Below are 110742 nucleotides of genomic sequence, written 5' to 3'. Positions count from 1 at the left end.
GATTGAGAGCCACATGTGAGGATATTCGTTTAAAATTTCGATAGAACAGTAGCAGTATAACATCCTCGTGAGTGGATATCACTTGGTCTAAATAACCCAAAATGTGATGTCCACATATGTGGACGCCAGGTCCTAGGAAGTTAATTATAACTGCATATTTCATTAAAGCTTACATTTTCAATTCTAAATTAATTTGCTCCCTAGATGAAGGTTGTATCCTTTCAGATGCTACCATTATCACCCCCCCCCCCTCCAATCTGTTGTAGCAGATGCCTGCCCCTCCCTGAGCCTGGATCTGACGGAGGTTTCTTCCTTTTAAAAGGGAGTTTTTCCTCCCCACTGTCACCAAGTGTTTGCTCATAGGGGGTGGTCTGATTTGGGGTTTCTCTGTATTATTGTAGGGTCTTTACCTTACAACATAAAGCGCCTCACAACTGTTGGTGTGATTTCGTGCTATAGAAATATAGTTGAATTCAAATGAATTAATATTGCTATTTTGAGCCTAACTCAATTCAATTCAATTCAATTCAATTTTATTTATATAGCGCCAAATCACAACGAAAGTCGCCTCAAGGCGCTTCATAGATACAGAGAAAAACCCAACAATCATATGACCCCTATGAGCAAGCACTTTGGCAACAATGGGAAGGAAAAACTCCCTTTTAACAGGAAGAAACCTCCGGCAGAACCAGGCTCAGGGAGGGGCGGGGCCATCTGCTGCGACCGGTTGGGGTGAGAGAAGGAAGACAGGATAAAGAAATGCTGTGGAAGAGAGACAGAGGTTAATAGCAGATATGATTCAATGCAGAGAGGTCTATTAATACATAGTGAGTAAGAAAGGTGACTGGAAAGGAAAAACTCAATGCATCATGGGAATCCCCCAGCAGCCTACGTCTATTGCAGCATAACTAAGGGAGGATTCAGGGTCACCTGGTCCAGCCCTAACTATATGCTTTAGCAAAAAGGAAAGTTTTAAGCCTAATCTTAAAAGTAGAGATAGTGTCTGTCTCCCGAATCCAAACTGGAAGCTGGTTCCACAGAAGAGGGGCCTGAAAACTGAAGGCTCTCCCTCCCATTCTACTTTTAAATACTCTAGGAACAACAAGTAGGCCTGCAGAGCGAGAGCGGAGCGCTCTAATAGGGTGATATGGTACTACAAGGTCATTAAGATAAGATGGGGCCTGATTATTTAAGACCTTGTATGTGAGGAGCAGGATTTTGAATTCAATTCTGGATTTAACAGGAAGCCAATGAAGGGAAGCCAAAACAGGAGAAATATGCTCTCTCTTTCTAGTCCCTGTCAGGACTCTTGCTGCAGCATTTTGGATTAGCTGAAGGCTTTTCAGTGAGTTTTTTGGACATCCTGATAATAATGAATTACAGTAGTCCAGCCTGGAAGTAATAAATGCATGAACTAGTTTTTCAGCGTCACTCTGAGACAGGATATTTCTAATTTTAGAGATGTTGCGCAAATGGAAGAAAGCAGTCTTACATATTTGTTTAATATGTGCGTTGAAGGACATGTCCTGGTCAAAAATGACTCCAAGGTTCCTCACAGCGTTACTGGAGCCCAAGGTAATGCCATCCAGGGTAAGAATCTGGTGAGATACCATATTTCTAAGATTTTCAGGGCCGAGTACAATAACCTCAGTTTTATCTGAATTAAGAAGCAGAAAGTTAGTGGCCATCCAGGTCTTTATGTCTTTAAGACATTCCTGCAGTTTAACTAATTGGTGTGTGTTATCTGGCTTCATGGACAGATAGAGCTGGGTGTCATCAGCATAGCAGTGAAAATGTATGCTATGTCTTCTAATGATACTGCCTAAGGGAAGCATGTATAATGTAAACAGAATTGGTCCTAGCACTGAACCCTGTGGAACTCCATAATTAACCTCAGTGTGTGAAGAGGACTCTCCATTTACATGCACAAACTGGAGTCTATTAGATAGATATGATACAAACCACTGCAGTGCAGTACCTGTAATACCTACAGCATGTTCTAATCGCTCTAATAGGATATTATGGTCGACAGTATCGAATGCTGCACTAAGGTCTAGCAGGACAAGCACAGAGATGAGTCCACTGTCAGAGGCCATAAGAAGATCATTTGTAACCTTCACTAAAGCTGTTTCTGTGCTGTGATGAGCTCTGAAACCTGACTGAAACTCTTCAAATAAACCATTCCTCTGCAGATGATCTGTTAGCTGTTTGACAACAACTCAATTTAATTTCTTTAAATGTATTAAATATTATAAATTAATCCACCAATGAACATCACACAAACATAATAAAGTAAAAATATTTTTATTTGTGCAACTGTACTATGTGCCGATCTGTGCTTTTCTATGTGAGACTTGAAGACGACGTCTTTTACAAATGGCGATGCTTCTTTCCCACAAAAATGATTGGTTAGTAGGCGACATTAATCTGTTAACCGATGCATGCAAGGTGTGAAGCAGAAGTTGCCATGGCAGTGGATCCCAGTAAGAGGTTATAGCTATTAAGTTTTTAGCCACCTTTCTCACAACTGACCACCCAGAGTTGAACCTGAAATTATGTGAGGCTGATAATACAGGCCTCTGATTATGAACCAAAGATTGGTGTTTTTTCAAGAGAAGAAGTGACAAAATGTATCACCAGTGATACCTGTATTTATAAGTACATGAAGTTTGTTAGAGAGCAAGCACTCCCCAAAAGAAATTCTAGTTTTCTTCTCTTCAAAGAGGCTGACTAACTCTGACAAGTATTAAACATCCACCTTCAGGCAGTTAAACAACAGATCCCGGGAAAGCTTCATTCAAAAAGCAGTAACAGCTATTGTAAATAATTTCTACACCCTCACATGATTTCATGTAATTCCACAAACAATGCTTCATTTTCTTCATTTTCTCCCACTCGAGTGCCTGGTACTTTGGAGCGATACAACAGCAAACCATTTTCCCAAACTGTTGTCAAGCCGGAGGCGTCCAAGCGTGCTTGAAAGTGCAAATTAGGTTCAGGTATTTGCAAAAGGCTGTACAGGTTGCAAGGACGTGCTTGCCCTGGATTGCAGTCACTGGATTAAAAAATGTCATTAAAAAGTGTGAAAATACTACAGAGGGAACACTCTTAAAACTACTACATAATATTTCAATGGAAATAGAGTTTTGATGAGGAGCAGATGGTGTGTTTGAGTTTAAAAGGGTTTGTGCTTTGAGTCATAAATCCATAGCCTGAGGAAGTCTCTGACAAAAATGTGATAAAAATGATAATGAACACAGTCCCGTGTGAAAGGCTTAAACAATTTATTACACAAGTGCTTCCTCAAACTTGCAGAGCTGTATGTGATATACTCACGAGGTACGTGAATCAGGACTGGTTTGATTGTGGTTTGACTTCTTGTTTTCATTTCAGGTCTGTCACTGATAATAAATTCATTCAGTTTTCATCTATTGTTGATTTAGGCACTCTGTTTGGAATTTTAGCTCCAGTCCAGCTGGATTTCATCTCTCAAACCAGGTATGAGGATAAGTCTTGTGGCAAAAAAGAGGGTTAGATGTCTTTGGGAAAACCAACGTGGTGCTCTGTGACAGGGGTGTCAAATGTAAGGCCCGTGGGCCAGATTCAGTCTGAGAAAGACTCCAATCTGGCCCACCTGAATGCTTTGAAAAATGTGAAGGAAGATATAAAGTTTTGACTTTTAACTAGATTTTCTATAGTGTAATTAGAAACTTTCAGTTTTATGATCACGGGTGTGGACAACGAGCTACCAGGACTTTTTCTGTACACGTTTATTCCTTGCAAATTGAACCCAGAGTCCAGATTTATTTCATGTACTACAGCAGCATTTCTATATCGTGTAGAAAAATTACATACTGTTATAATTGTTTTCCTTTTATTAAGATTTTGGCAGGATTAAATGTGCAGATAAACTTCTGTTCTGCTCTGTTTACCGTGTGATTTACAAGTCATTAGCCTGTGAATGTGCAGTCTCCCTTGGTTTCTCACTCAGATCCACCCCTCGCATGTCATCTCTGCTTTGAAAACACCACGAAAGCAACAGAAAACACTCAGCTTGACGCTTCACAATGGGACCTCGCTGACCACTGTGTGAGGCCATAGTGCAGTAACAAGCAGCTCCTGTCTGTCTTCCTTCTGATTGGCTGCCACTCACCTGGCTGGTGGGCACCGCTGCTTCTAAACACGGTTGATATTGTATATATTGCAATTAGCCCAGAATTTTTTCATAACTCATTGACCTGGATACTGGAGGTAGGGACGTGATCAAATCAATTCAATTCAATTCAATTCAATTTTATTTATATAGCGCCAAATCACAACAAAAGTCGCCTCAAGGCGCTTCATAGATACAGAGAAAAACCCAACAATCATATGACCCCTATGAGCAAGCACTTTGGCAACAGTGGGAAGGAAAAACTCCCTTTTAACAGGAAGAAACCTCCAGTAGAACCAGGCTCAGGGAGGGGCGGGGCCATCTGCTGCGACCGGTTGGAGTGAGAGAAGGAAGACAGGATAAAGACATGCTGTGGAAGAGAGACAGAGGTTAATAACAGATATGATTCAGTGCAGAGAGGTCTGTTAATACATAGTGAGTGAGAAAGGTGACTGGAAAGGAAAAACTCAATGCATCATGGGAATCCCCCGGCAGCCTACGTCTATTGCAGCATAACTAAGGGAGGATTCAGGGTCACCTGGTCCAGCCCTAACTATATGCTTTAGCAAAAAGGAAAGTTTTAAGCCTAATCTTAAAAGTAGAGATAGTGTCTGTCTCCCGAATCCAAACTGGAAGCTGGTTCCACAGAAGAGGGGCCTGAAAACTGAAGGCTCTCCCTCCCATTCTACTTTTAAATACTCTAGGAACAACAAGTAGGCCTGCAGAGCGAGAACGAAGTGCTCTAATAGGGTGATATGGTACTACAAGGTCATTAAGATAAGATGGGGCCTGATTATTTAAGACCTTGTATGTGAGGAGCAGGATTTTGAATTCATTTTAACAGGAAGCCAATGAAGGGAAGCCAAAACAGGAGAAATATGCTCTCTCTTTCTAGTCCCTGTCAGGACTCTTGCTGCAGCATTTTGGATTAGCTGAAGGCTTTTCAGTGAGTTTTTTGGACATCCTGATAATAATGAATTACAGTAGTCCAGCCTGTAAGAAATAAATGCATGAACTAGTTTTTCAGCGTCACTCTGAGACAGGATATTTCTAACTTTAGAGATGTTGCGCAAATGGAAGAAAGCAGTCTTACATATTTGTTTAATATGTGCGTTGAAGGACATATCCTGGTCAAAAGTCAACACGTCTCAAGGCTCGCTCTAATCAAAGTTGCACACAATAATCACCCAATGGGTCGTCACTCATAGTGTGCTCACGGTCAATGGCGAGGTCATGTTCATCATTTTCAATGGATTTATTCGTCTTACAGTGCAGCCAGTTGGTGATTCTAGAATCTGTTGGGGCAGGGGCAAAAATTTACAAAAGGCCCCCCCACCCAGCGCTGGAGGGGCCTCTTGTGAGGGCTGAAGGCTCTGCCTCCCATTTTACTTTTAAATACTCTAGGAACCACAAGTAAGCCTGTGGTGTGAGGTGCAAAGTCCTCTATTGGGGTGATACAGTACTATGAGCTCTTTAAGATTTTTTAATTTAGGACAATGATTTTAAAGTTGTTTCTGGATTTAACAGGTGGCCAGCAAAGAGGAGCCAATATGTGCAAAATATACTCTTTCTTGTCCCTGTCTGTACTCACTGTAAGATTCTGGATCAGCTGAAGGCTTTTTAGGGAATTTTGGGACAGCCTGATAATAATAAATTACAGTAGTCCAGCAAGACGTTATAAATGCACTAGTTTTATGGGATCATTCTGAAACAGGATGTGTCTACTTTTAGAGATATTGTGTAAATTGAAGAAAGCAGTCCTACATAGTTTGATATGCACATTAAAAATGGTTCCAATATTTCTCACAGTGTTACTGGAGGCCAAGGTAATAAGATAAGATAAGATGAGACTTTATTGATCCCACGACAGGGAAATTTTTGCGTTACCTCAGCTCAGGTACAGATATCAGAAGGAAAATACAAAAAAATAAAAATAAAATACATACATATATAATATAAGTAAGATAATACACTATATACAATGGTAGCATACACAGTATGTGATTATGGATATGGTTGTGTTTATATGCAAGACAAACTATAAAGCTTAACATAATATCCTCAGGTTTGTCTGAAATTAGAAGTAGGAAATTAGAGGTCAATCAGGGGTTTATGTCTCATAAACATTCCTGTAGTTTAACCAGTTGGTTGTAATAACCTGTGAATTGAGAGCGATTGCGGACGAGCTACTACATGACCGATTGTCTTGTTAACTGACCATCCCAGAAATTTGGGCTTCAGTTTTGGTGAGTAAAATTCTCATGTTTTATTAGCCTGGTGCTTTCTGTGTGCTGCACTGATACCGTTCAAGAATACAGCTTGCTAACAAGCTAGCTAACATTAACTGATAAATTAGCATTCCACCTTTCATCAGTCCAAAAAAATTTGACATGACTGTGGTCAAAACACTAAAGTAGAAGCTTCAAAACTAATGGGTGATGTCACAGTGATGTCCAATCCATATTTTAGATCTATAAAAACTATAATCTATAGCTAATAGTCTAATAGAACAGAAAAGGTTGGAAACAGTGCCTTTAAAGCAGTCTGACAGTTGAGATTGCAGCTAATATGGACAACTTGTCAGTAGGCAAACCTCATTATTTGTCATTTTGTTTGAAATGAGTATCTACCACTGTAACAGTATAGGAAACCATAATTGGCCCACTTTATATCCTATTACTGCTCTATAGGCATTCTAATACCTGGGCCAATTGTTATCTCCAGCACTGAACAATAGCCATGCTGCTTGTGAACACCACCACTCACATTCAAAAAGCTCTTGAGTGGCTCTCTGTGAAGCAGCGCAGTCACTTTATTTAAAATATATTCATTCCATGCAGATAAACTGAATCTTAGAGGAGTACCCTGGTAAGAAGCCACCTGTCTGTGGCGGTTTGACGCAGCGGTGTACTTGTGAAGAGGTTTGATGCGACAACGTTCACAACACAAGGCCCTAGAGGAGTTTCAAAAGTGAGTGCCTCGTATGTTTTCAGTATTTATCACAAAGGGAAGCCTCTTCACTCAAATTCCAGAGGCACTGAAAACAAAGAATTTTATTTCCAGGCCTGTGTGTATGAGGTCCTGACCTTTGAGTTTAAATTAGATAAGTTTCAAACACATTTCTGTCAGTTATGGTCCATGTGTCATTTCAGTTTATATATACAATACATATGTGTGTGTGCATGAATCAGGCCTAATCTATGAGAGACATATGTGGTGCAGTGAAAGGCATAAATAGGAACACATTTTGAATGTGAATCTGGATTAGAAAACATTTTTTCAAATCCATCTTTTTGATCCTTTTTTGTTTGGTGACTCTTATCTTTGTTGTGCCTCCTCTCTGTGCCTGCAGAGAGCTCCGTGTGGAAAGCCAAGCACATTACGATTTATGTTTTTATTATTGCTTCAGATGGCATGTGCCCAAAGCCCAAAGAAGGACCACGGCTGGTGGGCTTACACCTCCTTTGACAACTGATGCCTGCCAGAGCGACACTGTTGATCAGAGCAACGACGGATGTTGTCACAAGTCCCAAAAACATCTCCATCAAAAGGAAAAAAAAACAATAAGTAAAGACATGGCGCAAGAGTTTGTCTGAGTCCTTTTTATTGGGGGACAATGCCACATTAAATGCTTGACAATACTGGGTGGGTTTAAACAGCCTCAGGAACTACAGGTGTGTGGCCAGTTTAAAAGGAAAATGGATAAAAAAAATAGAGACATAAATCGCTGTACTAGGGTAAAAAAAACAAAAACACATAATAAACATACTTACAGAATGATATTTTTGGTATAGTAACAAACAAAAACATGAAAACACGTTCACATGACAAATGAGCAAAAAGATACAAAACACGGAGCAAACAAAGATAAATCATCACGTGCAGTGAAACAGTCACAGAAGTGGAACTCCGAGGTCAGTTTAATCTTGTTTCGCACAACAGGACCCTGTCAGGTATCTCACATTAACTCACACAACACACTCGGGCTCAGCACTGTCGGGACAGAGAACAGGCAATCTTACACTGGCACCTGAAGAGTTAATATAAAAAAGGACAAAATAAATACGTAAGCTAAAAAGATGTAAACATAAAAAAATACCCCCACCGATCCCTCAGTACCCGATTCTCACCCAACGTGTTTATAAAAAGAAGAAGCAGAGAATAGTCGTTTCTCGGCAGAACACAAAGATTTATTTTTGTTGCAGTTTTGTTCTTTTTGAAGACGAGGACAGGTCTGCTGTGGTACACAGGTCACTGAAGGGCTGACAGTCGTGCACCTTATGGTCTGGCATTCCTCCTCAGAGAGAAATGACAAAACAACAACAGTAACACAAAGAAAAAAAATCATATGGCTGCCTCTGCGTTTAACAGGAAATGAATTTCATATGACAAAACGATGAGTAGAACCTGCCCTCACAGAGGACCTCACAATGATGTGGGGTCATGAGCAGGGGGGATATTAAAGGATGTTATTGGATTTGTCATAAATGATAAACTGGCCAGTCAGTGCTTTCTGCAGCCAATATGAGGAAGAGGTACGATCTTAGCTGAGCAAATTCTGAACTGTGAGTCTGTGAAGTTCATCTCTTTAAGGCATAATTCCAGTTTATTACAGCTTGGGCTTTGTGAACAACACCGCTCACAGAACATATCGACTTGGTCCTGCATAAAAACCTTTTCATAAAATGTATTTAACGTTATTATTGCTGTAAGGAGCGAAATGATGTTTGTGCACTTACACTTACTGGTCAATCCCGAACATTTAAAAAAGAAAAAATTCTAATAACACTGAGAACTCCCATTCATGGGAGCTCTGGTTTCATAGGGACTACTTGTGAAATAATTTAGAATGAATGGGGCTCTATGAAGCTCTATGTCATTGTTGGTTTATTTCAGAATGGCTTAAAATCATCCCACATAGCAGACAGGTCTGGGCCAGATCTGGTGTCAAGCCGGCACTGCTGGCTGACTTCTGGCATAGTAAGTGGTATGGGCCAGGCCTGGTGTAGATGGCACTATTTATGTGATGGCATGCCACATCTGGCCCGATTGTGGTTTGGTGTATGTGGCCCAGGCTCATAGAAAACAGGTCTTCCCTGGATCCGGCATCAAGCTGGCACTTCTGACTAACTGGTGTCATGGCAGAGTGAATGCGTCATGTTGTATAGAGCACTATGAGTAATCCGGGAAAGTAGAAAAGCTCTATATCAGAATTAGTCCATTCACTGTATGAACAGAGTTTTGTCATATTTCTTTTCATGCTACCATGTTCCAGCACATGTTGTTATTACATGGCTTGACAGTGTGTCTGCAACTGGCCTGTGGCTGCACACAACTTACACATGGCCAACATAGCGCAAAGAATGACGGCCCTTTGGCACAGGACCACCAGTGTGTCTGCAACTGGCCTTGTGCTGGCCCATGTGTGCCACCTCTGGCAAACCAAAGGGCCGTCATTCTCTGCGGTATGTGGGCCATGTGTAAGCCCATTGTGTGGGCCAGATCTGGGCCATACCAATTTTGCTATGTGGGATTGATGTAGCTCAGTTTTTAGATATGTTATGGATTATGATTGTACAATTAGGAGTGGCACAGCATCACGAGCCACTTTAGGGCATCCATGATTCTGATTTCAGGAAGGAACCAAGCAGCAGCAGAGCATTTCTAGCAGCAGCCTCCTGATAGTGGTCATCATCAAACTCAACAAAGTTTGTCTTTTTTATACAATCACAGTCTAGCGCAGATCGATGGATCTCAATGCCACAGCAAGATAGACGATATGGACAAAAGTAACGTTTGAATTCGAGTGTGTTCAGTGCCATTACCACAGGTGTATAAAATCAAACACCTATCCACGCCGTGTGCTTTTACACATGTTTGTAAAAGAATGGATCGGTCTAAAGAGCTTGATGAATTTGAACGTGGTGCTGTAAGAGGATGTGCCCGCTCCAGATTCCAGTTTCTTGAAACCATATCATACTTTATCACATAAAAAGACATGGAGAAAGCTGTATAACGCACATATTTCTTTCACTATAACACCTCACAACAATGCCGTAACAGGCTGACGTCAGCATATTGTAATAAAAACATTTTAGCCCTTGCTCTTCAGAGGGAGCTGCGCTTTCTGAGTGCTCTTGTTTGTTTTTTGTCACACAAGTCTCAGTGAAATATTGGCATCAAGCTGCAAGCAAATGTAAAAATAATATAATTTGAAAAAGCTTTAGAGCGCTCAGCTTCTGGCCGTCAGTTGGCGAGACTTGCTTGCAACACAACAGAAACAGAAAATCTAGTCTATTGTGGTGAATGCAAAGCTGTCACGAGGCCTTAGAATAAAACATGATCCAATTCAGGACAGAAAAACAGCTTCTTGTTATCCTGCAGTTATAGCATGAATGTAGGATGATGTTCAAAATGAAACAGAAGCCGCAAACATCACTAAATTAAGCCCATGATGCGACTTTAAATGCGGTCGTCATCATAAAGATGAGTTCAGACTGAACGCGAAGCTAAACTAGCGCCTCGAGCTATGATTCAGCTGCTAGTCCCACACATAGAAAATTGGCTGCATCATGCTGGCAGCTTAAATTATTCCTTTACCTTTATGAAGCGCAGTTGTAGGCTCGCAGGATAAGTTTAATGATGTTAACACATCTTTGAGCATTTATTTAGGACGTTTTGGAAATGATGGAAATATATATAAAATGTCGTCAAGGGCTTTAGTATAAAAGTCTTGGCATTTGCTTACAAAGGCTAAGTCGCTCAACTTTTTGCTAGTCTCAAGGCCACTCACATTCATGACCAAACGTGAGGAGTTTTCTTCATTTGGTGACTTTGCTTTTCTGTATTTTTGTCGTGCAAGATTGAGTATGACAGCATATGTCGCCCAACAAGCAGGAGACTGACTGGCATTCCTCCACTGTGTTGGGAAAAAACAACAACAAATGTACATTCAGCAATGCTGTATATTAACATTTCTTTTTTTTTGTTTTGATTGATTTGTAACACATTACTGGCAATGCAGCAATCCATGTTGAAAATGTGGGTGCTTTAAGGCAGAAGTTCCAAGCAACATTCATCTTGAGGACGACACAAGCTGGTCCACTTTTCCTTGAGCACTGATTTCAGTGCGTGCATCTGCAGTTTGCATACGCTGGATGTTCATGTGCTGTGTGTGCATAATATTCTCCACATGCACAGGATGACTCAAGGTGTATTCTCAGAGACGTTTGCATTCCTATTAGCATGCATTGGGCCGCTTTGATAAGTCAAGAGGACAATAAATAAAACAGGCTGACGTTGTGTGTAACAAGTGTCCTTCGGGTATCACTGGAGACATTGCCACCACCTGGTGTCTGTGTATCTTTGCCTTATTTATGAGTGCGTTGGAGTCTTCATTTATACTAGGAGGTGAGGGGGAGCAGCAGCCTACATCATCTCAAGATGCTTTGGTGCGTGTGTGTTTATACATTTCCACAGTGCCTCGATAAGGCCTTCCTCGCTGCTGCTTTGTAGTGTCCTCAGAGATTATGCCGATGTTCTCAGAGGGCTTTGGCACTGGTGGTGTGAGAAACTGTGTGTGACACTGGTTTCTGCGGGTAGCGGCTGTAGTAGTAAACCTGGAAGAGGATGGTGATGTCCACGAAGACCTGCAGCAGGCCGCAAATCCAGAACTGCACCGGAGCCTGGGTGAGGAGGAAGTACCCCGTTTTAAAGGTGTCACCACTGGTCCACATCAGAACCATCTTGATGCTTGATGGAAACAAGAAGAGAAGAAGAGAAAACAATGTTAATATTGTAGCCCATTACTGTAGCTCTACCATTCTGTATCATTCTTTTGTTACCAGATTTACTGGAGTTAATTTTCTTTAAATTATTTTCAATGTTATTTTTCTAACAAGCACTTCTGACAACATGACAACAGTGTTGTAGAGCTTTGTCGTGCCTTCACCAGCCTTTGTCCAGTTTTTCTTTTTAGTATACGTTGGTTAATACATTACTTCCTATTTAAAACATGATTAATAGACTTTAAAAGTCGTGTTGCGGTAATTCTCAATAAAAGCAAAGCGATTAGTAACAGGCTAGGTGTCTAGGGGTGCTGCATCAGAAATGCTGTTAGTGACTATTCTCTTAAGAAAGGGAAACAGAAAATGCTGAGGTATGCCAAACTACACAAGAACTGCACTGAAAATCGGTGGGAGCAGGTATGTACAGAGGATATCAGGAGGGAGGTATAACAGTGCCTAAAGACATCTGTAGAGCACGGTAGAGGCTCTGTCATGGTTTGGGCTGTTTTTCTGCCAATAGTGTTGACAATCTTATCAGAATTGATGGAATTGAAATGCATAAAAGTACTACCAGAGTTTGATCCACCAATTAATATCATCTGGAAAGTATCTGATTAGCAAAGGCTTTGGTTTTTAAGCATGACAATGATCCCAAACATACTGCCAGTGCAGTAAAAACATACCCGGATATAATAACTCAAAATTAAACACTATCGGTCATGGACTCTCATCCCCCAGAGCCTGGACCCCAATAGCAGTGTGGGATCATCTTGACAGAGATTGGAATAATCTACATCCGAAGGAAAACTTTCAATGTATTTCAAAAAGCCTGGAGAACTATTCCAGAAGACTACGTAAATTAATAAAACAGTTCAGTCTGTGTTGAGGAATGAAGAAGGTCATACCAAATATTGACGTTTAGGCTCATTAGAATTGTATAAACTCTTTTTGCCTTCTATGCGGTATTTCCATATATCGTTGCACATATTTCAGTAAATAGCTGCACCCATTTCCCATCATCCAAAGAAAGAATAAAGAAATGAGAGACTTTTTTTCCATAATACTGTTATTGCATCAACATGGTTGTTGCAAAAACAACAATGGCAAAAAATGTCATTAGGAAATAAAAATAGAATCCTGAAGAATATGTGCAAAATGAAACTGTTTAGTATTAATGAGTTGTAGACTGCTGTTACAGAGGAAACCAAATTACTGATGGAATAATTTGTTCTCATATTGAACACTTAGGGCCTGTCCGCACATCAACTTCCACATTAGCATTTTGACCAGACCTTTAATGCATCCTGGCTTCATTTCTATTTGGACTGATTTTTTTTTTACTCCATTTGGTCACCAAAACCACATGTTAATGACAGCAGGACACGAGGTCTGAGAGATGCAGGCAGCAAAGAAATAGGAAATATGACACAATAAGTACCAGGGTAAATTGAAGTAATGAATCTCTTCAGGTTGCATGCTTCTTATTAACTTTGCATCCTGTGGCACATTTCTAACTATAAAATTCTGCTTCCGGTTCATACCGAGCTGTTCACAGAGTGCACGTGAGACAATCCAGACATGAATTATGCAGTTATCGCTCTACAAGTGACTGGAGATGAGCGCCCACATGACTTGGAAGAGCCAAAGTTCCTCTAAGCATAATCATCATCCTCTCACTGGCACTGGAAAGCACTGTGAACTCAACTAATGAGATGGAAAGGGAAGCCAAACAAGAGTCAGCGAAAAAAGAACAAAGGCCTGGGGTCTGAAAACACACTTTCTCATACATGTTATCCTCTCCCAAGATAGAAAAACACAATGTACAGCTGCGTATCAAGTAATGCGAGGACATCAGTTCAAAATTGCTTGTAAAGCTCTCTGAAAAGTTTGGCTTGGTGGTTATGGGTGTTTCCCGCTCTCTTTTATGACAGCATCAACAAATCCATCGCCTTCTGCAGAGCTCAGGTACACTCGAATCTGTTTTTAGTTTGCTTGTTGCATTTTTTTTTATTATTTGTTTGAGGCAGAAATACACACAGGCAATGCAGACAAAGAAAGGACTGAACCAGCAGTGTGCCCACAATCCACTCATAGACGTACAGAAGGAGGTCTTGTCAGATGAGCCTCCTAAAGCTACCAGCCTACAACAATGTGAACACATGCTGCGATATCTGAAATCCTTTCACTCAAGCGTGTTAGCTTGGTTGGTCAGCACTATTTGAATGAGCTTTGCAGATATCTTTTTTTCTGCCACTGAGGCAACTGCTACCCTGAATTTGAAGGGCTGGTATATATCCAGTGGTATCTGACTCTGTGAGATACTGCTGGATATGAGTTTTATTGCCCGGGTCTGGAGATATGTTTATCTGAGATTTAAAAACTGTGAAAAAGTAGAAGAAAGCATTTCCTTTTGTGGTATTTTGTGGTATTAGCCTTGTATTTGATATGTAGTGCACTACCTTTTTGCTTTTCACATTTCTGCCCTCATCTGGGTAGTGACCAAAATAATGTTTGGACATCAGACTAGAAAGCCTCTAGGTGACTGTCCTGGATCGCTCTCTACCAGAAGTGGCTCCGGGACACACAGAGCACATGCTGGACAGATAACGCTCTTTTTCCTTCTTTCTTGGGCAGCTTGTGTCCCTCTTGGAGGACCGGTTAGGCAGAGGGACTAAGGATGCTCCCGCTTAGACTGCTTCCCTGCGATCCAGACCCAGTTAAGCATCAGGATGGATTGATGGCTGGAACTCAGTTCCTGACTGTGACTCATTAGGCTGCTTGCCTTTACTTTTATCAACTTGTAAAAGCTAATCAGGTTTTCTTCTTCCCTGACACTGCTAGGCAATGAATGTGATTACCAATGAGCATTCAATCAATGTCACCTACTGAGCTGAATCAGACAGAGCCAAACTGGCCTTCAGTGTGTAATGCCAGGACACAGCGTGTTTCCATCAATGTTAAAAAAATTCTGTGACATCGTTCCCCTAGAATCAGCATTAAACTTAAGTGTTGACCAGCTTTTATTTTTGTTAATCAAATAATAGCTATAATTCTGAAAAACTTCTTATTGATATTCTGGAAAGCAGACACTAAATCTATGTCTTTGTTGTCCTGTATGGGATTCATATATTTAACCATTTCAAAGGTTTACAGAGAGTGGTCTGAAAAAGACAAAATATCCAGTGAGGGCATTTCTCTGGGTGAAAATGGGCAGAATAGATAACTCATTACAAAAAAGGTATGTACAAGATGTCAAACCTTGAAGTAGCTTTGATGTGTTGTACACTAAACTGGTTACACCTTTCCACAGTCCAGGGAAAACAACTCTGTCTTAGTCGTCTGTGATCTCAACAAAACACTTTCACCGCATTAGTCTTACTGAATTCAACACGATGCTGATTTTATAAAATACGGTCTCCATTAGGTTACACAACAGCAATAAAGTGCAGTGTGCTTACTGTGAACGTTATGAAAAAACCCAGAAACATTTGACCTGTGGCTGATGTTCAGGGCATATTTCACCGTCTGATATGAATGTTCCACTAAGAAAGTAAAGTACATTTAGTTGCAGTTCCCAGTGCCCCGCGGATCCTCTGATAGAGCATCCTGATTAAACATGTCGCAGTGTGATGCTTTGATTACTGCAGCAGGTGAATCATGGTGATATGAAGATAAAGAAGAAACAATGAATCGTTGTGTTAGCAGATTTCCTGCCTTTCTATAAGCCGCTTAACAAATGTAAAAGGGAATGGGGTGGAGGAGTGGCTTGTCACCCCAACTGTGTGCACTTTAGCCACACTGCCCAAAAAGCTTTGGAGCCAAATCCCTTCTTGCATTATTTATATCGCCAACCTCACCTTAGACTTATGTATTTTTAAGACGATTTTTTTTGTTGGGTTTTTTTGTTGCAGATTTTGTCATTTTTCTTACACTCCTTTCTAACATTTCTCCAGCTCCTTCCCTGAATCTTTTCAAAATGTTTGCACTGGCATCGTTTTCTCCATTTTTTTAAGCATGTCTCTCTCCTCATCCATTCAGCCTCCCATCAACTCTCTATACCCGTTTGTATTTGCATTCCCTATACCTGCTGTCCTCACACCGCTCTTTCTCCACGAGGAGCTTGTTAGCACTGTGAAAACAACCCCCTCCAAACATCCCCCAAAAAACCCCACCACCCACACCTCCCTCAGTGGCTGCTGTCTTAGTTATGGTGCTGAATCTGGATGTAAAGATAAGAGAGGGAGGATTCTTGTTTGACCAGTTCCTTTGGTGGTTCTCTAATAAGATGTGGCAAAGGCAGGGCTGTGGGGAGAGGGTGTCTGGCTACTTATCTGTCACCTTCTCTGAGACAAATGAGGGGCGGAGAGTGCCAACTGAGCTCTGGGCTCAAATGGCAGCAGTGGAGAAGTATAAGCTGCACTGACCACACAGTTTCTACACTGGGTTGCAGATGCATGGTATGGTAACACTGGCTAAGTACAAACTGTCTGTTTATTTGTATCCATTTTCAACATGGTGCACCAATAAAACCAGCAAAGACTGTAAACAGAGTAGTTATAAGCTGTAGAAAAGCATCAAGTTTTTCTATAGCTTATTTTTTCTCAGAATTCTGAGAAAAAATAATTCTGAGGAAAAAGTCATTATTCTGAGATTAAAGTCATAATTCTGACTTTTCTCAGAATTTTTTTTACTGTTTTATTTGTTTATACTGAGAGTCACATTTAAGACAAACTTCCACTGCCTTCCAATGGACAAAACTTGATTTATCTTTCCTTGTCAATGAAAGTGTGTTTTTCTAAAACGCAGTTTTACAATGCTAGCAGTTCTGTGCCAATTCATTCATCTTTGTTTAAAAAGCCTATAAATAAATCAGGCACACGCTTCAACCTCAGCTGAGCTATTTGCCATTTCTTGGGACAAAGCACAAACCCAGCACATGCAGAGGCCAGGGTAGAAACTGTCTGGTTCAGCGCCACAGTAGTTCTCCACTTCTGCCATTTCAGCCCAGAGCACAGCGTGCTGACATCAACAGCTAATCAGAAAAGCATATTTCAGTTCCACAATATGACGTATACAGTAAACTAGAAAGTTATAAGGTTTATGTTAAAACAGAGGATCTGTTGTCCATCTATTTTTAGTTGGTTTTTTAGCACATTTCTTTTTTGTGCTTCACTCACACAATGTAATTTCAATTCACTGTCTGGCACAAATTTGTAAAAAGCATAAGGCAAGGATATGAAACTGTGGAAACCTGGAGGCAAAAAACCATTAACAAATTGACTATGATGAACAGAGTAGCAGTGACAACAGAGCTGTAGCATTACAGGAGGAGCTTTTCCGATGGCGGGTTGCCAAGTGGCTTACAGATGTACAGCTAGGCCTATGAGATTTTTCATTTGGATTCTATATTGACTCACTCTTACAAAGTTATACTGTCAAAGCCCAGTACTTCTCTCAGCTGAACTTAGAACTTTTGCATTTTTACAAGACAAAACAAAAACAGTGGGGTCATTCCATCAAGTTTTAATCCAAACATTAAGAAAATACTATTTCTATTCAACTTAAATGCTGAGTCGAGCAAATATGCCAAGTTCTATCACAGGGCAGCTGTGGCTACAACTGTAGCTGCCTCCACCAGTGTGTGAATGTGAGAGTGAATGAATAGCAGAATTGTAAAGTGCTTTGAGGGTCTTGAAAAGCGCTATATAAATGCAATCCATTATTATTATTAAAAGCAAAGATTAGACTATCTGCTGATATTTAAGTGCCATTAAAGACAAAATTCAATCAGAAGATGGTTTATGAAGGCCCGCATACCATTTTACACAACTAACTACTAATTTACTAATTTTCTTTAAATAACGATGCTCAAGATTGTATCATTTTGCTGTTCTTTGTGGTCTTCGCTGTCTGGTTGTTCATTCATACATTTATTTACAAAAATATGACTTTAGATCAACAGTTCATTCTCAAAAGAGCTGTAACCCTGAAGGATTGAAAAGAAACAATCCCATTATCATTTAATCATCCAAGAAAGAGAAAGCAGGACCCCGAGTGATGGATCAGATGGAGAGATTTCGTGTTGGACGAATGATCTGAGGATCCTGCAGCTGCGGTGATCCGAAGCTCTGCCTGACAGCCCTGCTACACACAAGTGGTGCCATGCACCAGACCACAGGTGATGGCCTGGCTGCATCAGCAGTCAGTTCAGATCTACCCAAGGCACGTGGCAGTGTGTGCAGACAGCAGCCTGCAGGCTAAATATGGCTCTGGCACCGTTATCTAGCATACTGGGATGCAGCTCAAAATCACAAACCTTATAAGGCTGCAGTTGGCTGTCTGGATGTCCCATTTCTGTGTTTTGTGTTTGTGTGAGCCTGTATGTGTTGTTGTGTTTTATTTGTTTAATGGTGGGCTGGTCAGCATCAGTATGTACCATCTAATAATAGCAGCAGCTTGAAAACTGTTACCACAGCCCCCCTCAAAACACAGGATACACATGCCACAAACACCCCTTTAATCCGGCCTAATGTCCTCCTTAAAGTATCTGCCTTCACAAATATTTATTGTAGACTGGCTGAGATAGTTTCACTTGGTTCCAAGACCAGTGGCACCCACATGATTCAAGAAAACATCTAAATGATCTATTAAGCAGCACTTAAACTCGTATTAACATATCTTCTGTCACTTTCTAGAATTAAATGTCAGAAAATGGATTAAAAAGCCAATTATGTATATTATGTAAGCAAATACTCCACTTTCCGAGAACACTAATAAGAACTGAACACTGTGTTTTATATTATAAATAAAAAAAATAAATGGTTATAAATTCTAGAGTACAATGAATAAAAGAATAACCATCCAGCCATTCTCTTCCGCTTATCCTTTTCAGGGTCCTGGACCCTGGAGAGGTCGCCAGTCTGCTGCAGGGCTAACACATACAGACAGACAACCATTTGCACTCACACCTACGGGAAATTTAGAGTTTCCAATTAACCTATCCCCACTAACTGGATGTCTTTGGACTGTGGCAGGAAGCCGGAGTACCCGGAGAAAACCAACGCAAACACGGGGAGAACATGCAAACTCCACACAGAAAGACTTCTTGCTGTGCAGCAGCAGTGCTAACCACCGTGCTGCCTAAAAGAATAACATAGGAGAAAATTAGCTCCAGATTCAGACTGTTTTAAATTTATGCATGTCTTAATTCATGATTTTATTAATTTTTGATTAATTAGGATTTCATAATTAACAATAAAAAACTGAATTAAAATTAAATATTAATCATAATGTCATTTATTAAAATGAGGTTTTGTTTAGAATAAATTTATGCAACCCCACCCCCCAAAAAACACTTATATCTCAAAAATTAAAACTTGCTTTCTTTTACGCAGACCTGTTGTGATTAATGTTGTGTTAGCCCCTAAAAAGCCCCCCCCCCCCCCCCCCCAAAACAAACAAACAAAACAAACAAACAAAAAAACCCAGTCAGAGTGAAATTTTCAGTTTTAGCAAATAGCAGCTGGCTGCAGGAGGGAATAAGAAGTATAAACATTCGCTGATAAAAGACGAGGCTGACAAAGATGATGGGGAGCATTCACTTTATCCTTATGATAAAAAAAAAAAATCATAACTACTGGAGGCTGCCAATGACAAATTTGGTTTAGCATTCGAATTAAAAGAATGACATTTAACTTAAAGTTATGTATACTGGGAAACATACGATTATGATTGATGAGGTTAATATAACACCTGAGGGTAAATAAACAGATAACTAACATGGTTTCAGATCTGTCTTCATGGACATGAGCCATGTCTTCCCGAGTTCCCTTCATGATTAAAAACAACAACAACAACAACAACAACAACAACGATAACAAAACAGCTTTGCTACCTCCTGTCTGGTGCAGCGATGGTGTATGTCTACACGCTGAGTACATCTGAAATGATTCATAGCAATATCTACCCCGCTTCAACTCCACCCACTGCCTACTGGGGAGTGTGGAGACGTGCACTACTGTGAGTCTGAATATATAAATACTAGAAAGTGGTGTAACTTAAAATATACCTACAGTCAGAGTGGGAGCTTGCTGCCTGGGCCATTAATTGAGAGGAAGTCAGCATTATCCTTTACCATGTGGACATGTTTTTTTTTCCTTTTTAGTTCCAGGCACTTACAGAAAGTAGCTCTCTTGTTTACATGTGTGCATTTTAGGGCTGCCACAAACGATTATTTTGATAGTCGACTAGTCACCGATTATTTTTGCGATTAGTCGACTAATCAGATCATCATCCATTGGACGTAAAACTACAGCTTATTGCACCAGCAGCATCTGCTCTTATATAACTATCATTAGCTTACAGCTTTAAGTGTTTAAGGTCTGTGCTAACTAAAAATAAAGACAAGATGATAGTTTATTCAATTTTAATGAAATTTGCAGATTGTTTCGGTGAAGTTTAATAAACTCCTTGCTATCTAAAATATAACAGGACACTGGAGTATATTCTGGAGCATCTCACACTTCTGATAATCAGCTGTCTGCTTGACGTTTATTCAGCTGTGTAAAAACTATAACTTTAATCTCAGACAAACTGATTTACTCAGGAACAAATAAAATACAAAAAAAAAAGCCAAACAATAACATTTTAAGTTATCTAAGTGACTCATATATATTTAACCTGAGTAGCGAAAGACGGCGGTGGGTTTGAAAACGATTTGCGGGGAGTCCGGTGTTCTCACGGCGCTAGTGAGCCTAGCCCCCGGCTCGCTAACGAGCTAGTGGGTAACAGATGTCTCCGAAAACGTAGGAGCGCTTTTGAAAATATGTGGTGTCCTGATAAACTGAGCAGATATTTGAGGTTTACACAGCTACATTCTCGCCTGAAAATATGTTAAACGTTTATTTTGTGACCCAGAAAGAATAATAAGAGTAACATTAAAACTAACTAACTGCCGCCATTGTTGGAAACTGCGCTGGGCCGCGCTATGAATTCTGGGACACAGCTTCTTCTTCTTCAGGGTTTAACGGTAGCTGACATCCTTGTACATGCAGTGCTGCCATCTTCTGTTTCAGTCCGTTATTACACTCTTAAATCCTGCCACTTATTCCTGCGTCTTTTGGGATCTTACAAAGCTTCAAACGACGCGTCGACTATTAAATCAGTCGTCGACGATTTTGATAGTCGACGTAATCGTGACTAGTCGACAAATCGTGGCAGCCCTAGTGCATTTCTTACTTCCTCTTAACTACACATACCCCGAACACAAGAACAAACCTGATAGTAACACTGCAGCCGAGTTCTAACCTTGAAAATTGTAAATTGAAACACAACATCCTTCCCTTTATAGATTTTTGCTTCATATCTCACACACACACACACACACACACACACACACACACACACACACACACACACACACACACACACACACACACACACACACACACACACACACACACACACACACCTTGATTGTTGGCTGAGGTAAGTAACCTAGCAACAGCCTGCCAGACTCAACAGGTTGTGCTCACGGGAAGGAGAGGACAAACAATAAACAGGACTGGAAATGACAATGTCCTCCTTTTGAGGAAGATTTAGCTTCAGACTGTGCAGTAGGGTAACAAAAGAAAAAGCAGAACTAACAGGAAGCTTCATGTTCTCACAGACTGGGGGCTGGAGTTCTTTTGGCTATATTTGAACTAACTCTATGGATAACAGAGATACAGGGACTACACTGTGTTTATCATTTGAGAACTAATGAGACTGTATCACTGACAATTTCCCCCTGCTTCATATAGCTTAATCTATATGATCTCAATTTATTAGCAGGTTTATATTTTATACTAATAATTGAATTCTGCTAAATAGTGGAAAAAGCTTTAATATAACCATTGGTCCCACACAAACAAGCAATTAGTTATACTGATTTCTGGTGTTAGTAAAACTTTCAAATAAATAGATTCTTTTAACAGAGTAAGAATCATATATGGCCATATGGCCTGGTCTAAAAGCAGAGACCTTTCATATCCTATAATCTGGTTTCCCACATAGTTATATAACCTTGAAAGTTTACCAAAATGCACTTTTTGAAGTTTTCTCTAGTGAGAACAACATCCTGGGCACCAGTGCTTTTTGTTTACTCTACATCACTGATGTTAAATACTGCCAGCGTTGTTACTGAAACTATGATACACTCCATGATCTCGATGGTCAAAATGAGATTTAGTTTCTTATGATGCTTGGAATTGTACTGTTGTAGCATCTATACCAGTATAAAGTGCCTGCAGGAGATCATTGTTGTGATTTTGTGCTATATAAATATAATGTAATTGAATGGGTTAACAGATATGGTTGGAGTTTGAGCTTCATGGAGAAAAAAATATTTGTCTGCATATATCTTTAATAGATTTCTTTAAATTTAAACACATAAACTGACATTATTATTAGAAGTTGGCACCGTCTTCCATGTAAACTTGGTTCTTGAAGGATTGCTCCAACTATTATAGAGCAATCCTTCCAACTATTATAAATAGCAGACCACACGTGGTCTGCTATTTACTAGGGGTGCAACGATACTCGTATCAATATTGAACCGTTCGATACAGTGCTTTTGGTTCGGTACGCATATGTATCGAACAATACAACATTTTTAATTTATTTTATCAACTTTTCTTCTGACGATGCTGTCTGTGTTGAGAGCTCAGTGGATCTGCGCTCGACTACTCCGCCTAGGCAGCACTGTCGAGCGCAGATCCACTGAGCGCAGCGCAAGCTAGCAAGACAGAAGCTAAGCTCCTTGCAACATAGCACATTGAATCCTTAGCAATAATGTTCGTAGAAATTCAGACAAAGACCTGAGAAACATGACAAAATACAACAATGCAACCCATTCAATATTATTGTACTGTGAGATATGATATCAGATATGATAGTTATCTATTTAAGAAAGAGGGGGGGGGGGGCAGGAGGGGGAAGAGAATAAAGATATGATGCACCAATGCAGACCAGTTCATTGCTATTAAGAAGTTGGATATGGTTATTGTCCGTGAGAGGGGGGCAGAGAGTTCAGGAGCCTCACAGCCTGTGGATACAGGCTGTTGGCCAGTCTGGATGTTCTGGCCTGTATAGACCTGTACCTTCTCCCTGAGGGCAGCAGATGGAAAAGGTGGCGCGCAGGGTGATGTTGGTCCCGCAGGATACTGTGCACCCTCCTCAGACAGCGAGTGGGGAAGATATTACTGATCTCTGGCAGACTTGTTCCAATAATTCTGCCAGCTTCTTTCACCACCCGCTGGAGTGCTTGCTGATCGGCCTTGGTGCAGCTGGGGAACCACACTAGAAATCCATACGTCAGAACGCTGCTGATGGCACAGTTGTAGAAGTTCAACATCAGAGATCTGGGAATGTGTGCGCTCCGCAGTCTCCTCAGGTAGTAGAGGCGCTGTTGGGCCTCTACTATCTTGGTTTTCACGTGACGTATGACCCTGAAGGTAAGTGTGTCATGGACAAAAGTAAAACAGTATGTCGGATGTGCCACGCAATGCTCAATTACATGGGTGGGAACTACTGCGTTAGCGCAGTTTGCTCGTTAACGTGTTGACCCATCCAGCCCCACGCACGGGGTGATCCGCGGTAGCTCGTTAACGGAGATTTGCCGTGTTGTGGCGTTAACGTCATTTCAGATTAACGCTGACAGCACTAGTGGGAACACAACGAATATGACTGCACATTTACTCCGACATCATCCTAGTGCAAAGACAAGTGGAAGGAGACAAAAACAACAAGCACGCATGCTACAAACTTTACCCGAGTCATTTAGACAGCCGTTAGCACATGATTCTCCTTATGGGGACCTGATATGTTTAATATGCTGCTGAGAATATAGCCCAGAAGAAGCGTATACTGTAGTATAGCTTTTATTTTGGAAAGAGCCATTTCTCTGTAATAAACTCTCTTTTCCAAAGATGAGTGATTTCTCGATCAGATAGAATTATTTTTTTTATTACTACTTGTTTCAGCAACATTAAATTTAAAAACTGTACGTTTGAGTTAAAATATATAGTTATAATTTTAATAAATGACAAATTAAAAAAGCATGAACATTTTTTTGTATCGAAAAAATATCGAACCATGACACCAAAGTATCGAACCGAACTGTGAATTTTATGTATCGTTGCACCCCTACTATTTACCTTAATCGGTTAATTATTCAATAACTTGTGATCCCATGAAAACATAGTGGTGGTTAGTTAGATGTAGATGCAGCGACAAAGATCCTATACGATTACTCACTGAACTGACTGTACACAGCAGAAAATAAAAAGGAATCTGTTGTCATGGCAAGGTAATATGGTTAAAGTGAAAAACTTTAAACTAATGAAACTGATGTTTAATTCAGTTCCATTTTATTAATCTCAAAGTAAGAGTCGTCATTCCCTATGTACAGGCACTTTATAGGGAATCGTGACAGTGGGAAAGAATAACTCCCTTTTAACAGGAAGAAACCTGGAGCAAAACTAGGGCAAAGGGAAAGGCAGCCATCTGCTGCAATGAGGGGGGGGGGGGGGGAGACTTTGGTTAGTTTTACTGGAAAGCATTAATCTACAATATAAGACAACAAAATTTACTTTATCTCAGAAGTCTAGCTAGCTACACTATTCCGGCTTACAGTAGTGTTTACAGTACCTCTGTAGTTAGGCTTTCTTTCTACCGACAACATCTGAACTGGTCACTTGTTTGACAGCTCATACCTGATATCTAACAAGGTATAAACCTAAAATTTAACATGCTAAGATATAGCACTTGTTTTTTTGGGGTTTTTTTTTCCTCTGATGTGATCTTGAAGTCATTTTGCTTGGATAACCACTCCTGGTGAGATTGTAGCATTGTGTTAACATGCATCTGCCCTCTTAATTCCTAAGGAAGTAGTAAGAGTGTACTTACTTCTTTGCTGGGCTGTACAGAGCTCAGAATAAATGTTCTTTGTCATGTGACTATGTGTGTTACGACTCCTGATGTAATGCTGTTTAATATGCAAATCTCAGTGTACAGGTACCTCTCCGTGATTGGTGGAACCAGAAGAAGGATCATACGGATTGGCTAACCAGCTGGAGATGGCTCATATGATGACACCGCCATGGACGGCCAGTCATTCATCCTCACCTCATTCCAACCAGCAGACCAGGAGTACAGGAGCATGTAGGGGTGGACTGCCTTTTTGTTTGATTATAGTTTTCTCCTGTTTTTCGTCGTTAGGGAGGCAAGTTGCTTTCATTTAGTTTGATTCTTTTGGTCAGTTAAGTTTGGTAAATCCTCGAGATAGGCTCCTTTTGTTTGTTGTTTTGGCGTTAGGTCCACCCCGAAGCTATAGCCAGCTAGTTCTTTTGTGTCAAGTGACCTAATGAATCAACATATTGTAAATAAATCATTATTAAACTACTATTAATGCCACCAATTGTGTGATGTGGCTGCTCGGGGTCTGACGAGGATGGATCACCCTTATGTTGTGGTCTGGCCACCCCTAGACGGGCCATAACAGTGTGTAACATATAGGGCCGAGTTTAATTAAATGAATCAAGATGAGAAAGAAACTCCTAGAAATTCATAAGCAACACGGTGAGTCACAAAAATCAGCAACTGCAATGACAAGACTGCGTAAAAGAGAGTTCCCACTTCTTGCCATTGCAATCTTTTTGTAAATACAGATAGTGGAACACGTCGTAGAGCCCGATTAAATCTATGATTAAAACGGCTGTTGGCTATTTGCCTGTAATTCCATCATGATGTATTTTCCCACAAAATTTTTTTCCTCCTGTTTTGACAGCAGCATATATGGTTCTTCCTATCAACATCAATGACAAACATTTCTGTGTGCTGTCAGTACTTCAGAAGAATAAAATTCTTTTCTACAGGCCAGAACAAGAAACTCAGTCATAAAAGCAGCACAAAAACCAACATATTCCTTTAGAGCATCTAAAATATATTTTACAGAGTACAACTGAGAGCACAGACAGTCTCCAATGCACCATAGAGATACCATTATGCCTGCCCTGACCCAAAATAATGTTTACAACCTTTGCCTACAGGTTTGTCGAAATGCAGTGTAGAAAACAGCTAACTTTGTCAGGGGAAGAGGAACCTAGCAAACAAGTAAGAAACACTTTCTAATCACACAAAAATCACAAAATGCACCAGATTTAGCAATATAAGAACAACTGAGTGTGGGGTCCTTCAGCAATCACACAGTGTAGAGAGCTTAAAGGACAATGTTGGTAGTGGAGAGAGTGTCGGGTGGGCAGAAAATATAAGGAAATCAAAAATAAATAAGGCATTGGACAGAGAGGGTATGGAAAGGCCCAGCGTGGGAGCTGTCATGGCCGGTTAAGTGGACAGGCAGCCCTGCTGGAGCTCTGTTATCTGTCTGCCGCAGAAAGTCAACCAGCAGAGAGGAGGGTATATGAGTGTGCGTGTGTGGGGTTCTGCTCTAAGGCAGGACACACACTGTGAGAAAGCTTTTTATTGCATGTTCTGTGAACAATCTCAGATGAACAGGTCTTTTCATATGGACATCATCAGTTTAATCTTTCCAAGTACTTTTAGCAACTTAAACATCTCTATCTAAATCTAGTTTAATCATATGGATTCTCTGTGGGTTCTTTTTAAATCCATGCCTGCAATTACTGTAACAAAGTATACAATTCCAAAAAGCAGTTACCAGGGCTTGGCCACAGCTCAGAGAGCTGCTAGGGCCAATTCTGAAACTGTATATGCTTTCAAAAAATCAATATTATATCACAGTCTCTAATTACAGCCTGAGGCTTGATGCAGATCTTCATTAATGAGCCTAAATGACACATTAGCAACTGACGTGGGGAAACAGAATACTTCATTACCATACTGATTCTCAGGCAAAACTTCAGATAGCCAATTGTCAGGCTGAATTAACACATGGTTGCTGTGAGCCGTGCTCTTACTTCAGGTGCCAGAGATACTTAATAAGCATGTGTCAGTGTTAATGATCACATGTGCGACAATATCATCTGGAATCATTACGGTGTGCTGCTGTACAGCCACAGAGCTGTCTGTGATGGAAGCGGCACTCACAAAAGAAACATTATTTAACAGGGCAAAGACAGTATCATTAATCGAGGACAGGACTAAATCTGTTTTAATTTTCATTGGGCTGACTCTCGATAAATTACACTGAAGACCTAAGTAGTTGATGAAAATAAGAGCGTGTTGGCCAATAACCATTCTGCATTTAAAGTTGATTATAGTGGCAAACTTCTCTAAGAAGCCTGAAGACTGAGTCTATCCTTTTCTAAGTTTGGGTCTTATTATCTCCCATCTTCTGATTTTGGGGGGGGGGGGGGGGGTTGTAGTCTAACATTAATACAGTCTGATAAACAACTAAAATGAATAGGAATACAGTGTGTAAGGTTCCTTGTTTCCATTCTAAGATGAGAGATTTGAACCTTTACGTCATGTCAGAACTTTTGAAATTTTAGTGGTGAGAACATTTGGGTCAAATGTTTGTTATCCAGTTAAAATCCCAGGTCCCTGCAGGACACATCTGTCAACTGAATTTGGGGGCGTGGCTTAACTTTCACAGTGTCATACTGCATTTTTGGACAAAAGATTTCTTGGGACCCTCTAGCGGGAACTGCCAATTAGGGTGCTTTCCTGAGAACTGCATACCTTCTGGGATGTTTTTTCCATTTAGATTTGCACCACCAATAACAAGCTTAAAAAGCCGCCCGGATCAATGTGTCTTTCATGATGACAGTGTTGTTGAAAATTGCAGGCTTGCATACATAAATAGACCAGTGTCAGCTGAGCAACTGATGGGTTCAGTAGTTTTTAAGATTGATTCCTTTTTTCTATTTTTGAAGTACATTTGTTTTACAAACTCTTGCTGGCTGTTTTATATGTCTAAGCAACAAGTAATTAAACAACTGGCTAATTATATCATGAACAAGCTTAATGGTTGCAGCTTATTTGTAACAAAGATCTTTAAAAAACATAAATCGTCCCAAATTTGCACTGAACAAACTACAAGACATCTGGAAAAATGTTCCTTTTATAGACGAGATCAAAGTGGAGATGTCTGACCATAATGCACTGTAGCACGTTTGTCGAAAACCAAACACAGCACATCAGCGCAAACCCTAACCCTAACCCACTGTCAAGCACGGCGGTGGAAGTGTGATGATTTGGGCTATTTTGCAGCTCCTGAGTTACTCCTCTGTCTACCAAAGTATTCTAGAGTCAAATGTGGGGTCATCTCATGCAACAGGATAATCATCTCACACACAGCAGCAGATTTACAACAGAACGTCAGAAGAAGAAAAGAATAAGGGTGTTACAGTGGCTCAAAGTCACTGCCTGGTGTAATAATTTTTTGTTACAGTATTTCGAATGGTGAGCATTCATAAAACGAGCTGCAAGTATTGTAGCGGCTAAGGGTAAGGGTAAAAATGACTTCCAAGCCCTCCAAATGCTGTTAGCTACTCTTTGGTTTCTCCACAAACAAAGCTTTTTGCTCAGGAATTTGACCAAAAAACACATGGAGATACCTCAACTTGTCATCTGAGCTCAACGCCAAAACAGCAGAGCACATATGTATTGTCTAATAACTGTCTGCTTTGTGTTTTGGTAGGGCTCAGTCACTGGGATGTATATATGAGAATACCAATCTTAATAAAATCTTCACAAGCACTTTGACTGAGCTCTAGAAGGTCATTGCTGATACAATTGGGAAAAAGATCTAAGAGTTCAGTACTGCTTTCATCTGCCTTTCTTCTAATCCAAATATTCCCACAATGCTTGCTTTGAGTCTGCTTTCAAGATCCAAGTTTTTAATCCATTGCATCCCCTCATGACTGAATACATAAAGTGGATTCTTTATGAAAATGGCAGATGTACCTCATGCCTTCTGTGGATTTGTTCTGATAGTTGCAGTAGAGCTGCGGTGTACCCAGCATTGCTTCGGTGAAGACTGCCAGGAATCCCAAAGTCTCCACGAACAAAACCGAGTCCAGGAGGAGGTAGGTGATGTACGCTGCCACCAGAGTGAAGGCCAGCACGCACTGCACATAGTCCACAAAACGACTCCATGACCAGAAGTAGTTCCAGTCAAAATCTAAAGGTGCATAACATGAGAGACACAGAAATGAGTTTAAAAATCATTCTTCTAAAAAGATTCATTTAAAAAAATGGTTCCTAATGGTCTAATCCCAACTATGGAAGGCACTTTTATTTATATACTGCTTTTCCAATCTTAAGATGCATCCGTTAAAACCAGAGACTATAAAAAGTCAGTAAATTCATGTGATTACGATTTTAAAAAATTATGCTGGCAACCAATGAGCACACACGATACCAGTGACTGATATTTGACAGGCCAATAAAAACATTCGATGGTTTCCCAGATAACTGGCTCCTGGAATGTTCACTACTGACCAACCGTCAGGCTTCACAGTGATCTGTGATAAGCAATCCTCCATGTTTTGATGCAGCTTTACTGAATACTCAAAGTCCTTCAGACTATTGGCCACATTTAACTATGCATTGATGCAGTGCTTTATTCTGTACACTTCAAGCTCATTATTTATCTCACATCAACATATAGATTAATGCAAACTCCATGCAAAAGGCCCGAGTCGGTGATTTAACCAGGAAATGCTGTTCACCGCACCACCATGCCACCAATGGTCACCACTGGAACCACTGGGTTGATCCTAATTGCTAAGTGCCTAAGCCTAACCAGGTGAGTTAAAATACCTACACCTAATCAGATGGAGTTAAATTAGCCCCTGACCAGGAAGACATGGCCTTCTTTTACTGTGGAGACACTTTCATCTGATGTAATTAAATGAAATTTAAATACATGACCCTAATCAGGTGAATTCAGTTGGATTTACTCTGTTAGGATATTTTTATTGCCAAAATTCTGAAAACAGTACCCCAGAATACGTCATTAAATCGTTGCATTCGGGGTAAATGTTCTTGTAACTTGTAATTTAATTAAAAAAAAGCTTCATCCTCAGTGGATGAGCTCTGCAAACCTTTTAGTAATCTGCACATTAAGTTGTAATATTTCTTGTGTAGAAGGTGTATTTTTCTTATAGGTAGGGCAGAATTTTAACATTCATAATTAAAATCCCAAATGCTTATTACCATTTGGAAATGATGTTCGATTCATCGTTTAATAGTCAAAGGCAATTTTGTGGTGCCAATTTCTTGTTTTCCAGCACTGGAGACAAGGGATCATCTACTAATCCTCTCTGTTTTTATTTATTTATTTATTGAAGCCTCAAGTTGATAAAATCAAACAAACTACTGCTGTTATTTTTTATTTAATTAAATAACTACAAAAATTAATATGTCACAATTCCCTTCTCATAATCAGAACACACACCATGTTACCATGCAACAAATATCTGAGCCGGTCCCCACTGGAATCAGTTCTCATTAAGATTCTTGTAAAACAGAAACATTTTACTTGTGGTCTTGATGAGTGGATGAGGGGGAGGAAGAGAGAATGTGGTGAAAAACTGTGAAAGGAGTGTGTGACGGTCAGCCGAGGTTGTGTTTCTTTTCCGTTGTAGTAATGGGATGAATGGGAATAGAGACACTGATGAATGATTTAAACCCTGTTATCAGTCCCAGTGCCTCTCATGTGCATTCTTGTGTATGTAATTATTAGGTAAAGAATCTGATCACAGCAGCACTGTCTTCCTGTAATAAGCAAACAAGCCAATACTAATCACACTGTTATGTCTCCCGGCTTCATCGCCCAAGACTCAACTTTAACTGAAGGAAACGGTGACATTAATTCAACTTTGCCTATAAAGTCTTTGATGACTAAACACATGCGATATATCGTTATTGTATTAAGGCAGTGAAACCACAACACAAGTAAAAAATTAGGAGAGTGAAAGCTTTAACCATGAAAGTCCAATCATGGCTGAACTCCCACTGCTGCATCGCAAATGCAATTTCTACAAGCAACAAATGTAATCGAGCTGATTTACTTAATCATGTCTAAATGAGGCTTTGCTTATCTAAATGGCACATCTAAGTGCTCCACGAAGGCCAACTGCATAGGCCTGTATAGGCCTCCTGAGAAAAGCCTATGAACTGCAGAAGAAAAACAGAAAACAATACCAAATGCCAACCATTGCTTAGCCAAATGCCTGAATTGGACAATCCCTTTCTTTTTTTTTTTTAAATTTCACACAGACTTGATAAAATCTGAAGTAAAAGAGTGGGAATGTTTATGACATTTGAGTTTAAGAGTGAATGGATGGTTGTTTCATTACAGAATTAATGGCAACCGATTCTGACATTTCGATGGCATTTCCACATATATTTACGAAACTGTGCCAGAAACCCAGCTCTTTAAAACTGAGCCAATTCAATTGTATCTCTTTGAAAGCAAAGCTAAACAAATACAACAAATGTAATTGAATTCTCAAAGAGCCATTTAAAGCAGGTCATAGCCTGCCAATCCAGCACACACTAAGATTTTACCATGGAAAAAAAAAATCAGTATCCAAGATGGTAACACAATATAGTATTGAACAAAAGGAAAGTGGAGCTTTCAGTGGTACGCTGGAGCATGTACTTACTCCTGTTCTGAGTTTAATTAAGAATACCCACAGACAGCTGTTATGTGTGCTCTAAAGCAGTGTTTATACTGCAGGCGTAGATATCTGGTGTGGTTGTGAAGCCCTGCTTGCAGCTGAGCCAAAGGACTATGAATCTGGGCCAGCCAGCACCAGGCTGGCACTCTGTGATAACAGCCAAATATAGTCAGAAGTGATGAAGGGCAATCAAACATCGTTCAACACCAACCTAGAGCTAAAGCCATCACACCACAAGTACAAAACTGAATATATGGTAGGAACCACATGTGACTGCCGGTAATGAAAACAATGGGTGCCAGTATGGGCTCAAATTGTGGTCATAAATATTTTGTACTTGTAAATCAGGATTTGTATGTGTAAAAAGAATTTGTGTGTGTGTGTAAAAAAGATGTGTATGCGTAAAAAAGATTTGTGTGTGGACTTTGCCAAAAAATAAGTGTCAAACTCTGCACTCAAGTTTCAAGTTACAAGTACGAATTTTGACCCTATTTTTCTTCCTTTCATCTGATTGGATAGTTAAATTTGTGATTGACATGACATTGACCAATCAGGGAACAGATGGGTTTGGCTGTCGGAGGGGTGCTTTATGGAGCTTCAGGTCCTTGAAGGGTAATACAGTTTGAAGCTGGAGGAGGATCTCTATATAAATATCCGATAGAAGCTAGGTCACCTAACTTTCAGCAGCTGTTGAAAGGATAAAGTTGTGGTATGTCAGTGGTTAGAAAAACCATTATTACTTTAGGATTAGCTTAACACAAAGTCAGGGCTGACCCGGGACCATTGCTGTGAGTCACAGTGCGCAGCATATAGGTCCTTTCACATCAGACGCAGCATGTGCTGCTAATGCTAACTGCTAACGAAAAGCCAAAGATCCAGAATTTGTTGCACTGGCTGCTGGGCTCTGTGGGTTTTTGCAGCAGTTTAACCTGTACTAGATGCACCTGCTCCTTGTCGTAAAATTCTTCATTTAGGCAATTTCCATCATGCTTTTAACTGAATGAGTTATATATATATATATATATATATATATATATATATATATTAGGGGTGCAACGATACACAAAATTCACGGTTCGGTACTTTGGTGTCACGGTTCAATATTTTTTCGATACAAAAAAATGTTCATGCCTTTTTAATTTGTCATTTATTAAAATTATAAATATATATTTTAACTCAAAAGTACAGTTTTTAAATTTAACCCTAACCCTTGTGCGTGTTTTTTATTTTGACAGCGAATGCGCACCTGCGGACCACTTATGTGCAGCCCTGGTTATTTAGCTCGTCATATTGCAGCCACAGAAATTCTTTTGTCCATGAAACCATAAAGCTGCACTTTCTTTTTGCCTTATAGTCTGATTTGTCATAACTTTTCCGTTTTGTGGTAAGCTTTTCTTTGGCTGTCTACCAAAATGCACCAGCTCTGCATATGCACTTCAAACAGACTTTAAGCAGACCTCAAAGAATTATGACAGGAATATTTACTTTTCAATGTTGTCTGTAACCAAGTATAATGTCCATGTTCAACTCAGATACATTCCTGTTGTGATAAGTTGCATTTATGGTTTGGAAATGGAACCATCAAGAGTATATGTCCCGATATACATCCTTTACCAGCAGGATGTATATCGGCATGTATTTGGAGAATCCTGACCTTTTATGAGGAAAACTGGCTTCCCTGCAAGATAATCTAAAGAACAAGGGTGGGGTTTTGTTTGATTCCAGATATATCAGGATATATCTTATTCAGGAAATTGAAAAATAAAAAGTGCTTAGTTTGCATGCTCTTCCTGTGTCAGAGTGGATTCTCTCCAGGTACTCTCGCCTCCCACAGTCCAAAGTCATACATGGGGTTAGACATATTGGTGATTCTAAATTGACCGTAGGTGCAAATGAGAAAATAATAATAATAATAAAAATAAAAACGTCAATAAATTCAGCTGCTGTAAGAAACAATTTTCCAAATACAGTATAAATAAAGTATTTTGCATTGCATCACATAACCATTAGTAATTCAAAATTAGCCACAGATGTGAACATGAGTGTGGATGCTCTCTGTTAGTCCTGTGAAAGACTGCATGATACACCAAGTTAAGAAAATGGATGTATAGATGTAATTAATAGGCAGTGGAATGCCTCTCCTATATCAGCTCTTCTGCTACTTAGTAGTAGTGCAGTGTGTAGCCTCACTGTTACCTATACAATCGAGTTAAAACCCCCCAAAAAGAAACCTGAAAGCTGCACTGTGTAAGGCTAATTAATAAAGGTAATTTCATACTGCACCCTAACCTTTTTGAGCCATAACATCATTTGTTCTCTTTCTCGATGTAAATGTGTGAGCACTAATGTATCGACAGGATTTCTTTTTCTTGACTTCTCTCCCAGTTTTCACTGATGTAATGAACCGGGGGCTGGAGAGGCTTTCATTTCATGCCTTAGCATGAAATGAAAGCTTCATTTTTTTCCATCTTGCAACCTGACTGCATGATCACCGATTCTGCAACACCTTTCAAATGAAGACTGTTAACCTTCGCAAATAAAAGGCAAACACTGTGACCGGGACATGCATCTTAACTGTTGTGCAATTTCAGCTTCCTATTTCAGTAAATGCGCTCCTTCACGTCGGTGCTGCCTCGTAATCAGCTTTCAATCATGCATGTGCAATTTCTGGAGACTTATTTGCCTTCAGCACTGAAAAGTAGCAAACATTTTTTAAAAGTAGTCTGTCGGCCCACTTCACAGCGACCACAAATGGATGTTTATTACTGTAGTGTACCTTGGCCATTCCCTACCATACACCCTCTCTTGCTGTGCCACTTGCGTGCCCGGGGGAATTCTTGCCTTCCCCTTTAATCCCCATGCTGTGTGGCAGCCGTTGTGGCATTGTGTGGGAACAGACTGAAGCTGCACACAATAGACTCCCTGCGGTGGCCGAATGTCTCAGTTTGTAGTCCCGCAGGGTTGCGGTACATGTGTAGGAAGGCACGGGTCAGAGCTGGCGATTCCAATCGCTTGTTTACCGGCTGTTTCCTGCCAGCTTCAGTTAGGCCCCAGAAAAGTCTAAGGGGGTAGTTGAAATAATGGCTGTCACTCAAAAGCACCCGTGGGACAAGCGAGAACATTATTATAAAAGACGGTTATAACAACCTGGGAAATTGAACCTGGTTCGCAGCGGGCTTCATTTTCTGAAATTTGGACAGGTAGCTTTTTCACGGTGACTAATAGGCTTTCACTGCCAAGTCACAGCAACTTCCTCCACATTCAGTCTAAAAGTTCAGCTCCTTCCTGCCTGTAGGGAATGGATAACTTCACCTACAGGATAAGGTGATATATTCTAAGCTGCCAAACCCAATGAAGCTATACAGGTGCAGACCCCCATGGGACCAAAATGAGCAATGAGCCATTCCCAGACAATAGAAAGAAATGGAAATCTTTTGTATTGCCATGTACCTCCATAACATCATTAGGCCAACATCTCTGTGATATGGGACCACTGAATCCTTGTGACATAATCACATAACATAACTGTAGTTATTAAATTCTTCACCACATCAGCACAGGGACGCTTTTCTTTTTGTGGGAAAAATGCTACAAAAAGAGACTCCTTTTTACATTTGGACTTTTACTAATTTTTTTTTTTTTTTTTACATCAAAGAAAATCTTAAATTAAAAAAAAGAATTTGGGATTGTATACCATCTGGGTGTAGCCACATGACTGAGAAGGAACATAAAGAACCCAGAACGGCTTGTGTTTCGCCGACTTCATAGAAATACTAAGATATATATTGTGTTTTGCCATGGAGTCTAAAATTGCCTAGTTAATATTACCAGTCCATTTTCTCCAACTCTATTCAGTCTGCAGCACTGTACAGGTGACAGTCATTTTGCAGCAACCCTGTCACTATTTGTGTAGGAATGTGTGGTTGTGACTGGACTCTGAATGAATTTGTGTTTATGTAGACCAGGGGTGTCCAACTCCAGGCCTCGAGGGCCGGTGTCCTGCAGGTTTTAGATGTGTCCTTGATCCAACACAGCTGATTTAAATGGCTAAATGACCTCCTCATGTCTTGTAGTTCTCCAGAGGCCTGATAATGAACTAATCACTTGAGGCCTGGAGTTGGACACCCCTGATGTAGACGTTCTAAAAGTCACCAACACTGATACCCAGCATTCCCTTTACACTGCCAGGTTTCCATTTTCCAGTGTAGTTCACAGTAGGATGTCAGGGAAGTGATCTGCTCATCGCTTTGTCATTAATGGCCAGTCGCTAGTGGACATTGTAGGCTTCTGTTGCCTTGGTACTCTTCTAATGTGTTTAGCATTCACTGATATGTCATATATCTTCTTAGCTCTCACTGGTTGGTGCTTCAGTGGCTTGTCTCAAAGCTCGACCCAGTTCATGTCATCAATGGTTATTCTGTTAGCAGTCATTTGAAGTCTCTTGGTGTTACTGACTTTCAGTGGTCTCTGGTTGCCATGTGACTGCTAGTTGCTTCATGTGTGGATGCGCCTTAAGAAGATGTGTCAGGAAGCAGAATGTTCTTCATCATCAAGTTAATCATGATGATGAGATTCCAAAAGAAAGGACAACACCATCAAAGTAAAGATGGGTTGAAGATAGATACTCAGCTTCTTCATAATAACACCCTGCATATGTAACTTTGTAGCTGATAGCCGAGTAAAAATCAGGAGTTAAAGTAAGTACAAGTACACTGACCCATCTGTTAAAACTGTTGCTAAAGCTTTCGGGTTTCCATACTAAACTAATTTCCCCTGCTCCAACCCTGGAGCTCTGTGTAGATGTGCTGACTGGAACAAATGCAAAAATGTCAGATATTTGCATTCACAGAAGTAATAAAAGGCCTAATATAAAAATCAAATGACTTAGATGACTGAATGGAGCTCAAAACAAATGAAAGTGTGGATGTGACGGAGAGAGCTGCACCCTTTAGGGAACCAACACAGTTCCTGTCATGGTGGAGTAGAGTTTCACATTTTGGTTTCCTTGTTGCCTCCTCTTATAGATCCTCTAAAAAGTTTGACTCAAAAACAAACTTTTGCACTGTCTTCCTGCTTTTTCCCCCCAAATCCTTTTACCTCCACCTGAGTGATTGCCAGCATTTCTGCTTCAGACACAGCCAAATGATCTGATCTTTTAATCTTCTTAAAGGATTGCAGCAGGCAGTCTTGCACATAAATCACACTGAGCTGCTATTACACCAGGACTTAACTTCTCTCTCAAAACTACACATGCCACAACAAAAGACTTACAGTCCAGCACTGACGCACACATATGTGAGTGAGTCTGAGGCACCTGTATATAGAAAGGTTGCAGCTTATCACATTTATTGCAGCTTCCTTTGGGCAGTCCTGGGAAGTTCTATTAAAAGTCACCTACATTTTGTCTGTCTAGGTGCAAATGTCCTGCTGTTTCATGAAGGTGCCTGGTGTGATAATGCTGCTGTGCTCTTATGAGAACAAATGAGGTATTATTGAGGCTCCGAGAACGCAAAGGGAACAAACTGGACAGTCAGACAAATGCACAGGTTGAGAAACTGTCCTGAGGACTAAACAGCACCACAGTGAGTCACTACAGAGCGACATGGTGTGAACCGAATATCTGCTCTCTCTAATGTGTTTGTTCTGTGCCGCAGTTTTGATCTAACAGTCTTTTCTCCCTGTGTATTTTCTCACTTTTTATCGACGGTGGACTACAGCATGCTTGCTCTTGATATTTTCAATAGTGAATCAATGAACAGCAGCAAGGCAGCAAAGCTGCGATCAAAGAACATGGCTTTCTGTCAGCAAGGGTCTAATGACACTTGGCAGAGCTCACTGATCGATGACCATTCAGAGCCCAGCGATGGCAGCTTCCACATGTGGTCAAAGTCACGCAGCAGCAACACACACAGGTCAGAACACACTGAATCAAAGAAGCAATGACGCTAATGAAAAACGATTCTGCGCTCTGACTTTTTCATGACAGGAAAACAGCAATTCTGTCCATGTTGTCTACTGTGCACTACAAACTAAACAGGGAAGTTTGTTCTGTATTCGGACACGCTGAACTAAAAGTGCATGCTGCCTTTTCAATTCGCACATCTATGGTTTCCTTCTGCCATCTAGTGTCCATCGCAAAAACAACAGCCCTCTCTTCATGCTGTGTCCCAATTGAACTGTGTATACCAATTGCAAGTATATACACATTTAAACATATGTATATGACTGTGTACAAATCTTGATTACTTCTCATTTATTAGTATTTTAATTAGAAGGAGCCAGAATTTCTTGTCTTTATAGAAAAGCGGACTTGAGCAATAGTTCTCCAGGCTTTCTGAAGTTTTTCTTTGAACATTGGCTGCTTATTCCACTCACTTTCTGATCATTTTCAGAGGACTGCTTTTGTTTGCTAGGCCACTTAACATTGACCTATCAATCATTCAAACACAGAAAAGGCACCTAACTAAAATGTGAACTGGTGTTGTGTCTACAGATACCCTAAAGAGAACAAATTGTATCTTTAGGCACTTTGATACCAACATGCTGTTTCCAGAGAAAATAATTTGTTCCCATTTCTTTTATTGAATCTATGAAAAATAAATTTCCATATGTGTTTGCACATTTTGATATATCATAATTTCCATTTTCCTATCGAAATATAAAGAAATGAAGGGTGGCTAAAGTTTTTTAGGCAGGACTCTATATGCCACAGTCGTTTAGACTATTACAAAAGAAGGGCAATTTCTCTCATTAAATGAAAATATCTGGTGATCTTGAAACAAATAGCAATAAGCAGAGCAAATACTGTGGATTAGCTGGAATCCTAAATTACACAGGAATGTAACAAAATTAATCTTCCTGAAGTCCAACTGGTCTCATCAGTTCCCATGCTTTTTTGGACTGTTGTTAAAAGGAGATGCTACACAGTGGTAAACTGGTAAATGGGGGTTTGTATCTCCTCCTTGGATTCAACCAGACATTTTTCACTTGTTAGACAAATATGTAAATAACCTAAACTATGAAAGCATATATTTTACTTTTTTTTTCTTAAACATTTCACATGCTTCCTATGGTTTATTTTTTAAATAAAATATATGGGTTCAGTTCGGACTGCGTGTCATTTACCTTTATATTAGATTAGCAAAACTGTGACACAAAGAGTGCAGTGGGTCGCCGAGTTGACGATCCACACCATGTCAGAAAAACAAGTATGGAGTAATTCTTTGGTCAACAGAAAAATAAAGAAGTACAAAATATACTTTAAATGTATTAGATAGCGGATACGAGTCTCACCATTTTAATTTAATCCCAAGTAATACGCTGGGATTCGTCAATTCAAATGAGAATATTTGAGTTTACTTTAAATGCAGCTTGACTTGTAAGTTCAGCAACATAAGTCCTGAGTCCTCTTTAAATGTGTCGAGTTCTGTTTGGGTTTACACTGTACTGAAAGTATTGAAGTCAGCCAGTAGGAAGACAGCATTAATTCAAAATCATTAATTAAGCATTAATTAAAAGTCATTAGTGTTTGATTTTGCAGCCTTTCAACAATGTGCTTTACATTACTGTATTAGTCCAGAATAAAAATCAACATGCCGCAGCTGAAAGGTTATTATTCATACACAAAAGTTAATTTTGCTTGTATGCTGGCCCTGAAGTGCGAAACACAAAGACAAATCAGAAAACACGACATTTCAGAAAAAGAAAACAAAATCACAACAACAAAACAAACACAACAACATTTTGTGACTGTGTTTCATGATGCAGTGATTTTCCTTTTTGTCTTTTGCACTTCGTCAAGATCAATTATTGCTTTTCAAAATACATAAACATCACAGTAACATGAGTATATTTCATTGAGTTACTTCATACTGTAACTCAATGACATGAGTACAGTAACTACTGTAAACTAGTGGCAGTATGCAGGTCTAACAGGATTAGCTTCTTTTTCTTCCTACGTTGTTGTGCACTAAGGGCGTGCAGTGAAACATGCTGTAGAGCATCACAACAGTTTCTATAATCGACAAACAGTTAATGTGCTCGATCATTCAAAAACATGCGAGAGAAAGGGGCTCATGCTTCACGTCAACTCATTGGAAACTGTTAGTCGGTGTCAGTTAGTGAGACGGGTGGGCTGTGAATGAGAGCCAGGCAGGGTTATCACCATGCACAAGACACACGGGAGTGGAGATGGGAGAGGCAGATGAACTACGACTGATGTTTCATGACAGACACAGTAAGTACATACCCAGAAAGAGCCTCTTAGGGATTCTGACCTCCTCGTCCTTAATGTCTGTGGCTACAGACAAAAAAAACAAAAAATATATAGACAAAAAAGAAAAAAATAGAGCTTGGTTTTCTTCAGCAAAGCTGGAGTTGATCTTTGTCAAATTACAGAACTCACTGATTCTGTGATTTGTTACACCAGTGATCTGTGAGGTTAGGAGTGTTCCCACCTGCTTAGCTTCCTCAGATGCATAACCTTTATAGCTAATAAACAATCAATAAAATTTTGAGTTCAGTAATGTAACTTAATTCAAGGTGTTTTAATCCACAAATCTGGTGACATCTGCAAAGTCCAAAGTTCTATTTTTCCAATCGTCTTACATTCCTTTTACTTTATTTGTTTTAGCATTTATTGCACTAAGCTTGCTCATCTTCACAGCTTCTGCTGCACAGTTTTTGTTCCATAGGAAGACATAAAATAGCCTTCGTCATGTTATTCTTTAAACGTAGCCGTTACTACCAAAGGATACATAAAAGCTCCATAAAAGCATATTTCACACACAAACCTATTAGCCAGACCTTGGAATGAGCCGACATCTGGCTTAGTGAGGACGATGTTTATCTGTAGTGTCACATGTACCTGACACGGGCTTAATATTTCAAGATGGTGTGATGCAGAGCTGTGACGCTTTCAAACTTTTCAGTTATATTTTCAATAACAAATATTTCTTTAGCTTCCCCACACAAAACAAAACACAAACAAACGCACACATACACACACATTTATAGGAACATGTGATGTTGGGAAAATTATTTTAAACATTGCTTTCACCTCTGAACCAGTTTGGATTCAGGAGACAGACACGCTCTTTGCTTTTAAGATTAAGCTAAAAATTAAAACTTTCCTTTTTTCAATATATAGTTGAGGCTGGATCAGGTGACCCTGAACCATCACTTAGTTGTGATGCAGTTGGCCTAGGCTGCTGGGAGCTTCCTGGTGTTTCTTCTTCACTCCCTTTCACTCTCTGTGTTTATACACCACTCTGCATTTAATCATTCGCATTAATCACTTCCACAATGGAAAACAGCCGCCCCCTCACCCCCCAACTGGTCGCAGCAAATGGCCGCCCCGCACTGACCCTGATTCTGCCAGAGGGTTCATCCTGTCAAAAGGAAGTTTTTCCATCCCACTGTCACCTAATGCTTGCTCCTAGGGTGTCGTCTGACCGTACTGTGTCTCAAAACTTCTAAAAAAAACCCAAAAAAGAGTTTACAGTACAGTCGATGGCCACGACCCAAGCATTGCAGACCAAAGATGAAAGAGAGCAGCGCGATATAATCTACCAGAGTATTTGTGTCTTTTCATTTAAATGAATATGCTTGGCATGATGTGTATTTATTGATCAAGTTAACGTTGACTGGTAACATTTTAATTGCGTGACTACAATTATAAAGTTCACAATGCTGAGAAAATGAACCCTGTAGTCTCCAATGTATTTGTTCCTTCAATTTTGCAGATAAACTCACTATACAGTCCTCCGGGTTACAGGAAGCAGTGAATGATTGTGGATTAAATACACACATTTGTACAAAAACTGAAAAATAAAGCCTTTAGCCCTGACTTCAGTATTTAAGCTAAGCCTAACAATCTAATCTAACTCAGCAGTTAAATTTTTTTTTTTTTTTACTTTGTTTTTCACATCTTAGGTTTACTTCACTGGAAGTTTGGAATTTCTATGACAGTTGCTGCTTGGTGTAGACACTTAAACATGAAGCTACACTGTCCTACTGAGGCAAAATGCACTAACTACACATTTGGCCAAAATACAAAAAAAACCTGGCACTAAACGGTCCCTCTGTCTCTCTCTGTGTGCTGTTCACTGAGTGAATGATCAGTGACTGACGGAGACCAGCTGTGGAAGAGAAGAGACAGACAAGAGACTTCCTGTTGTTTCAAACTTCCTCTGTGTGATCATTTTAGATGTCAGATAGCAGAATCACAGGACAGCTATTGTTTTTCTCGTGTTTTGCAATCAGACATGAGTCTGAAGCTTCAGTTAAAGTAACAAAGCTCAAAAATGTCATTACATTTAGTAAAATTAACAATCTATCCTAAAGGCTGATGGATAAAACTTGTTTTATTGCACTGCACTTCCTGACATATGCTCCAGTTATATTGACAGGCTGATGGTATTGGCCGGTATTAGCTTTTGCTAATTATCAGCATTTATAACAACTGAGAAATGAACCAAAAAAAAGTTGACAGGAGAAACATTGTGTTGATGTTGCACAGTTTGTCCACCAGAGGGCAACTGTCCTGTTAGCAACAGCATTTCAAATGCCACAACCAGCTGATCCTGTGCATTTAAACTGTACTGTTGTGCTGTTTTAGCACTGACTCATAAAGATAGAAGTACACAATACGAATTTTAAGCAAACCTGTCTATGTATATTCGCTGAAGTATCAGATTTTAGAGTCGCCAACTATTGTTATCGACTTAAAAAGAAATGTGTGAGGCTCTGATTATAAAACAGTGTCTCCATGTTTTCCTTTTACACTGGATTATATTTAATCCTGCCCACGCTAGTTTAACTGATACTCTCCCATTATCTGACATTGAGCCTCTTCATATTAGCAGCCAGGTTTAGTCAAATTTCCTCAAAGTAAGCAGGAACTTGTAGCATGCCCAGCACGGCGTATCAGACAACAAAGGGCAGCTGTTTGTGTTTGTTTACAAAGGGATAAATGTCACAAAACAGAATCAAGCGTTTCCCTGTGTGGGTTATGAATAACTTTATGACAAACATTACAAAATGTAATCACCTTAATGTCAGTAATCAGCCTGGAAAGTTTCATGGTTAGTAATATATTTTACCCCATCATCCTATATCACTTATTTGAACTAAGCGCAATATAAAACCAGCTTCAGAAAGCTTATTTTATATAGTTTTAGAAAGAAAAACCTGCACAGGAGATCACAGGCAACAATCACCAGCCTCTCACACACTCACACACACTAATCTGAGCCTTATCTGCACGGTAAAGTGGCACCGCCTGGGTGTTCTGACCTAAGAAGGAGCGCCTCTTCGTGCTGAGTTCAGTGGCCATGCGGACGTTGGTGCACAGGTTCAGCATGATGAGCATTGTGCAGATCATGATGATGCTCTGCCACAGCAGCAGCGTCTCAAAGTAGCGTCCAAATCTAAAGAAGAAGAAAACAATATGTGGATTTTAAGATTTCATATTTACCCTATGGTTCTCTCACCCATTTGCTGGTCACCAGACCTTCAAGGGGACCTATTACACTCATTCCTAAGTGCATATTACACCATATTCATTCAAATCATTGAATTCTAATCACATCTAAGGCCACAGGTGTATAAAATCAAGAGGCTAGATATGCCGAAGGAACGGGTCGTTCTTAGGAGCTCAGTGAACTCCAGTGTAGTACACTGATAGGATACCGCCTGTGTAACATGTCCAGCTGTAAAATTTTCCTGAGCTTTTAGTGGTTTTATAACAAAAAGGAAGCGAATGACAGCAACTCAGCCATGAAGTGGCAGGCAATGTAAAATCACAGAGCGGGGTCAGCAGATGCTGAGGGGCATAGTGTGTAGAGTCGTTACAGACCTCCAAAACTCATGTGGTCTTTGGATCAGCTCAAGAACATTTCATGGAGAGCTCCACAGAATGGGTTTCCATGGCCCAGCAGCTGCATCCAAGCCTTACATCAACAAGCACAATGCAAAGCCTTGGATGCAGTGGTGTAAAGGACACCACTGGATCCTAGAGCAGTAAGGTCTCTGGAGTGACAAATCACATTTGTCTTTCTGACAACCTGGTGGACGAGTCTGGGTTTGGCGGTTGCCAGCAGACCGATACTTGTCTGACTCCAGTGTACCAAATGTAAAGTTCAGTGGAGGAGGGATTATAGTGTGGGGTTGTTTTCCAGGAGTTGGGCTTGGGCCCTTAGCTCCAGCAAAAGGAACTCTTACTGCTTCAGCATACCAAGGATAAGCGGTGTGGAAAAGGTGTGGAAGAACTTGGCTGACCTCAACCTGACAGAATACCTCTGGGATGACTTAGGGCCAGGTTTTATTGTCCAACATCAGCATCTGCACTCAAAAATGTGGTTCTGGAAGGATGATCATAAACTTCTATAGACACACTCCTAAACCATGTGGAAAGCCTTCCTAGAAGAGTTGCTATTGGTGCAAAGAGTGGGCAAAATCATATTAAACTCTATGGATTAAGAATGGGGCGTCACTTACGTTTATATGCGTGTGAAGGCAGACGAGCAAATACTTTTGGCAATACAGTGTATTAATGCTTGGACTCTAATAGAGTAGCTTTGCATGATTAAAGCTACTTTTAGCTGCTCACTTATTCACACAGGGTTGCCACAGCGCTGCATACTTAACCTGTTGGATTTTTAAACCAGGTGCTCTTCCTGACACAACCGCCAAGGGATCTGTATCTCATCCTGGGACTGAACCAGGAAACTTTTGCTTGTTAGGCAAACATGCAAACTACTGCACTACAGAGCCACAATGCACGGCTCTTATCGTAAACTGTGTATTTTTGTGCCTCGGGTTATCCACATTATATGTACAAGTCTCTACATCATTATTTCTGTGGCCTCATTTAATATCCACCATTATAACCACTGTATAAAAAAATAAAAGGAAAAGCGAGTCTTGTCTGCTATAAGTTGAATACTGTTCAGAGGTAAACTACAGTTTGGTGTTTAACAGTAACCAGCAGACTGTTTGCAGTGCATTCAACCCAGCAGGCCGCTTTTCCTCTATGAGTCGGTTAACATGCAGTGTAAGAGGATCTCTTTTTTTTAAAAGCTGAATATAAGAGAATATCCGAAGCCCCCCATAACAACCTCACAAGCTCTCAAAGGATGTGAGAGTTTGTTACCTGAAGAGTATCCTCAGGATGTTTGCCACCAGCAGCACCAGGCATACGTAGGTGGAGAAGCCCTCTGCATTCTGGGTCAGGCGGATGTCTCTGTACTGGGGGATGTAGGGCACCACCCCACCGAACACCATGGCACCGGCAGCGACCCACGCCACCAGGTTGTTAAACACGGTGAGGATCTGGTCAAACAACTCATCTTCCATGCTGTTCGTCGGCGGAATAAGCGAAGAGACGTCAGCTGGCTGTCAGTGGCTCTAGAGACTATTTTTGGCTGTTGATCCTCCTCCGGTTCCTCGATGTGGCTTTGAGATCGGGAGAGAAGCATCCGTGTTTTCCACGCATGACTGAGAAACAGCAGCTAATGCCACGCCATCATAAACAGAGCAATGAAGCACAAACGACGTATCCGGGGCTGACGTTACAATAGCGGAAACAATGAGCAGTAAACAATGAGCTTCCGTACAAAAGCAGCGGTTGTGCAGTCACTGCAGTACGGTCATTTACTCTGCGTTTCCCATTTCCTTGACTCAACACTGCTGATGCTTGTGAGCGTTTTAGCACGGGCTGAACTTAAGTCGTTATAGGAAACACACGACTCTCCTGAAAATGTATAAAAAGCCCCTGAAATGAAACAGCATTTTTTGTTTGCGGTGTCCCTACATCACCATTGTTTCTTCTTCGCTGTCCTGCCCGTCTGTAATGTTTCCCAACACTTCCTGGAACGTCTCACGTCACGCGCTCAATCAAAGATTATCCAACTTGATCAAGAGAGTTCACACACAGGCAAACTGTATGTGGCTAGCTATCTAGCAGGTTAGCTAAAAAAATAATAGAAAGAATAAAAAAAAGAAAATAAATAAATAAATAAAAGAAAGAATTTTAACATATAGTTTGTGTCAGCTGTTTGGCAGAACGTGAATGTTATGGTAATTTTGGGCTCTGACTCTGTAGCTACGTAGAAATAAGCTTCAAAAGTAAGTAAGTAAGTAAAGTTTATTTATATAGCACCTTTCACAGACATATGTCACAAAGTGCTTTACAAGGTAAAAACATAATACAGTTATAAAATACATCATAAATACCCTGGTCTAATTAAAAGCTTTTTGAAATAAAAATGTCTTTAGCTGCTTTTTGAAGGTCTCCACTGAGTCCAAACCCTGTAGAAATAGGGGAAGTGCATTCCAGAGTCTGGGTGCAACAGCTTGCAAAGATCGGTCCCCTCGGGTTTTAAAACGAGTGTGGGGGACCACTAAAAGGTTTTGGTTTGATGACCTCAGGTTACATAAGCCTCTGAAATTGAGGATTAAAAAAATTAGGCCCTCACTTCAACCTGGACTGCTCATAAAAAAACAGGTTAGCACCAGGAAAACCAACCAGTTTCAGTCTATTCTGCCACGAACACGACAGAATTATGCCAGAAACTTTTTGATGGCTACCAAAAACATCTGATTGAGGTGCAACATGAGGAACATGAGGTCAGGAGGAGACTGAGAGCCAGTGGTCAAACTCTGTGCAGACCAACTGCCAGGCATCCTCACCAGCCTGCTCAGCCTCTCCCTGACTCATGCCACTGTCCCCACTTGTCTGAAGGCCTCCACCATCATTCCCATCCCCAAAAAGACTGGAATAGAAAGCCTCAATGACCACAGACCTATACCTCTCACGTCTGTAGTCATGAAGTGTCTCAGCACATCAGAGACTACCTACTTCCCTCTCTTGACCCCCACAAGTTTGCTTACAGAGCAAATCGGTCCATGGAGGATGCCATCACCATCACCCTTCACAGAGCAGCGGGAAATCTGGAGAATGGGTAGAGCTACGTGAGGATGCTTTACGTGGATTACAGCTCAGCGTTCAACACCATAATACCAGACATCCTTACTACCAAACTAGACCACCTTCAGAACCCCCTGCTACTTGCTCCTGGATCAAAGACCTCCTCAAAAACCAGCCTCGGTCAGTCAGACGGATCTCTGATCAATCTCTGATGGAGATGAGACAGTGTAGAGGTAGAGATATTTCTCACTGGTGCTCAGAAAACAACCTGAAACTAAGCATCTTTAAAGCAACAGAACTTATTGTGAACTTCAGGAGGCACAGACAGGTTCTCTCCACTCTCATTATAAATGGTGAGTGTGTTTATTCTGTCTCTATCTTCAGGTTTCTGGGCACCTACATCTCTGGCGATCTCACCTGGGCAAAGGAAGAATAACCTGTACCAGAAGCTGCTGTTGGCCTTCTATCGCTCCTCGGTGCACTGCGTGCTCTCCTACTGCCTGGGTGTTTGGTACGCAGGGGGCACAAATGATAACATTACGTTATCATTAACGTTACAAAGCACTAACACATTCACATTCAGAAGAGATCCAGGGTCAGCGCTGGGCAGTCTGCCTCAGCTTTTTAGGGGGTGAACTAGGGGAAAGAGATGAAAGAAAAGGGGAGCAGAACAAAGAACAAAGATGCTCAATGAGCTTCACAGACACAAGCTGCAGTGGACAGTTTTAATTATTTCTATCACTTGCTAACAGCAGTAAGAAACATTTTCGCTTTCACAAATCTCTAACACAGTTCTCAGTGTGCATCATACAGCTACAACTACAGCCCCCCACCCACAGTCTTTGCCCCGAGAACACTAAGCAGGTTAATCCGGCCCTGCTGCAGACAATGAATATTTTAGTCAATTGCAACTGAAGAGGCCTAAAACAAAGTGACACATCTGGTTCTGCCTGTTTTCTGCACTGACTGTAGAGCAACATCTTCTTCAATATTTCATGTAACCTGGTTTATGTTAGCTGACTTCTTCCTTTGTACAGTCCATCCCTTAATCACTGCAGTCCATTTTAACAAGCCTTTGTAATGATGTTATACAGTATAAATGTATTATATTCAGCAGGAGTGAAAGAGACACTGCCCGAAATAAAGAAAGATTTATAAAGGCTTAATGAAAGTTATGTAACCCTCATGGCAGACAGCTGTTTTCTCTCATCTCTCACAGTGAGCAGGATAATGTATTACATAAAAACCAAAGCCTCGTTCTGGGGGCGCAGCAACAAAACCCACAGCGACCTGACTGCCAGGATAAACCAGTTTACAAAGAGTTAAAAAAATGTTTGTCCCATGTGCTGCGCGCATACAAATCTCCGCCACTGTCACAGTTAAGGATGAGAAAGGCAGCTGTTACAACAACGGAAATGTAACAATATTCGCCTTCAAAATAAAAGGCGGAAATTGGGGAAAAAAAGTGGGTTTTCGTTTTTTGTTTTTTTGCTTTGCGCCTTTACCTGGATGAAATGCCTTGTGGACATTTATACTGTAGACATCCTGCCACAGCACAAGACTGAATTCAACAGAGTTTCTAGCTCACACGTGTGGCGTGGTGTGTTTTCTAATCTGTTTACTTGTGTGAAGAGTTTTACTTTTACAGATTTGCTGCTTAAATTCAAACTCACAGTTTGTCTTCATGGTCATTGTATCAATATTACCCCCCTGAATGCGATCTGCCTCATTATTAACAATTAAATTAAGTGGACTTTATTAGCATAAATTCCAATCTATCCATTTTTCCCACTTATTAAATTCAGGGTTGGGTTGGGTATATCCCAGCTGGCTTAGGGTGAGATAGGGTGTGAGAGGTAGGGTACACCGTGGGCAGATCACCAGCCTGTCTCAGGGCTAACAGAGAGAAACAACCTCAACCTCTCGCCCCTCTTAATCTTTCAGTCGTCTTAAACCCACGCTGGCTCTTCTGGACAACTTTAAGGATGAATCCACCCATTCTTAGAAATCTCTGGTGTTAGACGTGTTCCTATTCTATGTCTATTTTATCCAGAATGGTCACCAGTTAACACTGATGAGTGAATTATATCCAAATCAAAAAGACTAAATGATCCTACCCTCATGTCAAAGCTGTTGGCATTTACACCTTGGTAATATCACAGATTGGCACAAAGATTTAAGAGTCAAACCTTGCAATTATGAGCCAATTATGCAACTTACATATACCGTGTACATTTAGGCCATAGCTATTCACCCTTGTGCCAAATTTAAAAAATAAAAAATCTTCTAGAAAAAAAAAATCATATTGAAATAAAATTGTCTGTAGCTGAAAAAAAATGTGGTGACTTGAAGGTTGATCCCCTGCGACGCTTTTATTTTGAAGGGACGAGCGCCACAAGCGGAAGTTTGTGTCAACTCGGCATACCGCAAAGTTAAGGGAGTCACCGCCAGCGTCACAGAAAGGAAACTCATTTGGGATTTTTTAACCTGGGTGTCACAGGCCGGTGCGGCAAAACAGTCCCAGGCAGGCGTGTGTGTGTTGTTTGAGTGCAGCTGAGCGGGTTGTGTGTGTGTGTCTGGAGACACCATGTCTAAAACAGAGTGCAAAGCAGCTGAAGACATGACCGAGGCGGTGAGTTTGTTTCATGTGACCTACGTGTCCTGTAAAAAGCACAACCCGGGCAGGCAAACATCTGTGTAAGAACGAGTTTCCTTCTCTCGTCCGTTTAGATGGAGGCAACCATGCAGCGACTTGAGCAAAGATTCCAGAGCATCTCTGAACAGCTGGAGTCCAAACATATCCTTTTTTCCAGCCGTGTTTTCTTCCATTTCAGGCGCGTTTTATCCACGCAGTCAGTCAGCTCAAAGTTCTGCTTGCTAAGACACACCTGAGAGCAATGAGCTCACTAATGAGACTTTCACTTTGACTCCTGTCAATGAACACGTGGCCACTAGAGGGCGACCGACCGCTACCGAGACTCTTGAACTGTTCAACTGTTGTACAAGTTTAGCGCCACTGCTACTGAAGGTAAAATAAGTCTTCTTTAAAAATCACGTCGTTTTTGGTTTTCATACAACAATCACTTAAAAGTGCAGTATGAAGAAAATCAAATGAGACAAACCTCTGTCAAATGTGACATTCTGCCTGTGACTTCTGCTACTGTATATGTTTAAATAATAATTATCTATTTAAGGCACATTGGCACCCAGTAATGAGATTTCTTCCTGTAAAAGAGTCAACAGTGAAATGTGTGTTAAAAGATGGGAATATACTCAGAAATTAAGCTTTGTCTACTAGAAAATGTGTCAGTGACGAGGGGTGATTTTGATATGTGGTTGGAGAAATCATTATTTGATCCTTTGTAAGTTTGCTCACTCACGAAGAAATGAGTGGTTATAAATGTGGTGCACACCTCAGTCAGTCAGTTACAGATACTCCTGGTCTCAGCTATTTCAGTGTATAACGCACACAAAATCAGTGTCCTCCATTCTAACCTCTCCGCCACCATTGGCAAGACCAGAGCTGTCCTGTCAAAGGACATCGATGACAAGTTTGTAGACCTGCCCAAGACCAACAGCAAGAAGTTTGGTGAGGAGGTGACAGCTGTTCACCCTGGGTCTGGAGCTGCATGTAAGATCTTGCATCATTGGATGAGGATTATCCTGAGGAGGGTATGGACCAGCATGTACACATGTACAGGCCTGTCTTAAGTTTACCACTGAACATCTAACCTGTGGTCAGATTAAACCAAAGTCGAGCTCTTTGTGTTTGGAGGAACAGAAATGCTGCATATGACCTGAAGAACACCATCCCCACAGTCAAGCACAGAGGTGGAGACATTATGCTTTGGGGGTGTTTTTCTGTTGAGGGCACAGGACGACTTTGAGATAGAGGGGCCAAAGGACAGAGCCATGTTCCACATATAAACCCCTTCTCTCAGCAAAAACACCGAAGAAGGGTCTTACAGCATGGCAGTGACCCAAAACTAAACACTCAAGCTGTTGCTGATGTAGTCAGAAAATACACACAGAAATAAAGATGCAGCTTCAAATTGCAGTAAATCATTTATTGAAAAGCAATTTCAATAAAATCGAAGCTCAGACAAAAATAAACAAAAGCGCCCTGAGAAGTTTGGATGTAAGTGCCCTGCTGCAATATGCGGGTCACTTGTGCTCTGAACACTCTGTATGCTGTGAGATGCATTAATTCTAAATGGGTAAAATCGCCAACAAGGGCTTCTCCACCGAGCACTGAGTCATATTATGTTTGAATTCAGTGACATGCAAATCATTTCTAACGTTTATTTAATGTGTTTTCCTGGATTTTTGATTGATATTATTTCATAAAAATAAAAGATTGTTCACTTACAACTAAATGAACAAACTTACAAATTTACAGCAGGGGATCAAATAGTTATTAAAAGCTAACAGAGCTGCAGCTATTGATTATTTTAGTAACGGAGTAATCTGTCAATTGTTCCATCGATTAATTGACTAATTGGATAGGATGATCTGATATCCTCGTGTTGGTGTTGTTCCCACATCATCAAAATAAATGTTGTTCCAGGTTCAACATTGCAAGTGAGCAATCACATTGTTGTGACGTCATACTTTTGCAAACCAAGCGATTCATTCATTTATGAAATTCCAATGTTGCAAGAACGATATGTATAATGCTTACCGTTTATTAAAGAACAGTATCCTGAAATGCAACGAATTCAAATTGCTGGATTGGCGGACAGCGGTGGTTTCTCGCACGTTAAGAAGACGTTTTTTTCCAAAGTCACAAAAGTATGACGTCACAACAATGTGATTGCTCACTTGCAATGTTGAACCTGGAACAACATTTATTATTCTGATGATGTGGGAACAACACAGACACAAGGATATCAGATCGTGCAATTGGATAAGAAATACTGTTGAATATTTATAATCGCTAATTAATAAGACAAAAGAGAAAACATGGGTCTGTCACAATAAAATGCTCAGTGGTTTCTATTTTAGAAATTGCAGTGTTTTAAAGTTTAACTGCATACAACATCTGTCAAAAACCCCAAACAAGCCCTTTAATTGTATTTATGTGCCATGTTGAAATGTAATTTTAAAAGAAAATATTTTCTTAAATCCTATAAATATATATTAATCTCAAGTATTTAAACAACAGCATAAAAATGTACCTTTACTTCTTGGAAGACTTTCTGATGTTAACAGGAGCCAATGATGGTGTAGACATTATGTAATATTATTTATAATTCAGTGTCCAACCGAACAACCCTCAGGTCAGTGGCTCTCAGTTTAATGGCTCTTGTATGTTTTATTAGCTATGAAAAAAGCTTTTATTTTTATATTTTTAAATATTAACATGGTTTTAATTAACACAATATTTTATATTATTTCATTTTCAATCAGAAAAATGTTACAAAAGCCTTGAAATAAATATGGTCTAGTACACCCCATGCCCCCCTTTAGACTCACCCCTGTTTGCTTCAGCGAGCTGTATAATGAATGAATAAAGTGAAGAGTCCATTTGCAGGTTTTAACACAACTTCTGGAGCCTTACTGCAGATTTTTCTGAGTGTCAAACAATCAGCGAGGATGGGGCAGCTACAAAGTTTGCTCTTATTCATGTTGGAGTTTGCTGGTCAGGTGCTTTGATGACTGACGCTTGCTTTTTCCCTGTAAAGGTTTTAATGGCGATCACAGGAACAGCGCTGCTGTTTTAGGCACTAGAAGCAAGTTTTCTTTCACTCTACCTGAGCTCACAGTGTCAGTAACAGCGCTGCCTCTTTGCAGTGTGTAAACAGACTCTGTGCCAGCGTCATCATCACTGCTGCTGTTGCGTTATCAGTGTTTTTGTTCATAACTGGCAGTTTTGACAAATGTGTCCTCTGACCTCCGCTCCTGGTCTCAGAGGTGGTGTTATTCAAACGTCTGGGAAAAAATGAACATATTGTAGATGTAGTTAGCTTCATGAATGCAGACTTGTTTGTTTCTTAATGCTCACACTTGATCAGATGGGAACCCGCATCAACGACCTTGAGAGAAACGTCACTGAGCTCATGACGCAGGCTGGTATGGAGGCGCAGGCATCTTCAAAGTGACGCCAGGCTGACACCTCATCTGTCCAATGAGCTGTTTCCTGTTGTGACCTCACACTTCATCGGTCTTGAAGCGGGACTTCAGATGGTGAAGTCCCACCTGAAGTAGTGAATCTCATGTTAACATATCCTTATTTTTCCAGCTGCTATGATGTGCTGTTCAGATCATATCCAATCAGGGTTACCTCGGAGATTTATTGGAAGCAATGTCCTCCAATCAGACGGTTTTATTTTCCACTTTTCCAACTCATAAAATACAGCCTCTTACCACTTCATTAGGTACACCTGTACAATCTGGGCAATCAGTTCCAACAGTTCTGCCTCGTACTCCAGCATGACAAAGCTGACCTCTCTCATTGTGACTGGAAGCGTTCACAGAAGTCTTACTTCAGCTGTGTGCTTCTCCTCAGGACCGTCTGTGTTGGCTTTAAACATGTAATTAATGAAATACCTCTCTGAACCTCAGCCAGTTACAAGCAAGCCTGTCTTATTCAAGGCTGGGTTGATGGCTAAGCTGTTATGCAGAAATGCATCTACAGTGAAGTCTAATAAAGCAACAGCATGGTGCATTTATAAAGGCTTTATTAACGTCTTAAAACACCATTGTTTGCTTGTTTCGGTGGTTGTCTTTACTTTAACTGGCACATCACTACCCTTAATCTCTAACAACCTTCACCTCAGTAACGTCTGTGGATGTGAATTCTGGATCCTTGAGTTGTACTGATGTGGAGACCAGGAGTTCTCAAAGTTTTGATGTCTTAATGCTAATTGCAGGTTCTCCATATGACAAATGCACAAATTACACAGTTGTAGTGTTTGTAATGTGTAGGTGCACAATGTTTATGTTGGAATTTTTAATTTTTGTGCTGGTTCACTGGTTTCTAGAGATTTTGATTCTATTTGTAGCATCAGTTTGGGGTTACATGCACTCACACATGTGGCTGAACACCCAAATAGGAAAAAAAACCCCAAATCAGTTAATAGTGAGATTTCTAAGTTTCTCGTCTGTAAATGTTTTACTTTGGTACTGAGTACTTTATGAGAAAGTACTCAGTGAGCAATAAACCAGCTGCTCTTCAACAAGTGTCTCATCGTGTGGATGAAGAGGGCCACCTTCATGGACAGCACTGCTGACAGCAGTCTGCGTTCTGCTCTACAGTCTCTGACACTTAGCGGCACATGAACCAGCTGTTTACCTGCTGCGGTTCTGGTAGCTCTGAATGTTGCAGCAGATCTGCAGTCCAGCATGGTTGCAGTATGTCCACCTGACTGAAAAGATCCTCTCTCACAAAGCAGCTGAACATCGAGGCAGAGGAACATGGTGCTCGGCACTGAACTGCAACAGTGATGCACCTGGGCAGGTTCCCACCTATTAGTACGATGGCTGTTATATATCTGTGGCACTTATCAGAATTGGGCAGGTTTGGTCTGCTCTGATGGCTGTGTGTTGAACATTCTGACTGCTTTATCACAGTGTGACACAAATATCAGTGAATAGTCAGCAGTGCATTCAGTTCTGCTTGTCCACAACACACGTGCTCTTGCACAACAAGTGGTTGAGCTGGTTAAAAAGCTCAACCTGAGATAAAAACATCACAGCTAGAAAATATTTTTGTTTTATTGGTGGACTATAGTCCAGCTCCTGGCGAGTTACAAGGTGAAGATACTTTAGTTATTGTTAAACTAACAATATTTACTCTATGCTTAAAATGACCAGGGAAACATTACTGCAGTGCTTACAGGCTGTTCAGTACATTCACACGTCAAATCAAGACGCGTGTCATCAGTGACAGTAGCTCATTGGGGAAAATAAGGAAAATGTTTTTCATTTATTTACTGCAAGTATTTATTTCCATTTTTTGTTGAAATATTGTGATTATAACATTGAGTCTAAATCCTGAAAGGCACTTGTTAACTTTGTATCTATGCATAAAATAAAAATGTAATTATCAGTTTAAATGTAACATTTCTGGGAGATGATGCTGTTTAATATCTATGCAGTTTTTTGTGACCTTTAATATCATTTAATGTGCAACATCAGCGTGTCCACCCTCATTAAATTTTTCTACATGTTCTCTTTGTCAGTGTAACTTTGTTTCACGTACAGCATCCAGTGTATTGAGGAAATTAGGAAAATAAAATGAATTAAACCTGTAGTAGTGAACAAGGGCCGGACTGCTCTGTGAGGAGGAGGGGCTTTAACTGAATGTGTAGCGCTAACACTTTCTACATTGCTTTGCAATATGTGGACTATAAAGGCAACAAGTTAGCAAGAAATGCAGGTAAAAATGTGAACTGTGGTGTGTTGTATTTGGAGAGTAGCTGTTTCTAAATATTAGCAAAGAAGACTCCAGATATTGGGTCTTTAAGAACTTTGACTGGTCCCTGGCTCCCACCAGGGACGGACCAGTGGATTTAAGGTCAAAACTGCCACAGAAACATGTCGACTGCTACCAATCCAAATTCCATAAACCTGTGTGGAGAGGTGGAACATGGGAAAAGAGAAAACCCCTTTAAATCTGCTCCGGATCTGACTCATATTCTTAAAAAAGTGCCCTCTAATTACTGAATGTGGTTTTCAGTTATGTTGTATGCTGTGAACAACAAGTTGATAGAAATCTTACCAGCATCCTGATCCTGCGAAGGAAGAAAAGGAAAAGCTTTTGTGATTATTTTAATCACATTATTGAATCCACTGACTGTGAGTATTAAAATTAGCTTGAGCTTAGAGGGTAAGGATGTGGAGACCACACACATTTAGGAGGTACTGTGCATTTCTTTGTTTATACCTAAATAGATGAATCACTTTTCTGGTAAAACACTGCCCCCTTGTGGAGATTAAACTTTTATTTTTAAGAGGATTAGAAATGACCAGGAAACTGGATGGGTTCAGATGGAACAAAGCACAGCTAAGAACGTATCCTTATTAACATTGCCCTTTATTAATTCAAAATTGATTAAAACCCTAAAAATAGAGAATGACTGGAGAAAACATACTCTGAAGATGTGGACAACAATAACGAAAAAAAAATGGGGGGCCCTTTGTCCATCTCGAGAGCCATGCTAGTGAGAGACAATATACAGGGTGGGCCATTTATATGGATACACCGTAATAAAATGGGAATGGTTGGTGATATTAAAGTCCTGTTTGTGGCACATTAGTATATGTGAGGGGGCAAACTCCTCAAGATGGGTGGTGACCATGGTGGCCATTTAGAAGTCGGCCATCTTGGATACAACTTTTGTTTTTTCAATAGGAAGAGGGCCATGTGACACATCAAACTTATTGGTAATGTCACAAGAAAAACAATGGTGTGCTTGGTTTCAACCTAACTTTATTCTTTCATAAGTTATTTACAAGTTTCTGACCACTTATAAAATGTGTTCAATGTGCTGCCCATTGTGTTGGATTGTCAATGCAACCCTACTTCTCCCACTCTTCACACACTGATAGCAACACCGCAGGAGAAATGCCAGCACATGCATTTTATTGTTTTGTTTTTCTTTTTTGTTTTTCTCTTAAATGGTCTTATGTCAGAGAATGTTGATATGTTGCTTGTTTGGTTGTTTATTACCAAAAAAAGTACTAAATAAAAAGTCCCCCCTCCCCCAAAAAGAGGAAGTTTCCATATTGGATGTTTAAAATTTAAACTAGGATAAAAAATGGACAGACTAAGACTTTTTCGTGCAGCTTTCACTTGCACATTGCTACACACGTTTTGTTTTTGGTTTTTTGGTAAGGTGTCTACTGCCACTCCATGCTTAATCGCAGTCACAGTGCTCTCATGCACTTGATGGTTTGACATTGGGAAAGCCTCAGAGGGGGTCAGTTTGTGAATGGGACTGGGCCCAGTTTCTTGTGTCCCTTGTGTTGCTGTATCCCAAGTGTGGGATTAAAAAGTCTAAATGCTCCTAAAATGAACTCACACTCCCCTCTAGTGGTCACATGTGCTCATTGCAGTGCATTTTCTTGTTGCTGACTGTGGTGCTGAAAGTGTCCAGCAGCATGTGCCTGCCCTGCATAGTAATGAAATTTGAAAAACATCAATTGTTAGATCAGACTCAGAAATCTTCTGGCAGCATCATGTGATGATGTTATTGGAATTTGCTGTTTTGTTCCTTTTGCTGTTTCACCACAATCCTGCACACAGAGCAAAAACAAACAGTTTTTATGATTTGTTTTGGAAGCTTTTTTAGCAAGAACTGGAACACAGACAGCGTGCCAGGTGTTACTCTGACCATCAGTGCAGTGCATTATTTTTTTAATGCATTAGTTTTCCTGCTGATATTTGAGATAATTCATAGAAACAGACTAAAACTCTGATCAGATGTGCTTTCTTAAACAGTATTGTGGTGTTTGTGCTTTTGTAGTTTTCCATGATAGTTGTCAGCTGTTCAACCCAATGGCACAACAGTACATTTGGACATTTTAATCATGCATGATCAAAAAGTAAGCATAACAGACACAGAGTAAGCTTTGCCTTTCTATTTTTCCATGCGAATCCAAAAAACAGCAAACCACAAAGCTGCATTTGCAGTGTTTCACCTGTAGATGGCAGTGGTATAAATCCCTTTTATTTTGCATGACTTTTCTCTCCTCCTCTTGAGACAGACACCAAATCCCCTTTGAGACCAGCAGAAATATTACACAGAAATCAAACAACACTGGCTGCATGTGTGTGTGTGTGTGTGTGTGTGTGTGTGTAGAGGTGGGTACATGTGTGCCTGTGCGTGAGTGCGCCTCGAATGCCGCCAGGCCTCGTTGTGATGCTCACCGAAGCCAAAGAGCAAGAACGCTGCTGACCGTGTTGCTATGGCTGCCTGTGCTAAAGCAGACATTTGCCAGCCTATGTAAGTGTATTTGTGTGCGTGTGTGTTTACCCATGCCCATGGCTATGTGTACTTGGGAAACAGCCAAAGGCAGGGGAGAGGGTGTCACGCTGATGGATTCTGCTCCCGGCACATTGTGAGCATGAGACACTTTGAGCATTGCATGATACTACTTTAGCAGTTGGGGCAGTAAATGGAGTTCACACACTTTTCTCCTCAGCGGTGGAGTGGTGAGTGGGTGTGTGGAGAGCGGTGACCGGCAGCGATTGGAGGCTGAGAGGTTCAGCCCTGTGGCCCACGCTGGGCGGGTGGGCGGTAGGGGAGGGGGGCTTTAATGGCTGTACATGGTTAGCACTCAGGTTAGGGTAAGGCACTTCAGAGAGTGTGTGTACAATTGCTCGCCCTATTTCTCCCTCTCCGTAATGCCACTTTTGCACACTTCACTTAATATGTGAGAAACAAGGTAAATGTCAATAATCCAAAGTGGTTTCCTCTCTTTTCTCTTAACGTCTTTCCATCCAGGACAAATGCCCACGTGTGCCTGAGGTTTTCCTCCCTCTGATTTCCTCATGCAGTGGAGCAGAAGCTACGATCCAGCTGTTTATCTCTCCATCACTACGAACCCAGTCACCTTTTTCAGCCCCGTCTTCCTGATGTTGCCCTTAACCCCTTCATGCATGAATTATGACAACCTCAATCAGGATTCTTTCTTAAGTATTTTTATTCATCTTTAGGCATGAAAAAAGATTTTTGAACTTCATTTTTTTAAACATGTACTTTTAAAAGAGTTTTTTTACGTGTCCACTTAGGTGGACAGCATACTTTTTAACTTATGAATTTGACAAATGAATAAATAATTTACACTGTGTTGTGTTTATGTGCAAGTATACATCAACGCTGACACAAATACAAGAAAACAGCCTTTGAATAGCTGTCCACTGTAGTGACCACTATGCATGAAAGGGTTAAGTAGCAGTAGTGCTCACTCTGACCTGATGGGAGTAGCAGCCCTTTAGAGCAGGGGTGTCAAACATAAGGCTCGGGGGCTAGAATTGGCCCGGCAAGGAGTCCAATCCGGCAAACTGGATTTTAAAATGTGGAGGGCTTAAATTGTGGAGTTTGTATTTTCATGGATTTTACAGTTGATTAAGATCTCCCCCATGGCCTCTCATACTACACCAAAGTCATTATAAGAGAGAAACAGTTAAAAGGGAGAAAAGTTCCTGTTTTTTCACCATTTACTATAGAAATTGCATGTTTTTGTTTTTTACAGTATCTCCACAGTAAGCCAGCACACAATAAATAGTAAGTGTGTTTATATTCATCTGGTCTTCTTGCACTTTTATCTAACATACAGACAGTTCGTGTTTTAGCATTAGGTACTTGATAACTTGCACTGAGCTGTTTGTTGAGTTGAAATTAGATACAGAAGTGTTGTAATTTCCACTCTGACCTCATCACAGCAGTGCTGCAGACACAATGATAGAGAAATGCGCCTGTTTGGGTTATTGTAACAGTAACTTGGCAGGTTTAGTTTATTGTGCAGTGACCATGCAGCATGAATCTAAATGTAATAAATCATTTCCCTCTGTAAGAAGTATACAGCTGTGTGTCTGTAAGCTAACAGTATAAACGTGACATATCAATATTAACATCCCTTTGTGTTTTGTTTGTTTCTGATTGTTTTGTCACTTTATACAATCAAGTGGAAATGTCTCCTTTGACAGTTTTTGTGCTATTAATTTGTCCCCTTAGTTAAAAGATATCGATAAATTAATTACCACAATGGTTATATTATAATTGGTCATATTAAGAAAGCCCCAAAATATTATGGTCAGCCCTGATTTTGGGAAGTTTAAGCTTGTTAAACTTCCCAAAATCCAACAAGTTGGCAGAACCAGAACAAATTTCTAATGAGTTTTTACCGTGCCATCTGCTCTGTGTAAATGCATTAGTATAATGTTAAAAAACGTTGAGCAGCAGGATATTCTTTTTACTTTTTGTGCAAAAAGCACTAGTTCACATGTCAGTGCCAGGATTGCACGTGGGCAGCTTCAGTTCCGACACCTTGTTCTTCGTGTTATACTGTTTTAGTCTGTACTGATACCACTTGGATAACACGAGAGCACTGAGCGCCCCTGTGGCGTTGTGGCACTGCTGTCTGTCAGATCACCACAAAATGGAAGGTACTCAACCAACAGCCGTAATCCCTCGGATGACCAAAATCTCCCTTGCAGTTGTGGAAAATGGAACAGTTTCATAAAGGATGCTTGAATGTTGCTTCACCTGTGAACATCCACAGAGGATCACCTCTGCTCTCCTCTCCTGAAAGTCTTAAATTTCACAGGAAAACAAAGAGTGCATGAACCAAGAGAGGTTGTTCTAAGATCGGAGGTAAATAATAGGACGGGTCCCTCTTCTACGACACGACAAACAAGCTTACACACATGCATACGGAAGACACCTGTGTGTTGCCGGTCGCCTGAGGCTCTTTGATTCCTGCCGTGCTTTAATCTGTGCTGTGCTCTTGCCTGCCTTTGAAGTGAAAATCCCTGTCACCTTCGCCTCTGGCTCGGCCACATTCGCCCTCATTCTCTGCACACACACATGCAAACAAACCACAAATGACCACCTGTTATCTTTGTCATTGTAATTTCAGAGTCGCAGCTCATTTAGGAGCCTAACTCACAGTCACATATGTTGGCCCATGTATGTTCTGTTCTACTGTGCCAACAGTGAGCTAAATTTACCCCGGCAGTTATTTTAGGGTCTTTATAACATACATCACTCCCTGTCTGCTGTAATACATTTCTATCCACAGGAATAGAAACAGACTTCCAACTTTGTTCTGGGACAAAAGTCAATTCATGGCTGGAACAAAGAAGGGGCAGTGGATGGCGTAAAGAGCACCAGAAAGCGGAAAGGGCTTCAGTACAGAAGGGGAGAAAACTTCTATATGCTGGATAGGAAATTAAAATGATCTTCTTGCACGTTTCCACATTTTTTTTTCCATAGAAGTGTTTGAAATAATAGATACAGTTTAATTTAGGATTTTTAAATCACATGATTCTATTGTAATAAAATACCTTCCTGCATCGTGATCCCCTTTAAGGCATCCAACATTTTGATTCCAGCCGTAGCCCGGTAGCCTCCTGATAGCAGTCACCTTTAGCCACCACAACTTGCTGCTTCTTACACACACAGTGGAGTTTCTGCCATGGTTTAATTACACTGCTAATGCTCAGTTATTTGTATTGTCAATGATGCTGTTAAAGGAATGTAAAACATAGAGCACTAAAGCTCTTTAAAGTAATAATGTGTGCTAGAGATTTAAGTTTGTCAGCAGAGAACTGTGGGGGGTTTTCTTCTGCAAGGTTAGCTAAAAAGCTAGCTAGTTGAGCTAATGGTGCTGTAACATTAGTTCAGGAACTGAAAAAAAAAGCATTTTTTAATATTTCTAGCTTTTGTTACAAGAAAGGCCATTAATGGTTCTAAAGAAGCAGTCTAACATACAAATACAATCATTGTAGGTGTTAATAGTCTATTTCTATCAAAAAGTACATCTCTCTGTTTGGATGTTAAAGTTTACCTTATCAAAAGGTAAGAGTCAGAGGTTTATTTTGTACATTTACCACTCTGAGGCAAGTGTGAAAAGCAGAGAACTGGTGACAGTGAGTTACCATTGTTGGACTGCAACATTAGCGGTAGCAGTGGTGTTTCCCTATCACCTGCTGCTCTTTCAGTCCAACAGTGCAGCTCATTTCAATAGTAATTTACAAATAGCCAGCTTGTGAGGCATCCAGGGAACATCAGTAAATTGTAGCGTGCCCCAGTAGTCTGCATGTTTGACATTTAGCCACGTGATTGACCTCAACATTACAACCAGCTTGCTAATACTGCGTAGGTCGCCCCTGTGCTCTTACCTGTTGCGACACAGATGTGGGTCCTGTTGTGTCTGGCACTAGGATGTTGTAGGTTTTGGGATGGGGCCTCAGTGGAGCGAGCTAATCTCAGCGCATCTTGCGAAAGCTTGATTGGATTGGGATTTGGGGAGTTTGGAGGTTGGGTCAGTGCCTTTGGCTCCCTGTTGTGTTCTTCAAGTCTTTTCTAAGCTGTTTGGATGTGTGGAGGTGTACTCTGTCTTTTCGGAAGATGCTGCCGTCACCGGGGATTACTCCTGCAATGGAGGTGTGCTCGGCCTGCTGCAGTGTTTCGGTGGGTGGTACTCATCACACTAATGAAATTTGGGCACAGAGATACAAAGAATGCTTCTCAAGTATGACTCTGTTCTCTTCATTTGCATCAAAGAAGCATTAAAAAGACTTGGATTGCTGGGGAATTATCATCATCAGCACTAATCAGAAATCAGAAATCAGAAAGGGTTTTATTGCCAAATGTTGAGCAGGTTAACAACATTAGGAAATTGCTGCGGTGCTTCAGTGCAAACATACTGTCATAAATTGCGCTTAAATAGGCATGAAAAAAATAGAAGCAAGAATAAGAATTAAAAGTGCTACGTAGAAAGATATATGCATGAGATATACATGAGATATATACATGAGAATAAGAATTAAAGTGCTACGTAGAAAGATATACATGAGTGCAGGTGGTGATCAGTGCCAAACATGGAATGATGCAGTGAACACAGCATAGGGTCATGTGTTAGTGGTGGGAACAGTCGTACGTTTATTGTTCATGTGTCCAACAGCAGAGGGGAAGAAACTGTTCTTATGACGAGAGGTTCTGGTGCGAATGGACCGGAGCCTCCTGCCTCCTGCCTCCTGCCTAATGGATAAAACAGTGTTGTAGATGAACAAGATTTGGTTGATGAACCAGATTGTTCTCTGGACTCTGGAGAAGCGCTTATGAAAGAGCTGTTACAATGTACTTGTGCTTTTTGATTGTTATTGCAATAACAGAATCAATGCTTAAAAGACAGCAAGTTCAGGGTGCGATCAAGTTTTTTCTTTTTTATTGGTGCACACCCTCACCGTTTGATCCCACAAATTTATCTATTTTACTCTAAGTAATATTTAAGATATAATTTAAAATAGAAACATCAAAATGTATCAAATGAGTTTGGAACTAGCATTTAAGATCATTAACCATTGGGAAAGTATTTAATGAGGTCCTAAAGCCATTAAGTAAATTGGGTAATTATCGTGTATACACTCACTGGACACTTTGTTAGGTACAACAACACAACTGCCTTCATTCTTCATGGCCCAGTTTTCACAGTGTGCTTGAAAAATTCATCAGATATTTTGGTCACGAACTGAGATCTGGTGCCTGTGGAGAACGTTTGACTGGAGTGACCTCACAGGAAACCAGTTTAAGGTGGTTTGAGCTTTGTGAAGTGACCATTATCATCAGAAGATGGTACACCATAGCTATTAAAGGATGGTCATGGTCAACAATAATACTCAAAGTCAACTGGTACTAAGAGGTCCAAAGTGTGCCAAGAAAATATCCCCCACTCTATTACACCACCACCAGCAGACTGAACTGTTGACACGATACTGAGTTAAAAGTCAGGCTGAATTTTAGTGTTCAAAGAAAAAGCTGATGATCATTAATAAAGATGTGCTACTATTACTAATAAAATTAATAACTGTTAATAATAATAACTAGTATGTTTTAACACATTTAACAACTTCAAGCAAAAAACGTGCATGTGTACACACACCTGTTCACATGTGTGCTTTTCATCTCCTGGGCCTGTCTATTCCCAGAATCCCCCCAACTTGCACAGTCATGTCACTGAATCGGAGACACACACACACACACACACACACGCACACACACACACACACACACACACACACACACGCACACACACACACACACACACGCACGCACGCACACACACACACACACACGCACACACACACACACGCACGCACGCACACACACACACACACACACACACCTGTTGCAGGGAAACACACTGCTGCTTCAATGCCATGGCTACCGAGAAATTGACCCAGTTTCCATGGTGACAGAGATGGGGTCGGTTGCCAGCTGCCAATCCCTGGACACGCCCATGTCTCACTGACACAAAGAGATAGAGAGGGATGAAGCGATTGGAAATAAGATGGGAACATGTGGAGAGAAGATGGAAAAACGAAACGACAAAAGAATCAGAGAAAGGTGTGGCGATCAAAGCTGACTAGATGGAGAATTGAGGGAAATTGAGAGTGGAGACACTTGAAAAGCAATTTGAAAAACAGGCTGAGTGTGTTCTAAGTTGAACATATGGGAAAAAATCAATCAATCAATCAAAATTTATTTATATAGCACATTTTTAAGACCGAAGTACACCAAAGTGCTTTCCAGTAAAATCGCAGTACAAATAAAATCACACTAAAATATAAATTACAAATATATAAAATATAAGATAATTACATAATCTAAATACAGAGCCAGATGTAAATTTCCCTAATTCGCCTTAAATGCCAGATCAAACAAATATGTTTTTAAACGTGATTTAAAAGACTGAATGGAATCTGACGCGCGAATATGAAGAGGGAGAGTATTCCATAGCCTGGGTGCAGCAACGGCAAAGGCACGGTCTCCTCTGCATTCAGGAGATTTGAAATTGAGGTATAAAAACAGGTAAGAACACAGGTTATGACAGAAAAAAAGAATATACATTTGATATACAGTGGGGCAAAAAGTATTTAGTCAGCCACCGATTGTGCAAGTTCCCCCACTTAAAATGATGACAGAGGTCAGTAATTTGCACCAGAGGTACACTTCAACTGTGAGAGACAGAATCTGAAAAAAAAATCCATGAATCCACATGGTAGGATTTGTAAAGAATTTATTCTTAAATCAGGGTGGAAAATAAGTATTTGGTCAATAACAAAAATACAACTCAATACTTTGTAACATAACCTTTGTTGGCAATAACAGAGGTCAAACAGAGGTTTGCACACACAGTAGCTGGTATTTTGGCCCATTCCTCCATGCAGATCTTCTCGAGAGCAGTGATGTTTTGGGGCTGTCGCCGAGCAACACGGACTTTCAACTCCCGCCACAGATTTTCTATGGGGTTGAGGTCAGTTATCATTGTTTGAAGAAACACATGACTGATAACTGTTCTGTTTTAAGTTTATTTTTATGACATAGATTGGATCATGAGTGGGGAAAACTGAGCATTTTTAGGTTTGGTATAGTATCTTGACACATGAAATGTATCAAGATAAAGGGGGGTTTAGGGTTTAATAATTTAATTGTTTAATAATTTAGGATCATTTTAGGACCTTTTGGGTTTTTGATCATTTGGATATGGTAAAACTGAAACTGTTATTTTTAAGTTAAGGTTAAAAGATTAAAAGTGAACTTGTCACGGTTTGCGAGGCAAGCCGTGTGGAGTTGTAGAAAAGGACCCAAAAGGCGGCAGCTCTGGCGCAGGTGAATATTTATTTACAACGGTGGGCACAAAACAGCACTGGTGGAAAAAACAACCTAAACTGGGTAAGCTAATAACACAAACCAGAAACGAGACGCAGGGAGACCGAGGGGAAACATGGAATAAACACAAAGAGAGACGAGAGCTCATAAATACACAGAGGGGCACAAGGGGGTAAGAGTCACAAAGGGAAAAAACACTTAGGGAACACCACAACAGGACACCTCAGAAAACCTGGCCTAAATAAGGAGCGAAAATACAAGGAACCAAGAATGCTGGGCCAACATGGCCCAGGACCATGAATCCTGTTTAGAAGATACAATGCCGGTTTTTCAAAGCTGTGAATAAATTTTAGAGGGAAAACTAGTGAGGGTTGAAGGAGTAGAACAGGTTTGATTTCTTTTTTGATTTTTAGAAGAAGTGGTTATAATGTAGGCTTACACATACAGATATTACATAGGAGGTATTTTTAGGATAAAGGGGGAGCTTATAAATAGAAATGATTTTTATACATATTGCATTTTGTGCTTTTAAAGGAGTTGTGGCTCAAATTTGTCTCTGGAGGGTCACGAGCCTTTGGCTAGCGCTATGATTAGCCAATCTACTGTGAGGATAATATGAGTTCATGAAGGATTGCACACGCTTACAGACACAGAGTTAAGAAACACACATGACAGTATTGATTCCAGGCAAAAGGCCTTAAATTCATTTAGCTTTTAACTGAACTTAAAGAAGGACCAAAGAGGAAGGAAAGCATATATTTTGGTTAGGTCTGATAAACTAGAATTAGGAGGTATGGTTACATTAAAAGGAGCAAAATGAAATAAAAAGGCTATACCAAAACAGGTGATAACATAGGAAATGTGAGGTTTTAAAATGAAGTTAGTGTTAACACATAGGAGTTGTTTCAAGGCAGCATTTAGCTATGATGAAATGTATACAGGAGTAATTGCTTATATGCTTAAACTTAATTGATTAAAGTGGTTGTTTTCTTTTGGAGTAGATTAACTTGCAGCAGCGACAACTTGTGCACAGGATGTTGATGATCAGATAAGGGAAAATAGAGCGAGCAACTGGACGTGAAAGCAGGGCTTAAAGAGTTTAAAGTGATGAGGAACGTTGAAGAATATACATAAATACAAGTCAATAAGTTAAGAGCATAATTAGGATCAGGCTTTTGATTAAAGAGTTCCAGATAGGATAAGTTAGGGAGATGCAAGAAAAGGTGTTTTGTTTCCTTTGCAGAAGATCTCGGCGACCACAGGAGGGGCGAGGATCCTGGAGATCTCGAGGTTCGAGACCACCAGAGAAGGGTCTGCGTGAGGACACAATGTATTGTGACCTCTGGTGTTCCAGAGGTCAAAAGGGGGAGTGTCGAGGAGGGAAATTATTTTACTGCTATTGTTAAATAATTGTCATTGCATTAATAATATAATCTGCAGCATGGATATTGCATTCCAAGGTTTAAACAGTGTCTCTTTCAGAAAGACTGAGTTGCAGGCTGACAGGAAGTTGTATGCAGAAGTGAAAGCAGGAAGTTATTTTGAGCCGCAGGCTAAGACGAGGCTTTAACAATGTAACAGATAGCTTTAAGAAGGCCTTAAGCAGCTATGACTATTTTATACACAATGCATATCTGTGCTTATTAAAGAGTTGGAGTTCGGTCAATTAATTGGGGGTCGGAAGCTTTGTTCGGCGCGATGTTCGGACAATCTATTGTGCAAGTGACTTGGAGCCATAGAAGGAATCGCAATACATGCTTACAAAACACTTATATCAGGTCATTTTATATTAAGGTTTTAGTAGAGGTTCTTGGTTAAAACATTTATTTAGTAGAAGACATACACATAGTCTCAGTGAGCTTCTGGTCTGGTAAAAGGTCAGAAGTGCAACAGGTGAATTGAGAAAGAGCATTTGAGGACGAGACACAGATAGTAGGTGAAGAGGTGACACAAAGAGCATGTGAGGTCAACACACACACACACACACACTTTAAATTAGATTTATTTAGAGGAAGAGGTTAGTTATGTTTGGCTGTAACTGCAAAATTGTCTTGGTAAAAGAGGAACCGTTTCTTGGTGTCTCGGCAAGAAAGAGGAACAAGATAAGAACGGAAAGTACCACGCCATGAAAATAGAAGATGATTTTCTAGGTGAAAAGTCATGATGATGTTGATCTGATCTATGTATAAAATGTACTGGTGACGCATGAAGGGGCGTCAGTAAACAAACCCTGATGCTATAAAATATCTGTTCATGCTTTGATTAAGTCGAAGACTACTTCCTGTCTGCGTACAGAGTTGTCTTCCCACACGTGTGTTCATTAAAATCATCGTTTGACTTCACCCGGCCGGATCGGTGTGGTTATTCTTCGATCACCTCTTGTACCCTTCCTCAATACTGAATCTTAACACTGGCTAGGCCACTCCAGTACTTTCAAATGCTTCTTACGGAGCCACTCCTTTGTTGCCCGGGCGGTGTGTTTTGGATCATTGTCATGTTGGAAGACCCAGCCTCGTTTCATCTTCAAAGTTCTCACTGATGGAAGGAGGTTTTGGCTCAAAATCTCACGATACATGGCCCCATTCATTCTGTCCTTAACACGGATCAGTCGTCCTGTCCCCTTGGCAGAAAAACAGCCCCATAGCATGATGTTTCCACCCCCATGCTTCACAGTAGGTATGGTGTTCTTGGGATGCAACTCAGTATTCGTCTTCCTCCAAACATGACGAGTTGAGTTTATACCAAAAAGTTCTACTTTGGTTTCATCTGACCACATGACATTCTCCCAATCCTCTGCTGTATCATCCATGTGCTCTCTGGCAAACTTCAGACGGGCCTGGACATGCACTGGCTTCAGCAGCAGAACACGTCTGGCACTGCGGGATTTGATTCCCTGCCGTTGTAGTGTGTTACTGATGGTGACCTTTGTTACTTTGGTCCCAGCTCTCTGCAGGTCATTCACCAGGTCCCCCCGTGTGGTTCTGGGATCTTTGCTCACCGTTCTCATGATCATTTTGATCATGATTGGACAAAAGGCACCATTATCAAACTTCCAAAAAAAGGTGATTTGGGTGACTGTAACAACTGGCGGGGCATCACGTTGCTGTCGGTACCCGGGAAAGTGTTTTGCCTCGCTCTTTTGAATCGGCTACGATACGCTGTGAACGAACGATTGCGAGAAGAGCAGGCTGGGTTTCGGAGTGGCCGGTCATGCGTCGAGCAAATCTTCACCCTCCGCATGATCATTGAACAAACATTGGAATACCAAAAGAAGATTTCTATTAATTTCATTGACTTCGAGAAGGCTTTTGACAGCGTCCACCGGCCGACTCTATGGGCTATCCTACGCCACTATGGAGTCCCTCAGCAGTTTGTAGATGCCTTTCGTTGTCTCTACTCCAACTCCCGTTGCTGCGTCCGGACGGATGACGGCTGCACAGCCTTCTTCAAGATCAATACTGGCGTCCGACAAGGATGCGTGCTATCCCCTTTCCTCTTCCTGTTGGTAATTGACTTCATCATGCGACGATCAGTTGACCAAGCTGGCATCGGTGTGCCCTGGCACGAAGCGCGTAATCTCACTGACTTGGACTTCGCAGATGACATCGCCCTGCTGGGCTCGACTCAGGAAGACCTCCAAAAGTTGACCGTGGCCCTGCAGAGGGAGGCAACGAAAGTTGGATTAAGAATCAGCGCCAAAAAAACCAAGGTACTCCGAGTTGGCTATGCACGTGCCCGCATTCCTGTCATGATCAACCAACAACGTGCTGAAGAGGTGGAGAATTTTACATATCTTGGCAGCATCATCTCGAATGACGGGGTCTCTGATCGGGATGTCGACGCCAGAGTAGGGAAGGCAGTTGGTGTCCTGCGACGTCTCCAACCTATTTGGAACTCGACTTCCCTGAATGTGAGGGTCAAGATCAGACTACTGAACTCTATCGTCTTCCCTACTGCACTTTACGCTAGTGAAACCTGGCGCTCAACAAGTGCAACTATTCAACACCTGAACGTGCTTCAACAACGTGGCTTGCGGCGAATCCTGAGAATTTCCTACCGGGACCGAATAACAAATGAGGAGGTCCTACGAAGAGCAGGCACCCGCCCATTAGCCGATGTTGTTGCAGAAAGACGCTTTCGCTTTGCGGGACATATTTTACGCCTACCCCCTCATCGCCCAGCTAAGATTGCCATGACATGGCGTCCACGAACTGGCAAGCGAAAGCAAGGCCGACCAAAGACCACATGGCGTCGAACATTTATGGACGACCTGAGAACTGTCGACATTGCCTGGGACGAAGCTGAAGCAGTCGCTGCTGACCGACATCGATGGAGATCACTAGCTGCCCGATGCGCCGCTCGGCGTAGGAGGAACTAATACCTAATACCTAATAATGTGTGAGGAACACTGCGTGCTCATTAGTGAATGAGTTATTAGCCAATGAACACAGCCTGGTTAATCCTCATTTATGACTCTATGACTATTATATTATATTATATTATATATATATATATATTATATTATATTATATTATATTATTATTATTATTATTATTATTATTATTATTATATTATCATCTATGACTCTAAAAATTTATCTTCACGTGGTGTTCAAACAGACTTGAAACTAATGACTTGAGCCCATAAACTTACCAGAGAAGTGTCAGCCATGTTAATGTCAGCTGTAAAAATATGCAGGTTTAAGGGCGCCTGCATTGGGTTTAATTCTTGGGCCGGGAAGCTACGCCCGTCTTTTACTTATAGTTCATGAGTGTAATTGTAAATAATAATAATAATAATAATGGATACTTTATTGATCCCCATGGGGAAATTACTTGTTTTTCTCTGCATTTGACCCATTCACTCAGTGAAGCAGTGGGCAGCCCACTAAGCAGGCGCCCGGGGAGCAGTGTGTAGGGACGGTACCTTGCTCAGGGGTACCTCAGGGTAGCCGTTAAGTGGATTCGAACCGCCGACCTTCCGATCATGGGGCGACCACTTTACCTACTGAGCTATCCCTGCCCCCAAATAACGTTAACAAGCACTAGAAACAGATAATTGACAACAGTGTGATTGCCAGTGAAGATGGCCCCAATCCCAGCCTTGTCCCCAGTGGACTAACTGATGGGAAACCTGGACCCTGGCATTCATGTGAACGTTACTTTGGCTGTGTTCAAACAGTCAACTTAGAAAATTTGTAATGCCCTATAGTGTGTCAGTCACTGTGAAGTGCTGTTTGAAATCTGTACTGTAAATCTGAACCAGTCCATAGTGCATGTCAAAGTCACCATAGCGTATATTATTCATTACACAAATCTGTTATCAGAAGAAAAAAAAGAGTCAGGAGTTAAGGATGGCCTGGTTAGTGTTTCTCCTCAGACCTCTCAGTGGCTCATCTCCTTCTCTGTTCAAGCAGTTCAATTATGTTTTATTTATATAGTGCAAAATCACAACAGTAGTCACAACAAGGTGCTTTATGTTGTAAGGTAGAGACCCTACAATACTACAGAGAAAATCCCAATAATGGCAATTTAAGAAAGCACTTGGCGACAGTGGGAAGGAAAAACTCAATTTTAATAGGAAGAAGCTTCTGGGAGAACCAGGCTCAGGGAGGGACAGCCATCTGCTACAAGTGGTTGAAGCAACAGGATAAAAGTTTACCTGCTAAGTCTAAACTGTAACTACGTTACGTAGGAGTTGCGTCAGTGCCTGACGTTTGGGACGGTGACATTAGCTAGTTTTATCGTCATAATGACAAACAATTACCAGAGCCAGTCTGGGAAAATCTCTATGCTGAAGAATCCTTGGGCAAACTACCGAAACCTATCCAGTCTTTAAGTGATGACGTGATGAATCCTGCTTCCGGGCCCAAACTACTTTGCGTTTAATAAGGCTGTTGTGTTTTTATAATAATAATGGATTGGATTTATATAGCGCTTTTCAAGGCACCCAAAGCGCTTTACAATGCCACTATTCATTCACTTCCCTTCGGGAACCCTCACGTTAACTTTTATTGACTGGAAAAAGGTTAGCGCTCATTCTCCAGATTCACTGTTTTAATTATGCTAATATAGCTGTGTCGCTAGCGATCACGTAGCACATCATTATATACCAGCTAGCCAAACTTCAGTAACCCTACAAACGTCACTGCTGTTTAGTTTCCTGTCTACATTTATGTCGGAAGTGATAGCAGAGCTGTACGTTTTAATTTGTTTCGGAAATCCCTCAGTCAGAACACGGTATATTATATTTAGATGGAAACTAGTGACCTAACTCCCTGCTAACTTCTGACTCCGTTAAATTACATAAATTCTGTTTTCATGGATGCCTGGATGTTAAACTTAATTGTTACACCTGGTAGAGCAGAACGCTGATCATTTTATTACAGATGAAAGAATTTAGACAGTTTTTAACTCTCAGTGATGCCGTGCGGCATCATTTGATTTAGGGACCTGCAGCGGAGTTTGGGCCCAGAATTGGCTAATGACATCAGACTTAAAGACCAGATAAAGTCCCCAGTGCATCGGCTTGAAGTAGTACTAAAAGGCATAGAATAAAGTGCTGTAATACTGTCTAGGAGTGCATGAATGCTCCTTTTAAGTACCACTCTATTTACCATTTTCATGCTAGCTGCCTGTTAGTAACTTTTTCCACATACAACCGTGGACAGTGTATAGGATGTGGTGAAGCCAATGCAGTAGTGCCTTAAACCTGCATTCTTTGTAAAGTGAGCTCACTAAACACTTTTCTGAAGAGGTTATGGGGACAGTGATCACCTTCAGGTCATTTTGTACTTTATTATTTATCATTTTGAGATTCAGAAAGCATGTGCTCACGGCTTGTGACTCACTTGACCTCCAGATTCCCCCGAGTTTCACATTACGAAGCTTCTGTAAGCAAACAACACAGTCAGAGGTCTTGTAGAGTCCATGCCCCTACAAGTCAGAGCTTTTCAGGTGGCATAATGCAAACCTGCACCTTACCTAGCTACGCAATATTAAGCATGTAGTTTTAATGTCATGTCTGATCAGTGATAACGCTACTTCCTCCCTCCTTCCCTCTTCTTTTTTCCTCCCCTGCTCCATCCCACAGCTAATTAAGGATCTGTCAGACTACCTTCTGCTCTCTTCCTTCTTTTTTTTTCTCTGATCATGCCTTTTTCCTCTTTCCATGTTAAGTCACTGGAGTGAAGTCATTGTCCAATCATCACCCACCCACCCCCATGGCCACGCGTTCTCCCCTCATTCATCTCTCTCTGTCTGCTCCCTTTTTGTCCCCTCATGATTAACGATTGAGTGCCCAAGGTGGTACATCCATTGGTCGGCTTAAAGACAGAGTCATTAACAACAGAGAGAGGTCTTGAGAGGTGAGAGTCGTTAGCTTTCTGTTAAAAAAGAGAGCCAAGATGAAAGTTTCAGTGAAAGAACTGAATATGGACTTTAAGACCAGTGCTAGTACATATTTTTAAGGAATCTTACTATAATACACTCATGGATACATTTAATTTTCATGCAGGCAATAACTTTGCCAACAGGGGACACAAAAGATGTCCTTGGTAGCCTTTTTTCCTACTTCAGGGAAAACAGTGGTTGCAAACTGTTGCAGTGAATTTGCAATCTTGTTGCCTCTGAAACGGTTATTTCGAGGGTTGGGACCCAGTCTGCAACCACTCACAGCCAGCTGCCATCTTCACAGCAACTTTGATGCATCAAGATGGCAATAAAATGGCAAAAACAGCAACAAGATGGAGTCAGTCTGTGATTGAATGAGGCCAAGTTGACAATTGAATGCAATCTGTTTGAGATAATATGTCAGTTTACTATGATAACATCACAAATCTGTTGCTGTCTATTTACGCAGAAATTACTTTAACTTCTTGTATTCAGATTTGAAACAAAAATTCAGAATTTCCTCCACAAACAGCGATGTCATTGCTGCAGGACTGCAGTATATGTAACATAGTTACCTGGCAACCTTGCTTCATATAGGAATATAACCTGAATGCAAGCAGCTGGCAGCCGGTTCAGTCAAGCCCCTGTTGTAAAGAGACACATCACAGATGAGTTGTGCTCTTCGGCACAGACTGATTGCAGCATGTTCTTAACCTGTCTGCATAAATTTGGATGGCAATTAATTGCTCAACCTCTGGGTCACCAACTGGCTGCTGCAACTACTTGAAATCAGTCTCCAACAGCAAAAAAGGTAATGCAATCACTGATTTTTCCTCGTCAGAAGGAGGTTGGCATCCGGTCTTTACAGTATGATGATTTTTAACCTTGGTGCCAAAATTTCAAGTCTTGTTGAATATACATGATTGTTTTTTGACACTATGGCCCCCATTAGAGTTTAAACACAACTAAATCAGGGTATGCCTTATTAGGTGATTGAGCCACTAGCCTATGACCGTGCAGCGTTCCTCTCTGTGACATTAACCCACCGCTTGTCTCATCTGGTTTCAAAACAAAAACACGGTGATGCCAGAAACACTTTGCTTGATGCTTTAGGTCCTTTGCATACCAGTTGGTGCCATCATGGTGGCTTTGTCCGTGTTTTATATACACTCTGTGATTGTAACCTGCAAAAGAGGCAGTAGCAATTCCAGCTTTATACAATCTTAGTCAAGCTTGCTAGTGTTAGCTTAAAACTTAGCACCACCCCGTAAAAATGCAAACATGGTGATGGCCAAAACCCTAAAATTGAGACTTGGTAATGTGGTGCGCCAAATCAGTGGGTGATGTCATGGTGGCTATGTCCACCATTTATACAGTCTTTGTGAGATTTTATTGAGACCATAAACTGATCAGGACAGTCACAGATTACAGAAGCACATAGACGTTAGCTTTGCTTATTATACCTGGAAACTATGGCGATCTTTTATATGCAGCCAGTGGTTTTAGCATATCAGAGGAATATGCTGGATTAGCAGATCAGACGTTCAGGTTTTACTGTGGGCTGAATGAATATACTTCCACGATGAGACGATTTGTCTCATTATCTATCTCTAGCTTTCCTCTCAGTCAGCTCATTTTAAAAAAACTCCGACACACTTCATGACTATCTGGAATGTTAAGGCTGAACTAAGATAAATAAATAAAAATAAGTAGTAATAATAATAATGTTTTATTTACATACCCCCTTTTCTGTAGATGTTGTGCATTTCTGCACACAGAGTGCATTTTTATTGGTCTGAAGTCATTTTGCCTGCGGCAGACAGTTTCTGTCTAAAGAGCTAAATGAAATGGCAGAAGTTGACCTGCGATGGAGAGGCCATCTCAAGACATTTTCCGTAATCTCTTTACATCGCCACAGGCGGGAGAGGAGAAGCAAAAACAAAAAAGGAAGGAGGAGAACAAGGAGCAAAAAACCGAGGGTCGTCTAAAGAGGAGACGAGAGAAATCTGATTTCTCTCGTCTCAGTGGAGCCTGTTGCAGACACAGCGGTAGGTTTGAATCATGAAAAAGTGACAGTAAAAGTTGTCGAGCGCTGTGTGAAGTACAATGACTTTGCCCCGTCAGTCCATAAAAAACTGAAACACACATACACACGCTCGCACACACCAAGTGTTCAAGGCTGTGTTTAATCATCAGTGCTGGTAATTAGCTGCTATGTCTCCTAGACACTCATCATCTCCCTCTCGCACACCCTCATTGTCACCCTTGAGAGTTTGTAAGAAGGGGATTAAAAAGAAGAAGGAGGAAAGAAGGAAAGGCAATGAGAGAGGATGAATAAGAAATATGGATCTTATGCAGAAAAACCAAAGTTATAATGTCATCTACAATTACTATTTTGTCATATGTTACTCAGTGGTTAAGTGTAGACTTGAATAGATCAGTGACGCGACATCTCTTACAAGTATTTGAGACTGAAATGTGACTGAGCCAACTGACATGGATTCTCTCCATATGGTAAAAAGCTGCGACGCATCATTCAAGTGAAAGTGTGCAGAAATAGCCTCAACAGGGCCTGTCCCCAGTGACGACGCAAGTTGACATTGAAATTAGTCGTTATTCTCTCTGGACTGAGACCCAGGGAGGAAAAGCTCCAGTGAATTTATTATGTAACAACAGACAGACAGCAACAAGCTATTAGCATGATGTGATTTCTGAGTCAGTTTGATCACACAGATCAGCCTGAGCACTGATCTCTGTCATGGAAGCAGCCATCGTGACAGTTTCTTTTTGAGCCCCCATGGATGAGAGGCTGGGGTGCTAAATTATTAGCTAATGCTCACAAACTTAGTAAGCAAGTTGCATTCATCAACTCTATAGGAGCATCTCACAGACACAGGCACTAATTTAGCAATAAAGGACTTTCAACGAAAATGATCGAATTTTATTTAACAAAACTGGAGCTCGGACTTCTTAGATAGCCTGCCAGGACAAACGCTGCACGGCATTTGGAAGTGGCAGACACCAGCCAGCTATTGACACGTCTGTTGGTATCAGTTTGTCCATCGAAGCTGTCACACTGTGAATTTTAAGCTTTAATAAGTTAAAAGTTTCAGTCTGTGTGCTTTAAAGAATCTGGTCCATTAACTTAAATTAGCTATTAAACTAAAAACGTTGCTTTTGGAGCTAACCTCATGTCTGTATTTGGAAGAGTGTAATTTTTGGTACTTGGGACGAATCTGTGTGTTTGGGTTAGTTTCAAGAAATTTAAAAAGTTCTTACTGCTTGATCAAATCACTCCATGTGTTTACCAAACCTCTCTGAATAAAAGTATTAATAAAAGAAAAATGAAAGTATATCAGTGAGCCACACTTTATTACAAAGACATGCTTTCTATAGCTTTTTTACATTTTTGAATAGAAAAGAAAGACTGCTGTCTTTATTCGTCACATACACAATCATACAGAGAACAACATGCAGTGAAATGCTTGTGTCCGAGGCTGCAGACGTGACCATCTCAGGGCTTGGTTTTAGCATGGGGGTCTATCCAGGATCCTTACTGGATACTGCTGCCGGGCATGTATTGAACTTGCGTCTCCTGCTCCAAAGGTGTGCAGTCTTACAACTACCCACCATGTGTAGGGGATAGATAGTAACCAAAATATTAGTTTTTATCTTTGTGAGGACACAGATTGACATGAATTCCCCAAGTTTAACCACCACAAACTCATATTCTAAACCCTGACTTAATACTTAACCCTAAAAAAAATCAAAGCTGGTGGAAAATTTTATCCCTCTGATCGACTAAAACTCGAATGTTTTCTTTGCAAAGATGGCTGGATGTACTTTTGTTTTTCAGCGACAAACATCTTTAGTAGTCACTCATCATTTGATGAGCGCTTCAGAAGCTTTAATAAACTATAAAGACTTCAAACATAATTTAGTGTAGGGCAGCACAGTGTTGTGGTGGTTAGTCGTGTCACCTCACAGCAGGTAGGTTCTGGGTTTGAATCCAGACTGGCCCCTTTCTGTGAGGAGCTTGCATGTTCTTCAGCTACTCTGACTTCTTCCCACAGTCTAAAGACATGCATAGGGTTAGCTTAATTTGTGATTCTAAATTGGCCCTAATTGTGAATGGTTATCTGTTTCTATGTGTTATCCCTGCAACACATTGGTGACCTGCTGTACCCTCCATCTTGCTCTATGACAGCTGGGATAGGGATAATGCCTAAGCTGAAAAAGACGGATGGAAAATTATTTCTAAAGTACAAGACCTCCAGTTGTGATTCTCCTCACAAAACAATGAGTGATTGAATGACAGAAGACAACAGCAGGGAAAAGGAGAAGGGAGGGAATGGCAGGCAGGAGGTGCATGGGGTGGGGGGCGTCCTTTGTGGAGTGTGGAAAGGTCAATTAGACAGTTTACAGGACATTTCTTCACCTCACACACAGACAACCTCAAACTTGCCCATCAGTTAGCATGATTTTGAATCCATCAGTTCTTGCTGAATTAGGGAGGGGCCTGTATCACAGCTACCTGCGGTTATTTACATGTAATATATCTTTCAGGTCTTTGATTATTATTATAATAGCACACTGCTCTCTCTCTCTCTCTCTCTCTCTCTCTCTCTCTCTCTCTATATATATATATATATATATATATATATATATATATATATATATATATATATATCAAATTTTGTCATAGTTAAAATGACTTTATTTCTGAAGTGTCAACAGAATAAACGGGGAAAGAAGGAATTGAGCAAACACTGAACGGTGCCAAAGTGAGGAGATCAGTGGTGACAGAGGACAGGAGAGATGAAAGGGAGCAGAGAGGGATGAGAGGCTGAGGACAGGCTGGATGGGTTGTCTCCCATGGCAACTCTCTGTTGCTGATGGATGTGTTCACTCATGAATATTCATAGAGGTAAGAGGGGAGGGAGGGAGGTTCATACTAAATTCATGCCATTTTCAATTAAGCATATTTCAATTAGAGGGCAAGAGATTCATTTCATATCAATTAATGTGGTTTCAATAATACATACTTGAATTACAGGGAGGAGAAGAAAGAGGAAGACAGAAAGACGAATTGGAAAAATAAGGATGGGATTTTGTTAAAATACTTAGTGAAAAATGATTGAAGGACCTGAGACTTAGCGTTGAGGTCAGTGCTGGGGGACATTTTGGGGAATGTGTGCCTTCTTGCTGAGAGCTGAAAAAAGGAATATCACTCTCCTGCTGGTACATTAACAATAAAGCTACAGCCAAGTGCCAACAAGTTAAGTTTAATGGTACTTGATTATGAAGCCTGGTCTCTGAACACAATGAAGCTGATTGGTTGGTGTTTCAGGCAAGCCAATGTGGACTTTCGTACTTACACTTCCTATCTTTGAGGTTAGTCTTAGTGCTGTTGTGAATGCAGGAGTGTAAAAACTGCAGATCCTGGATCAGGTTCCTAAAAATGACCAAGGGCAAAAGTCTTTTTGTAACATCTCGTTTTCAAGCCTTGGGATGAACGTTTCCGCTGTAGGCTTTTAAACTGCACACTAAATGGTTAAAGACGGGTGACTGACGAGTTCACAGCCAATTAGCATGAAATAATCCTCCACTTTGAAATGTGGTATGAAGGAGGTTTACAAACCAAACTTACAGTTTAATTCAAAAGCCTTCAGTTAATCCAAAATGCTGCAGCAAGAGTCCTGACAGGGACTAGAAAGAGAGAGCAGATTTCTCCTGTTTTGGCTTCCCTTCATTGGCTTCCTGTTAAATCCAGAATTGAATTCAAAATCCTGCTCCTCACATACAAGGTCTTAAATAATCAGGCCCCATCTTATCTTAATGACCTTGTAGTACCATATCACCCTATTAGAGCACTTCGCTCTCGCTCTGCAGGCCTACTTGTTGTTCCTAGAGTATTTAAAAGTAGAATGGGAGGCAGAGCCTTCAGTTTTCAGGCCCCTCTTCTGTGGAACCAGCTTCCAGTTTGGATTCGGGAGACAGACACTATCTCTACTTTTAAGATTAGGCTTAAAACTTTCCTTTTTGCTAAAGCATATAGTTAGGGCTGGACCAGGTGACCCTGAATCCTCCCTTAGTTATGCTGCAATAGACATAGGCTGCCGGGGGATTCCCATGATGCATTGAGTTTTTCCTTTCTTGTCACCTTTCTCACTCACTGTGTTTATAGACCTCTCTGCATTGAATCCTATCTGTTATTAACCTCTGTCTCTCTTCCACAGCATGCCTTTTATCCTGTCTTCCTTCTCTCACCCCAACCGGTCGCAGCAGATGGCCCCGCCCCTCCCTGAGCCTGGTTCTGCCGGAGGTTTCTTCCTGTTAAAAGGGAGTTTTTCCTTCCCACTGTCACCAAAGTGCTTGCTCATAGGGGTCATATGATTGTTGGGTTTTTCTCTGTATCTATGAAGCGCCTTGAGGCAACTTTTGTTGTGATTTGGCGCTATATAAATAAAATTGAATTGAATTGAATTGAATTGAATATGATTCAAAATTGGTGACTGAGCCCATAAACTCAACAAGTTCTGACAAGTCAAGTCAGAAAGCTGTTTTCCACCAGAACTCTTTTTGTAGCTGTTACCTTTGGTTGGCCTTCAGACAGAATGCAGGTTTAAGGCACTCATGCATTTGGCTTTATTTTATAATCTGGAAGCTCTAAAGCTCTAAATGTTTTATAAGACAACTTTGTATAAATCATGGCCTTGTACTGTACCATCAAAACTGTATGGTTGGTGATTTAAAAAAAATTGATGTGCTTGGGTAATGGTAATAAGGGGGTAAAGTTAAGGACTTGGCGGTAGTGACTAATTTGGACTCCTCGACTGTGTGGTGCTAGTGCCTTCTGAAACATTTTTCATGGGATTATATACTTTACTTGTAAAAGCTAATCAAGGATTATGTCTACCTAAAATATAGTCACTTTTGGCAACAAAAAACAAAACAATGACACCCCTCAAAATACCATACAGTCCAAAAAACCCAAAAGGGCTGTTGTTGTTGTTTTTTATTTTTTTTAATGCAGTGTATGACTATTCAGGTTTTGCAGTCATGTGACCGTTAACCATGTGACTACTAACCACCATTAACTTGACAGGAATTTTGGACATGTGATGCTGTAGGTCAAGTTAATAAGGTCGCAGCCACACAGACCTAGAGAACACTCAGTGACTGTCTGGTAACCACTATTTGCAAGGAAATGAAATGTATATTGTGTTGGGGAGGAGTGGTTGCAGGAGGTTAATGACTGTGAAATCAACTGCAAAATCTCCAGTCACATAGGCCTGAAGACTGGTCTGAAGGTGAAACGTTCTCTATTTCCTGTTTGCGCCACACTTTTTGAAGTTTTACTACCGCTCAGCTCACAGTTAGCAAAGTGTTTGCAATTTTCTGATTCTGCCCTCTTGGAACCACTTGGCAGCTGGTTGGGTGCTACATGTTTTTTTCTGGTTGTCAGATGACTGTCAATTATTAATTAAGTATAATAATTAATCATGAACAAATGCTTACCAACATCACCTCGAACATTCAGAGCATAATCTACTGTAAGCTTTAGGCTCCTATTTTTATATATTATGGTATTATAATTTAACACTGAAATCCAGCATCATCCTCTATTTAAATCTGCAAGAAAGAGATAAAAAGATCTTTCTTTCTGCTCAATCTCACATGAGAAACCTGAACAGCCATGGATGAGCACAGTTTAGCATAACACTTATACAATTATATGATTGCATTAATACGATTAATGCAGCGGTATCAATGCAATGCAATTAGATTTTCCAGGAGTTCAACATTTCACAATTAAGTCTAAACACGTTGTTTTGTCCTGTTCTTTTTCACAGTTTTTCAGAACTTACCTTGTAGTGAAGGACACACAACACTCACGCCACAGAAAAGAAGAAGTGTGTGTTGCAGTGCTCCTGCAGAGATATGGAGGTTAACCTTGTGCTGAAGGTTATGTTATTCTCAAATGAGAGGCTGTGGCTCACCTTGGCTAATCACGCTGTGACATTTTATTTGTTAGAATTTGTTTTTTCACCTACAATATTAAATGTATTTTCATGTATTAGGAAAATAATAAAAAGGTTACCTGTTAATACAAGTTCTGTTTTGCTCACTGACATTGATTTCTAATCAAACACTCGGTCTGGATTCTCTTTGTAACAACAACACTGCATTAGAGTATTGGCATGATAGAAATCAATACATGTGTTAACTATTATGTAACTATCTGGGACAAGATTTGAGGCATTAGTGTACAGTGACAGGGTTGCAATAACAATAAGAAGCTTAAAGACTCTCACCCATGACCCATGACTGTCTTGTATATAGATTGAATAAAAATTATGAAGAGGTGCCGTCACCAACTGGTTTCCACAGGAGCTGCTTATAGATGAGCTAATTTTCCATTTGGAGGTGTTCTAACTGGACAGTGCAGTGTGTTGCCATTTATGCTTTGCGGGAATTTAGCCAAGAATAATTGTTAGTATAGTTCCATATATTACAATATATAAACTAAAAATGTATTAATAAAATGTAAAATGAATATACTAGTGCTGTCAGCGTTAATCTCGTTAAAATGGCTTTAATACCAATAACCGTGCGTGGGCCTGCATCAATACGTTAGCGTGGTTAGCGGGCACGGGGCAATCCATGCTAACCTGCTAACGGATTTGCCGCGTTAATGCAGTTATGACGTTAACGTCATTTTAATGAGATTAATGCTGACAGCACTAGTATATACACTGTGTAATACTGCAACACATTTTAAACTCAATTAAAGAGATAAAATCTGACACTGTTTGCTTGCTAGTTAGCGCTAGCATTTCCATCATAGCTGACAACCGTAAACTACGTATGTAATAGGCCTAGCCACTGTGACCTTAATTATTGGATACTGAACCTCTGGTAGGAAACTTTGAGCTGATTGTTTTTACAGTCACCATCTTGGTGTTTTGAAACTGGGTGTGATGAGCCTGAATTTAAAGACGTGACATACTCAACGGGACTGTAACTATAGCTGTAAATCAATGAGCCCACCCTTCATAATATTCTGTATTAATGATCACAATTTACAAAATAAACTTTTATGTTCATTATGGCTTTACAATAATGATTGGGTCTATAAATCATGTTTACTAGGATCACAGAGCAAGTGAGCCAAAAGCTATTTTCTTATCGATTTCTATTCATATCTTTCTGCAAACAAAAGTGTTTGCTGGTCATTAAAAAGAAAGCAGGTTAAGACAATTCCATGTTATCTTCACTTCACAGTCAACCCCGTTCTCACTCCCAAAGCGTAACATTTTATGCTAGGTGACAAATCGTCACCATATTACGTTTTCGGCTACCCACCACGTTCCTAAATGACGACCTCGGAAAAAAGAGGACATATGAGAACCGTCTGGACTGAATCTACACATGTTCGCTCAAAGAGGACATATGAGAACCGTCTGGACTGAATCTACACATGTTCGCTCTTTTTCTTCACATCGCTTAGAAACACGCTATTTAACATCATTAAAGTCCTGGTTAAGGTCAGGAATAAGGTTATGGTCAGGGCTAGGGATAAGGTTAGGTTTAGGGCTGGAATACAGGGCTGGAACGTCTATTACCGCGGGAGCGTCATTCACTGGATTCCAGCCATAACCCGCCGCGTACCATAAGAACGCCGAAGGTCTCCTTTCGCGTTCCTCAGGAACGCCACGGGACGTGACAAAACGTCGAAATGTTACGCCTCGGGAGTGAGAACGCTCTGTCACAGTCCCACAAACGACATCTGACTTTTATACAGTCTATTCTGACATGGTATAGGCTATGTTTCCTCCTGGCGAAGCCAAGATTGCAACAAATAAGGATGAGAAGTGTACAAATAACTTTTGACCCTTACACCATTGTCACCACCATCAATCACCAGCCACATGGAAATCCTGAAAACCACATGTAACGTTCTTTAACAACGAAACAATTTCCACGGTGACAGTGATTGATCTCATTCAAGGTGCCTGTCATGAGTGTTACAGTTAAGAGTTCTGTAGTTTTGCTATTTTGTCTGGTGTCTAATTCTTTGTGACCTTATGGGCCCAGGTTCCCTGTCTGTTCCGATAAGTAAATATCCACCATGTTATAGGAGCTAAAGGACAAAGTTTACAAATAATAAAATAAAATATGGCGAATTTGAGCGAGAAGTACCAGAAAATTACACAGGACAACGAACATGTGTCGTGTGTATTTCTGTTTTCGCTGGAGATGTGTTGTTCTTTACAGTTTTTCACTACTGGGCTCTCTCTCTCTCTCTCTCTGCTGCGCACGCGGTGCTACAGAGACAGGACGCGAGGGCACAGGCGCGTGCGCTTGTTGTGCGCTCTTTGTTTTATTGACATGCGGCTCCGTCGAATCACTTAAAAGGGGTCCACCTTTAAACGGAAACCTAGCCAATCTCCGGGTCGGAGAGGCGGGCTTTATGCAAATGTGTTGGCAAGGGAGACGCAGCGGTTCATTCATCTGCTTCCAGAGAGAGAGGTGAGTTAACGCGAAGGTTATTTTACATAAGGGAACAACTGTTTTGGAGCAAAACACCGCCGCGAGAATAGCTGGAAAGAAAAAGAGAGGCTTTTGTTTTCTGGCTGAAAGGAGCTTAATCTTCTTCCACGCGTTACAGGGTAAGTGGAGGACATTTATTTGGCATATTTGTAAATACTCTGTTTTCATCGTCATATTAACGTGCACAGGTGGTAGTGAAAATGTGTCAAATCTGCCTTTAATTTCTAAAAAAGAGATTAAAACAAGAAGTCATGGACACTATTTTGCTGTTGGCTATTATCCAGAAAGGATGAACTTAACTCTCTCCCCTGTTTGTATCACTGTGATAATTTGTCACTGCAAATGAATCAAAGTCGGTGTTTTAGGTAGACTGGACTGTATTTGTTGAGCAAATAGAGCTTCAAGTGTTTTGCTCAAGGACACTTGGGGCTGTAGAGGCAATTGAACTTGGGTCCACGTTTCCCTGTTCAAAACAAAAGAGGCACTCTGGTGATGACAGCAGTCATTATCACCCTGGCGTTTGTTACATTGGGTGAGTCATTTTTAAAGAATATGCTGTTTTCTTCTGCCTTTACCTGAAAATGCAGCTTTGGGAAGTCAGAGCTAGGATGCCCTTCATGCTTTAGGAGCAATAAGTGGCTGAACAAAATAAAGCTCACTCCGTGTTTCAAGACTGAAACTGGACTCTGACTATGTTCTGTTAATGGCTTGATATAAGCATGGTAGTTGCATATCCTGCTGTTTTTAGCAAATACATGGAGGCTCTGACTGCCCCCTGAGTGGATGGTTGCGCTAAATGTAACTGATGAATATCAGGAGTCAGTGTTTGTGTGTTTGCGAGAGAAAACTGTATCCGTGAGTCATTTGTGCTGACCTGTGAGAGTGCAGAGTGAGGCAGATATGGGTGATCAAAGCAGGCTGAGCTGGTAGTTTAGTTTTATCTACATAATTCAGTCCTCTGGATGATACCAGGACAATCAATAAGACCAGCTTTAAATGAGTGTGTGTGTGTGTGTGTGTGTGTGTGTGTGTGTGTGTGTGTGTGTGTGTGTGTGAGTGAGTGAGTGCTTGTTCACATCACTGGTGGCCTCCTGGGCTTCAAACAGTCAAATCACATGCATCAAAGTATTGCACCGTGTGTTTCTATCTGTATTTCTATTTCTATGATAAGTCTGCACATAATTTATGGTGTTTGAGATAATTTAAAAAAAAAAAAGCATTATTACATAAAAATAACAAGACACAAGCACATCTGTGATGGTATGGTTGTGGCAGTGACAAATAATTTTGGCTTTGCAGTCCTTTGGCTGCTGGCCTTTAACTGAGGAGCAGCCGGTCCTTAGTGCACGACAGGTCTCAGACCCACACGGTACACTTTCACTGCTCTGTTTTTGTGTTTAAGTTTAAGATTTGAGTTTTTTTAATGCACCGATTGACTGGCCAGGGGCTGGGATCGTCCAGTTTCCAGCGTGGTTGGCCAGGACCGGTGACTAGCCAGTCAGGCTCATCTGTGTCCCATTATGAGCCATTTTGTTTCATTCATGTGCAACACACGTACAGCTGCACAGGTAAATAGTTGTGCTAACACTCACAGCCAAATGCCAACATAATATTAGTGTAAAAGTTTTATTGTAACTGGAGTTATAAAGTTTTCCAAAGTAAACTGTCCAGAACCACAAACCTAATACAAAACTTAAATCACCATCGCCCTGGCGAACATGGACATTTTAATAAGCCAACAAAGGCAAAGTTGCTAAAGCTAAAGCTATCCAAAGCACAGATTCAAACCAGCAGTGTGGGATCAACAGGTGTGAGGAAAATCATGGAGACAAGTACAAAAGGGGCGATGTGGTAAAGTTATAAACATGCTGAAAAATAATGTAAGTAGCTGACTTTTGTTCTGTCATATAAACGCTGTGGGAGCTTTTGTTTGGTAAGGTAGGATGTTTTGGGTAAAGGTGGGCGTACAGAAACATACATTAGCAGAGCAGAGTAGTGAGAAAAGATCCCATAAGTCGCTGGAGTTTGGGAGAAGTTGTAAAGATTAATCACTTTTTATTTTGAAAATTAAAATGCTGCATTAAACATAATTTGCTTGTATTTGCTTTTAGTTATAGAAAATCGATATCAGCAGATCACGAAAAACAGAACTTCAAATTGGCCGGGAAAATGACCATTGGAGAATCACTGCTGTTAGCCACCAAGACCCAGATGTACATGGATGTTGTCATGGTCTCTAAAAAAATGTCCCATTACTTCTAAATTTGTTTTTCAGGACTGTGGAAAGATTTTTGAAAAAAGAAAGGACACAATCTCATAAGTGAAAGTTAGGGTTGCAATGATTCATCCTTTTCGAGTTCCACTAGGATACACATACCCTGACTTAGGCTAACTGCCGATAACAAGGACCAGTTTTATATTACAGTTTGTAATAAATTGGGAGCCATTCTGTATTTTTAATATTTAAAAAAAGGTTTTAAAGTTTTAAATTATATTTCGGTCTCATTGTGTGAAGCATGGTGAACTTATTAATACAGGCCTTTGGCCAGTCCAAACCTATGGCTTTTAGAGGTGTTGAGGTGAAAGTGTGTTCTTTCACTTTTCAACCATTTTTAGCTGGAAAGAGGCTTTTTATCCTTCATGTTTTGACCATTTCTCAACATTTAGATGCAAAGTCATCTTCTGCAGCTTCTGTCACACAAGTTTTTGCTCACTGGGTATCAATTTATGGTTAAATTGTCTTTAAGTATGTAAAGGAAAACACAAAATATAACAGTTAAAAATATCTTGAATAATGCTGTGAAGCTCTGGCATTTCACAATAATTTCCTTATTTTCTCAACTATTCTTTTTTAGTAATTACTGATTTACTTTTATTCCTCGTATTTGTCTCCTTTTAAATGCAGAGAAGTAAAATAAATTCATACATTTAAATTTTTATGATTTCAGTGTGACCTGCAGGTTTGTTCTCCCACTGTATTTAGAAGTCCGCTCCATTGAGCGACATGGGACTAACATTAGCATAAACACTGTATGCTGGAAGCCTTGTGGCTTGGTTTTCTATGCGTGTGCAGCTCCTGTCGGTGTAATGTGTAGGTGGCTCGGTACTTTTGTTCAGATTAGCAGTTTGGTTGCAGTATCATTCGTTACACTGGTAGTCATTCAGTTGCTCACTCATAGTTTAGAAATGTATGACTTAGCTTAGTGCCAGTTGTTGCTACGAGTTGACATTCGACGGTCGCTAGTTGTGATAGGATATTCAATAATTTGCTGTGTATTGAAGAAATTGTTGGCCCTTTTGCCATTGGCTTCTTTGGTCCTGTAGAAGAAGATCCGTCCTTATTGGTTTTTCTGGGAATCGGTGTACCACTAATGGATGGCTAAGTAAGCATCAAACATGTTCAATTGAATGGCACAGTTCCATAAATCAGCTCACGGCTACAATAGCTAGCTTTGAATGAGCATCAGAATAGCTGGGTGCATCCCTACGCCAATAACCCCAGATCCTAATCTGGTGAAATACGGCAAAGGCCGCCTTACAAAACATCTGATTGGCTCCTGCATCCGGTTCAAAGCATTAGGGGTATCCTGAAGTTGTATTTTTATCTGTCTACCATCTTCGAACATGGCTTTCATTTTGATCTTAACTACACACTTGTAATGTTTCGTGACTGCATCTTACATGATTGTTATGTTTACATCACCCAAAGTACTTAAAAAAGTCCAGTAGGTGTCTCCAGGGCCACATGTTGCCAGGATGACTTGTGGAAAGACAGAAAATTCACAAGTTGAAAACGGTATCAGGTACAGTACTGTGGCTGATTGCAAAACTGCCATGTTTGTTACTTCGCTTCAGAGCAATCCATAGCAGGGACATTTATTTTGATGTCCTTGTACTCATTACATAATAGCAGCAGCAGGCTGTTCCCTAAACATTCGGTAGGTTGATCACCTGATCTTTGCAGCATTGTTAAACACAGCCAAAGCGCCACTGTTATTTCCAACAGTGGGTGGAAAGAAGCTACAGTTACACACAACAGCTGACTGAGTGACAGATCACTGGAAAGGAAAACACATTATTATCGTTACATGCTCTTCCCCCCGGAAAGAATGACCTATTGATCCACTTTCTGTGTAGTACAATAATATCAGCTCGCAGGAACATGTTACACTACAATTTCCTGTATGTGACTGTTCATTTGAATGTGTTGTTTGTTTTTCCAGTGTCCTCTTTCCCCCCCTTTTTTTTCATGTCCTACATCTGTGGATAAAAGATGCACTGACCCCCCCTCCCCACCTCCCCCCACACATCTCCCTCTTTTTTATTCTCTCCCCTTGTATCACTTCCATTTTGTTGTAAGCCTGTGGCCAGGTGTACTGTGCATCTGTCTCATGCATCACTGGCTCAGTGTGTGCTTTGTGTTTGTGAGGGCAGCTGGCATGAGCTGCTGCATGCGCGTCTCTTGACTGATTGATTCGTCCATTCCTGTCTCGTGCTTTATTAGCCAGGGAGGCAGATGTTGCGGTAGAAAAAAATTACTGTGGCAAGGGAGTGGGGGGCACAGTCCTAGCTCCTGTCTGCTTCTGAATGGATGACATTGGCTGTGGGAAAACAAAGGAATGTTGAGTGAAGGAGTTAGGTATTATTGATGAATAACTAATGAACACCCACAGTTACTAATGGACACCGCTGTTAGAGGCTCCCTCCCACACTTTAAAATAAGCAGTTTATGTGAGCCTTGATACTAAAATTGTCCTTAGTTGTTAAAGTGTCTGACTCCTCTGTCTGTCAGCCATGTGATCGTCTCTCATCTGGACACAAACTTTCTACCTTTATTTTCATGTCCCTAAAAACATTTTTTGTGCACTTGGTCTCATAGGTGCTGATTAATTTCTGTGTACAGGAAATCAACGATCTCCACTTCAATCCACCACGTTGGTGGTGGAATCATGAGTCTTGCATGCGAAGGTTTTTTCCCTTTTTCATCTGTGAGTTATTAGTTATGTTAATTTGTAATTAATTACCACTATAAACTGTCTTTTGGGTCACACAGGCCTAGAGACTGGTTGGTGACTGCCTGTCAAATAGTGGTTGCTAGTGAACAATGTAAATTCTCTCAGTGGTTGCCAGTTGGTTGCTGTTGGATGAAATTAATCACAAAAAAGTATGCAGTCCACTGAAAATATTCTCGTGATCGCTTTGATCATCAACAAATTGTTCAGATGCTGACTTGTCAGCAACAACTTGCCAACTGCTCTCTAAGCACAGAGCGTTCTCACTCCCGAGGCGTAACATGTCGACGTTTTGTCACGTCCCGCGGCGTTCCTGAGGAACGCGAAAGGAGACCTTCGGCGTTTTTATGGTACGCGGCGGGTTATGGCTGGAATCCAGTGCAATGACGCTCCCGCGGTAATAGACGTTCCAGCCCTGTATTCCAGCCCTAAACCTAACCTTATCCCTAGCCCTGACCATAACCTTATTCCTGACCTTAACCAGGACTTTAATGATGTTAAATAGCGTGTTTCTAAGCGATTTGAAGAAAAAGAGCGAACATGTGTAGGTTCAGTCCAGACGGTTCTCATATTTCCTCTTTTTCCGAGGTCGTCATTTAGGAACGTGGTGGGTAGCCGAAAACGTAATATGGTGACGATTTGTCACCTAGCGTAAAATGTTACGCTTTGGGAGTGAGAACGGGTTGCTAAGCAACAGTAAGACTGTGAATAATGCGATGCAAACTGGAAGTAGGGACCATTTTGTTGTGCCTTTTGAAATATTTTGGTTCAATTGTAAGATAAAATTTTTACTTTTAATATTCTCTGTTTTTGGTCAGACTTTTTCAATCGGGTAGAGAGTAAATGGCAAGTGTTTGCAGATCTGTCAGTATCTGCCATGCAAGCTCCAGGCGATCATGGCAATCTGCTAACGACCAATGCAGTTGCACTAGTCCCCTTATTCCTCCAAATCTGTCTAACTATTTCACAACTGAAAGAATTAAATTAAATAAAATTTTATTTATATATCACCAAATCACAACAAGAGTCGCCTTAAGGCGCTTTATATTGTAAGGTAGACTCTACAATAATACATACAGAGTAAAACCCAACAATCATACGACCCCCTGTGAACAAGCACTTTGGCGACAGTGGGAAGAAAAACTCCCTTTTAACAGGAAGAAACCTCCAGCAGAACCAGGCTCAGTGAGGGGCGGGGCCATCTGCTGGTTGACTGGTTGGGGGTGAGAGAAGGAAGACTCATAGGGGAATGTATGATTTTCTTTTCTACCTTTTTAAATGTTGGAATATTTTTATATGAACCTATCAATGAGGAAAATGACTAAGGAGGTATATATTGTGATATTCTGAGTTAGCGACAATCTTTTAAACAATAATTTGGCCACCGGGTACAGTAATGCCAATATTTTATATAATTTAATTATGAGGGTTTTTTTTTATATCTTTTGCTAAAACAAGAAAACAGATACATCTTGAGTATTACAAGTTATTCATCACACTGTTTTGAAACAGTTAACTAAATGTAAACACATTCAGCAAAAGTCCGACATATCAGAAAATGTATTTGTTGATATTTGCTGATACCAGTCAACAATGCTAATATCAGTTGATGCTGACATCCATCTGATTCAGTGGTGTACCCCTAAAAGTGACAGGCTGAAATGTGTTCACCAAGTATGATTTCCATACAGTTATCCACTATGAATTATTTCTTGTATCCAAACTTAGAAAGTGTCTACCTTTAATAGTGGACAGCCATTCAGTTTAGTTTGTTCTATGTGGTTAAGGTCTATGCAGATGTTTCAGGCTGAGCTAATTTTAAACACTTTATATTCTGATAATTTATAAAACCGCATGTTTGTAGGAGCTGTTCTCTGATGACCACACATCTAAAAAAAGCAAACAGCTTTTAATAGTTAAATATGAATTAAAATTAAAATTTAATGTGATTTATTAGCAAAGTAGGTAGTTAAACATAGTTTAACACACACAGTTATTTCTCAGAGATATTATTCTTAATCTTCTTCATCTTGCTTGTTTTTTTGAACACAAGATGGCAGTGTCCTATGTCAGCTTCCAGTGAGAATTTTGGTACCTAAAAAGAGAGCTGCCTCAAGAACCTCCAACAAAGTCCAGTTGCAAAATACGCAAGAAAGTGGTTCCATCGAAACATGAAAAGAACAAACATATTTCATCACTTGAGGCAAAAACACCATCACATACTATCAGGTTATAAAGACAGACAAAGGGGGAAATATTAGCCACTGGTGACATGTGGCCCAAAAGTAAACAACAGTTTCCATATAGACAGAGAGAGAAGAGAGAGTACAAACCACAATATTTATCCCCAATATTTATAAGTTGCTGGAATACTTAAGACAACAATTATAGAAATAGACAACAATTAGTGCAGCAGTCAGAAATGAATCATCCAGACTTCAGAAAATGTGCAGCAATTGTGGCAATAAATAAAATACTGATCTTTTAGATATGATGGTTAAAGGTTAGATGAGAAAATGATTCATAAGGGTACATGCACACAGCTGTTTTGTCCCCTGTGTTTCTCCCCAGGCTTTCCTAGTCCTAAATTAGCATTTGAACAGTGTTGAGGTGAGCTGTGTTTCTATAGCAATCTGTCCTTACTGCAGCACGTACCATGCTATGATATAACCTGATATGGAGATTAAATATGAGACTATATTTGTAGGAAACAACATGTCCTTTTATAATTGTAAGAAGTCATTTTGTGCCTTATATAAGAGACATTAACCTCTGCAATCCTGCTGTTGTGGGCTGTCTCTCCCTCAGTTTCTCTCCAGAGACGGAGATGTACCAAGGCCAATACACCTCCGCCGTTCGTCTGTGCCTCAGAATTTGCATTAAATGGGATTAATACCACTACATTAACTAAGTGCAAGATGAAATAGTCATTTCTGATGCCACTTGAAGGTCCCAGGGTTAATAACTTTTCTGGAAAATCCTGCTTACTAATAGTTCTTCTAAGATTTAGCTATGTAATGACTCTCAAAGATCATGGTCTGGGTTCATACCTCAAATGTTGGGTGCATGGTTTTAGTTCATAGCTCATTTTAAGGAATAGAGCTAAAACCAGGAAAATATCATCTGAGGCTCTGGATGAAGAGCTGATAAAGAAAAAAAAGAGAATGCAATACAGGTAAGTGCAAAAAGGCTGCTGCAAGGAAAAAGATACCACTCTGATTGGAAGGACGACTAATATGCTTGAAAAGTTTAAACACAACCATGTCATTATTCTGAAGCTTATGTCAAAAAGGGCAGCAGAAAGCACAAATAACTTGTCAACTTTTCACATAGAGGACGATTAGCCTTTTCCCCCCTCCTCTAACATTTCATCATATGACTGCATGAGAATTGAATCAGTTTGGATGTTTTCCACAGTGTAATGGCCCTCTCTTCACTTCAGCAATATCTAATCAAAACACATCAGCGTCACGCGGGATGTGGAAGACTCTGGTACATATTTAGATTTTCAATAAAATCACAGATCCAGCTCATATATCTGTCAGCCATTTCGTCAGGTCCAGTTGGCAGAGGGACTATTTCGATTGGCCGAAAGCCTCATTCTCCATCCCGGATGGTGGCTTGGCAGTGAGCTGGGCAGCTGTTGTCAAGGCGACATATTGTTCAATTTCATTTTTGATGACTTGGTCTGCTGCCATAAAGACCATTCTGGTTGGGGTTTCTCATTCACATATCAATAGGAAGGCAGTCCATGTCTCATCAGACATCTCTGTCTTCTTTTATTCACTTCCTTTGCTTTCTCTATTGAAAAGACACACACACACACACACACACACACACACACACACACACACACACACACACACACACACACTGGACCGTGCAGTTCATAGGGAGGCTGGTATTGGACTGGTATGTGATTGATTGTTCCTCTATTGCTGCTACGGTCCATCGTACTTTTTCCACTCTCACAAAGGTTATTGCCACTGCAAACACTGAGCACACACACAGACACACACACAGACAAAACTAAAGACTGTAAGAGAGCCCAGCTTGCCATTTTTGCTTCCTTTCCAACTCAATTACAGCTTTTGCCAGCTAATCATTTTCAGTCGCTGGGACACCAACACATTGTCCCCTCTGGGATGTGTTTGGTTAAAGCCAGCCCGCATGAGCCTCATCATAATGACTGTGTATTCACCCTTGTTTTGTTCCTTGTGTGTAGTCTCTTGAGTGTCTGTGAAGAAAAATATTTGGACTCCATCGAAGAACTGTGTGAATTCAAATAAAGTATTGCAGTGGCACGATAAACAGCATCCCCATATGATATGGTCAATGCAGGCACTGAAGGTTCCTCTGCCTTTATTTAAGTGAAGCAAGAGAGCGATCAAAACACAAAAGAGAATTAGAAAAAAACATTTATATGTAAATGTAAATGAATAAATAAATCTGTTTTTTGGGAAAACAATCGGCAGCCACGAAGGGTGAAAAAGTTTCACTAACCTGAAAACTAAAAAACTGCAGTTTCTTGAATGACCACTGGAGGCTGTCTCCCAAAGCTAGTCAGTCTCCATAGAGACGCCCAACTAAACAACACTGAAAAGCATGTTTACAGAGCAGGACAAAATGACTATTGGTTTTAATATTGGGTGAATTAATGTTTTTCATATTATTCTACTGCAATAAAAATTCTTCTATTATTATTCTTCCATTGGCATGGCTGCTTTGACTGAGGTGTGCTGGTACAGGCAGCTGTAGCTGATTTCAGCATTGGATACATAGAGTACCAAATCTGGGCATTTTGCCTTGCATAGCAGCACCTGTCACGAATCGGCTGTGCGCAGCAGGCAGTGTACGACCCAAACGCAGACTCATAGGCGGAACATGAACTCAAAACACAGCTTTATTTGCTGAGAATGGAAAATAATAACAAAAACATGGGGAAGAACACGGGGAAACACACAACTGTGAGGGAGAACGCAACACTGAACGGAGGGAGGCAGAGGATTAAATACACAGTACAATGATGAGGGAACAGAAAACACATGGGGAACACAGTTGACACAAGTTAGACATGACGAGACCAGGGATGATAAACTAAACGCACTGAACATGGAACATATGACCTTCACAATAAAACAGGAAATGAAAGAACGCAAGACTGAGAGAGGAGTGGAGGAACAGCAGATGAGAGGGGACATGATGGGCCGGGGGACACAGCGGTCACATAAACACAGAGAGACACAGGGCAAAGACACAAGGGGGAACCTAATAATCCAAAAACTAAACAGGGTCTGTAAGAAACTCCAAAATAGAATAACTATGACTATAAATGAACCTGAACATAAACCATAATACAAAATATTATCAAAACACACACAAATGACCCAGAACTGTGACAGCGCCATCCTGTTTGGGGCAACATCAGACACTTCTAACTTGACTAGTGGTAAATCTGAGGTGTACACCAGTTTAGTTGCATAAAACAACTACTCTGACATAGGGCTGTTCGATATAACGATATATATCGGATGACGATATAAAAACATCTATCGTTTCATTTTATGTTATCGTTTGTTTACGATCTTTTAAACTGTTTACAGCAATATTTTTTCACTGTTTTGATGGTCACTGTAGAGGCTATATTCATTTCTTAAAGTTCTCTCTTTCTCTTATATTTAATATAACCACACTACGGACGGCCAAGCGCCTGTTTTTATGCGTTGACGTTAGCAACAACGACGGTAAAACCATCGCGTGTCCGCTTGTTTATTTTCCACATAAACCTTTCACAATAAAGCTCAAGATCCTGTTGAGACTTTTCAAAATAAACTGAATCACGTGAAATAGTATGCAAAGTATTGACAGATGAGAAGCAAAAAAGAGCCATCAGGTGCTAAAAAATAAACCTTAGACTCTAACGTTAGAACAGGCTTTTCCCTGCAGCACGCCGTGTAATAAATACTGACAAAGAAAACGGCGGCCATTAAAACTTATGTCTAAAAATGTATAGCTTCACGCATCGGTTAAATGCAAACTCAGGCAAATTATTTAAAAAAAATAACAAACATGGATGGATACCTTTTCAGGATTTGGCCTGCTGTGTCACATTCTGATATTCTGATCTAGATTATACTGCAGAAAAGATGAATCACTGTCATTAAACAGAAGCTGAGGTTAATGTTCTCAGTCGAGGTTGAACCCCCCCCAAAAGAAAAGAGTTTGGTTGATATGCATTAAAGAATAATTCTCTCAGTGTAATGTTGACCCAAACACTAAAACTGACTTGTAATCCCATCACTGTCACTACTACAGGAAGGCCTTGTCAAATAAGAAAAGCTTATTTCAGGGCACTTGCTCAAACAGCTAACCCTGTTGGTTTTCTTGGGTGTACAGTTTCTTACTGCCATCTGATCTCACTCTGAGAAACTTGGAGTGTAGCGCTTCAGTCATACATCAGTCTCCCATAGTGCTGTGAATTTGGGAAAAAGAGGTACTGTGGACTCTTGCATGGTTTAACAGTTTATCCAGTCAGATAGATCATGCCATCATGCTGGGGAAACACACACACACACACACACACACACACACACACACACACACACACACACACACTGAGTGTCCCCTGCATTTACTTAGTGTTTAGTATCAGTCTGACAGCTGGAATGAACATGCATTAAGGCCCCTTCAGACTCAATAAGAAACACGTCTTTCTCTCTTGAATGGCTGTTGGGACAATTTTCTACAAGCTCTTCTTATCTGCCTGACATCTCACATCTCTCTCCATCCTCCCATCTTTATCACATTTTCTCTCCCCGTGGTTCTCCTTCTCTCTGTCTGTTGTCTTCTCTCTGAGAAGTGTGAATCCAGATTGAGTCATCCGCTCCAGTCTTTTCTATATGGAGCCTCTTCATTTTTCTTCTTCTCCTTTTTCTCTTCTGTCATTTTCGTGTCAGCGTGTGAGTGTCTGTAAGGGTAAGATTGTCAGTGTGTGATAGACCTAATAGGTCTGTGGTTGAAGCCGACATGTTTGCGTGTCTGTTTGCGTGTGCGTTTGCACTGTGTGTTGACGTGAATGGAATGTCGAAGACGTCATCATGCAGAACAACAGCATGTTGCCACACCAACTGATCTTTTAGCTAAGAGCTACAGAGCTGACTTTCTGGGCTGTACACTAGAGGGAAACAGCAGCATTTAGGCATTAAAACATACTCATATTAGTACATTAGGAGGTGATGCTGATTTCTCATTGAATAGGATCCTTTCTTAGGTTGTTAAGGATTTATTATGTCCCTCTGGAAACTGGTAATCTTGGATTCAGGATTCACTAATTGATCTGACTTGAAAATTTAGAAAGAGCATTGTCTTTGCTTGCGAATGACATTCTCCATGGGGGTTTAGCACGTTGAGGAAAATTATTTGGTTGTTTGGTTCACCTTGTGTCTGCAGATGATGCTTTTTCTTTAAGTGACTCCCTGGTAACCAGCGGTTGCTAGATAAAAAGTATATTCCACTACAAGTTAGTGAGTGGTTCCTGCAGGTTGCTGGCAGTCACTAGTGTGAAATTGGTGAAATCGTCCTTGCAATTGCTTTGGTTACTAGCAGGTCACCACAGTAACCAGTAGTTTGCATGGAAGATGCTGACTTATCTCCATCTCTCTGGAAACTAGGATGGAAACTGCAAACTGCAGTGAAACAATGATGCAAACCACAAACCCAGACTGTTCCACTTCAAAGTAAAAGTTACAGGTTTTGAAATGTGTCGATTGGAGCTCAGTCGCAACTGTGAAGGTGAACATTGTTCGGTACTGGTTACAGCTTGGAGAGTAAGTGGCAAGGGTTTCCTGAAAAGTGGGTGTCTCCCTTGCAGACTTTTAAGGAGTGCATTAATCAGCTGGCAACTAAACAAATCACAAAATATTTTTTGGTGCATCACCTCTGTGACACAGCCACAACGTCTAGGAGCCACTCAGCAAAAAAAAAAAGCCCAAACAAAGTGCAGAAAATTAAAGTCCAAACCTAAAGATTCTCCAACTGCCACACCTCCAACTTCCTAATGTGGCCTTTGTATGTCTGTTAACCTCAGATCAGTAACAACAAAGGAAACTGCATGGATTGGAAAGATGCAGGAGACATCAGACAACACTGCGTATTATTATTGTAATTAGTATAATATAATTATATTCTAATGATATTTTGAGAAAGTTTTGGCTGGCCAGATTACAAGATGAGGAACTGACTGGAGAGGCAGCTGAATACTTTATTGTTATTTATTGTCACAAATTATAAATTTTTATTAATTTATTTAAGGAAATGTTGTTGTACCTTTTTTCAGGCGCACATATGCACATGCACACTCCCCCCGTCCCTGCTACCCGCCACAATCACAAACTAGTTGTCTAGGAAACACCGTAATTCCTGTTTAACATGCTGATGAAGAGTAACGATTTCTGTCTCAGTGTGCAGCTGTGTCATCCTAATCCACATTTGGTACCATTTTTGCGGCAGTGTTTCTGTCTCTGTGTTTGATGGGCACAGGTGTTGTTTTGGGCCAGGCACCGATCTTTGATTGATCAGTTATTTTGTAGTTAGTAGAGCAGCTAACCGCAGCAGCAGACCTTTTTAAATCACTTAAGGGGGAAGTGAGTCCGGGGTGTGGAGTCTGTATTTCATGCATTCTTATGATCGCATTTTTCTTTCTTCAAGTACAAATGGCACAGCCTTAAGCCCTCACATAAGCCTAACTAAGGCAGACTAAACAAAAAAAGGACATGGACACCTATTAATCTGTGTTCTCAGTCTTTCACATTGGCTCTGCAGAAATCTGACTTATTTGCAATGAAAGACGGCCTAAGAAAAAAGAAACACTGTAGCTCTCCATAACGCCCATTCCCGAAATCTCTGCCCCATTAGATCTCTGCTTCTGTAGGATGAGCTCAGAACACGAGAACCCGACCTCGAAATGATTACAGTGAACCCTAAAGTTGTTTGTTTTTGTGAGTTGTCAGCCATATATATTCTGATTCTTCTAGACGGAATAAGAATCCAGCTCGACTGACTAGTTTTTGCTTCTTGCCGTCTTTCTCTGGAAACTCTATTATCTGCTACATTTGCTTCACTAACAGAGGGATAAAAGCTCATCTTCCCCAGTTGGACCTGAGAAACAACACTCCAACTCTGTGGATTGTGTGTGTGTGTGTGTGCGCGCCTTGGAGCGTACAATCCAAAATAAATTGCTTGTGGCATAACTTGTTTTTTGTTGTCTTTGCTACCTTAGTCAGTGATGTACACATTTGCTCAATTAAACACTGAGTCATTTAGACTCAGACCGTTAAGAAAAAGTGTGCATATTCATTTAATGAACACCAAACTGACTATACCTTACTTTTCTGAAGCTAATTAAAGGTTTGTGTGTGTGCTGACCTGGATATTTTGAAGGTTATTATAAGTTGCAGAGATCTCTGTCAGTTGGTTTGCATTACTCAGTGCTCCCTACATAATTAATATTATTATTGTTAATACTTGTTTTTGTTATTTAAAGTGCTTTGCATCACTGCACACAGTGGAAAAACTCACCTGTTCTCACATGAATGTAATGGCAAGGCAGTACTGAATTTTAGATGGCAGTAGGAGCGTGGATCACTTATGACTGAGCAGCCCAGACGTTACTTTCAGGTGTTTCAGGTGAGAGCAGTGCACAAGCACCACCTATTATTCATGCTAAGCTGTATCTCAGTTGCAGTACCATGTTTTATGCTTGTTTTAGCTGCAACATTTTTAATGTTATAAAAGGAAACAGATAGCTTGAGCTAGCTTTTAATAGAGAACGTGGGCATGCTGAGCATGCTAGCTGCAGAGTGTTACTGCAACGTTTTGCCGATTTGAGATACGGGACTGAAATAATCTGGCTAATTTGTTTTTTTGTTGCTGGTTTTTGTCAGTTAACAGTCTTCACATTTTATGTTGTGCATTGCTTATCGCTGCTATTCTTAGTTGTTGTGCTTACTCAAGTTTTACTGGCTGATGCAAATGAGCTCAGAGTAACAGCCAACTGCCAGCTTGGTAACAGCAACGCAAGCTGATGGTAACGCCAGACAGCCTGTTTTGTGTTATAGATAAATAAACACCACTGCACTCCTACAGTGATATATGACCAGAGTGTGCAGAGCGTCCATTTGAATGGAAAATTATGGAAGTGGACATATCAACGTGTTTAAGCTGAAATATTGTGCTGTTTCAAGAAAAAAAAAATTTGCTCATCAACACATCTAAAAGTCAGCAAAAACCTGCATCTACAAATCATGGAACAGTTTCAGAATAATGTTCGTTAGCACAACATTGTGAAGACTTCAGTATCTCTTGTGAATATATCATCATGTACAGTACTTATTATAATCAAAAGATTCAAAGAATCTGGAGGAATCTGTGGGCTTGCACTTCTGAAAAGCTATCATCAATGCTGATAGGTATACACGGGGTTTTAGAGAAACATGCTCTCACTGAGATGACCCTTTTTTCAGAGAAGGCCTTGTATATTTCAGCAACACAATGCTGAACTGCATACTGCATCACTTACAACAGCATGGCATTATAGTAGAAGAGCCACTGAGACTGCAGGCAGTGGTGCTGAACTGCCTGCAGTCCAGAGGTTTCAGATTGAAAACAATTTGAGAATTGCGAAATGCAAAATAAGTTAAAATGTGACCCAGGACTGTGGAGCAGCTAGAAATCAGGACAGAGCAAAATTTCAAAAGTCCAGCAGCTGCTGTCCTCGGTTCCCAGATGTTTATGTACTGTTAATAAAAGAGAGAATGCTACATGGTGGCCCTTAGACACGTTGCTCCATTCAAACTCAAAATGACCTCATACTTTCTTTAAAAGTCTTTTTTCAGTATGTTTTCTACATTCTGTGTAAATGAAACACAGGTTTATGAGAGTTTACATTTCATACACTGTCCCAATTTTGGTGAAATTGGCGTTGTAGTCTAAAGGTTAAAGCAACTCTAAACTAAAAAAGTCAAAGGTGTCTGCATTGCTGAGTATATGTAGAGAGGAGCAGTAAAAGGTTGTGATAACACCTCAGTGTCTTCAATTGCTCCTACAATAATGAATCCTTTTTACAGCCTTCCTTTTCTCTTTGACAGCTGTTAAGAGAATTCCTTTTTGCTTTTTAACCTGCTAAGATGACAGCCACCCTTTTCAAAGCGGGGTAATGCTAAAACAACCTGTCACCTATTGAAGTCCCTAATTACTTTTTCTCTGCACTACAGCACTTTCACCTTGTCACAGCTATGCAGAGTCTAAAATATTTCTGCAGTTTGCAGTGATTTGAGGTTCAGCGGCCTCTTCCTGTATGACTCACTGCTATAAAGTAAGACAGGATGATATTTCAGCCATTACACTGACCTCACACTCTGAGGATTTTGTGGCCACTTGGCTGTGGCAGTATTGGCTGTGTCCTGGTGCCAGAGTGTGAAAACTGTCAGACAGGGCCATGAGTCAGGAATGGCGTCATGAAGGCACTGCAGTGGTCCTCTGTGGTGTGAATATGTGCTCGGTGATGGGAGTAATGGGCCATTTTATGGCCAATATAGTGGAGATGCTGTCATGCCAAGTACTTTGCGACAAATAGATTAAACAGCAACATAATTAGCTACCTCTTAAGTGGGTCTCCACGGATTTTAACTCCACACTTGGACTGCTGCTGGTAGTCCTTGTTTGGTCTGCAACCTCTTTGAACTCTTTATAGCGGCATATAAACGAGTCCATCTGCTGCATGTTTCCTAAGAGTGCTAGAACTAAGTGCTAAAGTCACATATACACACATATATTGTGCAAATCTCTGTTGCTTTATTGTTAGCATTAAATTTCAGCAGCTCAATTGAGGCTAGAATAAATGACAGCTGCAAGTGGTTAGATTGACTACAAATTTAATAAAATCTTCTTTTTAATTCAGGATATAAACATAATAGCCAACCCAGTATCACTGCAGAACAGGTAATAGACATGCATGCAGAACTTGCATTACTGCATGAAGAACTTGGATTACCATCAGGGGGAGATAATATATTTAACCTCCTAGGACATGGTGTCCACATATGTGGACATCACATTTTGGGTTATTTAGACCAAAATACTCAATTTTGCTCTACAAGGGCCTGATATCCACTTACGAGGACAATATACTGCTACTGTTCTATCGAAATTTTAAACGACTATCCTCATATGTGGCTCTCATTTTTCTAAAAAACAAAAATCAGGTAAAAAAAAAAAAATCTGGTCAATCTGGTCATTCTTTGTTTTTACATTCATATCAAAGAGAAATAAAAGATGCATGCCGTGGAAGAGTTCGGGTCTTAGGAGGTTAAAGCCAAGAAGTTGGTAGTGAGCAGAAATGGTTAAGCTAGGTGCTTAAATGCATATACTTGTAAATCCCTCTGCTGTTACTGCAGCTTCCTGCAACTTCTGCATGCGGGTACGTGTAACACTTTGGACAGGCAAAGTGTGGACACTATGGACTGCCATGTGTATTACATGCTTTACCGCAATATTGGGTTGTAATAGTAATATTGGGAGAGCACTAATTAACAGTAAACTGCAGTGGTCCCAAAGCAGAGCCTTGGGGCTTTTTTTGTTGATTTACCGCCTGTACAACACTGAATTGCCTTATTACTTCAGTACATGTGCCCTATACTATGCAGTGATTTTATTCAGGGTACATTTCTGTTATCTAGATTTACTTAACCTAACACTGGTGATCAGGAGTCGGGAGTCGTGTGATCAAGTGGTCGCACGAAGCTGGTTATCAGCTCAAATATTCAAGTAAAATGCAAGACGGGTGTAAAAAGGATGAAATAAATGCCACAGTTCTTCAGTTAATCTGGTGATTAACTGATAATACAAATTTCATATAAGGTGAGCAAATATAGTGTAGGTGTTCTGTTTTAGGATCAGATATTAAGGCTTATATAACATTAAAATTGTTGTAAAATTGTTTGGTGCCAACATTTATTTCTGATGCTTATGAGGGAAACACGATATTAAGAACTTTAGACCTTCTTACCGTTCATGCATAAAGGTCTGAGGAGTCTACCAGGAATGGTGACGCTATTTTCTGGAGAATTGATTGGTCATCAGTCAGTGATTTCATACATGTTGATCCCTAATCTAGATCTGCTCTAGAGCAGGTTAGGTTCACAGCATAAATTACCATGGCAAATTATCCTGATTAGAACTGAACCGCCTTCGTAGGATTAACTGTAAAGTTATCTGGATAAGCCAAAATCTGTCTTCACAGGGCTTCTGATCTAAACTTAAGTCAGAGTATTAAATGTCATTGATATAAACTAAAAGCAGAAGTTCCAAAGCATTAAATCTAAAACCAAACAGGAATAATATAAATATTTAGATAGTAAGACACACTAAGATAAATGGGATCAAATTGTCTTAAAAAATAATGATAAACTTTTTAAGCAAGAGGAATATAAATAAACGATTACTGTGTGACAGAGCGCCATGCTAAGATGATTTATGTTGACAGGCAAAGCCACAGGAAGGCAGCAGGGCTTTCTCTGAGTTTGGCTGTGTGTAAGTAATTCCTCGTTTGCATCCATCCTCAGAGACCGAGCTTGTTGCAAGTGCTCAGGGGCATCACTGCTATTGCTGTTGTTTCTGCATCACCTGTGTGGTCATCCTCCCGCTCTCTCTTTCTCTCTGCTTCTCTTCAACAGAGGTGAGGCATCATGGGGAAACACAACAGCAAGCTGGCTCCAGAGGTCCTGGATGACCTGACCAAGAGCACTGAATTCAATGAGGCAGAGCTCAAGCAGTGGTACAAGGGCTTCCTTAAAGACTGTCCTTCTGGCATTCTGAACCTGGAGGAGTTTCAGCAGCTCTATGTCAAGGTGAGAGTAAGCCGTCTCAAGCATTGCCTCCTCATTCTCTCCCCATAGTTATATAAAGAAAAAAAGTTACATCTGAGATGACTCATAGCATTGTTGTGCTGTTACATAGAAAGCCTTTGTTACTGAGGCTGACTAATCAATTGTTGAGTGCACATAAAGGAGGAGGAGCCTGTATTAATGCCTCTGTTGCTGCCTAAAACTGCCTCCAAAAATATTTGGAGCTTTCAAAATGCCACAGTGCCGCAAAGAGGCCTGCTGATTTTTCATTGGTTGGATGGGGAAAATATATTTTTAAATCAATTTTGCATATCCTCTCAGGCTCATTCACTCCCACTCGGTTTTAAAGGGCACAGAAAACAACTGCAGTTTGTACGGATAATCTCTCCAAAGTTCTGCTGGCAGAAGGAGGAAAAAAATCCTTTAATAAGCAGCGTGTCATTGCTAACAGGTCTTCCTTGGGTCTCTTACAGCCAGCTACCGACATCCTTTAAAAAATATTTTGTTCTTAGTCAGTGCTGGAAAGGTAAATGCTGTATTTGCAAATTGCACTTTGTGTGTACGTGGCCAAAGAAAAAAAAAAAGAAATGAGGCTAATTTTCAAGCAATTAATGCTTAAAAGCAGAGCTGTAATTGCTGCTCAGTATGTTAGTTTGATGTACAGTTTAGTCTATGTATTTATACACTGACAGTTGTTATTTTAGCAGTTTAGTGAAACATATTAAGAGTTTTATGTATATGAGGGGTTGAGTGCAGACTTCAGGTTTGAGCTGTTGAACAGAAGTATTGCATTAACTGTATATTTGGGGCTCTGTGACTTTTGTCTTCAGTAATTTAAATTTATGGCTGAGATCAGGTTGAGTTTAGGTGACTCTTTTGACCGCTGCAAAATATTCAACTCCTTTACCTTCAAACACTCGTGGGTTTCATCCAGTTTGTTTGAATCGCTGTCAAAGGGTCATTACTGTGAGGTGACACCTCATTAATTCTGCTGCATTTGGCTGAATTTTAGCTTTGGTATTGGCACTTACAGATTGTACCACATCAACCTCCTAACTTAAATGAACACGACTGAAAAAAACAAGAAGTGAACAAAATATACTTTTCTTCACTTGGAAGGCTCTCCATAAAGTTTGTCTTCTGTGGATGTCCAGCACTTGCACTTTACATTATTTTATCATGGTGGTTTTACTGCACCCAGGATACTCCACACTAGAGATTTACCCACTCCTAATGTCCCTGCTGTCTCTCTGATGGACTTGTCTTGTTATGGAGCTTTAGGGATGTCTGTTTTACTTATGCTGAGAGTGCATTTGATTACAGCAGTGGCGTCCAGACAAAAGTACTACACTATCATCATAGCCCAAATCTGTCTATGTAACAGACTTTGAATGAGTTTACTCATTGAGATGTGCTTTTAAGCCCACATTCATGATCTACCTTTAACTTAAATAGGTTTCGGTATATAGCTAAAACAATGTTGGCCTTGTTACCCAAAAAAAGTCATGTATTTGATGTGACTTATTACTTTTCTCAAAGGTAATGCAGTATGTTGCTTAGGGCTGTTTGATATAACGATATATATCGGATGACGATATAAAAATGTCTATCGTTTCATTTAATGTTATCGTTTGTTTCGTGGTGTCGCAAAATAAACGGTTTACGGCAACATTTTTTCATCCTTTTGATGGTCACTGTAGTGGCTATATTAATTTATTCTTTCTCTCTTTCTCTTATATTTAATATAACCACACTACTGACGGACAAGCGCCTGTTTTATGCATTGTGGTTAGCAACAACGACGGTAACAGCATCGTGTGTCCGCTTGTTTATGTTCCACATAAACCTTTCACAATAAAGCTCAAGATCCTGTTGAGACTTTTCAAAATAAACAGAATCACGTGAAAGAGCAGATTATTTACGGATGATAAGTAAAAAAGAGCCGCCAGGTGCTAAAAAATAAACCTTAGACTCAAACGTTAGAACAGGCTTTTCCCCGCAGCACGCCGTGTAATAAATACTCACAAAGAAAACGGCGGCCGTTACAACTTATGTCTAAAAATGTATAGTTTCATGCATCGGTTAAAACACTCGACTCCAGGTACACGACGCGCAGCTGGAAACACTTCCCGCAAGTCGAGCTGCCCGATATTCACATAATTTACAGAAAATGTTGCATTTTTGTGACTTATATCGTTATTGGGACAATAGAATTCTTATATGGGGATATGAGATTTTGGTCATATCGCACAGCCCTAATGTTGCTTATTTACTTGTTGGAGAAAGTTGTTACATTACTTTGGCATTAGTCCGTAAAAGTAACATGCTAGTACTTTTAATGTTTTATACACAGCACTGGCTAAAGCTCAAAAAGATGAGTCTGTGTCCAAAAATATACACAAATACAAAATTTTACAGCAAATTTATTTATTGAAATTTAAAAAAAAAAATGCATGATTTTAAACATTAAAATAATGTAAAACTAAAGTGAGGAATGTAGGGTTGGTTAAACCTTTAGGTATTTTTTAGGGTACTGAACATATTGGTTCTACCAAGTAAACAGTGAGATTAAATCAGTCAATTGCAAATTACATGATGGGTAAGCTTTTGTCACCTGACACTGTCACCGTTGTTTTCAGAGCAAGTACAGTGTAGAAAAAAAGGGGTATCATTTGCTACTGGTACCGAAGAGAATATACCAGTACCAGTACTGGTTGAGAGATGAATGCTACTCTACCCTAAAGTAACATTAATGATCTTCAGCACCCATGCTGTACTGCATTTGTTTATTCATCAAGGATAGTATATACTTCAACAGTCAACAGTTGAACCTAAAGTGGCCAATGCCACAAATGTCTCATTGCAAACTTTTGTTTTTCTCATTTTTAAACTGCAGTTTTTCCCATATGGTGATGCTTCCAAGTTTGCTCAACATGCGTTTCGGACGTTTGACAAAAATGGCGATGGGACCATCGACTTCAGAGAGTTCATTTGCGCCCTGTCCATCACCTCCAGGGGTAGCTTTGAGCAGAAACTCAACTGGGCCTTCAACATGTACGATCTAGATGGAGATGGAAAGATCACACGCATGGAGATGCTGGAGATCATCGAGGTGTGTCTGTGTTAAAAATAAACTGTTAATTGTATTTAAGGCAAAATCGAGCATTATTTCCCCTTTTTTGCCCTCTGCAGGCCATCTACAAGATGGTAGGCACAGTGATCATGATGCGTATGAACGAGGACGGGCTTACCCCTCAGCAGCGTGTAGACAAGATCTTCTCCAAGATGGACAAGGACCAGAACGATGAGATCACCTTGGAAGAGTTTAAAGAGGCAGCCAAATCCGACCCTTCCATTGTCCTACTGCTGCAGTGTGACATGCAGAAGTAGACTGGGAGGGGTGGAGAAACAGAGCAAGGGTAATAGAGTTGAACTGAATTTAGAGAAGGAAGGAGGCTGAGAGAACAGTGAAGCAGGAGGAGAAAGGGAGGGATGCTGCTAGAGAGAGGAGGAGGAGAAGGAGAGAGGCAGGGAATCTTTCTTTCTCCCTTTCTCTGAGGTAGTGATGTCTGGAAATAAGCCATGTTTGGAACACGGACCCCCTGATTGATGCCATTCTTTTATCCGGGCTGCCCTGCTGTGCAGCTCTCCTGAAGCACTTCTGCTTCAGTCCAGCTGAGCGTCTTTATAAATTCAGCCCGATCTGTGGAAAGTGGAAATCCCTCCAGCTCTGTTTAGCGCAGATCAAAGAAATAAAATACAGATTTACATAGGAAATAGTCTCACTCAGATGTTCATGCTGTCAGGCTCTGTGCCTAGTGTGCGATATTACAAGGCTGCAACACAACTGAAGTATAAAGATCACATCTTTTTTTAATCTGCTTTTTTATTTGTGTAACATGTACACTGTTTTCAAGACTTACAACATGTAAATGTAAAGTAGCTTACTTCCAAATTATGTAAGCTAACTAATAATATTGACATCACTATAGATGTGTCCAAATTCATGGGCTGCATCCTCCTGAGGACCCGGCCTTCACAGTCTACGTGGGCCGGGTCCTCAGAAGGTCAGGTAGGCCGGAAGTAAACGTAAAATTGGACGGTCTAGCCTTCAGATTTGCGTCACCGCTGTCTCGGTGGAGTTTAATAAACTCAGCTGTCTGCTCCTTCCTATCTAAAATATAACAGGACACTGGTGTAAATTCTCGACCTTCTCACACTTCTGTTTAATCGGTTTTCTGTTTGACGTTTATTCAGCTGTGTGAAAACCACCCGGGGGATTAAAAAAAGTTTTTTCTTATCTAATCTAATCTAATAACGTTAATCTCAGACAAACCGATTTACTCACGAACAAATAAAACACTGAAAAAAGGCAAACAATAAAATTTTTAGGTTGTCTAAGTGACTTATATATTACGTTTAACCTGAGTAGCAAAAGACCGCGGTGATCTGAAAATGATGTGCCGGGATTTTGTCGTTCTCGGCGGCTTCAGTGACCCTCGAGTTCCCGGCTAGCTATCGAGGTGGTGGGTAACAGACGTCTCCGAAAACGTCAGAGCACTTTTGCAAACATGTGATATCCTGATAAACCGAGCAGATAGTTGAAGTTTTACACAGCTACATTCTCGCCTGAAAATATGTTAAAAGTTTATTTTGTGACCCAGAAAGAGTAATAAGATTAAAAACTTAGTACTGGCCGCCATTGTTGAAAACTCGAATTGGCTGCTATGAATTCTGGGATATGGTGGGCCACGAAGGACACACCCGACCCATCCTTCAAATTCGGGGAAAATGTGGACGCATTGGTCAGCTGCATTCGGAGGAGTCTACGATTTTGGACAGCCTTCGTCATGTCGCTGTGACGTAATCGGCCTACAAATGCGGCCTCAGGAGGATGCAGTCCATGAATTTGGACACGACCTCTTATAGAGTCAAGAGATGCTAGCTTAGCATAGCATATAAACTGATAACCAGGGAAACAGCTAGCCTGGTTGCAGTTTTATGACCAACTCTTAGAACGAAATAGAATACAACACAAACTCCATATTAGGATAACAAAAAACTAAAGTGTCTTATTTTGCTAGTGGCAATATTAGTAAGCAAGCAAACTACAGTTAACTAGCTGGGTCCCAAGCACAAATACACAACATGAATAACTTAATCTGCAGTAATGGTTAACACAGAGGTGGTTAGCTGGCTACCTAGCTTTGGTTTCCAAGTGTTACTTGTACGGATGTACAAGATGGACTTAAGGCTCTGCAAGGACATTCGAATTCTAAGTTTGCAATGATTGGAAGGATTTATTGTAGTGCATTGATTCTTAAATCAATGAACTACAAAACATCATTCCTAAGAAAAATGTACAGTTACCGCCGCTCTGGGAAGGGGGCAGGGGGGAAGCAGCGGCTTCACTCATGCGCGATTCATTTGTAGTTTGTAGCGTAGGGGTGAATATCTCCTGCTCTGACATCAGCTGAGGGGGACTGCTGCGTGAGGACTACCTGCCGCCAAAGGCGAGGTGCCCACGGCAGCACCCGCTGCTTGTTGAGAGTAAGAGCGATACGTTCTTTCACGTGGAAAAGTCGTCATAAGTCTCCAATAACACCAGAAAAAGTTGCCAGATTTGTCGCTAGTCGCTTTTTGGAAAAAAGTCGCTAAGGGGGTCTGAAAACTCGCTAAATATAGCAACAAAGTCGCTAAGTTGGCAACACTGCCCCTGAGTCTTTTTGCTATGCTATGCTAAGTGTTGCATGGCCCCAGCTTACCCTAGAGACATTAGAAGGGTATTAAATGAGCACAGTGTGAATAGTGATGCAGTACTTAGCACTTCACATCGCTCCTGTTGGGGCCATCCTGTGTGGCTTCTCTTAAGGTACTCTGACTTCCTCCCACAGTCAGTGGTTGTTCTGTGTTGGTCATAGGTGCAAATGTGAGTGTCACTGGTTGTCTGTCTCTATGTTTTTGCTCCGTAATAGTCTAACAACATGTGCAGGGTGTGCCCTAAGATAACTGGAATAGACTCTAGTCCTCCCACGAACCTCAGTTGGATAAGTGGTTAAGAAAGTGGGTGAAAAAATTAAAATGTTGCTTTAATATCTAATTAGATCCAAGTATAAGCTCTGCCAACAGCTCAACAGCCCATGTTTAGATGATATACTCTATGGGCTGTTTTGTCTTATATTAGACCAACAAGGACCAGTTGAACATTAAGAAAGATGTAATGTGTTGCTAGAGGGAGAGAGAGTTGTGTAAATGAAAGGTACTCCGTTGTTTGTCTTTTGTGATGTCTCTACGTGTGTATATGAATTCTAGTATATGTTTGTTCAGAGTAAACACACTTCATAAAGCCAGGTCAAACCACCCTGTCTGCAGGTGTTTGTGCATGAATGTGCCGCAGCAATCATTAGTCCTTTGACAGCCAAACACACAGCCAGTTATATGGCAGTTGTAACACATTAGAGCACAGTGTCCACAAGCTTTACTCTTTAAATATGAGGCAGGGAGGTGATTTGAGTCTCAGCATGGTGAGGCATACTGATGTACTGCTCAGTGACTTGTGGCTGCGTCTAAAAGTTTTCCACATTCGATTTAAAAAATCAATATGTAATCAGAAAGGTTAACATACATTATGTTTTCATAAAAGGTTAATAATCAAGTTAAACTTAATTTTATCTTCCAGATAATATAATCAGACCTTTTTTGAGCAGGTGCTCCCTTCGTGGCCTGCTTTATAATTATTTTATGCAATAATGTCTTGACAGCTGACAGTTACATCAGCCTGCCATTTGCTACCATGTGTAGAAATATAAGATATTTTTATGGTTTCTATTAGCTCTCTGATGGCAAGGGTTTTTTACTGTCAGAAATATGCATGTGCTCTTTTTTGGTGCATATTTCTCTGTAATTATCACTCTTAATGGCTACAATCATTGTAGAAAAGAACTTCCTCTGGTATTTTTTTGTTTTTTAGAGTAAAAAAATCCCAAATCTTTGCTTACCTGTTTAATCAGGACCTTTTTGGGTCTGCTTTGATATAAATAATAGTTTGGAAACATGGGGTCAGAGCACCCTGAGAAAAACAGCTGTAAGATTCAGCTGCTCTTTCATTCATTATTTCATTAACAAGTTTAATTTTAACACTGTTAGATTTTGTTAAGTCTGGTTTGTGAGCACTGTTTTGTCTAATAATGGACAGAAACTACAATATCTAGCATGTTCTGTTGGCTGTTAAAGTACCTTTAGCTTGCTTACTGTTGCTGCTACATCAGCAAGTTGCAACCCACCTCTAGCCCAACACTAGTGCCATGTCAATGTTGTGTGCTTTGTTCTGTACCAAGGGTCTTGTTGCTCCTCTCCACTAATGCGCGAGGAAGGATAGGAGATCCTGAGAAAAGAGCCCAACTGCTAAATATAAATCACTCTATTTGGGAATAATCTTTTTTTAAAATAGTCCTGACTGAAATAAAAAAAAAACATGCATCTTGATATAAAACATCCTTTTCTGAGACCAGCAATTTGAGCTGCAGGAGGAACGAGTGTAGCAGCATGGAGTCGGGATAATCAGGACGGTAATTGCAGACCTTATGACACAAACGGTATTTCTCAGAAAGGCCAAAGCTGCCTCCACGATTCACTGTTGTTTCACATTAAAAGCTGAAACAGGCATCCCCTCTCCTGCTCTCCCCCCGTTTTTGTCTTCTTCCTCTTTAAATGTCAGGGAGGAAACGCTTTGATAATAGGTGGAGGGGGGAGGAACTTTTCTGAACTCAGCTTAGATCTAAAATCAATGTGAAAGAGAGCAAAACGCTGAAGTGAATATGAATGAAAGCAGGTAGCCAGGAGGGGAATTACTGTAGATAACTCGTGTTTGCAGTGGTGCACAGACATGAGAGTGGTATCAGTCTTATTTAAATCTCAGTGAGACAATAAATGTTCCCCCATTAAAATTAAAAACTGTTATTGTCACAGTTTAACTGTGAATCAGTTTAAGTGGCTGATTCATCAGTCTTGAAATCGAGCTGCATTTATTGAAGGAAGTAAATACTACAGTGGCCTTTTTATTTGTTAAAAAAATGGTTGGAAACCAGAGGATCAAACAAAGTGCAATAGCTAAAATTACAATCTAATCAACATCACGATCCAAACAATCATTAAACCCTTGTGTCTTAAATTTTAAAATACAAAAATAATGTCTTTAAAAAAAAAAGCATGACAGCATCTTTCAATTTAGCACCTCTGAAAGCCTTTAGAAGTGTCTTGATTCTTCCAGTCACACTTTTTGCACAAAAATATTGTGTTCCTGTCCTGCCAGCCAATCAGATTACCTCCTCCTTCTCAACATCCTCCCTCCCTAAAGCTACAGAAAGAGCGTCCGTGGTGTGATACTGTAACGATAAACTTACATGTACATTATAATACGACTGTAATCGTATTTATGAATATAAACAAATATATGTAAATGTACCACTAGCTTAGACCTAATTTCATATGATGAAACAGCTACTGTGTGTGTGTGCGTGAGCGAGAGAGACAGAGAGAGTGTGTGTGAAAGAGTGAGGTTAGTATATGCAGCGTTTGCGCGAGTGCTCACGTGTTTTGTATTTGTATCATTTGTGGAAAAAGAGATGCCTCAGTCTAGTTTAACTTTGTAAAAATCACTGAGTATTATTCCCCATAATACATTTGCTTTTGTGGTCCGCTGGTATATATTCAGTATGTACTGTGCTGTCTCTAACATGGGACATGTTGTTTTGTTAACTTACAGTTGCAGTTCTACAGGTTACACTCATATGTGGAGTTCGTTGAGCAGGGGGAACCTGAAGGTGTGAGGAGAGGTGTGTGAATTGGAAGAATGATTAAGAAATATAGTCCTGTGTCACAGTGTCACCCAGTGGATGAAAATATAATGCCACACCTTACTGTACAGTCTCTGTTTATGATGTAATGAACATGCCGGAAGATCAAATGCTAAACATGGATAAAGTTGTGTTTTTCTCAAAAGAAGTGCAGAAATCTGAAA

The 110742-nt window shown here is 40.5% G+C and overlaps 3 protein-coding genes and 2 long non-coding RNA genes across 8 annotated transcripts; 4 read left to right on the top strand and 1 right to left on the bottom strand.

The window, feature by feature from the left end:
• Positions 1 to 6187: 6187 nt before the first annotated feature.
• Positions 6188 to 7638, top strand: LOC309698174. Its single transcript, XR_014274018.1, has 3 exons — positions 6188 to 6399; positions 6994 to 7123; positions 7563 to 7638. It is a non-coding gene; the product is annotated as an uncharacterized lncRNA (long non-coding RNA).
• A 102-nt stretch (positions 7639 to 7740) lies between these two features.
• On the bottom strand, positions 7741 to 45568 carry slc66a2 (solute carrier family 66 member 2). Of its 2 annotated transcripts, XM_082520739.1 has the most exons (5): positions 44743 to 45568; positions 42885 to 43018; positions 39838 to 39888; positions 28867 to 29083; positions 7741 to 11905 (listed from the first exon to the last, which is right to left on the bottom strand). In XM_082520739.1, the coding sequence occupies exons 1-5, from the start codon at positions 44943 to 44945 to the stop codon at positions 11695 to 11697; spliced, it is 816 nt and encodes a 271-aa protein (XP_082376865.1). In that variant the 5' UTR covers positions 44946 to 45568; the 3' UTR covers positions 7741 to 11694. The 2 variants fall into 2 exon arrangements, with proteins under 2 accessions (XP_082376865.1, XP_082376866.1); XM_082520740.1 differs by lacking the exon at positions 39838 to 39888 and having other exon boundaries at positions 44743 to 45565.
• A 3343-nt stretch (positions 45569 to 48911) lies between these two features.
• Positions 48912 to 54690, top strand: hsbp1l1 (heat shock factor binding protein 1 like 1). The gene is made up of 3 exons (XM_082521346.1): positions 48912 to 49150; positions 49249 to 49315; positions 52525 to 54690. Exons 1-3 carry the CDS (start codon positions 49106 to 49108, stop codon positions 52617 to 52619), a joined length of 207 nt encoding a protein of 68 aa, XP_082377472.1. The 5' UTR covers positions 48912 to 49105; the 3' UTR covers positions 52620 to 54690.
• A 9835-nt stretch (positions 54691 to 64525) lies between these two features.
• LOC309699282 lies at positions 64526 to 67204 on the top strand. The gene is made up of 2 exons (XR_014274296.1): positions 64526 to 66755; positions 66807 to 67204. It is a non-coding gene; the product is annotated as an uncharacterized lncRNA (long non-coding RNA).
• A 15428-nt stretch (positions 67205 to 82632) lies between these two features.
• On the top strand, positions 82633 to 108639 carry LOC309699444 (visinin-like protein 1). Of its 3 annotated transcripts, XM_082522453.1 has the most exons (5): positions 82633 to 82789; positions 101363 to 101409; positions 101553 to 101726; positions 104620 to 104835; positions 104916 to 108639. In XM_082522453.1, the coding sequence occupies exons 3-5, from the start codon at positions 101565 to 101567 to the stop codon at positions 105111 to 105113; spliced, it is 576 nt and encodes a 191-aa protein (XP_082378579.1). In that variant the 5' UTR covers positions 82633 to 82789; positions 101363 to 101409; positions 101553 to 101564; the 3' UTR covers positions 105114 to 108639. The 3 variants fall into 3 exon arrangements, with proteins under 3 accessions (XP_082378579.1, XP_082378578.1, XP_082378577.1); XM_082522452.1 differs by lacking the exon at positions 101363 to 101409; XM_082522451.1 differs by lacking the exon at positions 101363 to 101409 and having other exon boundaries at positions 82633 to 82929.
• The last annotated feature ends 2103 nt before the right edge of the window (positions 108640 to 110742 follow it).

This window comes from Aulonocara stuartgranti (genome assembly GCF_965226115.1).
Source record: "Aulonocara stuartgranti genome assembly, chromosome: 22".
Taxonomy (NCBI): Eukaryota; Metazoa; Chordata; class Actinopteri; order Cichliformes; family Cichlidae; genus Aulonocara; species Aulonocara stuartgranti.
The sequence above is the reverse complement of the archived record's forward strand: the minus strand, read 5'-3'. Positions and strand labels throughout refer to the sequence as shown.

Excerpts from the sequence above, each read along its gene's own strand:
- hsbp1l1 (XM_082521346.1), top strand. The coding sequence starts at position 49,106 with ATGTCTAAAACAGAGTGCAAAGCAGCTGAAGACATGACCGAGGCG. Across the intron at positions 49,151-49,248 it reads CTGAAGACATGACCGAGGCG|ATGGAGGCAACCATGCAGCG; the intron begins GTGAGTTTGTTT and ends TCGTCCGTTTAG. Across the intron at positions 49,316-52,524 it reads TGAACAGCTGGAGTCCAAAC|TTGATCAGATGGGAACCCGC; the intron begins ATATCCTTTTTT and ends TAATGCTCACAC.
- LOC309699444 (XM_082522452.1), top strand. The coding sequence starts at position 101,565 with ATGGGGAAACACAACAGCAAGCTGGCTCCAGAGGTCCTGGATGACCTG. Across the intron at positions 101,727-104,619 it reads TTCAGCAGCTCTATGTCAAG|TTTTTCCCATATGGTGATGC; the intron begins GTGAGAGTAAGC and ends TTTAAACTGCAG. Across the intron at positions 104,836-104,915 it reads AGATGCTGGAGATCATCGAG|GCCATCTACAAGATGGTAGG; the intron begins GTGTGTCTGTGT and ends TGCCCTCTGCAG.
- slc66a2 (XM_082520739.1), bottom strand. The coding sequence starts at position 44,945 with ATGGAAGATGAGTTGTTTGACCAGATCCTCACCGTGTTTAACAACCTG. Across the intron at positions 39,889-42,884 it reads GAAGAGGCGCTCCTTCTTAG|CCACAGACATTAAGGACGAG; the intron begins GTCAGAACACCC and ends TTTTGTCTGTAG. Across the intron at positions 11,906-28,866 it reads AAATCCACAGAAGGCATGAG|CATCAAGATGGTTCTGATGT; the intron begins GTACATCTGCCA and ends GTTTCCATCAAG.